The 131,186-nt window shown below is 41.7% G+C and overlaps 1 protein-coding gene across 2 annotated transcripts; it reads left to right on the top strand.

The window, feature by feature from the left end:
* Nucleotides 1-38,487: 38,487 nt before the first annotated feature.
* Nucleotides 38,488-130,563, top strand: slc9a3r2.L (SLC9A3 regulator 2 L homeolog). 2 transcript variants are annotated; one of them, XM_041576881.1, is made up of 9 exons: nt 38,488-38,771; nt 38,926-39,177; nt 49,640-49,891; nt 59,705-59,944; nt 120,756-120,935; nt 126,339-126,492; nt 127,613-127,650; nt 128,877-128,942; nt 129,665-130,563. In XM_041576881.1, the coding sequence occupies exons 1-9, from the start codon at nt 38,625-38,627 to the stop codon at nt 129,821-129,823; spliced, it is 1,488 nt and encodes a 495-aa protein (XP_041432815.1). In that variant the 5' UTR covers nt 38,488-38,624; the 3' UTR covers nt 129,824-130,563. The 2 variants fall into 2 exon arrangements, with proteins under 2 accessions (XP_041432815.1, XP_041432816.1); XM_041576882.1 differs by lacking the exons at nt 38,488-38,771; nt 38,926-39,177 and adding an exon at nt 49,101-49,485.
* The last annotated feature ends 623 nt before the right edge of the window (nt 130,564-131,186 follow it).

The raw sequence follows: 131,186 nt of genomic DNA, 5'->3' as shown, positions 1-131,186 counted from the left end.
ATGCTTGGTGATAGCCTATGCCATGTTTTCATCCTGCCAAACTTGTACAGTTTAGTCTGCGAGTGTACTTATTTGTTGTATGTATGATTGCTGTGTGTTTTAAAAAGAAATAAATCTTACCTTTAAAAAAAAAATATATATATTTCTACTGCCTACAACATGAAATATTCAATGGATCATCATCTGCTCCATGTTTTTATTTCACATTTAGACTTACAGAACAAAGTTAAAATAAATCCCTGCATTAACAGATAACGGGGGGAGGGTGTTCTGAATATTGGAGAGATGGCCCCAGGTGAATCAGAAAATGCTGGAATGTCCAAGGACTATTTCTAATCCAATCCCTTGTGGCCTTCAGCTGTCCATGGAGCAGTTGTTCAACCACAGTACTATTATGCGTGAAGGTCTCTAAACATCATACTCTTCCAACAAACTAATATGGAATACTAGCCAATTTATGAAGATCTACTTCAGTTATGATTATGCTTGTGTCCTTCCACCCTTGTGTTTGTTGTTAATCACTTGTTGGGTTATTGGGTGAGACACATGAACACAACTAACACAGGCCACTGAACTCTGACTATGATAAAGATCCTTGATAACACTGAAACTGGAGATATTGGCTGGAGGCTCATGAAGTCATTGTTTATACATGCAACACTGCCGTGGCAATGCATAGACTCTGACAAGCACCTCAACATGCCATCACCTTGTAATCATTGGTCTTCCAAACAGGTCCAAGAGGATGCACCAGAAATTATCACCCTGACTCTTTAATTATCTAAGTAAGAATTGGGTTTTCCCATTTTTTTATTTTGTTGCTGGGACAAAAGAGTTGCAGTGGCAGGAATAGCTCCAGGGTATAGGTAGGTGCATTGTATAAAAAAAAAACATGGCACCTTATCTCCTTTTGTTTTGATAGAGGTTAGTCTCTCGGAAACAATCAATACACAACACCTACATATAAGCAAAGGTTTTATTACAGATAATAGAAAAAAAAAGATATACATCATCCAGTGAGCAAATGAGCGAAGCACCCCTATCTGCAACCAAGACTGGGAGATCCCGATACAGTCAACAAAGTATCCTGGTGGCCTGAAACGGTCGACAAGGTCCTGGCCACAGGAGAGATCTCAGCTAACCAAATGGAGACCCCCAGTTTTTATGCTCAACAACAATAAGCTCAAACATTAAACTACTTGGTCAACAACAGATCTCACTTCCCATGCTCTCATCGGGATCTGGCCAGACTCCCAACAAGCACATCCGAAGCCGAGATCTTATCTACTAGGTTAGTAGTGTTCGAGTACACATTCTGCCCCAGGCTATAATAAGGCCCCATGAGAACTTCCAGAAGTCATAAACATATTACAAACAAATATGAATATTAAATCATCGACTAATTGAGTTCAATAGTTTCTCTTGTGCAAAGCTTCCTTGTGCAAGATTATATGTTAGAAAGCTGTCCTGTATACCAGATTGGGTTCAGCAGTTAAACAGTTCTTTGTTTTATATTTATCAAAGTATTACTATGAGCTACATTGATAGCAGTTCTTTGTGTTATATTTCTATCAAAGTCTATATATTTGTACCAACGTATTACGATGAGCCATGTTTAAAAAAATCTCCTCTCATTAGACACTTCCACTAGAATTGAGAAGCCCTGTGTTCTGTAAATGTATAATATGTGAAATTTCACTCTAGCTGTTGTATAAGTAGCGCATTAGAAAAAAGTAGTTTCCCTATCACAGGCGCATACACCAGGAGTAGTTTTCGTAGTACTCAGTGCTTTGCTACAGGATCACACACATTGTAGTGTTGAATGCCTCCTGTATTTGCCCATTGACTGGAAGGTATTTGCTGAAGACTGTAGAAGATAGTGGCACTTTGATGGCAAGTGTTTAGGACCAAAACCAGGAGAAATTTCAGTCTTCAGCACAGAGGAAAATCTGCAATATGTGCAGGCCACAAATTTGCTGAAATATCTTTACACCTTGCGGGTAAAAAAAAATCACCCCTAACCACAAAGCAAAAAGCAGTAATTGCTGTCTACTTTAGGGTTAGGCAGGGCAGCTTTCATTTTCTCTTCTGCCCAAGACAAAGATTTCATGTTGCCACCCTTGCCAATATACTATGCAAGATTCTGTGTCAGAATGATAAGATTATAACTTCATACAAAATTGGAGCTCTTGAGTTGTGTAGGATCTTCTTCAGAGGGTACAAATGCTGTCAACAAAGCTATCTTTATGCATGCAATCAGGGTTGTCACTTTTACCATGTCTGATTCCAGATGGACTCTGTTGGCACAGCTCCAATGCCCAATTTTCATGGCTCTGGGACCACCCTGAAGCTTGAGCTAGGGCAACAGGGCCCACCTGGACATCATACATGTTAAATGTGGAGCCCTGACAATGTTCAATGTTTCAAAGGAGAACTAAAGCCTAACTAAAGAAACAAACTAGAAATGTTGTATGTTATGTTTGTGCTTCTGTACCAGCCCAAGGCAACCACAGCCCTTTAGCAGTAAAGATCTGTGTCTCCAAAGATGCCCCAGTAGCTCCCCATCTTCTTTTCTGCTGATTCACTGCACATGCTCTGTGCTGCTGTCACTTACTGAGCTTAGGGACCCACTCACAATATACAGTACACATAGAATAGAAATGTCACAATATAAGGCTGATTAGTAATTAATACAGATAATTACTACATGGCAGCACAGAAACCAGTGCAATTAGCATCAGAATTTAATAATCAGTCCTGTAGCATCAGCTTATATTACAGACCAACCTCATTTTCTGCTGGATAATTAGTGACGAGCCCTAAGCTTAGCTTCTCAACAGCTGCTCAGAGCCCACTGAGCATGTGAGTGTCACAGACACTTTCCAAGATGGTGACCCCCTGTGACAAGTTTGAAGTCCTGGATCATTGCTGCTATTGACAAGCTGAAACTTTAGGCTGGTGCAATAAGTTCAGTATATAAAACATGGAGTTTTTAGCCATATTCATTTTTAGGGTTTTGTTCTCCTATGGTGGAGGCACCATACATGCCCCTTTCTTATTCATTATTCATGACACACAAAGAAAGGGGACACAAATCAATCAGTAAGCTCCTGTTGTAGGTATATAAGTAAATATATATGATGAAATTTTATTTACAATCAGGACTTCCTTTATAGGTGGCATGGACCCCAAACATGCCCCTGGTTGAGCTCTGGGAAACATTGCACATACATGAGAAACTTTGGTTCTTGTTTTATTGCCCCCTCCAGATAAATGAAGAAACACTGGCTGTTGTTGTTGACGGTGCGAAGATTTTAAAACAATCCTGCCATCACCCCCCCCCGAAACCTTATCGTGCGTTATAAGGATGCATTGTTTATGCCAATGATGATAAAAGACTCTTTTTATAATCACAAACAGCGTTACATAACCTATTATTTTTTAAGAGAACACGAACAAAGGCATTCTTCCCCACAGAGCTCATGTTTCATTATGAATGGAACACATTGGGAGGTGACAGTTCATCCCATTTAGTTTAATGACAACTGTTTTTATAACTAATATAATTGCCTTCAAGGTTGAAATGATCTATAGATTCATCATGGAGAGAGAAGTCACCTGTATAACCCTCTCAGTCATTAAAGGCATATTGTCATTATGTATCGCTATTCTTTTTGATTTTATTTTTATACCTCGTTTTATAATTACAGTATTTCTATTACAATACAAGAGTGAACAGCAATGGTTTTACTTTTGTAACCAATCAAACATCTATTTTGAAATGAACAATTGACCAAATGTACTTCAAAGTATATTAAAGTCTACAGTATCTAGTAATATATCCAGGGTCCCTTACTATAGCCTAAATATCCTAAATAGGCATTAAAGTCGATCTAGTAGTCTATACAGGCTCCTTTTCTTTAAGCATGTGACCAGAAGTGGTCAGCTAATTTATATATATTTCAATTGACTTTTGTTGCAGAGATAACTAAGACCATTTCCCCTAACTGCCCATCATGCCAAGACTCCAGAGGCATTGGATGGGGTCGGGATGCGTTTCTTCTTCTGGTGGCAGAGAATACATTGCTCTCTGAACTGGGATTAGAGACATTCTATTAAGGGAAGGGTGTAGTTGATATTTATGGAGTGGAATGCAGAAACAAGTGCCACGTAGACCAACCACAAGTTCTCTAGAGCTGATGTAACTCTAATATTAATATTTCTCTTAGAAGATTAATTGGTAAAACTGTATAGCACTCTACTAGTTGCCTACCTGGTGGCACTTGGGAACTTGGTAACTGAATTCTTGGAGACATTCTTCCATTTTGTACTGATAAGGTGACTACAGATAGTGGTCCGTACTTGGAATGGGACGCTCTCAAATCTCAGTAGTGTTAACAGTCATCAGATACTTTTTTTTTTAAGCAGCACCCATAGAACATAAAGTTTTGAGACGTAGCAAAAGGGAGGTTAAGCGAACCCAACCACTGTCTGACAAGCCATAAAAACTATAACATACTGCTACACACTAGAATAGTGTTCCCCAACCAGTGGCTCGAGAGCAACATGTTGCTCACCAACCCCCTGAGTGTTGCTTCCAGTGGCTGGTGCTTATTTTTGAATTTATGGCTTGGAGGCAGGTTTTGGTTGCATAAAAACCAGGTGTACTGCCAAACAGAGTCTCCTATAGGCTGTCAGCCCACATAGGGGTTACCACATAGCCAATCACAACCATTATGTTGCACCCCCTGGAAAATGTTCATGTTTGTGTTGCTCCCCAACTTTCTTTACACTTGACTTACGGGAAAGAAAGGTTGCCCCCCCCCCACTAAGAGGTTGGAAAGTAAATGAAATATTCTTTGTACTATTGCTAAAATGCAACATTACCTTTCCCAGTTACTGATATCTACTGAGGAGGCTCAAAAAGATAATAAGAGTTGGGCAAACAATTGAAAATGCAAGTTTAGTTTTTGGCACATTTTGGGGCCCTTCAGATGTCAGTAATGCCTGGAGCCTTTGGCAAACCAATATTAGTCAGAAGAATGGTCTAGGCACTAGTCAACTAAATCACATTAACTAATCACTACCTGTGGCCCCATTTCATGTGCAGTCATTCTGGTTTTTAAGGAGGGATGAGTAGAAGCTCTACAGTCCCTCTTCAAATAATACAACCCAACCCAGAGTATTAACCTTTGCAACCCTTCTTCAAATAATACAACCCAGCCCAGAGTATTTCCCGTCACAGGCCCTAGCTCTAGGTTGATAGCTAAACCTTGGAAAAGTTTAGATTTCCCACATGGGCAGTTTAAGCTATACCAGGGCAAGAACTAAAAGCTGCATAACATGGTAGCACTATATCCAAAAAGAATAATCATTCATTCTCATTACTCAATAACTCTTTCATTTAATTTCCATCTCATGTGTCCGAAAATCCTACCTCTAGGCGAAGGATTACAGTGTTGCACCTATTTGAGGTTTTAGCATAGGGATTTTCCAAAAAACTGAGTATGATCAGAAGATAGCCTGTGGAGGTTCAATGAGAGTTGTTCGTCACTTTGAATGCAGAGCTGCCTGCATTGAAGGTGCAGTAGGTGGACTACACACCTGCAACAGCACCTAGGGGGCACAGGAGACCACAAGAGCAGCCCCATTCTTACCATCTGCCATCTATAAAAGTTCAACCCGGAAGTCGGAAGCCGGTATTTGGAAGGTCAATGGAAGCAGTCAGTAGAGCTCAACCCGTACCTCCCCCGGAAAGAGGGTGTGAGGTCAGCCCGAACTCGCCTGATCCGCGGGTATACCTTCCCAGGCCCAGATTTGTGGAGAGGACACCAACGCCCGCCCTAGAGCGGCAGAATTTTAGGGGGCGGCATGCTGCCCAACCACACCCACATTGGTTCAGAAAAACTGGGGATGCACAGGAGATACAATAGTTTTTTTTTACGTTTCCTGAGCACCAATCGCCATTGCTCCAGTTCTGATTATGAAAATTTGCACGAATAAAGGGGAGGGGACAGGGCAACAAACTGCAGTTGGCCTAGGAGTGTCCACTATGTAAATCCGGCCCTGTACCTTCCCATAAACACAACTTATGGCAGCCTTAAAGGAAAACTATACCCCCAAAATGAACACTTAAGCAACAGATAGTTCATATCATATTAAGTGGCATATTAAAGAATCTTACCAAACTGGAATATATATTTAAGTAAATATTGCCCTTTTACATCTCTTGCCTTGAGCCACCATTTTGTGATGGTCTGTGTGCTGCCTCAGAGATCACCTGACCAGAAATACTGCAGCTCCAACTGTAACAGGAAGAAGTGTGGAAGCAAAAGACACAACTCGGACTGTTAATTGGCTCATGTGACCTAACATGTATGGTTTGTTGGTATGTTTGTGAGTACAGTGAATCCTACGATCCCAGGGGGCGGCCCTTATTTTTTAAAATGGCAATTTTTTATTTATGATTACCCAATGGCACATACTACTAGAAAAGTATATTATTATGAAAATTGTTTATTTACATGAAGCAGGATTTTACATATGAGCTGTTTTATGCAATATCTTTTTATAAAGACCTACATTGTTTGGGGAGTATAGTTTTCCTTTAATGGCAAAGTGTTTAAGTTCCTTCCAGTCTGACAGTGGGCCTCCTAAGACCTATCACAGAACCTGACATCTAAGGCCAGCTCTCACAACATTTATGTAGAAATAGTGCCAATGGCTTAGAGGTTATACAGGCTTATGGTGAAAATAAGAAAGGGTCGATGGGATTTTTTGAAGTCTGGCTCTTACTAGGGCCTGAGCCCACCATAAGATCTTGTACTTGAACAGGATTGTCCAACACTGCCTAAAGATGACCCTGATTGTGCCTATAATTAATTTATTTGTGCTTTTATGCTTATGGTATTAATGCCTTACATGCCCAAACAATGGATGCCCTGATGGTGCCGTCCATATAAATATGCATTTATTCAGCACAGTACACAATGAGAGTCACAAAACCAAAGAACATTTTGTGAAACATTTATTGTTTCCAAACTTGAATGGTAAAAGTACTCGGGTTGTCAGCACCGTGCCCTTACCTGATTGCACTTCCATTTTTATGATAATAATCTATTGTAAGACCCAACAAAGTACCTAGTGGAACAAGTAATTAAGAAAAACATGAAATAAAACCAAATTGGGAACATGCCATGCTATTCACAGTAAGTGTAATAATAATAATAATAGGATAAAGATCTGGGGGGAGTTCTTTGCTGAGACACTGATCTGCTCATTAGCAAACCAAAGACAGCGATTTACACCCAGAAAAAGGAGACGGGACTTCAGTTAATGGTCTGGCCTCAAAGAGGGAACTTTCTACAAAACACAAAGGATGTTATCTGGTTACCCTTAGGGTGGTGGCACACATGAATATTCAGGAGAGATTAGTCGCCCAGGGACAATTCTTCTCTTCTTCGAGTGACTAATCTTCCGAAATGCCTTCCAGCTGGCAAAATGTGAATCGTCGGTTCGGATTGTTTCGTTTTCTGAAGTTTCCCGATGTTGCCTCATGAGGAAACTTAGAAAAAAACGAAGCAATCCGTATGCCATCCCGCCAGCGATTCACATTCTTGCCAGCGGGAAGGCATTTCGGGGGAAATTAGTCGCCCGAAGAAGAGGAGATCAGTCGTTGAGAGACTAATCTCCCAGAATCTGCACGTGTGCCATCACCCTTAAGCTGGCCATAGACGCAAAGATCCGATCGTACGAATCAACGTACGATCGGACTTTCCCATCTCCCGACCTGCCACTAACCATTCAGATCAAAGTCTTACCATTACAAAGTAGTAAAAGAACAGATCAGCCAATGTTCTACCTCTGACAGCAATAGTACGATAGTTATGTCTGACAAAGCTGGTGACAGTCTCCCACTCAAAATCGTACGATCGGCAATACACGCAGAGATATTATCCGCAACCGACAGAAATTTTCTCACCTGTCCGATCGACCAAACGACCGATCTTTGCCGGATGAAAAATGTCGGGACTCTCCACACACGGTCCGAAAATCGTACGAATCCACGATTCGTGCGATCGGATCGTTGCGTCTATGGCCAGCTTTAGAATGGAGACTGTATTATTAGTTCATCACAATAACAAAAAGAATGTTGACGGACAACAAAGATAAAAGACAGTGCCGTTCCAACGGTGCAACCAGTTCCAAGTGGAAATTATTGAAAATTTTACACATGTTTGACAATATGTACTTTCCTTTTCATGTCAATACATTAAATAAAGAACATTTCTAATAAACATTCTTAGTATTTTTTGTAAGTTTTGTTTTTATCATGAACCTTATAATTTTTTAATTTGTAATTTTAAGGAGTTTTTGGGTTAGCCAAAAATTTTTTAGGGCTCGCAGAGCTCAGCAGGCAGTGGTTCTGGGCCCACTGAATTTTCTCAGGGTGCATAACTGGCCCAGTCCAACCATATATATAACAGGGTAACAACTGCTGGCGGGCTCCAGGAAATAAAATGAGTTTCATGAAAAATGTCTTAAAGGGATTCTTATGGTTAACGTTTTATTGATAAATTACACTGTTTACATTGAAAATAATTCACTCTACTATTTAAAATTTTACTCTTGAACCAACAAATGTATTTTTAGCTGTAATTTGGTGTGATCCTGAGCTTTGAGAAGGAGCCAGCACTTCAGGATGGAACTGCTTTGAGACGGCTATTGTTTCTCCCCTTCCCATTGTATTATACCACGACATGGGTCGTATTTGCTGGGCTAAAAACGCTCCCTAGCCCTAGTGGTAGACATGAGAATAACACCCAAGCAGGAAAAAAAAGCAGGGGTTTTCCGCTTTGGTGCTATTCTCATGTCTACCACTAGGTGGGGCTATGCAAACAAATCCTTCAGCAGATGAGTCGGATAACTGTCTATTGTTAGGATTTCAGTGCAGAATTCTGCTGGGGCAGCACTAATAACTGGTGTGTTTTGAAAAAAAAACCTGTTTTACCGCAACAGTAAACAGGCATTAGAGGGGCCCGAGATTGATTTTGTTATGGGACCCAGTAATATCTAGTTACACAGCTGGTTCTATAAGGGTCAGTCCACACGAGCAGATTCGAGGAGATTTAGTTGCCTGCCGACTAATCCCCTATTCTACTGGGTGACAATCTCCCAAAACTGCCTTCGCATGTCTTCCAGTCCCCTATAATGAAAAGTCACCTGCGCTAAAGCACTCGCGTGCTTCGTTTTTTGAAGTTGCCCGAAGTTTCTTCGTGAGGTAACTTTGGGCAACTTTGGAAAACAAAGCGCCGCGTGTGCTTTAGCGCCGCCTGTGCTTTAGCGCCGCCTGTGCTTTAGTGCAGACGATTTTTCATTATAGCGGACAGGAAGACACGGGAAGACACACAAAGGCAGTTTGTCATCCAGAAGAAGAGGGGATTAAATCTCCCCGACACATTCTGCGTTCATGTAGAGGGCACGTTTCCGCGTGGCATGCTGCTTTTTGCACGATAAACTTTTTCAGCATCCTGTCTACCCACATAGTAGACAGCCCTGGCACCAAGACTTATGATAGAGACTAAATAATGGATGTTTTGAACCTTATGCTGTTTTCAGTGGGGGTAGACACATAAGTCGCTGCTTGATTTTGATATATCAAGGGGGTTATTTATTAAAGTCCAAATGCCAAAAACTTGAGAGGATTTGAGTTTTTTTACTATAAAATCCAAATTTTTACCCCGATGATGGAAACATGCCGGAAAAATCCGGCATCTCAGACCTGCCAAGGTTGTATATAAGTCAATGGGAGAGGTCACTATCCTATTTGGAAGTGTCTGCACTGGAATTAGCCCGAAAATCGTACTATTTTTGAACTTTTTGGGCAAAAATCTGAAAAATTCAGGCTTTTTGGGAAAAAGGCAGAAAAAATCGAGCGATTCAGAAAAAAACTTTGTACGATTCAAGTTTGCGTTCCTTCCATTTTATCGAGTTTTCCCCCAATCCGATTAGATGTCATCGGTTATAATCAAAGCTTAGTGATGTCATTTCTGTCACATGACTCGTGTATTATAATCAGGGCTGCCATCCGTAATCACGGGACCCCGTACAACAACATTTTCAGGCCCCCTGGGCTCCGACCACCAAGCCCCACCACAGATCCCGCCCACTCCACACAACAGTTAATAAACCACACAGACATCAGCGCTAAAAAAGGTAACCCCCCCACACACACAAGTTATGAAAAGCTATTGGTGGTCAGGGCCCCCCTACAAGTTAAATAAAAAAATTGGCGCCAGGGCCCCCCTTACAAGTACAAAAAAAAAATTGGGGCCCCAGAAAATATTTTTTTTTAAAAAAAATTGGTGCCCCAAAGAATATTTTTTTAAAAAAACCTTGGCGCCAGGGCCCCCCTTACACGTGGCCCTACTTAATGAAGAAATCACAGGAACCCCTATAGAAGCCCCGGTGTATGCAGCAGGACCACCAAAAAAATCTTCTTCCTAATGTTATTTACAATATTGACATACTGTGCAGTGCCAGATTTTCAGGGTCCCAGCAAAACAGGGCCTCATAGAGCTATAATCAGCCGGGCACCCCACAAAAAAAATCTCTTGAGAGTCCTGGGCGCACAGCAGCCCCTACTTGGCCCTCCAACCCACCCACTGTCTCCCGGCCACTCACACCAGGATTAGTAAGCAAGAAGAGACTTATTAGAACTATAGAAAAAGCAGACCCCGCAATCTGGGCCCCTTGTTCCAAAGTCTCCTATGCTTTCAGGGTTTGTTTCTATAATTATTTACCCTTTATACTTCCCTCTGGTTACCTTTTTGGAAAGTCATTACAAGGCCCACTTTATCTATTGTTTTGGTGGGTTTTGCTAGTTTAATACATACACCTGTTTATTATACAACACTAGAATACTTTGGCGTTTTATAACTACATGTTAATAATAACTATTGCATACTTATCATCTGGGGATTATAGTACTGGCCCAACCTGTGTTTTGACAGATAAAAGTTCCCTGTCTATACAGGACTATATGAGTTTCGGAGTCCCATAATCCACAGAGGAACCCATTGAGGCAGGCAGTCTGGTCGGACAGGGGGAAGTTAGAGCAATCTCCACCTCCACTTTGTCCTCCTTGAGGGACTTGTAGAACAGCATCACTGAAGACCCCTCTTCTGTTGACATTTCATTGAGGAACTGCAGCAGTTTGTCTTCGTGCTCTCCATCGTTCCTACTGAGCAGTTCCTCGAAGCATTCAGGGTCCAAGAGACTAAACGCGCCGTACACTCGATCCCGGATCCACTCTATGAGTGGGTCGTTCATTGCCAAGTTCACTGCATTTACCATAGCAGCACCACGATACCGGCACTACATACGGATAGTGTATATCACTGAGCACATGTCAGAAGGGCGGCACGGCTTCAGCGTTGTAAAGGGGGTCCCGGCTCTTTCGAAAAGTGCAGCACTGCCGGGCCCCCTTCAGCCCTGGGCCCGGTACACTTGTACCCCCTGTGCCCCCCTGATGGCGGACCTAATTATAATAAATAAAGTACCCCCTGTTGCAAAATATGAGGATATTAAACATCACCTCTGAGTTCCATGATCTGTATAAAAGCACTTGGCCTTCAGCCTCGCATTTTTATATGGTCATGGAACTCCTCAGTAACGTATGATATCCTTATATTTTATTCACTGTATATATGTAATAATTATACATATATATTTTTTAACCCTCCCCCCAGGACAGTAGTATATATTTTATATTTTAATTTAAAAATCTTTCCGGCACTCAAACTCGTTGTGTGATTGGACAAATATTTACAGGAGTCGGTATCCTGATATGAATGATTTTAATACAATATCACTCATGTATTCTGGTCACTTGTCGATGCGTTTATCACTCATTTGACTATTCCTACCGGCACCAGTGAGTATATTATGATCCAGAGAGGGACACCTGTGGTGAGTGAAAGAACAGGTCACTGTTTAGCTGAACTACAAAACAAATCTACAAGTAATTATTATTATTATACATATTTATAAAGCACCTTAGCTTTATAAATCCGTAGGAAGCACCTAAGATCAGGATCGTATGGATCAAACAGATGTATACAGAAGATAACGAGGGCCCTGCTCAATGGAGCTTACAATCTAAAAAAAAAACATGTCTTTTGTTTATTAGAAAAAAGAGTCATTTAAGAAAGATTAGCACTGCTTAGAAGGCCTGGATCGTTACTGCTATGTGCCAGACTAGTGTATTAAATTCAATATATAAAATACAGCATCACTAGCCATATTTGTTTTCATGGTTTAATTCTCTTACCCCTGAAACATGTTGTGTTATTGGTGGCCCAATAAACCAGAGAATGTCTGCAGTTCAAGTCTGTTTGTTCTAAGCTCTATGCCAGTAATAGATCTCCGAAACTGTATGTTATAGTTAGTACAGTTTTCTAGCTGAGCACTAGAGGGCAGCAACCATCAAGGTTGGGGGTTGGTTAGGATTTGTGCGGAGGTTCCTAGAAAGGGGCGCTGCACTGAGAAAGGGGTGAGAATCTTAACTCCACAGGTTACCAGGGGTAGCAAAAAAAAAAAAAAAAAAAACATTCCTGTGCAATTACACAGAGGAGGGGCAGCATCAGGAAGGGTATCTTGTAGGGGCACGAAGGCAGGAATCCTTGTTTCTACAGCAGAGATGAGAACCGACAACCTGCACCAGTTTTACCCCATCCTGCTGGGGTCTCTGCTTCAGACAATGAGGTCCGTTTACTAAAGTGCAGTAAATTTGACTTTAAGTTACCGCATGATATCGCTGAGAATACTTTTCCGCCAGAATATTCGCAGCGACTAAGTTTACTAAACAGCGATGCGCTCACTTGCTACGTTAACGAACCAGTTTACGTTAGCAGTAATTTTAGCGAGTTGCGAAAAATCTGGCGACAAATTACGTTTTTGCGAATATTTATGCTATAAAATAGTCTTGTTTTATGGCAGTTATAATGGCAATTTTTACTGTGACATTTATGGCCAGAAATGCATCTTCAAAACTCATAAACTTTATTGCCTGATGATAATACTATCCAACAACATCACCAGAGTAACACCAATCAAACATGTATATGCATCATATAAACACTTATAGAATCATATGAACAAGAAATCATACCAGTCAATCTCTTTGCTTCATATAAATGCACAGTTTAATGTCGCCAATCATAATGAAACCAACAAAAACGTAGAGGCTGATAAATCCTTGACTGTGATTCCCCTGCTAAGAATACGCCTCTGAGCTGAAACTGCTGCTGTTGCACCAGATATAAGCAGAAGCAAAAACATCCTGTCAGCAATAGCTACAGATCTGTCTCCTGTCAGCAAAGAATGATGGGTGAAAAAAAAAAAAAAGTAGTATGGGTGTAGAGACCCTGAGATTTGGGTGTTTTTATCTCAGGCATTTCTCCTTGGTAAAAGGACACCTAAGGGCCCTTTAGTTAACTCAGGCAGCTATGTCCCTTGCTGGGTCCACATTAGTTCATGGAGTTTGTCCACTAGATGGCACTGTTTGTCAATATAAAAGGGTTTAGCACCATGTGGTCTGGGTCTGTCCTGGGACTTTGCCTCACTGAGAGGTACTACAGGTCCAGGTCTGCCAGGAAAGTTAGTTAAGTGTAAGATAGTGATAGTAATACAGTAATAGTCGCTCTAGGAGTGAAAGTCAGCACAGGGTAGCTAGTGAGCAGATGTGGCTCCAACGAGGAGAAATAGTGGGGTTAGGACCCCGTGGTATTTGAACCACTAGTGCAGGGACTACAGTGGGTGAGTTGAGGACCAGATAGGATACCAAGACCCAAGATCCCAGGCTGAATACAGTGGGTGAGGTGAGGATCAAGTCGGGTGCCAAGATACAAGACCTCACGCTGAAAAACCCCAAGTCTATTGCTGCTGTAACTTTGATATATATTGAATATTAGCCGTCTGCTGCACCTTGCCTCCCTGGAGGGAATACTCTATGATTACTGTGAACATCGAAGTGCTTGTGAACTACAACCTTGCCACTGTTCTCTGTTAATAAACAAGTTATAGTTTCTGCAAAGAAACTGTCTGGCTGAATATCCTGCTGCATTGATCTACTCCAGGTACCGGGAGTTGCAGGGAGTTGCACGGGTACACTGGGGGTCTGGGGCACACTACAAGCAGTGTTAGCCTGGTCACACACAGCCTTAATACACAGCAAAAGTACACTCAAGGGTGTGCTACATGGGATATCTCCTGCCCCTTGAGAATTTTCTGGGGAAAAAATACTTTTACGCCACTACATAGGTGGTGGTAAAATATTGTTGTGTAAATTTTGCCTTTTGCACGTTTCGCTGTTTAGTAAACCAGGCGTTAATGTGTACGTAGCTTTATTTTCAGCGAATGTAATAACTGGCAAACACATTCTTGCACAAGAAAATTCGCAAATTTCTATTTACCGCAGGTTAGTAAACTGGCGAAAACATATGCGCATATTTTTAGTGCACTTTAGTAAACGGACCCCAATAGCCTTACCTCCTAAATGTCCCACTTTGTGTAGGACAGTCCTGCTTTTATTGCCACATTCAGCTGTCCTGGATTGGATTGCCATGTAGAGGTTCCTGCTTCTTCTTTAATTACCGGTGCTCGTATTACAGCACTTTCTGCCGTTCTGTTCTGGAAAAAGCTGCAGTCTTTGGGCTCTTTCTAGCACACTCTCTAAAGAGTTTCATCTCATGATACTGTGGCAAAGCACTTTAGAGACGCACTGGAAAGAGCTGAAGACTCGGTGCCAAAATATGAGCTGAAGACTCGGTGCCAAAATATGAGCTGATTGTTTCATTGCTCCTTGCAACCATTGTTTCCACCAAAGTATCTCTCTAACTGTCATCTAAAGATGGCCATATACGGGCCGATAAAAGCTGCCGACAGACCGAGTTTGCAGCTTATTGGCCCGTGTATGGGGCCCCCCGACGGGCTTTCCCGATCGAGAGCTGGCCGAAAGTCGGCCAGAGCTCGATCGGATGGGACAAAAAATCGAGTCAGATCGCGGCAGCATCTGTTCGTTGATGCGGTCCCGCGATCTGACCGCCCGTTCCCATTTGTTAGGATCCGATCGTTGGGCCCTAGGGCCCACGATCAGATCAGCCCCTTATTGCCCACCTCATCGCCAAACAAGCGGATCTCTCCATGTATGGCCACCTTAAGGGAAAACCTGCCACTAGCTGTTCGCTTCCCCTGCTGCTCAACACTTGCTCCAATCCCCACAGGGGTGTTCTATACACAGGGTGTGCTATACACAGGGGTGTGCTATACACAGGGTGTACTATACACAGGGGTGTGCTATACACAGGGGTGTGCTATACACAGGGGTGTGCTATACACAGGGGTGTTCTATACACAGGGTGTACTATACACAGGGTGTGCTATACACAGGGGTGTGCTATACACAGGGTGCACTATACACAGGGTGTTCTATACACAGGGGTGTACTATACACAGGGGTGTGCTATACACAGGGGTGTGCTATACACAGGGTGTACTATACACAGGGTGTGCTATACACAGGGGTGTGCTATACACAGGGGTGTGCTATACACAGGGTGTACTATACACAGGGTGTGCTATACACAGGGGTGTGCTATACACAGGGTGCACTATACACAGGGTGTTCTATACACAGGGGTGTACTATACACTTTTCATTTTTTGATGTTTCTCTGGTTCAGTTGTAACAAGAGGCAGGAGGAAGGGTTGGGTCTGATGGACAGGTGTTTTTGTTTTCTATCCCTTGAAACTTTTCTGTGTGTCATATGACTCTCATATGACTCTCATAAGCTGCCAAAGACTCAACATAATTTTTTTTTTTTTACATAAATCCAGTGTCCGTGAACTCAGGCATAATGAAGTATAACCTTGTTTTAATCACATCCCTTTACTTATAGTCACCCTGGACTCATTAGTTAAATAATGTTATCAGGGAGCCAGTTCTACCAGCCCCTAGTCACAAGGCTACTAGACAAACAATTCCTATAATTTATTCTACTCCCCCCCCTCTCACCTTATCTGCTCATTCTTGTCGCTTGTTCTTATGCAATAAGTCTCGTCACTGAGTCTCTCTGACCCTGGATTTAGTCCCTAGTTAGCCTTCTTCTTATTCATTTTAGGAAGTCATTAAATATGTTATGAACTGGCCCTACATTACTTTTCATCCTCTTGACTTTCTGATCCCGTGTATATCAATAGACTCCAGGTGTTGATACTGCAACTTCCGGGGATTTCAAGGACTCTACCTCAACGTTTACTTTTCTGTATCTCTCTTTATTGGATTTACTGGTCCAAAGCCATAATGGGGCAAGCTCAAATTTTCAGTCCAATAGGACTATTCAGCTAACTATAGATTAAATGATATTTAAAGAGGTGGTTCAGCTTTATGTTAACTTTAGCAAGCAACTTTTTAATTGATTTTCATGATTTATTATTGATCATCTTTGAATGATGCCTTCTACTTATGACTCTTTCCAATTTTCAAATGGGGGTCACTGACTCCATCTAAAAAACAATTGATCTATACCATTAGGCACTGGCTCCATGCAGTTGCTATGAGAGAGAGCCCTGGTTATACAGTTGGTTCTCTGGTGGGCCCTAAAAGGCTCAGTCTGACACTGTCTGTAAAACACCTACACCAAACACCTAATATGCTCTGTAGTTCTTGTTCTACTAGGCAGAGACAGCTATTACTAGGGAATAGTGCACAAAATGAACTCTAAGTATGTCAATCAACAGAAACACTCCCAGTCAAGTAACACCACTAATAATATTCCTGTAAGGGACAATTATATAGTTGCTCTAAAGAAAAATACACCCACTTTAACTACCATTAAATTTCCCTCAAACAGGTGTTAAGGTCTATTCATAAACAGACGACGTCAGAGTTAATGTGTACCTAGAACATTCATTTTCATATCTGGAAATATTGATAGCACAAAAATAACCTAATAGGCTATTAGGCACATTCTATCTATGTATCTATCTATCTATCTATCTATCTATCATTTATGTTTCTATCTATCTATCCATCTATCTATCTATCTATCATCTATCTATCTATCTATCTATCTAGCTATCGATCTATCGATCTATCAATTATCTATCTATCTATCTAATGTATCTATCATCCATCTATCATCTATCTATCTATCTATCATTTATGTTTCTATCTATCTATCATCTGTCTATCTATCTATCTATCTATCTATCTATCTATATATCTATCTATCAATTATCTATCTAATGTATCTATCATCCATCTATCATCTATCTATATACTATCATCTATCTATCTATCTATCTATCTATCTATCTATCTATCTATCTATCTATCTATCTATCTATCTATCTATCTAACTATCTATAATTTATGTTTCTCTATCTATCTATCTATCTATCTATCAATTATCTATCTAATGTATCTATCATCCATCTATCATCTATCTATATACTATCATCTATCGATCTATCTATCTATCTATCTATCTATCTATCTATCTATCTATCTATCTATCTATCTATCTATCTATCATCTCTATCTATCTATCTATCTATCTATCTATCTATCTATCTATCTATCATTTATGTTTCTATCTATCTATCTATCTATCTATCTATCTATCTATCTATCTATCTATCTATCTATCTATCTATCATCTCTATCTATCTATCTATCTATCTATCTATCTATCTATCATTTATGTTTCTATCTATCTATCTATCTATCTATCTATCTATCATCTATCATCTATCTATCTATCTATCTATCTATCTATCTATCTATCTATCTATCTATCTATCTATCTATCTATCTATCTATCTATCTATCATTTATGTTTCTCTATCTATCTATCTATCTATCTATCATCTATCTATCTATCTATCTATCTATCTATCTATCTATCTATCTATCTATCTATCTATCTATCATTTATGTTTCTCTATCTATCTATCTATCTATCTATCTATCTATCTATCTATCTATCTATCTATCTATCTATCTATCATTTATGTTTCTATATCTATCTATCTATCATCTATCTATCTATCTATCTATCTATCTATCTATCTATCTATCTATCTATCTATCTATCATCTATCTATCTATCTATCTATCTATCTATCTATCTATCTATCTATCTATCATTTATGTTTCTATATCTATCTATCTATCTATCTATCTATCTATCTATCTATCTATCTATCTATCTATCTATCTATCTATCTATCTATCAATCTATCAACTCTATCTATCTATCTATCTATCTATCTATCTATCTATCTATCTATCTATCTATCTATCTATCTATCTATCTATCTATCTATCTATCTATCTATCTATCATCTCTATCTATCTATCTATCTATCTATCTATCTATCTATCTATCTATCTATCTATCTATCATTTATGTTTCTATCTATCTATCTATCTATCTATCTATCTATCTATCATTTATGTTTCTATCTATCTATCATCAATTTATCTATCTATTATCTATCTATCGATCTGTCTGTCTTTCTATGATAAGTAAGTCTAGTAACTTTATTATCAAGACTCAACAGGTCTTGATAGTAAAGTTTATTAAAAGAATATATGTATACTGTAAATATATATTTTACAGGATCCTACTCTCTGCTCTTGTGTATTATAATAAAATAATAATAATGTGGCTGTACAAGGTAAGTCAGTGGCTCCTTTATGTTGTCTGGGATCCAATGGGCCAACAACCTGTCCTCAAGGACCCCCTGTGCCACTGCTTTGTTAGTCCAATTAAATGTCAATAATGTGCACTTGCTTTACCTTCTATTTAAAAGTCAAATCTAGCTAGAAATATAAATCTGTATACAGTAGAGCTTTTGCTTTATCCCAGAGGAGACTGCTGCAGTGCATGGTCTTTTACAGCAGGTGGCGATATTTGGCTCCAGAAAGCCTGCCAGCATCTGTTAGAGATTCTGTTTCTTAATAGGCGAGGGTTCCAAGGGCTAATAAATGAATTGGTCACACTCATCGCTCATCACTTTCCCGTTAAACACTATTAATTTAGATTTGATTTACTGCTAGATTTATCTAATGTTATTGAGTGCATTTTGGAATTGTGATGACTGAGATCACTTGGCTCTGTTAAGGTTAAAGGCTACAATGAATTAAAAAAATATGTATAAAAATGCAGATACAGAGAGATTAGTTGCCCTGGCGACTAATCTACTCTTCTTCGGGGTAACAATCTTCCCGAACTGCCTTCCCCTACCTTCCTGCCAGCTGGAATGAAAAGTCGCCAGCGGGGTGGCACTCGCGGCGATTCGTTTTCCGAAGTCGCCCGAAGTTTCCTCAAGAGGCAACTTCTGGCAAACCAAAGTGGCATGAGTGCCATCCCTTTGCCGATTTTTCATTCTAGCCGGCGGGAAGGCAGTTCGGGGAGATTGTCGCCCCGAAGAAGAGGCGATTATTTCCCGGGCGACTAAATCCCCCAAATCTTCATGTCTGCCCTTACCCTAAAGGTAGCCATACAAAGGCTGATAAAAACGGCTGACAGTTAGTAACCGAGTCTCCTTGCTGGCTACAGGTTAGGTGTGACTGACAGCCAATAGCAACCTTGGGATGCAACAATGCAATTTCTAGGCAAACCTCCCTTTTAAAACCTGTATAAAATCATCATTCTAACTTTAAAACATATATATGTAACCTTATACAAGTTCTCTGGCCGGCTGTAAGCTGTCTGACAGTCCCTTTGGGCTCCTTGTGGCTGGCAGTTTGCTGTTTGGAATGTCCTGGTTCGGGGCAATGGAAACCATTTATTGCTGGGTTTTATAGATGTTAACTGTCGGCTGAGTTTAATTCGAAGAGGAAAGTGAGAACAAAAACTATGGAATCTCATTATAATGGTCGTAATCTCTATTTCTGCTTTTTGTACAAAACATTACAAAGGTACAGCAGCAAGCAATGAGTTGGCCATTATTAATGGAACAGGGTGCAGTGCCCAGGGTTTGGAGCTGATCTGAATCAGCTGTGGTTTTTCCACTGGGGTTTTCCACTGGGGTTTTCCACTGGGGTTTTTCCCGGTCTTCTTCCGGCTCAGTCTGACCCAGAACCAAAAAGTTGGCCAAGAAGCACCTGGAGTTCAACAGATACAGATGGACCTCTCTAAAATGGAGGTGGTTGAGGTTAGACAGGCACCATCTGTGTATAATTAGGGAATCCAAGTTGGGAGGTGACTTAAACTGTCCTGATTTACTGTTGATGTAACTGATCGTCCGGCTTGGTCCCCTATTCACTGCTTTGGGCCCCCAAGAAACAGAGCTGTATTTTAAATACTAGGGTTGCCACCTTTTCTGGAAAAAAAGACCTTCCTATATTCTTGCCATTTTTCCTATTAAAAAATGGTCCGATCGCGGGACCACATAAACACATTGATGCGCCCACTATCCGACGGAATTTTTTAACCTGCCCAATATCTGCCTGACTTTAAGCCAGATATCGATCGTGGAAGCCCATCGAATGGCCCCAGACCCGAGACATAAACTGCCGACTCGGGTCTGTTGGCAGCTGTTCCAGGGCCATGTATGGGGGCCTTTACAGGTACACCATAGTCTATTCAGTGTAGTGAAGGTATTGCTTTGTACAACATGAGCCAATTTGGCACTTACTGCCGCCCTCCACAATGTTCAAGTAGATCAGCGCCTATGGCAACAGAGAAATCAGGAACCTACAGTATATAGTGTAGTTAATTAAATCACAACACCTTGTGTTGCAGCTGGAAAGTATTTCAATTGTGTACTTCCCCTTTAAAATAGATTTAAATAATTTGTTTGTGTAAAATAGAGTTTTATTGCCACTCTAGGATGACCTAGCCAATTCGGCCACCCTCAACCATCCCCCCAGCTTACCTTTTTAGGGGGGGCATCTTCGGCGCAGTGCTCTCTGCACTAGAAGAGACGAAATTCAGAATTAAAAAAATGTATTTTGGCTCTTGAAGCTATCAGTAGGGTTGCAACCTGGCAGGTGTTATTAATAGGAAAAAACTGCCAAAATATAGGAAGGCCAGTATTTGTTCCCAGAAAAGGTGGCAACCCTAGTTATCAGGAGCAGCTTTTTTGCCACCTCTGGTAACCTGCAGAGTATTGCCAACCATTCACACCTGTACACTGTGTTTTTTCCATTTCCATTCAAAGCAATTTCACTCCCCCCCCCCCTCAGCAATGGCGCAATGGCAGATAAATCCAGTTTTAAGACAAACCTCTGTTTACTCCATAACAAAGGCAATGAAACAATTACTTGTTTCAGGCAACAGAAAAGGATTGTGCAATTGTATGTGTCTCCGAGAGGGCGCCCAATGCACAGGACCCTGCCCCCCCCCCCCAACCAAGCCAGTGTCATTGCCCAAAAGATAAACTGGGCCAAGAAGCACAAATCTAAACTAAAGACATTTTGTACTTTCTGGTTGTATCTGTCCCCTGTCGGAATTACTGAGCTCAGCATTTCAGCAGCTGATTTTCCCCTCTTCTTACATGAACCAAAGATCTGTTCATAATTGGGAGCAACACAAAACAATGTGTTCATATAGGAATTGTTGTGTATTTTAGGGTTTTTCTGGATAACAGGTTTCTGGATAATAGACCTCATATCTGCACTGTATAGTTCTTGGTGAGTGCAACTAACATACAATTACCCTAAGCAGTGTTGGACTTGGATCTACCGCCACATCAAGGACCCCCCATCCACTACACCCCCACCCAGCTTGCCCCAATATATACCATGTGCCATGTACCCCATATATCTTTCAGACAACTTGCTGCCGCTGCAAACAGTGGAAACAAAGTTTAATAAACAAAATCACAAAGTTGAATCAAAATCACAAAGTGCTGTTGTATTTACAAAAGCAAGTGTGACCTCACCTAAAAAGTAATAAGGAGACACACGGTCAGATTCGGGGAGATTAGTCACCTGACCAGTATTTTAACGGCCTGGCCGGTAAAAATGATGGTTGAACCCAATGTTATTAATAGGGAAAAAAGATAAATATACAGGAAGGCCGATATTTTTTTCCAGAAAAGGTGGCAACCCTAGCGACAAATCTCCTCTTCTTCAGGGCGACTAATCTCCCTGAACTGCCTTCCCCTGCCTTTAAAATGGCAATTTTCTATTTATGATTACCCAATGGCACATACTACTAGAGAAGTATATTATTATGAAAATGGTTAATTTACATGAAGCAGGGTTTTACATATGAGCTGTTTTATGCAATATCCTTTTAAAGAGACCTCCATTGTTTGGGGGGGGTATAGTTTTCCTTTAAGGTTGCTGTGTTGGACTGGGCCGGTGGGATACTGGGAATAAAACCCAGTGGGCCCCGGCCCTCATTGGCCCCCTCCAGTCCAAACCTGCTCCCACATGAAGAAATAAACCTGTGGGTAGTATTTGCGCATATGTGTAGATCACACCGTGTTTGTCCATGCACGCACATCATGCTGTGTCCTGACCGGGAATTCGGAGGTCGGGAGGGGCCCCCGAGAGTGTGAGGAGGGCCCTTCATTTGCAGCCCCAGTGGGCCCTGAAGGTTCCAGTGTGACCCTGGTGTTGACACCTTTTTGAGAAATCTTTACCGGCCAGGGAAGCGGGCGAGTCCATGAGGTGGAGGATCGTTATGTAAATAGGCGGGGTCATGATGTCACATATGTGGGTTCCAGGGGCATATATATATTAAGGACCCCAAGCCCCTGTGCCTAGGTTGGCAGGTTTTGGGGGGGCCCTCGGGTGCGTATAAATTAATTGGAGGTCTGGGGGTAGTCACGTACATCCTTTGCCGCTAACCCCCAGTCCGGTCCCCTCTGTGCCTGACTCTCTGTGGTTTTTACTTCTTTTTGCACTCCTGCACATGCGCCCGAACGCAGGCATGCGCCAATTCGTGCCAATTTGCGCAAGAGAACAAAAAGAAGTAAAAACCACAGACTTTCTTGAGCATGCACACTCGCGCTAAGCCGGCGCAGTATCCTCCATCTTACCTTGGGCACCTGTGTGGTGCGGCCCTGTGTTTAGGTCCGGTGCCTAGGGCAGCTTTGGCCCTAAATACAGTCCTGGCGGAGTCGTGATGTCACGGGGTGGAGCGTGATGTTGAGGGGCGGACCTGAGTCGTGGATCGTGGAATTGGTAAGTACTGTAGCTATAGAGGGAAGAGATGGGTGGGCTGAAGGGGCATCGGAGGCAAGCTGGAAGCAGTTTGACTGGTGATCACAAATTTACCAACAGCTACATTGACGGTAAATACCAGCCCTGGCCTTGGCAGGTGTTTTACCGACTAGGCCAGTGAAATACCGACCATGTGGCAACCCTAATTACAATATAGGCTGTGTCTCTATTCTGCCATGGTCATATCTAGGTGCACTCTAACATACCCGCTCCAGCCAAACCCCATGCTCAAGTAAGCCCCACTTCTTTTGGGGGTCTGTAAATCACAGTTGTGGAATCAGGTTCTGCCAAAATACAGAAAAAGACCATAGCAGCCAGTGACTATAATGATGAGCGAGCTCTGTGTGTTCCACTTGTATGTGAGACTCTTATGAGACGGACGTTCAGTTACAGCTAAAGAACACGCTGCCCCAACTTAAAACTGCGTCTTGTTCTATTCCAAATATTCATCCTTCTCAGGGCCAGAGGCAGACAAGTTGGAATCCCAAGTATCACAAATAAATGATGCATTATAGGAATATCCAAACAGCAAGTCTCCAGCTGTTGTTCAACTACAACTCGCAGTATCGATAAATTGCTGGGATTAAGCTAAATCCTGGACTCGTGCATGCCTATGGATATAAATCAGTTCTACTGCGCTGATTATGGATTACTGGAGATTACGGTGCAATTTCAGTTTTCTGATATTACAATGTAATCAAACATCAGGAGGGAACATACAATACTGTTTCGGTGATCCCTGCTAGAAAACTGTGCTCAGTGCTTTCAACTCCACTTGCAGGAACAAAGAACAGGAACAAGGCAGGATTCTGATTGGATGACGCTCTTGCATTCATTTGAGAGCTGAAGAAATAAATGACTGAGCTATAGTGCTTTAAAGGGGTAGTAAACCCTGCTGCACTGCACTACTCAACCAAATTTTATGCAGATATTGCTGGACTACAAATCCCAGAACAATGTAACATATAATGAAGGTTGAATCATGCTGGGAGTTGTAGTTCAGTAAAATCAGGGTTGTATTCTTAATCCAATATGGCACAATAAAATACCTCCCAACATTTTGGAAATTAAAAGAGGGACAGAAAAAAGTTGCTGCGTGTAGCGTGACAATTTTTTGAACACGCCCATTTTTGTGGCCACACCCCTAATGTTCATTTTAAAGAATTTGGCAGGTTATGAAAGCTTGAACATATTTCTGTGTTTTTTTTTCAGTTATTACAGTTTTGCTAATGAAGGTGAAATGCCCTTTAAGTTGTCAGTCTAACTTCTCCCAAGGGACCTTCTTATCTTACTTATTTGCTTATCGCAAAATTGTTACAAAGTATGTTAGCTGCACCTGTTGGTGTTCTGGGCTCTCTGCCAAAAGTCAATTAAGTTAGAAACTTTGTTTCTTTTTCTGGACTTCAGAGAAAGTCGGAACTTTTCAGTACAAACATTGGACTGCGTGTAGAGCTGTCAAAAGCGGGACTGTTCCGCTCAAAACTGGGACAGTTGGGAGGTATGCAATAACAATCTTCCAAAACTTTTCCCCAAATCTCCACAACCAGTGACTTCTTTAAAATGCAAAAAATCCTCCAATGAGAATCCCAGCTGATCTGTATCAATCTGGCTCTATGTTCTTTGTTCCTGCAACTGGAGTTGGAAGCTTAAAGCAGAGTTTCCCAGCACTGAACAAGTCTGTCCTTTATCCCCATGTTTGATTCCAGTGTCATATAATGAAGAAATAAATGACATAATTATCTCTATATGTAAGATAACAGCAAGATGCCTGACATGGTGCTGGGAATCAGCATTCTCATTGGTCACTTCTTTTGCATTTATAATGATGTTTATGATCAGTAGAATTCTCATTGGTGAATTTTCTTGCATCTATAATTGCGGTTTTCTGCAACTTCTGTTGAAAACTAGGGGGCGCTGTGGGACAGTGTTACAGCTGGGTTTACAATAAAGCCCGGATGTTCCTGAACTACAGTTCCCAGCATGTTTTAATCCTATATAATATGCTGGAGTATGTTGTATTGCAACAACATCTTTGTTTTTACAACCCCTTCAACCCTTTGGCTGCTACCGATGGGCACCACTCCAGTTAGATATCACACACATTCATTTGGAATATGGGCATTCTCTGTAATTCTCATTTTGCTAACAAGATAGATTGCAAGGGGCGGCCAGTAAAAGAGTTAAAGGAACGAGCACATAACTTCTGACATGAGCATTTAATATGGGACGGAAAGGTATGACAATCTTTACTAGAACTGCCTCCCGCTGGCTAGAATGTAAATCGCAGACGGGACGGCACTCAGAATGCCTTCTTTCCAAAGTTGCCCAAAGTTTACCGACAAGGCAACTTCAGATGACTTCGGAAAATGAAATGCGACTAATCTCCCCAAACTGCCTCCAGTCGGCTAGAATGCAAATCGCCGGCAGGAGGCAGTTCAGGGAGATTAGTCGCCCCGAAGAAGAGGAGATTTGTCACTGGGTGACTAATCTCCCCGAATCTGAGCGTGTGTCTCTGCCCTTATGGTAGACATGTTATTGTGACAGAATACTTGAGGCTGAAGAAACGCACACTACTGTCAAATTCAATCTTTTGTTCCACCTATTCTTAGTAAGCATCAAAGGGTTCTTCATCTTAGTGAACCCACCCCAGACCAGGATTGTACAAAAAAAAAAACAGAGAACATAATTGTAACGTCTATGGCCAACTTTACTTACTCAGGAAGCGTCTTCTAATGTTTCTCGTCTCATCTCTACTACTCCTGACACATTCAGCGACTGAACTCAGCAGAGAAGTGTCAGTAGACCCCCCCCCTGCATCAGTATCTTCAGATTTTGCACTCTGTTTGGCACCCAGCCCACATACAACAGCGGTTGGAGCACCTGTTATAAATTCATGATATTCACAGAGTAAAACTGCTGCTATCATGAAAACAAAAAGTAAAAATATGTATGTAAATTGTACTCAGTAGCACTCTAAGCAATTTTACACTCAGTTATATGGGTGGGTATATGGAGGGTTGCCACCTAACTGGCATTTTACCGGCCTGACAGTTAAAAAAGTATGCTTGATGCCTATATTATTAAAGGGGTGTTTCACCTTTAAAATAACTTTTAATGTGTTGTAGAGTGGAAAATTCTAAGCAACTTTCATTTGGTCTTCATTATTTATTTTTTTATAGTTTTTTAATTATTTTCCTTCTTTTTCTTCTCTTTCCAGCTTTCAAATGGGGTTTATTGACCCCATCTAAAAAACAAACGCTCTGTAAGGCTACAAATGTATTGTTATTGCTACTTTTTGTTATTCATCTTTCTATTCAGTCCCTCTCCTATTCATATTCCAGTCTCTTATTCAAATCAATGCATGGTTGCTAGGAGAATTTGGACCGTAGCAACCAGACCCAACTGCAAACTTGCAGCTATTCTTAGTAAGCATCAAAGGGTTCTTCATCTTAGTGAACCCACCCCAGACCAGGATTGTAAAAAAAAAAAAAAAAAAAAAAAGATTTTTTATAGGCAACGCATTTTGTGCAATGCATGAAATGCGTCGGTGTGAGCTAATGTTATGCCATCCATTATGAAAGCCTTCAGGTTAGAGGATGGTAAAAATTGTATTTCAATGGCTGTAGGGCAAGCGGTAGGCTAAGCTGATGTATATTTTGTGCAATGCATGAAACGCGTCGGTGTGAGCTAATGTTATGCCATCCATTATGAAAGCCTTCAGGTTAGAGGATGGTAGAAATCGTATTTCAATGGCTGTAGGTCAAGCGGTTGGCTAAGCTGATGTATGTGATTAACCCTGGGCAAATCCCCTCTCTATCCCTCCCCTGCTTGCGTGATACTAGTATCCTGATCCTGACTCCACAGGAGGTGAAAGGGTTACAGACTCGGAGGACCAGGAATTGCAACACTGTTCTGGCAGGAATATGGTAAACATACGACTCTGATCACTTACAGGTTATAACTCTACACATCTGGCTAATATCACACTCACTGACCCCTGGGTTAATAAGGCAAAATATTTAGATTTTTTTTTTTCTCTTAAAGCAACACCTACAAATTCAGCAGTGGAAAGGACTGTTTTTAACACAATGATAAAAAAAAAAAACAAATTTCTGGGATTAATAGGCTGCTAATCACACGACGGGCCGCGGGCCATTGCAGGAAATGGCAGACATTCCGCTGCGCTCTCAGAGGGACGTACAATGTTGTCCTGCAGGACAAAAAGCCTTTTTCCCTAAACCCCAACAAACAAGGGAGCACATCCAAATCAGCTGGAGCAGGTGGTGTTAGAAGGATAAATATCCATATTTGCCAATCTAAACAACGTATAATGTGTCAACAGAGAGGGAAATCATTGTGTGTGTGTGTTGTGCGCACATTTTCCTATGCACTTCAATGGGATGTCAAAGTTGGGTTTAGTTTCCCTTGACAAATAGGGAGGCTTTATCTCATAGTGAACACAGAAAATCCATTTTCTCTTTGTTATCTTTATCCTTTATTTATAGAGCGCTTTACAGATATCTCTGCCTCCATGGAGCTTACATTCTATGGTAGCGAAGTAGATTGAGGGCACCAGTACATTATTAAATGGCAATTTCAAGTTAAAGGACCAATATGCTTCATTCAAAACATAGGATACATTTACGTTACAAGTAAATAATCTGTAAAAACCAATTTGCATTGGTAGGAGCCACGTTTATCTGCACAGTTGTGTTTATTCAAAACCGTGGGAGCCAGGGGTTGGACAACAGCAGAAACTTTAGGTGGCACGATATTCGGTGCGTGTATGGTGGGAGACGAGTCGACTGATATTGGCAGAAGGCTTGGATGTCGGCGATCGGTCCAGGCGGAAAATTTTGATTGGGCGCCTTTGAAGGCACCCGAACATCGGCCATTGTTAGCAGGGATGCACCGAATCCATTATTTGGGATTCGGCCGAATCCCCGAATCCTTGGTGAAAGATTCAGCCAAATACCGAATCCGAATCCTAATTTGCATTTGCAAATTAGGTACAGGAAAAGAAAAAGGGGAAAAAAATCTTCTTATATGACGAAAAGTCACTTTATTTCCCTACATGCCCCTAATAACCATATGCAAATTAGGATTCAGTTCGGCCAGGAACAAGGATCCTGCTGAAAAAGGCAGAATTCTGTCCGAATCCCGAACCGAATCCTGGATTCGGTGCATCCCTAATTGTTAGTGCTGAATCTTCAGATACAGGTAGAATTCTATTGTTTCTACCTGTATATCTGATGATTCAGCTCTACATGTGTGTATTGAAACAAATGATCTTTCATGGAAAGAACATAATTGTAACGTCTATGGCCAACTTTACTTACTCAGGAAGCGTCTTCTAATGTTTCTCGTCTCATCTCTACTACTCCTGACACATTCAGCGACTGAACTCAGCAGAGAAGTGTCAGTAGACCCCCCCCTGCATCAGTATCTTCAGATTTTGCACTCTGTTTGGCACCCAGCCCACATACAACAGCGGTTGGAGCGCCTGTTATAAATTCATGATATTCATAGAGTAAAACTGCTGCTATCATGAAAACAAAAAGTAAAAATATGTATGTAAATTGTACTCAGTAGCACTCTAAGCAATTTTACACTCAGTTATATGGGTGGGTATATGGAGGGTTGCCACCTGACTGGCATTTTACCGGCCTGACAGTTAAAAAGTATGCTTGATGCCTATGTTATTAATGTTATTAAAGGGGTGTTTCACCTTTAAAATAACTTTTAATGTGTTGTAGAGTGGAAAATTCTAAGCAACTTTCATTTGGTCTTCATTATTTATTTTTTTATAGTTTTTTAATTATTTTCCTTCTTTTTCTTCTCTTTCCAGCTTTCAAATGGGGTTTATTGACCCCATCTAAAAAAACAAACGCTCTGTAAGGCTACAAATGTATTGTTATTGCTACTTTTTGTTATTCATCTTTCTATTCAGTCCCTCTCCTATTCATATTCCAGTCTCTTATTCAAATCAATGCATGGTTGCTAGGGGAATTTGGACCCTAGCAACCAGACCCAACTGCAAACTTGACAGCTGCTAAATAAAAAGCTTAAAAAAAAAAAAAACAGTCGCAAATTGTCTCAGAATATCACTCTCTACATCATACTAAAAGTTAACTCAACGGTGAACAACATCTTTCAACATCGATTTATTTAAGACTAAGTTGGGAATGCAGAAAATCCAGAAAAATTCACGAGAGGCATAAGCCTTAATGTATCATTAGGATAAGCTTACCGCTTTCCCAGTTGGGTCCGGGTGCACATGCCCCAGACCTTCAGCATAGGGGAGTACTTCACAACAAATCTCATTAGGCAGGCACCAATCCGGAACATCCAACGAAAGTAGATTCCAAGAGCCAAAATATATATAAAATATAACTTTAAAAATAAAACTTTAAAATAAAGTTTTAAAAATAAAACTTTATTTTACATCACATCTATAAAAGAAGAGTAACGCCTGACGCGTTTCGTGTCACAAGGACACTTACTCATAGGCTGTTGGGAATGCACAAAACAAGAGTTCAGCAATAACAACCAATCACAATGTTGTTTTGATTATTTTGGCTGCAGATGATCAGAGATAATTGCTGATTGGTTGCTATGGAGGTACCACCCAATAGCACAATTACATTTTTCAGAATTCCCCTCAAGAGTCAGATCTAACTTGTTATGGCTAAAAAATATTCTGTGTGCTCACGCTGAATTCATTGCCATCAAGGCTTCAGACACATTCTACAGTTTGTAATTATTTTTACAACACATTTAGTCCATGACTAATGCAAAATTTCAGGCAGCTGCTGCCCTGGGTCACTGAGCAATGAGGCAAATTATTTTTTGTTTTACACCAATTACAGTGAATTTAATGGGTAATTGCTAAATGAATAAGCCACGCCCTCATAATCACACCTCCCAATGATGCGTTAATGAGGTTCTCTGTTTGCTGAGGCTTATGGTTCCCTCCTAATGCCCCTTCAGCTCCAATAAACCCATGTGCTGCTGAACAAGTGACTAAAGTGCTTTCTGATAACTTCTGCAACGCATGCTGGAGTACTCTGACTTGTAGGAGAATATCTAGTTATAATCCAAGCTATCCATTTACAAAATATCTATCATCTTTCTCTCTCTATCTATCTATACATTATCTATTTATCTATCTATCATCTATCTATCATCTGTCATCTGTCATCTTTAGAATCCAGTTTTCATATATAGAGCAGAGACTCTGGGTATCCAGGAATACAGTAGAACCAGGGTAGTCCTGACTTCTAATATCCTTATAATTTACAGTAGGGGGTACATTATCCCTTATAATACACGAGTAATACACGAGTGATACTCAGAGCTCCCTGTATAACTCAGCCTGCAGCCTTGTGCCTTTATATGGTCACAGAACCCCTCAGTGACTTCCAATATCCTTATCATTTACAGTAGGGGGTACATTATCCCTTATAATTCATAAGTGATACTCAGAGTTCCCTGTATAACTCAGCCTGCAGCCTTGTGCCTTTATATGGTCACAGAACCCCTCAGTGACTTCTAATATCCTTATCATTTACAGTAGGGGGTACATTATCCCTTATAATACATGAGTGATTCTCAGAGTTCTCTGTATAACTCAACCTGCAGCCTTGTGTCTTTATATGGTCACAGAACCCCTCAGTGACTTCTAATATCCTTATCATTTACAGTAGGGGGTACATTATTCCTTATAATACATGAGTGATACTCAGAGTTCCCTGTATAACTCAGCCTGCAGCCTTGTGCCTTTATATGGTCACAGAACCCCTCAGTGACTTCTAATATCCTTATAATTCAGAGTAGGGGGTAGATTATCCCCTATTTCTATAAATGTTTTTTAGGGATGCACCGAATCCACTATTTTGGATTCAGCCGAACCCCCGAATCCTTTGTGAAAGATTTCGCTGAATACTGAACCGAATCCAAACCCTAATTTGCATATGCAAATTAGGGGTGGGAAGGGGAAAACATTTTTTACTTCCTTGTTTTCTGACAAAAAGTCACGTGATTTCCCTCCCCGCCCCTTATTTGCATACGCAAGTTAGGATTCGGTTCGGCTGGGCAGAAGGATTCGGCCGAATCCAAATCCTGCTAAAAAAAGGCAGAATCCCGAACTGAATCCTGGGTATGGTGCATCCCTAATGATTTTAAATGCCCGTCAGCCATTGATCTTGCCTATGAGGTCCATGTTTAATATAAATACAGCACAATGCACTCCCAGAAGAACAGGTCCTGGCTGCGGCTGTACAGATGACATGACGTCAAATACAGTTCAGCTCTGTACACATTGGCACATTCCTGATTAAAGTGTCCCTAGTGTGTGTGAATGTGATAAGGACCTTAGATTGTAAGCTCCATTGGGGCAGGGGCTGATGTAAATGATACTGAGAAAAATGTTGGTATTATATGAATACAAGGTAATAATAATAATAATCCTCGGATCACACTTACTAAAGCTTTTCAGACCCCCCAAAAAGCGCAGGTACCGACAATTTCAGGCATTTCCATTTCAAGTCAGGGGGAGGCTGCAAGTGCATTTCTGCTCATTCGGCTTCTGCCTAACAATATACATAAGGGCCCTGTTTGAAATAATGGCACTACAAAGAGCCAGTCAGGAAAATAAAATCTGTGCACACAGATGTTATGGGTATGTGTGTCAGAATGTTTGCAGATGACACAAAAATGTGCTATTTAAGTACATTCCAACAGAATGTTTTTATAGGGCCCCCTAAAAAGGATTCTTTCAAGTGATTTTTTTTTTAAATTGCTCAGGGTCACTTTGGTCCCTCTGCAGTTGCAAAGTCTGCCCTTAATGTTACACCCCTATAACTTGTATTAAAGGGCTAGTAACAGCAAAAAATTTCTAAAAAAAAAAAAAAAAACGAAAAAAAAGATGCCAACACATATTAAACTTTAACATTGCTAAGTCTTTTATTAAGAAATAACTTAAGACTAACAACGACAGGGCGATGATCCTAGTGCGGCACTTGATTTCTCCTCCCTGGCTATCTCCTATAAGGAAGGCAGGGAAGAGAATGGAGCACGACTTTTCTGAAAAGAAGCGCAAGCGGCTGTGGCGTAACTAGATATTACTGGGCCCCACAGCAAATTATATATCAGGCCCTCAAAATGTTTAGAGGTTGACTTGTTTCTCCAATATTTATTGAAATTGTATATGAATTAGGGCCTCATGGGGCCCCTATACCTCCTGGGCCCCCTGCAGCCGCAGGGTCTGCTTCCTCTATAGTTATGCCCCTGGCAAGCGGAGCTTCGGTAAGTTATTCCTTAATAAATGCTGTAGAGCCGGCCCAGATTAGGGTGGATGGTCTGGCCTGTTTTAATTGTCTGGGCATGAATGTCAGCTCACAAGTCTGTTTTCGTCAAACCATCCTGAGACATTAGGGAAGAGCTGGGGGGAGGGGATGCCTGGGGGAAAGGGGTTTCTGGTCATTTACGGCTGGCTTTACATCATACAGATAAGGGGTGTAACATTAAGGGACCAAGTTTGATAATGGCCCAGTGGGACCCTGACACTTGAAAGAGTCCGAACTTGTATCTATAAAATAAAGTTTTCAGTGTGTACTGGGGGGGTGCAACATTACGCCCCTGAATGTTCATTGTTTATATAAACAAGCTGCTGTGTAGCCATGGGGGCAGCCATTCAAGCACAGGATACACAGTAGATAACAGATAAGTACTACTATAGTTTATATACACAAGCTGCTGTGTAGCCATGGGGGCAGCCATTCAAACGCAGTCAAAGAGCGGATGGCTGCTTGGTGTTTCTGGGTAGGTAAAGGGTCAGGTGGTCTGAACAATCTAGAAAACAGCTCACAGTTTGTTGGTGTACAGAGGTCCATAAATGAAAAACAGCTGGGTACCAGTCAGGGGGAAGGTTTATCACCATAAGATTAAGGAATAGGTTGGTGCAAATATTAATAAAGATGGTCAGAATGCAGAATAACAAGAGATATTATTATTATAATTCTGTTTCTACATATACATGTCTACAAAATTATTTAAAGCACTCAAATCGTCTTTCTCAGTGAGTCCCTGCCCTGAAGAGCTTACATTCTATGCTCTAGTACTTGAGGGAGTTTAAACAACTTAACCAAGAAAGGGGCTAGAGCACAGACCTCCTTGAATCCAAAACAGCCCAGCACCAGACTTAAAAACTGCAAAGTGACTTTTAATGGTCCAATAAATCTGATCGCTTTGCATTTGAAGTTTGGAGTGTTGGTGGCGTCACACGTTTGAAGGTTTCCTTTTCTGTTTTCTCGCAGCTGAAACAGATCACTCAGCACATGTATGAATCCTTCAGAGTTAGTGTGAAAAATACTTCTGTACAGTGAATCAGAATTCTGCAGTTTACATGCTAGAGCTAGAGAACAGCTTGGTGGAAGGGTGTTAGGACGACACACTGCTGTTACCTGCCAATGGGTGGAATTTGGGATGCATTTTTGTTTGCTGTACTTATTATACCTCATAGACCAGCCTGAAGCCCATTTAGGTTACAATTTGTGGGGAATGGTTATTTGTCTTCATGTGTCTTCCTGGTAGCCACCACTCTGAAGGCCAATGATCTTCTAGAGATTATTGGAACTACTGGACACCACCCTGAAAGCCAATGATCTAGAGATTATTGGATATACTGAACACCACTCTGAGCAGGGGTGCTTCGCCAATGAGGCAAGTTGAGGTTTCTTCAGGGGCTTATGCCTTATGCCCCTGAAGAAGCCGGTTCTCTGGTGAAACGCGTTGGGTGGCATAGGTGGACGGTGGAGGACCAGCACCCATTCGCTCGCTATGTAGCTAGGCAGATCAACTCTGGGAAACTAATGGAAGGGTGGTCTGGGCGGGCTGGTTGTTGTTAGTTAATGACCAGGCTACTTACTTGGTAGTATAATTTTGGAGCTAACCTAGATGTTTGGTAATCAAATGGAAAAAACATCTATTCGCTAAGTGGCAGCGCCATTCACTTATGGCATTTTGGAGTTAACTACCAGAAAAATACGTGGGCGTTTAACCATTTGTATATCGATAAGAGCAAGGGGGTAATTCACTTATACCCTATTTTGATCACACTTGTGTGGATAGTGGCTGAATGGATATCAGCTCACTATTTCCCCACTTGCCCATCCTATGTGTTTTTAACTTTTGTGTATTTTTATGGACATGGTCCAGCTTCATTGAGGTGTATCCCCAATGGTGTGTTTTGTCAGCGTGAACTTTTTATGTGGGATTAATAAAAGTTGAGTTTTAATTGATAAATTACAACAGCACCTGAACTAGTTAACTGGTGGACTGCACAGTGGATACAAAAGCCATGATGTATTCCACTTTGTAACTCCTCAATAGATACATATGTTTGTTACATTTATTACAAATTAACTTGCGGGTGCACTGTTACTTTGTATTCTTTTTTTGTTACTCCATAAGGCAGAGGATTCACCTCAATTTCTAAATAGCCTTCAGGCTGGCCAATTAGGTATATAAAGTAGAGCAAATATGGATTCATCTAAAATCCCACCAACATTGTCCTCCAATCTCCACTGTTTTCATCCACCCTAGTGGGAGCAGCCTCACAGTTTTTGACAAGAGCTGAGCTCTGCAAACCATCAGCCTTAGAACAATTCCTTTTAATCACTGTGTTTTGATAATTGACTGCAACAAGGTTACTGTTTCCATGTTGTACATCAGTGGTTAACGCTCTTGGGAGGACCAATCTTTTATTTTGTTCTCCTTGTGTATCAAGTTATAGTTTCACAAATATCCAGGACAGCAAATAATTGGTAACTCCAAAATCCTACCCTAACTGGCCTTTCAGGTGGTCTTTCTTAGATATCTAGAAGAACATATCTCACCATAACTGGATTTCAGGCTGACCCACTCCACAGACACCACTCTAAGCCCTCTCCAAGGGGAGAACTGCAAAAGGCTTTTGGAAATTGTGTCCAAGCAATTCAAAGGTGTCCAACCTATCCCTGGTGTATGTTACCCCTAACACCACTGGTTCCATTTGTTCCAGGGCATGGGACTGGCCCCTTAAAATGACCCTGAAATATCCTATGGAAGGGTAACCTAAGGGTAAACTAGAATGGAATTTCAGGGTAAATGCTTGTTGGCTGTGAAACAGGCTAAAGTACATCAAGGATGAGATTTTGGGTGATTTCTTACTTGCAGCACCGAATATGCTGAAAATTAAAGTAGATTTTATGTTATGGTGTTTTTATATAAAAAACATAAACAGAAAGGAGTCCAATAAAATGCTTGTGTTTGTACCAGAGGAATGTTAAGGCAAGTTCTGGTACTCTTGCTGCCCCTCATTGCTGGGACTAAGGTGGAGGGTGCCCAAGGCAGCTGCCCATCCCAGCAAAGCCCCAAAAGACCAAAACAAGTTGAAGTCAGGAAGAAAGGGTAAGTGCCCTACTTTTATGCCCGAGGCACGTGCCTCTTCTACCTAACCCTAGTTCTGGCCCTTTGGCTACCAGGGGCAGATTTTCACCACCCAAAGTGTTGTCTCCTGTCTGTGGCATGATCTGACATTGTAGCTGAAGCATCTCTGGGTGTTTTGTTTCTGCCCCTCAAGTATGTCTTGCAATTTTGCCCTGTATCCTTAACATATTATCTATAATATCTTCTGTATAAGAAAGGGACATAGGAAAAGAGAATTAGGTCTTACCAGCATTTTCCATGACTTGCTGGAAAATTTGCAGAATTCGAAAATTCAGTCCTAGTGGAGATAAACCTGATGACATTACCCATAGTTCTCCAGAAACTTTAAATATATTTTTATTTGATTTTACATAAACAAGAAAAATTAATATGACAGCATAAATTAGCAGACTTAGAGAGTGATTCTCCAGAAACTAGTGCTACTCCACAGGCATGTTCCTCTTCTGCCTAACACTAGTTCTAGCCCTGCTCCCTATGGCGGTGCTACATAGACAATGTCCTCATTATTTGGAGGGATCCACAGACAAGGTTCAGTATTTTTTGATTCAAAGCTTTATGAATAAAATGACTGGAACCAGGGTTGAACTGGGCCTGCTCCTGCACTCCCTCTCCTTACCTCCCTCCCTGACCCCGGTTGTGCTGACGCACTGGAAAGAGAACGCACGCGTGGTGGGGTAGCCTCAGAGAGGACTTTGCAGCTGAGGGGCCTGGGGGTTGGTGTGGAGGGACCCTGAGGCTGCAGGCCCAGTGGGCCCTGAGTGTAATGATCTCGTTATCAGGAACCTTGTGATAGTACTATTGGACACAGAGGTGGACCCTGTGGGTTCCGGTGTTCACCGATGCTCTTTAGGGGCCCCGGGCTTTCTGCAGCGGAACCCAACAAGGAAGTGTGAAACAAGTCCATAAGCGAGGTAACGGCAGGGAATAAGATAAAACGTAGTCAAAGTCAGGCAAAAGTCAAGTCAGTTCAAGGCAAGCAGCAGAAATCGTAGTCAAGGGTCGGGCAGAAGTCAAAACTAGAAATTCGAATCACAAACAAACGCTTCGGCAGGAACAGTTAAACTGGAACCAGCTTGGGCACTTCCAAAATGGAGAATCGGCCTTTTAAGGCTGTTTTGGCGCCAAAATTCGAATTTGCGCTGAGTGATAACGTCATGAAGCCGAGTGTCATGACACAGGCGGCAAACTACAGGCAGGTGATGCCAGCGTCACTTGACGTCAATGCCGGATCCACCCCCCGCAATCGGAGAGAGACGCGCCCCGGGAGGTAAAAACCCTAGACAATCTCCGGGCGCGTCTTACGCTGAGCCCCCCAGTCGTGTTTGTTTGATACAGAGATTGATACTCTGAGACAATTTGCAATTGGTTTTCATATTTTGAGTTATTTAGCTTTTTATTCAGCAGCTGTCCAGTTTGTAATTTCAGCAATCTGGTCGCTAGGGTCTAAATTACTGTAGCAACCATGCATTGATTTAAAAAAGAGGCTGAAATATGAATAGGAGGGGCCTGCAGTGCAGGATTTCAAAATGGTCCATCCCAAGGCTGGCATGCGCAGTAATGTAACTAGAGGGGACGGGCCCTGGTGTGGGACGTGCAGCCAGACACGTACGCGATTTTCCGTCTGGAAATCAGAGGTCTCAACCTGCCGGGGGCCCTGATGGGGTGCAGTCCCTGGCCTATAATTTGGTAGCCCTGGTTTGGCGCCTGTGTCATGACACTGGGCGTCATGACGTCATCACTCGGCGCAAATTCGAATTTTGGGGCCTGCTCCCCAGTTAGTCCGCATGCACTAGGATCGCTGTGTGCTCACCTCAACCTGCGCATGCGCTCCATTGTCCTCTACCTAAGTAAAGAGGAGCCGCACTGGAGACACAGGAAATTCTGAAGGCGTCCCAGGTGCAGCTCTATTAATGTAGAAAGTGGGCAGCATGCAGCCCTTAAAATATTGATGCCCTAGGCCCAGGCCTTTGTTGCCTTGCCAAAAATCCTGGAAGCCTGTATAGAAAGATGAGTCAAATCAAGTGGATTTTATTGTCCTTTCAGCCATATACAGTAATACAGTACATAGTAGAAACAAAATAATGTTTCTCCAGAACCCATTGTGCTACACATAAGACCAGGGTCGGACTGGCCCGGCGGGAGACCGGGTAAAAACCCGGTGGGCCCCGGCCCTAATGGGCCCCCCGCGGGCCAGACCCCTCTGCCAATCTCCTGGGGCTTCCTAAAAAAATCAATATGCAGCGCCCACACATCACACTTCGCGCATGCAGGCTGCGCGGCCCCGGCTGTGCATGAGCGCCACTCCGTTGGGACAACCGCGCCACCATTATAGTGGGGCCAGGGGGTCTGGACAACTAGCCCGGTGGGCCCAAGGCCCCCCAGTCCGACCCTGCATAAGGCTATAAGAGGTTTTATCAAGTGAGGTTTTATCAAGTGTGTATATGAGTAATAAAAAGTAGAAATAACAATACATTTGTAGCCTTACAGAGCATTTGTTTTTATGATGGGGTCAGTGACCCCCATTTGAAAGCTGGAATCATAAGAAAGCAAATAATTCAAAACTATAACAAAGAAAAACATGAAGGCGAATTAACAATTTGCTTAGAATTAGCCATTCTATAACATACTAAAAGTTAACACAAAGGTGAATTCCCACGTAGAAAGCTACACTAAGCCCAGTACAGTATATACAGTAGATAGAGTCCAGTGAGCAGTTTAATAGTCGGACCCTGAGTTCCAGTGTGAATTTATGGGAGACTCCAGCAGTTGTGCAGCTAATACAATATACAAAAAAATTATAATACACCCCATCACTAGACACACTAGAGCCTCAGCCAGAGCCCCCAAACTCTGGAAGATTCCATGTTGCAGAATCAGAGGGAGGTGCCATGAGAGCATCTTGCCTTTTTCCTTGTTTGCAAGTGAAATTGAATCCAGAGGAGGAGGAGGAGCTGAGAGCAACACGCAGAAGTCTGGCTGAGATCAACTCGGCGGCTCAGTTGAGTTTCAGGAGGAAGCCGGGCGCACGGACAGAGGAAAGCGCAGCGGAGAGCGCACAGCAGGGCGCACATAGAGAAGGCGCACACAGGGAAGGCGCACGGCTGGGCACAGGACAGCAGCTCTGCAGGGAACTAGAAGAGAAGCAGTTTGGCTCCTGCGGGGCTTCCTAATATGCCCCTGTCTCACTAGGTGACAGCCGAGAGCAGAGAAAAGTCCTCCCCGTGCGACACTATGGCCCAAGAGCGGCACCGACCCCGACTCTGCCACATCAAGAGGGGAGAGCAGGGCTACGGCTTCCACCTGCACGGAGAGAAGGGCAAGAGCGGCCAGTTCATCCGCAAGGTGGAACCCGGCTCCTCCGCTGAGGCTGCGGGACTGAAAGCTGGAGACCGAGTGCTGGAAGTCAACGGGGAGAACGTGGAGAAGGAGACGCATCACCAGGTAAACAAGACTCCTCATCACCGGGGACTCTGGTACCTGTGTGTCCTGCTCTCCTGTCCAACATGTGCTGCTTTCCTCTATGTCTGTCCCCTCACCTTCTATGTCTGTCCCCTCACCTTCTGTGTCTGTCCCCTCACCTTCTGTCTGTCCCCTCACCTTCTGTGTCTGTCCCCTCACCTTCTGTCTGTCCCCTCACCTTCTGTGTCTGTCCCCTCACCTTCTGTGTCAGTCCCCTCACCTGGTATTACTGAGACCCCCCTGTATGTACCCACCCGCCCCTTGAACTGGTATCGCTGAGACCCCCTCTATGTACCCAATATGTACCCAATCGCCCCCTGATTAGTTATCACTGCATTATCTGTATAAACCCATATGCCATGTGACCTGGTATCACTGAGTTCCCTGTAAGTACTTATTTATCCCCTGACTAAGTGTCACTGTGTTATCTGTATGTGCCCATCTGCCCCATCAGACCTAGTATCACTGAGTTATCTGTATGTACAATACCCATCTGCTCCTTGCCCTTGATATCCATGTATGTACGGAAATCAAGGGCAATTACAGTGTGATGAGTACCCACCTGCTGCCCCTCAACCTGAAAACAAGTTCCCTGGATGTACCTGCTTTCCCTAAGAACATTTTCTGCACTCTGTGTATAGACTGACACTGAGTAGTGAGTGACCTGTAAGTACTCTACTTATCTTCCACCGATTACAGGACCCTGTAAGTACTCTTTACTTCTTCTTCTACCTATTAGAGAATCCTGTAAGTACTCCACTTCTTCAACCTATAAGAGGACCCTGTAAGTACTCTACTTCTTCTTCTACCTATTAGAGAATCCTGTAAGTACTCTACTTCTTCTTCTACCAATTAGAGGACCCTGTAAGTACTCTACTTCTTCTTCTACCTATTAAAGAATCCTGTAAGTACTCTACTTCTTCTTCTACCTATTAAAGGAACCTGTAAATACTCTACTTCTTCTACCTATTAGAGGACCCTGTAAGTACTCTACTTCTTCTTCTACCTATTAGAGGACCCTGTAAGTACTCTACTTCTTCTACCTATTGGAGGACACTAAGTACTCCTTCTTCTACCTATTAGAGGACCCTGTAAGTATTCTACTTCTTCTTCTACCTATTGGAGGACCCTGTAAGTACTCTACTTCTTCTTCTTTTACATATTAGAGGACCCTGTAAGTACTATACTTCTTCTTCTACCTATTGACCTACCAGTGCTTGGTGTCCTGTATGACCTACCTTGCTGTGCCCTTACGTGGTATTAAGTGTCCTCTATGTCCTGCCCTGCTACCCAACCAGTAACACTGAGATGTCCTCTACCTATTACTCTCATGTCCTCACACCCTTTAACCAGGTAATATTGAGCTTTTCTCTACAAGTTGCCTTCACGTCTTTACACCCTTTAACTTAATGGCCCTTGCCAGTTAACATAGATGTTGTCTGCCTTATTCCCGCCCACCCCTCGCCAGGTAACACTTGCTCTTGTTCACACTTTCCCCATGGGATTCATACATGTGCTGAGTGATCCGTTTCAACTGCAGAAAAGGAAACTTTCGAGCACGTGATGCCACCAACGCTCCAGACTACAATTGCAAAGTGATTTTAATGGTCAGATTTAATGGACCATTAAAAGTCACTTTGCAGTTTAAACCTGGTGCTGTGTTGTTCTCATGGTCTTGGATCAAGGAGGGTCCGGGTTTGATTCTTCTTTCACTTCCTTGGGATCTTTGATGTTTAAACTCCCTTTGTTTTCCAGTATGCTGACCATATGTATTTATGTTTCTACTCCATCTTCCCCCCAAACCTTCTGCCTATTTTTCATGAACCTCTTTGTGCGTTGTCTTCTTAATTGTACAAGACCAGTCAACCCTTGAGCAAGTTTTTATTAAGCATCTGTCATGATGTTGTAGCCGTCTTCCCACATAATCCAAGGTTCCCTACTCTGTCGTCTAATCTTTTTCTGCCTGGTACCAAGAAGGACCAGACTTTTCTTCTAATTAAATTTTGGGAATGATCTCCCTAACCCCCAAACCATTATATAATACCAGTAACATCACCCACCAGGACATAGTCTATCTTCTGAAACCTCCAGTGGTGTTTCACCCTTGCTCTGTGGTCAAACAATTGGCTAAAACTACAATAGGCCGAATTGGCCTCCAGGCTTGGCTACAGTGGAAAGACAGTAGATAGGCATTCAATCCCAATGTAAATGGCATTCAGGTTGATCTATGACGTGTATAAAGGACAACGAATAAACATTAACTGTACCATAATTTGTCTCGAACCACCTTAAATTCTTAAAGTGGTAGCTCACCTTGAAGTTAACTTTTGGTATGTTGTAGAATGGCTGATTCTAAGCAACTTTTCAATTGTTCTTCATTATTTCTTTGTTATAGTTTTTGAATTATTTGCCATCTTCTGACTCTTTCCAGCTCTCAAATGAGGGTCACTGACCGCATCATAAAAACACTACTCATTTATAGGTATTGCTACCTTTTTATTGCTCATCTTTCTATTCAGACTTCTCCTATTCATATTCCAGTATCTTATTCAAATCAATACGTGGCTGCTAGGGTAATTTGGACCCTAGCAGCCAGATTGCTATAATTGCAAACTGGAGAACTGCTGAATAAAAAGCTAAATAACTTAAAAAAAACCATAAATAATAAAAAATGAAAACTAATTGCAAATTGTCTCAGAATATGCCTTTCTACATGATACTATGGTATACCATTTGGTAGCCCCTATGTGTATTGTCCACCTACATTGAGGCTCTGTTTGACAGTGCACCTGGTTTTTCTACAGCCAAAACCTGCCTCCAAGCCTGGAATTCAAAAATAAGCACCTGCTTTGAGGCCACTGGGAGCAACATCCAAGGGGTTGGAGAGCAACATGTTACTCACAAGCTACTGGTTGGGGATCACTGTACTAAACGGTCATTTAAAGGTGAACAACCCCTATAATTTATGTCCCCAAACTATCAGCCACACAATGATTCCCTTTAATCATTGTATTTTAAAAATTGGCAGTAACAGGGTTACCATAACCCTACTCCGGCCAGGAATATGCTCCAGCACTTTGCTGCCATCTACAACTGCTTCTCTTTTGACTGGCTGGGACTGTGCATGTGCAGTATATAGTCTTGTGTGGATGTATATTACTGTACCATGCATGTGTGTGGTCACAGAAAAGAGAAAGAGTCATTAGGAAGTGGCTAAAAATGGTGGTGAGGTGCTTTTTGGAGCAGACCATGGTTCTTTTTTAAGGTAAGAGCTCTAGCCCAGGGAACAAGGTCAACGATTGTAATCATTGGGTGGTGCCTAAACAATAGGAACCACCCTGTGATTTTCATTTGTCTTGTCCTTTAAAATTAGGATGGGTGGCTTGTAGGTAGATATTGCTCTGTACATTGTCTGCATAGTCCTCACCTCCACTGTTTGTCATGGGAAAGAATACAGATTTTATGAGTGCCCTACTTTAGACATGACTGGCCTATATCCTTTCCCCTCTTGTAGGTTCAATGATCTATTAAAACCCGAGGCACTCTGTGTTCCCATATAGCATTGCTCCAGCCAGATAAAGTGTTTTCCCCAGCAGACACCACCTGGTTTTTGGGTGCCTGTCTCACAGCTGAGTTGGAACAGACTTCTTTATTATAACTTAATGAGGAATTTAATTTTAAAATTGCAAGCTAGGAGATAGAACCATATAATTATACTTGCCAATGCAAGTACAAATGTAACTAAACTCTTTTAGTATGTAATTAAATCAGTTTTTCCACCGACACTACGATTAATAAATATTGTTTTCATGCACTAACTTTTTTAATGACAGCGTCCCTTTAAAGGGCACCTATTATCAAAAAACATTTTCCCTGCCGGAGGTGCATGCTAAAAGATCCCATCCTCCTGTAGAGGGGAGACAATATTTATATTTTTTTTAAAAGGATGGTTCATCTTTAAGTTAACTTTTAGTATGTCATAGAATGGCTCATTTTAAGCAACTTTTCAATTGGTCTTTATTATTTATTTTTTATAGTTTTTAAATTATTTGTCTTCATCTTCTGAACCGTTCCGGTTTTCAAATGGGGGTCACTGACCCCATTGAAAAACAAATGCTCTTTAAGGCTACAAATGTATTCTTACTGCTACTTTTTATTATTCGTCTTTCAGGCCTCTCCTATTCATATTACAGTCTCTTATAGTGCATGGTTGCTAGGATAATTTGAACCCCAGCAACCAGACCGCTGAAACTGCAAACTGCAGAGCTGCTGAATAAAAAGCTCAATAACTCAAAAAACACAAATAATAAAAAATGAAAACCAACTACAAATTGTCTCCGAATATCACTCTCTACATCATAATAAAAGTTAATTCAATGGTGAACAACCCCTTTAAGGGAGGAACTCCACGATGCATTTGGTGCCAACATGTCGCCATGCGACGAAACACATGCGACATGTCGGCTGTTGTGAAGAAACGGGAACAGATAAGTACTACTATAGTTTATATACACAAGCTGCTGTGTAGCCATGGGGGCAGCCATTCAAACGCAGTCAAAGAGCGGATGGCTGCTTGGTGTTTCTGGGTAGGTAAAGGGTCAGGTGGTCTGAACAATCTAGAAAACAGCTCACAGTTTGTTGGTGTACAGAGGTCCATAAATGAAAAACAGCTGGGTACCAGTCAGGGGGAAGGTTTATCACCATAAGATTAAGGAATAGGTTGGTGCAAATATTAATAAAGATGGTCAGAATGCAGAATAACAAGAGATATTATTATTATAATTCTGTTTCTACATATACATGTCTACAAAATTATTTAAAGCACTCAAATCGTCTTTCTCAGTGAGTCCCTGCCCTGAAGAGCTTACATTCTATGCTCTAGTACTTGAGGGAGTTTAAACAACTTAACCAAGAAAGGGGCTAGAGCACAGACCTCCTTGAATCCAAAACAGCCCAGCACCAGACTTAAAAACTGCAAAGTGACTTTTAATGGTCCAATAAATCTGATCGCTTTGCATTTGAAGTTTGGAGTGTTGGTGGCGTCACACGTTTGAAGGTTTCCTTTTCTGTTTTCTCGCAGCTGAAACAGATCACTCAGCACATGTATGAATCCTTCAGAGTTAGTGTGAAAAATACTTCTGTACAGTGAATCAGAATTCTGCAGTTTACATGCTAGAGCTAGAGAACAGCTTGGTGGAAGGGTGTTAGGACGACACACTGCTGTTACCTGCCAATGGGTGGAATTTGGGATGCATTTTTGTTTGCTGTACTTATTATACCTCATAGACCAGCCTGAAGCCCATTTAGGTTACAATTTGTGGGGAATGGTTATTTGTCTTCATGTGTCTTCCTGGTAGCCACCACTCTGAAGGCCAATGATCTTCTAGAGATTATTGGAACTACTGGACACCACCCTGAAAGCCAATGATCTAGAGATTATTGGATATACTGAACACCACTCTGAGCAGGGGTGCTTCGCCAATGAGGCAAGTTGAGGTTTCTTCAGGGGCTTATGCCTTATGCCCCTGAAGAAGCCGGTTCTCTGGTGAAACGCGTTGGGTGGCATAGGTGGACGGTGGAGGACCAGCACCCATTCGCTCGCTATGTAGCTAGGCAGATCAACTCTGGGAAACTAATGGAAGGGTGGTCTGGGCGGGCTGGTTGTTGTTAGTTAATGACCAGGCTACTTACTTGGTAGTATAATTTTGGAGCTAACCTAGATGTTTGGTAATCAAATGGAAAAAACATCTATTCGCTAAGTGGCAGCGCCATTCACTTATGGCATTTTGGAGTTAACTACCAGAAAAATACGTGGGCGTTTAACCATTTGTATATCGATAAGAGCAAGGGGGTAATTCACTTATACCCTATTTTGATCACACTTGTGTGGATAGTGGCTGAATGGATATCAGCTCACTATTTCCCCACTTGCCCATCCTATGTGTTTTTAACTTTTGTGTATTTTTATGGACATGGTCCAGCTTCATTGAGGTGTATCCCCAATGGTGTGTTTTGTCAGCGTGAACTTTTTATGTGGGATTAATAAAAGTTGAGTTTTAATTGATAAATTACAACAGCACCTGAACTAGTTAACTGGTGGACTGCACAGTGGATACAAAAGCCATGATGTATTCCACTTTGTAACTCCTCAATAGATACATATGTTTGTTACATTTATTACAAATTAACTTGCGGGTGCACTGTTACTTTGTATTCTTTTTTTGTTACTCCATAAGGCAGAGGATTCACCTCAATTTCTAAATAGCCTTCAGGCTGGCCAATTAGGTATATAAAGTAGAGCAAATATGGATTCATCTAAAATCCCACCAACATTGTCCTCCAATCTCCACTGTTTTCATCCACCCTAGTGGGAGCAGCCTCACAGTTTTTGACAAGAGCTGAGCTCTGCAAACCATCAGCCTTAGAACAATTCCTTTTAATCACTGTGTTTTGATAATTGACTGCAACAAGGTTACTGTTTCCATGTTGTACATCAGTGGTTAACGCTCTTGGGAGGACCAATCTTTTATTTTGTTCTCCTTGTGTATCAAGTTATAGTTTCACAAATATCCAGGACAGCAAATAATTGGTAACTCCAAAATCCTACCCTAACTGGCCTTTCAGGTGGTCTTTCTTAGATATCTAGAAGAACATATCTCACCATAACTGGATTTCAGGCTGACCCACTCCACAGACACCACTCTAAGCCCTCTCCAAGGGGAGAACTGCAAAAGGCTTTTGGAAATTGTGTCCAAGCAATTCAAAGGTGTCCAACCTATCCCTGGTGTATGTTACCCCTAACACCACTGGTTCCATTTGTTCCAGGGCATGGGACTGGCCCCTTAAAATGACCCTGAAATATCCTATGGAAGGGTAACCTAAGGGTAAACTAGAATGGAATTTCAGGGTAAATGCTTGTTGGCTGTGAAACAGGCTAAAGTACATCAAGGATGAGATTTTGGGTGATTTCTTACTTGCAGCACCGAATATGCTGAAAATTAAAGTAGATTTTATGTTATGGTGTTTTTATATAAAAAACATAAACAGAAAGGAGTCCAATAAAATGCTTGTGTTTGTACCAGAGGAATGTTAAGGCAAGTTCTGGTACTCTTGCTGCCCCTCATTGCTGGGACTAAGGTGGAGGGTGCCCAAGGCAGCTGCCCATCCCAGCAAAGCCCCAAAAGACCAAAACAAGTTGAAGTCAGGAAGAAAGGGTAAGTGCCCTACTTTTATGCCCGAGGCACGTGCCTCTTCTACCTAACCCTAGTTCTGGCCCTTTGGCTACCAGGGGCAGATTTTCACCACCCAAAGTGTTGTCTCCTGTCTGTGGCATGATCTGACATTGTAGCTGAAGCATCTCTGGGTGTTTTGTTTCTGCCCCTCAAGTATGTCTTGCAATTTTGCCCTGTATCCTTAACATATTATCTATAATATCTTCTGTATAAGAAAGGGACATAGGAAAAGAGAATTAGGTCTTACCAGCATTTTCCATGACTTGCTGGAAAATTTGCAGAATTCGAAAATTCAGTCCTAGTGGAGATAAACCTGATGACATTACCCATAGTTCTCCAGAAACTTTAAATATATTTTTATTTGATTTTACATAAACAAGAAAAATTAATATGACAGCATAAATTAGCAGACTTAGAGAGTGATTCTCCAGAAACTAGTGCTACTCCACAGGCATGTTCCTCTTCTGCCTAACACTAGTTCTAGCCCTGCTCCCTATGGCGGTGCTACATAGACAATGTCCTCATTATTTGGAGGGATCCACAGACAAGGTTCAGTATTTTTTGATTCAAAGCTTTATGAATAAAATGACTGGAACCAGGGTTGAACTGGGCCTGCTCCTGCACTCCCTCTCCTTACCTCCCTCCCTGACCCCGGTTGTGCTGACGCACTGGAAAGAGAACGCACGCGTGGTGGGGTAGCCTCAGAGAGGACTTTGCAGCTGAGGGGCCTGGGGGTTGGTGTGGAGGGACCCTGAGGCTGCAGGCCCAGTGGGCCCTGAGTGTAATGATCTCGTTATCAGGAACCTTGTGATAGTACTATTGGACACAGAGGTGGACCCTGTGGGTTCCGGTGTTCACCGATGCTCTTTAGGGGCCCCGGGCTTTCTGCAGCGGAACCCAACAAGGAAGTGTGAAACAAGTCCATAAGCGAGGTAACGGCAGGGAATAAGATAAAACGTAGTCAAAGTCAGGCAAAAGTCAAGTCAGTTCAAGGCAAGCAGCAGAAATCGTAGTCAAGGGTCGGGCAGAAGTCAAAACTAGAAATTCGAATCACAAACAAACGCTTCGGCAGGAACAGTTAAACTGGAACCAGCTTGGGCACTTCCAAAATGGAGAATCGGCCTTTTAAGGCTGTTTTGGCGCCAAAATTCGAATTTGCGCTGAGTGATAACGTCATGAAGCCGAGTGTCATGACACAGGCGGCAAACTACAGGCAGGTGATGCCAGCGTCACTTGACGTCAATGCCGGATCCACCCCCCGCAATCGGAGAGAGACGCGCCCCGGGAGGTAAAAACCCTAGACAATCTCCGGGCGCGTCTTACGCTGAGCCCCCCAGTCGTGTTTGTTTGATACAGAGATTGATACTCTGAGACAATTTGCAATTGGTTTTCATATTTTGAGTTATTTAGCTTTTTATTCAGCAGCTGTCCAGTTTGTAATTTCAGCAATCTGGTCGCTAGGGTCTAAATTACTGTAGCAACCATGCATTGATTTAAAAAAAGAGGCTGAAATATGAATAGGAGGGGCCTGCAGTGCAGGATTTCAAAATGGTCCATCCCAAGGCTGGCATGCGCAGTAATGTAACTAGAGGGGACGGGCCCTGGTGTGGGACGTGCAGCCAGACACGTACGCGATTTTCCGTCTGGAAATCAGAGGTCTCAACCTGCCGGGGGCCCTGATGGGGTGCAGTCCCTGGCCTATAATTTGGTAGCCCTGGTTTGGCGCCTGTGTCATGACACTGGGCGTCATGACGTCATCACTCGGCGCAAATTCGAATTTTGGGGCCTGCTCCCCAGTTAGTCCGCATGCACTAGGATCGCTGTGTGCTCACCTCAACCTGCGCATGCGCTCCATTGTCCTCTACCTAAGTAAAGAGGAGCCGCACTGGAGACACAGGAAATTCTGAAGGCGTCCCAGGTGCAGCTCTATTAATGTAGAAAGTGGGCAGCATGCAGCCCTTAAAATATTGATGCCCTAGGCCCAGGCCTTTGTTGCCTTGCCAAAAATCCTGGAAGCCTGTATAGAAAGATGAGTCAAATCAAGTGGATTTTATTGTCCTTTCAGCCATATACAGTAATACAGTACATAGTAGAAACAAAATAATGTTTCTCCAGAACCCATTGTGCTACACATAAGACCAGGGTCGGACTGGCCCGGCGGGAGACCGGGTAAAAACCCGGTGGGCCCCGGCCCTAATGGGCCCCCCGCGGGCCAGACCCCTCTGCCAATCTCCTGGGGCTTCCTAAAAAAATCAATATGCAGCGCCCACACATCACACTTCGCGCATGCAGGCTGCGCGGCCCCGGCTGTGCATGAGCGCCACTCCGTTGGGACAACCGCGCCACCATTATAGTGGGGCCAGGGGGTCTGGACAACTAGCCCGGTGGGCCCAAGGCCCCCCAGTCCGACCCTGCATAAGGCTATAAGAGGTTTTATCAAGTGAGGTTTTATCAAGTGTGTATATGAGTAATAAAAAGTAGAAATAACAATACATTTGTAGCCTTACAGAGCATTTGTTTTTATGATGGGGTCAGTGACCCCCATTTGAAAGCTGGAATCATAAGAAAGCAAATAATTCAAAAACTATAACAAAGAAAAACATGAAGGCGAATTAACAATTTGCTTAGAATTAGCCATTCTATAACATACTAAAAGTTAACACAAAGGTGAATTCCCACGTAGAAAGCTACACTAAGCCCAGTACAGTATATACAGTAGATAGAGTCCAGTGAGCAGTTTAATAGTCGGACCCTGAGTTCCAGTGTGAATTTATGGGAGACTCCAGCAGTTGTGCAGCTAATACAATATACAAAAAAATTATAATACACCCCATCACTAGACACACTAGAGCCTCAGCCAGAGCCCCCAAACTCTGGAAGATTCCATGTTGCAGAATCAGAGGGAGGTGCCATGAGAGCATCTTGCCTTTTTCCTTGTTTGCAAGTGAAATTGAATCCAGAGGAGGAGGAGGAGCTGAGAGCAACACGCAGAAGTCTGGCTGAGATCAACTCGGCGGCTCAGTTGAGTTTCAGGAGGAAGCCGGGCGCACGGACAGAGGAAAGCGCAGCGGAGAGCGCACAGCAGGGCGCACATAGAGAAGGCGCACACAGGGAAGGCGCACGGCTGGGCACAGGACAGCAGCTCTGCAGGGAACTAGAAGAGAAGCAGTTTGGCTCCTGCGGGGCTTCCTAATATGCCCCTGTCTCACTAGGTGACAGCCGAGAGCAGAGAAAAGTCCTCCCCGTGCGACACTATGGCCCAAGAGCGGCACCGACCCCGACTCTGCCACATCAAGAGGGGAGAGCAGGGCTACGGCTTCCACCTGCACGGAGAGAAGGGCAAGAGCGGCCAGTTCATCCGCAAGGTGGAACCCGGCTCCTCCGCTGAGGCTGCGGGACTGAAAGCTGGAGACCGAGTGCTGGAAGTCAACGGGGAGAACGTGGAGAAGGAGACGCATCACCAGGTAAACAAGACTCCTCATCACCGGGGACTCTGGTACCTGTGTGTCCTGCTCTCCTGTCCAACATGTGCTGCTTTCCTCTATGTCTGTCCCCTCACCTTCTATGTCTGTCCCCTCACCTTCTGTGTCTGTCCCCTCACCTTCTGTCTGTCCCCTCACCTTCTGTGTCTGTCCCCTCACCTTCTGTCTGTCCCCTCACCTTCTGTGTCTGTCCCCTCACCTTCTGTGTCAGTCCCCTCACCTGGTATTACTGAGACCCCCCTGTATGTACCCACCCGCCCCTTGAACTGGTATCGCTGAGACCCCCTCTATGTACCCAATATGTACCCAATCGCCCCCTGATTAGTTATCACTGCATTATCTGTATAAACCCATATGCCATGTGACCTGGTATCACTGAGTTCCCTGTAAGTACTTATTTATCCCCTGACTAAGTGTCACTGTGTTATCTGTATGTGCCCATCTGCCCCATCAGACCTAGTATCACTGAGTTATCTGTATGTACAATACCCATCTGCTCCTTGCCCTTGATATCCATGTATGTACGGAAATCAAGGGCAATTACAGTGTGATGAGTACCCACCTGCTGCCCCTCAACCTGAAAACAAGTTCCCTGGATGTACCTGCTTTCCCTAAGAACATTTTCTGCACTCTGTGTATAGACTGACACTGAGTAGTGAGTGACCTGTAAGTACTCTACTTATCTTCCACCGATTACAGGACCCTGTAAGTACTCTTTACTTCTTCTTCTACCTATTAGAGAATCCTGTAAGTACTCCACTTCTTCAACCTATAAGAGGACCCTGTAAGTACTCTACTTCTTCTTCTACCTATTAGAGAATCCTGTAAGTACTCTACTTCTTCTTCTACCAATTAGAGGACCCTGTAAGTACTCTACTTCTTCTTCTACCTATTAAAGAATCCTGTAAGTACTCTACTTCTTCTTCTACCTATTAAAGGAACCTGTAAATACTCTACTTCTTCTACCTATTAGAGGACCCTGTAAGTACTCTACTTCTTCTTCTACCTATTAGAGGACCCTGTAAGTACTCTACTTCTTCTACCTATTGGAGGACACTAAGTACTCCTTCTTCTACCTATTAGAGGACCCTGTAAGTATTCTACTTCTTCTTCTACCTATTGGAGGACCCTGTAAGTACTCTACTTCTTCTTCTTTTACATATTAGAGGACCCTGTAAGTACTATACTTCTTCTTCTACCTATTGACCTACCAGTGCTTGGTGTCCTGTATGACCTACCTTGCTGTGCCCTTACGTGGTATTAAGTGTCCTCTATGTCCTGCCCTGCTACCCAACCAGTAACACTGAGATGTCCTCTACCTATTACTCTCATGTCCTCACACCCTTTAACCAGGTAATATTGAGCTTTTCTCTACAAGTTGCCTTCACGTCTTTACACCCTTTAACTTAATGGCCCTTGCCAGTTAACATAGATGTTGTCTGCCTTATTCCCGCCCACCCCTCGCCAGGTAACACTTGCTCTTGTTCACACTTTCCCCATGGGATTCATACATGTGCTGAGTGATCCGTTTCAACTGCAGAAAAGGAAACTTTCGAGCACGTGATGCCACCAACGCTCCAGACTACAATTGCAAAGTGATTTTTAATGGTCAGATTTAATGGACCATTAAAAGTCACTTTGCAGTTTAAACCTGGTGCTGTGTTGTTCTCATGGTCTTGGATCAAGGAGGGTCCGGGTTTGATTCTTCTTTCACTTCCTTGGGATCTTTGATGTTTAAACTCCCTTTGTTTTCCAGTATGCTGACCATATGTATTTATGTTTCTACTCCATCTTCCCCCCAAACCTTCTGCCTATTTTTCATGAACCTCTTTGTGCGTTGTCTTCTTAATTGTACAAGACCAGTCAACCCTTGAGCAAGTTTTTATTAAGCATCTGTCATGATGTTGTAGCCGTCTTCCCACATAATCCAAGGTTCCCTACTCTGTCGTCTAATCTTTTTCTGCCTGGTACCAAGAAGGACCAGACTTTTCTTCTAATTAAATTTTGGGAATGATCTCCCTAACCCCCAAACCATTATATAATACCAGTAACATCACCCACCAGGACATAGTCTATCTTCTGAAACCTCCAGTGGTGTTTCACCCTTGCTCTGTGGTCAAACAATTGGCTAAAACTACAATAGGCCGAATTGGCCTCCAGGCTTGGCTACAGTGGAAAGACAGTAGATAGGCATTCAATCCCAATGTAAATGGCATTCAGGTTGATCTATGACGTGTATAAAGGACAACGAATAAACATTAACTGTACCATAATTTGTCTCGAACCACCTTAAATTCTTAAAGTGGTAGCTCACCTTGAAGTTAACTTTTGGTATGTTGTAGAATGGCTGATTCTAAGCAACTTTTCAATTGTTCTTCATTATTTCTTTGTTATAGTTTTTGAATTATTTGCCATCTTCTGACTCTTTCCAGCTCTCAAATGAGGGTCACTGACCGCATCATAAAAACACTACTCATTTATAGGTATTGCTACCTTTTTATTGCTCATCTTTCTATTCAGACTTCTCCTATTCATATTCCAGTATCTTATTCAAATCAATACGTGGCTGCTAGGGTAATTTGGACCCTAGCAGCCAGATTGCTATAATTGCAAACTGGAGAACTGCTGAATAAAAAGCTAAATAACTTAAAAAAAACCATAAATAATAAAAAATGAAAACTAATTGCAAATTGTCTCAGAATATGCCTTTCTACATGATACTATGGTATACCATTTGGTAGCCCCTATGTGTATTGTCCACCTACATTGAGGCTCTGTTTGACAGTGCACCTGGTTTTTCTACAGCCAAAACCTGCCTCCAAGCCTGGAATTCAAAAATAAGCACCTGCTTTGAGGCCACTGGGAGCAACATCCAAGGGGTTGGAGAGCAACATGTTACTCACAAGCTACTGGTTGGGGATCACTGTACTAAACGGTCATTTAAAGGTGAACAACCCCTATAATTTATGTCCCCAAACTATCAGCCACACAATGATTCCCTTTAATCATTGTATTTTAAAAATTGGCAGTAACAGGGTTACCATAACCCTACTCCGGCCAGGAATATGCTCCAGCACTTTGCTGCCATCTACAACTGCTTCTCTTTTGACTGGCTGGGACTGTGCATGTGCAGTATATAGTCTTGTGTGGATGTATATTACTGTACCATGCATGTGTGTGGTCACAGAAAAGAGAAAGAGTCATTAGGAAGTGGCTAAAAATGGTGGTGAGGTGCTTTTTGGAGCAGACCATGGTTCTTTTTTAAGGTAAGAGCTCTAGCCCAGGGAACAAGGTCAACGATTGTAATCATTGGGTGGTGCCTAAACAATAGGAACCACCCTGTGATTTTCATTTGTCTTGTCCTTTAAAATTAGGATGGGTGGCTTGTAGGTAGATATTGCTCTGTACATTGTCTGCATAGTCCTCACCTCCACTGTTTGTCATGGGAAAGAATACAGATTTTATGAGTGCCCTACTTTAGACATGACTGGCCTATATCCTTTCCCCTCTTGTAGGTTCAATGATCTATTAAAACCCGAGGCACTCTGTGTTCCCATATAGCATTGCTCCAGCCAGATAAAGTGTTTTCCCCAGCAGACACCACCTGGTTTTTGGGTGCCTGTCTCACAGCTGAGTTGGAACAGACTTCTTTATTATAACTTAATGAGGAATTTAATTTTAAAATTGCAAGCTAGGAGATAGAACCATATAATTATACTTGCCAATGCAAGTACAAATGTAACTAAACTCTTTTAGTATGTAATTAAATCAGTTTTTCCACCGACACTACGATTAATAAATATTGTTTTCATGCACTAACTTTTTTAATGACAGCGTCCCTTTAAAGGGCACCTATTATCAAAAAACATTTTCCCTGCCGGAGGTGCATGCTAAAAGATCCCATCCTCCTGTAGAGGGGAGACAATATTTATATTTTTTTTAAAAGGATGGTTCATCTTTAAGTTAACTTTTAGTATGTCATAGAATGGCTCATTTTAAGCAACTTTTCAATTGGTCTTTATTATTTATTTTTTATAGTTTTTAAATTATTTGTCTTCATCTTCTGAACCGTTCCGGTTTTCAAATGGGGGTCACTGACCCCATTGAAAAACAAATGCTCTTTAAGGCTACAAATGTATTCTTACTGCTACTTTTTATTATTCGTCTTTCAGGCCTCTCCTATTCATATTACAGTCTCTTATAGTGCATGGTTGCTAGGATAATTTGAACCCCAGCAACCAGACCGCTGAAACTGCAAACTGCAGAGCTGCTGAATAAAAAGCTCAATAACTCAAAAAACACAAATAATAAAAAATGAAAACCAACTACAAATTGTCTCCGAATATCACTCTCTACATCATAATAAAAGTTAATTCAATGGTGAACAACCCCTTTAAGGGAGGAACTCCACGATGCATTTGGTGCCAACATGTCGCCATGCGACGAAACACATGCGACATGTCGGCTGTTGTGAAGAAACGGGAAGTGAAGATCGCATGTAACAACTACATTCATTCGACAGTAGGATAAATGTAGTTCTTACATGCGATTCTTCTTCACTTCTTGTTTCTTCACAACATTCGACACTTCGCATGCGTTTTGTCGCATGGTGACATGTTGGCACAAAACGCATTGTGGAGTTCCTCCCTAAATCTCTCTGAGCACGAAACCACCCACACTGAGAGGGAGCTCCCATTTTGCAACTCTCGTTATGCACATGCATGTGATATCACACACATGCGTATAATGAGCAAGAAGAAATCGCTGATTATGTGCATGCATGTCACTAGACATGGCTGCCTGCACTGGTAGCTTCCTCCGTGGCTTAGTGAAGATTTTTTTGAAGATTCCTGCCCTTTAAAGCATCAATTTGTTTTCAGCATGACCCCAATGAACATGGCCTATTCTTATAATGAATAAATATCTGTGTTTTTTGTTAGTTTTTGCCCTAAACAAAAAAATTAAACTGCTTTCACTTTCTAACTTCCTGTTAAAGGACCAGTAACAGCAAAAAAAAAATTGTATGCTATGAAAAAAAGACACCAACACATATTAAACTTTAACATCGCAAGTCTTTATTAAGAAATAACTTCCTGAAACTCCGCTTGCGCTCCTCTTCAGAAAAGGCGTTCAGCGATCCATCGTGCGGCGCTCCATTTCTTCTCCCTGCCTTCCTTATAGGAGATAGCCAGGGAGGAGAAATTGAGCGCCGCACAATTGATCGTCGCCCTGTCGCCGATCTTTATCGTCTACTAGAAAATCATGTAAACATTAAATTAACCCAATAAGCTGATTTTGCTTCCAATAAGGATTAATTATATCTTAGTTGGGATCAAGTACAAGATATTGTTTTATTATTACAGAGAAAAAAGAAATCATTTTTAAAAATTTGGATTATTTGATTATGTCTGTCTGGATAATGGGTTTCTGGATAAGGGATTACATATCTATCCCTCTCTCTCTCTCTCTCTCTCTCTCTCTCTCTCTCTCTCTCTATATATATATATATATATATACTGTATTTATAAATATATACACACATATATCTTAGTAATGACAGTGCTGAACCTATTTCCTATTGTGCTTTTCCAATGCCTTGCTTATCTGCAGGCGCATTTCTCCATACCTATATTAAAATTACATTTCAGTCCCGAGGTGCCTGTGGTCTCATAGTGATTTATTTAAAAGCAGCAAAGCAGCTTGCGCGCTTCACTAAACAGAGCTTCGATTAGTCTGAAACACCTTCAGAGAAACACGTTGTCGGATTTTTTTTTCCCATTGTAATTGGTTGCCTGCCTGTCCCAGCAGCCCCTGCCCTGCGGTGTAATTAATAGATCGGCTGTAATAGCATCTGCGTCTGAATTTAATTAATGAACTGCCGCGGCGGAAATCAGGCCAGACAGCGGTGAATTAATAACAGTGCATTTTACTTGTGTACCTTCACAACAAATACATGTTCAGGCTTTCAAAGGGAAACTTGTTTGGGTGTTTTTGTTTATTTTTTAATTTTTTTTTGTGCCTGCCCCTGAGCCTTGCTAGAGATTTTCCCATAGACGTGAATTGTCCGACACTGTCAAGAAGAAGCCCCCTTTGCTCTGTTATTTAATTTAATGCAGTAAGAGAAAGAATTCTTACATTTGTGTTTGTTGAAAGAGCTTTTAAAATTTGGGACAAATGAATAATTGTAATAGAGCAGGGGGCTGTATAGAATTGAAAAGCAACCCTGGACAATAAAGGGCGACTATATGAATGGCAGCTTCTTAGACATGGGTGGCCTAGCGTTAAAGGGACTTACTTAGTACCTTCCATTTTTAATTGCAGTTTCCCAAAACTTAAATTGGCCTCAAGTTAACTTGTTGGTTGCATACAACATATTATATGACCACACCAGCAACAGATTTCAGTACAAGTATGGAACCTGTTATGCTGGGGTTTTCCGGATAACGGATCTTTCTGTAATTTGTATCATCGTACCTTACGTCTACTTGAAAATCATATAAACGTGAAATAAACCCAACAGGCTGGTTTTGCTTCCAATAAGGATTAATTATATCTTTGTTGGGATTAAGTACAAGCTACTGTTTTATTATTACAGTGAAAAAGGAAATCATTTTAAAAATTTCAGTTATTTGGATAAAATGGAGTCTATGGGAGACGGCCTTTCCGTAATTCAGAGCTTTCTGGAGAATGGGTTTCCGGATAACAGATCCCATACCTGTACCGGTAAACATTTGTTGTGAATGGGCTAATCATGGACATCTCTCGTCACCCTCTGCCATCTTTTTTTTTTGGTGGAAAGGGGTTACGAAAGCTGTGTAACATGGTGTCTGGCTCGGTGTTTGTCGCTGATCTCAGTGTCACATTGTGTTTTGTTCCCTCTCTGTTAGTGATCTGTGTGTCATTGTCTGTCTTAGCCATTGACACAACAACAAGGCAGAGCTGAATAAATTGGAAAAATCTACATTAGTTAAAGAATAATTCCAGTGTGTGTATTTATGTCAGTGATAGCTGGGATTAGCTTTGTGGGGGGTAAAGCAGCCCACGGCACAATCACAACCCATGAGAGTGTAGTCTCTTTCCGGCAATTTATTTTCACTTGCAACAAATAAACAAAATAAACAGTTTAACATAAAATCCTTGCAATTTAATGGGCTGCTAATTTGAGCTGGCCATAGAGGTCAAGATTTTTAAAAGCTCTTTTCGTTATCGTGAGACCAAGCTTATCTTGAAATGATCGTTTAAATGTACGATTTCTCCATCAACTAAAAAGACCACTTCAAGCGATGTTGTCTAGTTGGAGCCAGGAAAACTGAGGGGAGCTGCCTGCTTGGCCCTGCAAGCGATTGGACAATGGATACATTTCACTGTGGCCAATGAAAATTTTCTAACCTTGCCAATTCATTTTCTGAAGGATGAAAAATCATTAGATGAAGGATTGTTCAATTCCCATTAACCTCACGATAATTTGATTGCACTAAAATCGGTCATTCTTCAAATCTTTGCATCTATGGGGACCTTAACACAGATCAGTTGTCCTAAGTAACCAGGAGTAGGCCTGTCTACTAAACAGAGAAATATGAAGCAACACAAATTCCCAACCTTGTTGTGACAATATATATATATATATATATATATATATATATATATATATATATATATATATATATATATATATATATATATATATATACAGTATATATATACCACTTCTTCAGACCTGTTTCCACACTTCTCAGCCATATATGTTTCATACGTGTGGAAACAGGTCTAGAGAAGTTGCTGTACCCCCAGCCTTATTGGATCCATTATCCAGTGACTGACACATTTTTTAAGCAAGGCATGGAGCGTCTTTGACTTGTGTATTCACTTGTTGCCAGTTTTAAGTAGTCAGGGCCTAGAACCTAGAATGAGATACTGGTTATTCGTAAACCCGTTATCCATAAAGTTCTGAATTACGGGAAGGCCGTCTCCCATAGACTCCATTTGAACCAAATAATCAGATTTTTAAAAATGATTTCCTTTTTCTCTGTAATAATAAAACAGTAGCTTTCTACTTGATCCCAACTAATATATAATTAATCCTTATTGGAAGCAAATTGGGTTTGTTTAATTGATTTTTAGCAGACTTTAGCAGGTTTGTAGTACCAAATTACAGAAATACCCCATATTCTGAAAACTCCAGGTCCCAAACATTCTGGATAGCAGGTACCATACCTGTAATTAGAACATACTCAAGCCAATAAGGGCATCAAACAGGCTTGTTCTAGGCAACCATGATTTTCTGTTGCATCCCAATTGATTGCATGCTGACAGGGCAAGCGTCGGCAACAGGAATAAACTCCCAATCACTCTAATTAAGGGCAGGAGTTAAATTTTTGTCTTTCTTTTTACCCCCCACTCATAAACCTTGCACCTTCTGTACAGAAATACAGGTATGAGACCTGTTATCCAGAATGCTCGGGAGCCGGGATTTTCCGGATAACGATTCTCTCCATAATTTGGATCTTCATACTTTACTAAAAAAAATCACGTAAACATTAAATAAACCCAATAGGCTGGTTTTGCTTCCAGTAAGGATTAATTATATCTTAGTCGGGATCAAGTACAAGCTCCTGTTTTATTATCACACAGAAAAAGGAAATCATTTTATAATGTTTGGATTATTTGGATAAAATTATTTGGATAAAATCTTTTTGGATAACAGGTTTCTGGATAACGGATCCCATACCTGTATAGCCATTACTGCTGGAGGGTGTTGGGTCTACCTGCTAGCCTACCAATTCAGAATACAGGTATAGGATCCATTATCCAGACACCTGTTATCCAGAAAGAATCGAATTACGAGAAGGCCATCTCCTACTACAGACTCCATTTTAATTAAATAATTCACCTTTTTATTAATTGTTTCCTTTTTTCTCTGTACAAATTAAACAGTACCTGGCACTTGATCCCAACTAGGATATAATTAATCTTTATTAGAAGGAAAACAATCCTATTGGCTTTATTTAATGGTTAAATACATTTTAAGTAGCATTAAGTTATAGTGATTCAAATTACAAAAAGATCCATTATCCGGAAAACCCCAGGTCCCGAGAATTCTGGATAATAGGTTCCATACCTGTACCACAGACCCTTGACGTTTTCATTGGTTATGTGAGAAGGAGAAAACAGCTGTGCGTGAAACATTTTCCTGAACCTTTAACCACTTGCAGCTAAGGGAATTGAACCTGTACTGTGGGCCGCCTGCCCAATTAATGAAAAACAAAGAACAATGTTCCCTGAAAAAAATTTTCCACAAGAAACGGCCATTAATAGGTGGTATAAAGTAGCGGGGACCCCTGGGGAGTATAGTTCTGCGCACACAGCTCATGTAAACAATGGCACGCATTAAGCATGAACACACAATGTATTCCTCTGAGCTCAGGGGCTGCGGCTTGCATCCAGCCAAGGAAGATACCATCTCAAAAATAATTATGTAATTTGTAATTTATTCCAGTTATGTAATTTAAGTGTAACTCTGTAGGTTCTGTTTCATGAGAAGCTCCCGTTTTGAATCTTATTGGATCAGGCCAAAATGATTAAGTGGAGTCTGTCTAGAAGGTTTAAGGAAGCTGAACATTCCAAACACCTTAAATTGGGACAGTGTCATCATTAAACATTATACCAGAAGCTACAAGCTGTGTGTCATTTATTTACCATCCAGTACAGTTTGGTGTATATTTTGCACAGTGATACTTCCCCTTTAAGTGCTGCTCCATGAGTACCTGACTTTTGCTTTCTCTCTCTCCGTGGCAGGTGGTTCAGCGCATTAAGGCAATAGAAAATGAAACGCGGTTGCTGGTGGTGGACAGAGAAGCTGATGAACACCTGAAAAAATCCCCACCCAGGTCGCGTACTGAATCCCAACCCAACTCCAGCGCCCCCTCAACTCCGACTACAGGGAGCAACAACAACGGCGAAGTATGGAAGACGAAGGAGGACACGAGCCATGAAGATCAGCTGCACAATAACCACAGCACGGAGAATGGGAAGCAGGTAAGTGAATGGGCATTGCCATTTTGGTTCTCTAAACTACCTACAACTCCCAGCACCCTTACTAGATCACTGACTATTAGGGGTACACTTGAAGTTGTATAGTTTGGCTATCCCAGCAGCTATGGCACAACAATCAGATCATAAATGGGCTTATGTGTCTGGGGCCAAAACGCATTAAGTTCTTTTTATAAGTGCTATGAATACATTTTGACATGCATGTACCTCTAAAGAAGGCCCTTGGTTGTAGGGGCCGAAACGCGTTGGGTTCTTTTCATAAGTGCTATGAATACATTTTGACATGCATGTACCTCTAAAGAAGGCCCCCGGTTGTAGGGGCTGAAACACGTTGGGTTCTTTTCATAAGTGCTATGAATACATTTTGACATGCATGTACCTCTAAAGAAGGCCCTTGGGCCGAAACGCGTTGGGTTCTTTTCATAAGTGCTATGATTACATTTTGAGATGCATGTACCCCTGACGAAGGCCCATGGTTTTAGGGGTCGAAACGCGTTGGGTTCTTTTCATAAGTGCTACGAATACATTTTGACATGCATGTTCCCCTGACAAAGGCACCTTGTTGTAGCACCCAAACACGTTGGGTTATTTTCATAAATGCTACGAATACATTTTGGCATTCATGTATCCCTGACAAAGGCACCTGGTTGTAGGGCCGAAACGCGTTGGGTTCTTTTCATAAATGCTACGAATACATTTTGACATGCATGTTCCCCTGACAAAGGCGTCTGGTTGTAGGTTCCAAACGCGTTGGGTTCTTTTCATAAATGCTATGAATACATTTTGCCTATTTAAGTAGTGCCGTTTTTTGGAATTATTGTCAATATGAAGGCTTCCACCCTTATTGAGACTATTTTTGGTGCCATCCTAACAGCTGTATACTGTGTAGCTATAAGATCACAGCAGTACACAATCCAATTGATTGTCCTTGTAACTGAATCCTACGATTGCTTGGGAAGCTTTCTGGTTTGTTCAGGTTTGAGGGGGTAAAAGTGCACCCCTGTAGTACAGAGATCAAAACACACACATGGTCCCATGTGCAAGATCAGTCGCAGTGCTGTATATTTTGGCAAACCGTCATCATTTCAATTGACTTTGTTTACTTTTTTCATTGTTCTGAAATCATATAGCGGAACATCTGGCTAAAGGGGCCCCCATCACTCCCCCTACCCCCCTTTTAACCCTTTCCTGGGAACCAAATGTTTGTACCAATATTGTAGCTGCAGCCGCTCTCCTTCTCTGCTTTGGCATGTTGTTTGGAATATCCCAAGTGACCTGGAACTTTTTATTTTGCTGGAGTCTGTTTCCTCTCTTCCACCCGCCCGCCACCCCTTTTCCTGATTCACAGGACCACTTAGCCTCAGTCATGTTGTTAAGGGCTGTCTGCGGAGCTCTTTATTATTAAATACTGGGCCTGGGGCTGTAAAATGTTACAGTGACAAAAAGCAGATCTGGGGAGGTGTGGGGGCAATGTAAGAGCACGCGGCTGGATTTGCCTCAGCCCCAGATGATGTTTTAAAAAAGACCTTTACATTTATTTTTCTTGATTTTTTTCTCCTTTTGAGGTGTATTTTTCCTTTTTATGATTGATGGGTGTTTTGCCTCTATTATATTGCCCAAAAGGGCACCTGATTGAGGTGGCTGCAGTTATTCTGGAATTCTGGGAGGAGATATTGCATTGGGGGTAAAAAAACATTGCAAAAAAATGACTGTGATGCTGTTAGGGTGGTGGCACACAGGGTGATTAGTGGCCAAATGATTAATGTTTGCTACTGGGGGCAACCATTCCCCCTGAAATGACTTCCCTTGCCTTATAAGGAAACTTCGGGCGACTTCAGAAAACCAAAGCGAGGCATATGCCATTCCGTATGGTATTCACATTCCTGCCGGCAGGAAGGCATTTCGGGGAGATTAGTTTCCCGCAGTCCGTGGTGTAACTAGGGGGGGAGCAGGGGGTGCAATTGGGCCAGGGCCCGCACCCCCCCAGCAGTCACGCGCCCACTGCAGCGGCTGCATCACCGCACGGAAGAGGGTGGGGGGCGGGGCCCGGCTGCACGGCCCACACCAGGGCCCACCCCACCTAGTTCCGTCTCTGCCCGCAGTACTGAAGATTTATCGCTTGCCAACTTATCTCCCCGTGTGCCACCACCCTTACCCTAAGGGCGGTGACAGATGAGAAGATTCGGGGAGATTTATTCGTCCGGCGACAAATGGCCTCTTCTTCGGGCGACTAATCTCCCCGAACTGCCTCCCCGCCAGCTAGAATGTAAATCGCGGCCGGGATGGCACTCGGAGTGCTTCATTTTCTGAAGTTTCCTCAATAGGAGACTTTGGGCGACTTTGGAAAATTAAGCGATCTGAGTGCCATCCTGCCGGCAATTTAGATTCTAGCTGGCAGGGAGGCAGTTCGGGAGATTAGTCGCCCGAAGAAGAGGCGATTTGTCGCCGGGTGACCAAATCTCCCGAATCTTCTCTACCTTAAAACCGCACATGATACAGAAGATAAAGATGGCTGCAAAATTAACAGCTAGAGATTTCTAGAGAATCCCACCACACACAGCTCATAATCTGCCTGCTTTTTCCACTGCGGCTCCAAAATTGTGATGACCAACTAATCCTACACATGGATAATAGCAGATAAGGCCGACCAGTTGGTCTTGATCAGCCGGCAAATACACTGTTTCTTTCTGTTATACCCTAATCCCCCCTGCCTCCGTGGGGAACAGCATTACAGCTGTTTGTGGCTGCTGCGTCTGGATGTTTCTAAGCTGGCATCTCAGAAACGGGGGCGAGGGGTGGTTTGGAAGGTTCAAAAATCCATATATTGGTTTTTAAATTCAAATTTAATATGGGATTCTGCATTGTTATGCATTTGAACAGCAATCAGGCTGGTAGAGGCAATGATTTTGATTCGAAATGTAATTGGGGAGCTTTGACCAATGGGAAACAGTGACTGTGAAAATGTACCTACCAACTGTCAGATCTTTCCATAAGATATATATAAGAAAACACTCCTTAAAGGTGAACTAAAGCCTAAAAATAAATATGGCTGAATATGCTGTATTTTATATACTGAACTTATGGTACCAGCCAAGAGGTTCAGCAGCCCTATAATAGTAACAATTTAGGCCTCTATTAAGTTGTTAATAGGAGCTCCCCATCTTGGATCTTTTCAGGCCATCTTTTGAGTGTCAATGTCACTGCACATACTCAGTTTTCTCTGGGCTGCTGTTGAGATGTTGCATTGAGGGGCCATGGGAAAAGTAAAGTATTATAGAAGCTGATGCTACAGGACTGATTATTAAATTGCATCTGTTTTAATTGCTAGTGAATAAAGTACCCCCTCTTGTAAAATATAAGGATAGTATAAGTTACCGAGGAGTTTCATGACCATATCAAAGCATGAGGCCGAAGGCTGAGTGTTTTTATACAGGTCATGGAACTCCTAATTGACTTCTAATATCCTCATATTTTGCAACAGGGGGTAATTTATTTAGTATTTATAGTTTCAGGGAGTAATGGGACACAAATGACATCACTAAGCTCCATTTACAACCGATGACATCACTAAGCACAGTTTAAAAGGATATAATACACAAAAGCCATGAATATCCTGTAAATTATATCCTTATAAACCCTGAGTTCTAATGTTATCAGTTATAAATGCTGAGTTCTGATGTAATTTTTTGTCACATGACTCACTGAAATTTGTGTATTATAATAAATAAAGTACCCCCAGTTGCAAAATATGAGGATATTAGAAGTTACCCTGGAGTTCCATGACCTGTATAAAAGCACTTGGCCTTCGGCCTCGTGTTTTTATAAGGTCAGGAAACTCCTCGGTAACTTATAATATCCTTATATTTTACAAGAGGGGGTACTTTGTTTACTATATAATTTACAGGATATTCGTGGCTCTTGTGTATTATATATAAATATTATATATTATTAGTCAGTGCCTAAGCTCAGGTAAGTGACAGCAGGCCAGAGCATCTGCTATGAAGAATGGAAGCTACTGGTGACAGAGGCTCACCCTTTCCCTGCTAAAGAAGCCCAAAACATATAGGCCGAATTTCTGGTTTAATAACTGGAATTTCGACTCCTCTAGTACAGAGAGAGCTGTTTGACGTGGCCCCTCCTTGCCCAAAAATGTTTGGGGGATGCATTGGGGCATCGGTGGCAGAATTACCCCCTGTGAAGAATTCCAAAACATACAGTAATGAGTAGCATTGCCATGTTAAAAGTTAGTTCTCCTTTAAAGCAGATATGGTGGAGAGAGGCAAATCACCCCTTTAAAAAATGCAGTTCTTCGGGGGATGACTCGATGGGGGAACCCGGCAGGGGACCTAGAGGGGGGCCCTGCAGCAGCAGCCCCGGTGGGCCCTGGGCCCCCAGTCTGACCCTGTATGTGCCACAACCCCCAGCAGTCAGGCGTCTTCCATTATGAATAATACATGGTACAGAGGGTTAATATTGTGTAGAAGGGATTGTGCCAAGTACTGACAAGTTGGTACCAGGTTTGGCAATGGCAGAGAAGCCGGGACATAAATCCCCCTTGTGAAGATGATGGGTTCCTTCCTCCCTTGAGCAGAAGCTGGGAATAGCACATCACTGAGGACATAATTAAATTGATATACAGCTTTCCTGCCATGGTATCAGCAGCGAGGAAGTGCATCAGGGCCGGCCAGTATATCAGTGTAATTGAGTTACAGTAGAACAGACACTTGCACTGCACTTGTGTCAGGAATCTGTTAGGGACACGTCTTATTTCTCTGCCTCAGTCTCTTTAAAGGGATTGTTCACATTCCAAACACTTTTTTTCAGTTTAATTGTTTTCACATTATTCCCCAGAAATAAAGACTTTTTTTCCAATTACTTTACATTTTTTATTTTTACAGTTTTTTCCAAATCTAAGTGTAAAGTTGAATGTCCCTGTCTCTGGTGTTGGCAGCTCAGTAATTCAGGTGCAGATTCTGAACGGTTACAATTTTGCAACATTTAGTTGATACATTTCTCAGAGGTATCTGTGGAGTAGCAATTATTGTATCAATTCTAAGGGTAGGGGCAGATCGCCTGGCGACTAATCACCTCTTCTGCGGGGCGACTAATCTCCCCGAACGGCTTTCTTCCTGCCTTTCGCCTGCTTGAATGAGAAAACGCCAGCGCAATGCACTCACGACGCTTCGATTTCTGAAATCGCCCGAAGTTTCCTTGTAAGGAAATGAAACTCAGAGATTCTGCTCAGCAGGGACAAAGATAATAAATGTATCAACTAAAGGTATCAATTTAGAACAGTTTACAGGGTCAGCGACCCCCCCCCCTCCCAGAGCTGCTTTAGAAGGTGAAAATCACATTTTACTCTTGAAAAAAAGTAGAAAATAGAAAGTAATTGGAAAAAGTGTTTATTTCTGGTGATCTATCTGAAACCAACTGAACTGAAAGTGTACCTGGTCGGTATTTTACCTGCCTGGCCAGTAAAAATTATGCTTGATGCCAATGTTAATAGGAAAAAATGGCAAGAATATAGGAAGGCCGGTATTTTTTTCCAGAAAAGGTGGCAACCCTAATGACCAGTGGGCTAAAAGGGGGAGTGCCCCCTAACTTAGTAGTACAGGGCCCTATGATTAATGATGGTGGCACTGACTCTTGTCTTCAGTCCTACAAAGGATGTCAATATAAAACTCAGAGCATCTCTTGATAGCTGGAGGAATCAGGGAGTTGTAACTCAGCAATAATAGGGCCACAGACTGGGCAACACTGGTATCAAGTATTACTGTTACTTACCTTACTTTTGCAATGATGTCCTACTGTCTCTAACTTATTGTAACCGTCTTTCCCTGCTGTCGCCATCTTACCATTGTGTCCTAAAGTCACCATCTTGCCCTGCTGTAGCCATATTGCTTTGCTATATCTGATATCCGCCACCTTCTCTGCAACTGCTGCCCTTGTCCTCTTTGCACCCCCCTTACAACTATTCTTTATCTAGGCAGCCATTCCCTGGGTGATAAGACTTGTCCAACATATGCACAACATAAGGCTTACTTTTATATTTGGATCAAGCACATCTGTTTGTTTTTTTTGTCCTTTTAAAAGAAATCTGACTCTTAAATGCACGTGTGTTCGTTATGATGTGCTCTTATCTCTTATGGCAGCATGCATCTAGAGTTTAACTTGTGCCCAGCGGCACCAAACTTCCTGAGATCTATGGGACAAGGATTTTCTCTGCCTGAATTATGTTCAGAGCCCTGTACACTGTTGGTAGGTATATATATAATACACAAGAGCCAGAAATAGCCTGTAGATTATATAGTGAATAAAGTACCCCCTCTTGTAAAATATAAGGATATTATGACATCAGAACTCACCATTTATAAGGATATAATTTACAAGATATTCATAACTTTTGTGTATTATATAAGCCATTAATCTCATGTAAATGATATCCTTATAAACGGTGAGTTCTGATGTCATCAGTTATAAACGGTGAGTTCTGATGTCATTTCTGTCACATGACTCACTGAAACTTGTGTATTATAGTAAATAAAGTACCCCCAGTTGCAAAATATGAGGATATTAGAAGTGGTGCTCAGTGATGTCATCGGTTATAATCGGAGCTTAATGATGTCACAAGACTCACTGAAACTTTGGCCTTGTGTTTTTATATATATATATATATATATATATAAAAATTATAAGTAAGGCGGCACAGTGGTTAGCTTTGCTGCCATAAAACACCAGGGGGTCTTAGGTTCAATTCCATCCAGGGCACAAGGAAGACTATGTTCTTCCCACACTCCAATAAAATACAGGCTCCTGATAAAATTGACCTTAGGGTTGTATGAATGTTATAGGGACCTTAGATTGTAAGCTCCACTGGTTCACGGAGTAATATGAGGGGGCTATATAAATACAGGGTAATAATTGCATTAGTTCTTCCCTACAGTGGTTATTTTATTGTAGCATTAGCACTGGGTTAATTGGCTTTAGCAACTCTACAACAAACACAAAAAAAACCCCTTTCCCTGCCCTCCCCTGTGACTCTCCGTCTGCTCCAGTGGTTTGTGTCTTGATTTGGTGCCTGTCTCTGGAGTTTATTCTCTCTCACATAGTGTCTCTCCCGGGGAGAATTTCCTGGAATTACTGTTGCCAGAATCCTCTGCTTTTTTTCCCCAAAAGATGTCTCTCATTAATCTCCAGGCTGTTTGTCCCTACCCGGCGATACCTTATCTCCAACAGGAAAGAAAAGGGTAGGAGACATCAGAGACCTTGTAGAAAACATCTCATTGAGTTATTTCTGTTTGCAAGGAGAAATAAACCTTAAATGTACTCTTTTTTTTTTTAAGCACATTACCTTACAGAATATCCAACACTTAGGGGGTACGGTAGGGTTAACTGAGATCTCTGAATCAGGGGATATAGCATCTGCTGTACAAAGCACATTTTATTCACTTTCATTTTTTATATGGTGTTATGTAATAATAAGAGCATCAAGCCAAGTGATGGCATCCCTATATTAATTATAACCCCTTGCCTTTGATCTTGCTGCGTGCTGACAGACAACATGCGGCGTGGCATTGATCAAAGCGTAAGCCAGAAGCGTGCATTCTGCAGCATCAGCAGTCGGGTCGCTGACAGGTGCCATTGTACTTTTTATGATCTACAGTAGGTTAAAGATTTATATACATGGAGTCCTTGAGTTACATACAACCGACTTACATACAACTCATACTTACATACGGAGGCTATTACAGTAACATACTGTGATTTACTTGGCCTTTATTAGCATTTAGCTTTAATAAACCACCTGCCCCGATCCCCTCGGGCATGTGTTGTCTACTGCAGAGCACAGAAAGGTAAAAATAAATATGTACAGAAAGGTAAAAATAAATACTATCTTACGACAGACATCTGTTTTGTTGCATTTAATAAGTAAATTAATATTTTCAACTTACATACAAATTCAATTTAAGAACAAACATACAGACCCTATCTCGTACGTAACTTGGGGACTTCCGGTATAATATTATTATTATCAGGAATAAAGCACCAACATATTCTGCAGCTCTGTACAATAAATGGGTGCATATTGAACATACAGATAACATAGGAGAAACAACCAGTAACCTATAAAAGAGATTGAGAGCCCTGTCCAGAAAGCGTACATAGTACAGTGATCGAACCCCCCACCCTACCCTAACCCAGGGTCGGACTGGGTCGGCAGGACACCGGGGAAAAATCCGGTGGGCTCCCCGCGCTCGTGGGCCCCGCTGGACCAGATCCGCACCCTGTGGCTCCTCTTCTTGCCACGAATGGCTTGAAGAAGGGCCCGGGGCCGAAGAACACAGTGTGTACGTGCACACTCGCTTACGCACACTCGCAGCAGAGCAAAGCAGTGTGGGGCCCTCGGGTCCGACCCTGCCCTAACGAGTCTTATCACATGCCTTGGCGCTCATTTATTTACCAATACCCAACCTGCCCCCTTCTCAGAAGTTATTGGTTGACTGCAAGTATATAAACAAGTGCGTCTTGTCAGTAGTGGGGTTTAGATGGCGAATTGATTTCAGGGAGCTGAAGTGGGTGAATATGGCCTGCTACCCGCCAGGGTCGGACTGGGGGGCCCAACGGGGCTACTGCCCAAGGGCCCCCCCGCATGCCGGTGTGTGCGCCGTATGTGTGCGCATGTGCGCGGTGCCGTGTTTATATGCATGCAAGCGGCTCCTCGGTTGTGCGCTTGGAGTGCGCACAAAGTTTTTTTTTTGCCGCAACCTTTTAAAGGTGTCTGTGAGCAAAAGTAAAAAATTGTAAGGATCAACATTTTGCAACCTGCTGTTTGTCCAATCAGATCAAGGGATAGGGCATTTGTGAATTTGTCAGCATTTTTTTCAAATCTGGAAAACTCAAGTAGAAAAAAAAAATGTTCAGTATTGTTTCAAATCCTTTCCCACTTGCATTTTTCATGAAGATATGGCACTAGGGTCTTATCTTCAATTCAGGCCAGGGGATTATCCACAAGCAGCATCGGACTGGGGGGGGTCCGGGGCCCACTTGGGCTGCCACATCAGGGGCCCCATATACCCCTGGGGCCCCCTGCCTCAGTCCTGGAGTCCTGCTTACATGGCGCCACACTCCATCTTCCCATACTAGTACCTGTTCTCTTATGGCTGTGATTGGGGAGAGGTAAGGGAGAGCAGCAATTGGGTGGCCAAAGGTTTTGTTCCTGGTGTCCCGCCGGTCTATTCCGACCCTGTCTGAAAGGAGTTTCTATGTTCTTCCCATATATCTTCCAATGGGTACTCTAATATTCCCACACACTCTTGTTTAAGGTTCTTTGGCTCCTGATTGAACTGACTATAGCATACCTGCCAACATTTTTGAAATAGAAAGACGGACAACAATTTTTGTGTCCACACACCCTAATTACCATGTTACAAAATTTGGCAGGCAACGAAAGTTTGAACACGTTTCTACGGTTTTTAATGTTTATTACAGTTTTTCTAATGAACCTGAATTGCCCTTTAAGCTGTAAGTCGCAGTTTCCCCAAGAGACCTGCTTATCTTAAATTGGTACAATTGTTTCTTTGCTCATCTTAAATTGTTACAAAAGTATCTATAAGTGCACCTGCCACGTATTCTGGGCTCTCTGCCAAAAGCCAATTAAGATTTGTATCTTTTTCTGGCTGTTCAGTGAAGAAGTTCAAAGAGAAAGTCGGGACATTTCAGTAACAAGCCGGGACTGCGGGCTGAGCTGTCAAAATCGAGACTGTCCTGTGAAAAACAGGACAGTTGGGAGGTATGCTATAGTGTGTGTGTCCGAACGTGAAAGGGATTAAGTAGGGGTTAGATTGTAAGCTCCACTGGGGCAGGGACTGGTGTGTATTCTCTGTAGAGTGCTGCAGAATAGGTCGTCCCACATAAATAAAGTATATGCAAAGATTTGGTCCCTGGTATTTATAAGTGACAACTGAATATATCTAGCAATTATTCTATATTAGATATATCAGCGGGGAGAGATGTAGGGCAAGTGTCTGACTCATATTATTTACCCCATCACTGTTCTTTACCTGCTAATTGGCAGTACCATGAATTGCTCTAACCTCCTGCAAAAGGCTGGCAGCTGGGAAGCCCAAACTGCAAGGCATTTCCTTGTACAAATCAAAGCTCTCCTGCTTGGATAATTATAGCTGTAACCTAGGCTAATTGCGTAGCTCAGCGAATAACCAGACTGTCATCAATTACAGGGATTTCCTACAAATACAACTAAACTACATGTCCCAGCATTCCTAGCAGGATGCAACTATACTTTGTGTATTTTTTTTTTATCTCGAGCCTGGAACAGAGAAGTGTGAAGGCCTTAGTGAATCCAAAAGTGCAGGGAAAACAAGGTCAGGCCGTGTGGAAACCTCTCCTGCCAATTATTTTTCCCACAGCCAAAGGGACATTTGTTCTCCAGCAGAAAGGTTCTGGCTCCAGCGTCAACGCACCTCATTTAGGGAAAAGCAAATGTTCTTGTTTATGGTTAGGAGAATATGGATCCACAGGGAACAATGTTTAATTCTGCATATGACACAGATTTCAGGCTGCAAGTTCATGGGGTAGGGGGTATCAGTGGAAATGAGAACAGTAAATGAGAGATACAAAGGCTCCGTTATGAATATAGCCCAGTGTGCTTAAAGGAAAGCTTTATCAGAAAGGTCTATATAAATGCACCAGTAAAACCCTCAAAGTAATGCTGCTTTGAGTCCTCTGTCAAAAGAAACACAGCATTTCTTTCCTTCTATTGTGTACTCATGGGCTTCTGTATCAGACTTCCTGTTTGCAGCTTAAACCTCCAGGGCTAGGGCTTGAGCATGCTCAGTTTGCTCCTCTTCAGGCAAGAAATGACGTCACACCAAGCTAATATGGCAGCTGCTATCCTAAACAAATGGAGAGCTTCTAGAGCTTTTTATCAGGTATGGTAAAACATTCTACAGAATAAATATAGCATTCTAGCTTGCACTATTGCAGCTAATCTATTGGCAATAAAATGCCTCCGTAGCTTTCCTTCTCCTTCAAGTGCAATTTTCACATATAAACGGCCATGTATTGTACCCACAATATAGCACTTTCCCCCAGAATTCCAGGCGCACAGCTGCTTCCAACCCCCCCCCCCCGGTGCAGTTGCCATGACGTTCATGAATGAGCTTCACAGTGCAAGAGTTCAGATTTTAATATTTTTATTAAATCTTATATACATACATGGTACCTATTATCCAGAATGCTTGGGATCTGGGGTCATCCGGATATAGGATCTTTTGATAATTTGGATCTCCATACTTAAAGTATACTAAAAAATCATGAAAACATGAAATAAACCCAAATAGGCTGGTTTTTCCTCCATTTTGGATTACTTAAATCTTAGTTGGGATCAAGTGTAAGGTTCTGTTTTATTCTAAGAGAGGGGAAAAAGTTGAATTATTATATTAAAATGCAGTCTATGAGATGTGGCTTTCCTGTAATTTGGAGCTCTCTGGTTAATGGGTTCCCGGATAATGGATCCCATTACTGTACTGGAATCAGTCCCAAGCCAGTGTCTTTCAGCTGGTGATTTCAACTTGAGGAGAACTGACCCACCCTATCACCAATAGGATCCACAAGCAGAGCTGGGCCAAGCCAGCAGGGTGCACCAGGCAACCAGGTACATGCCCAGAGCCCCCAACTGTTGCACCCTAGTCACATGTCTCTTCTGCCTACCCCTAGTTCTGGCCCTGTCCACAGGACATCATAATTACTGGAGGTTTTTGGGCTGAGACACTATACTATAGTGTGCGTTTTCTGACCACCAGTAGCGATGTGATGTTTACACTATAGTGTTTTAGGCCAAGAACCTCCAGTAACTATGATGTCCTGCGGTTCCTATTGGTGATAGGGTGGGTCAGTTCTTCTCAAACTGAAATCACCCCATATGCCATGAGCCAAAGAGGTGTGATACACCCCAAAATTAGCATTTTTACTGTAAAAGGAATTACAAAGGGTGCGTTGCTAGCAGTCTACAAAGGCTTAACCTGGAAGCCACCAGGGTTGGCCCATCTCATGCCACACTTAGCCCTTAAATTCTTGTCTCGTCTGCTCCGTTCATTGTTTATGTTCTGTATGGAGTTCTAAATGGGATCAAGCAGCCGTGGTTCTCTGTTCAGCCCAGGATAGGGTGGTGCACCTTGGCTTTTGCTGTGATAATTATCCGGGGAGGGAAGACATCCTTGTTGGCCATCACCCAAAGCCGTAACAAAACTGGCTCCGCTCCAGGCCCCAAGATCTTTATCCTCAATCTTCCTCAACTGCGGACCATTGTGAGAGTGGGAATGTGGCCTGTGAAAGGATCAGTGTGTCGTAACAGAGATGTGGTACAATGGAAGGGAGCTTAATACCTATTATATGGAACCTTTCAGTAATCCTGAGAGGAATGTCTGATGTATTCCATACTTGTCATCCACACACCATATGTTTATCTAACCCATTGTATCGTGTTTATCTTTTATCCTGGCGTTAATGAACAATCAACAAATCATATTGCCTTAGGCTGGGACTACACGATGCGTCTTCTTGAGATCCGACGCGCTGAGAGGAAGCACATGCGAGGAGACAGATGCGGCGAATAAATGGTAAGTAATAGAAATGTCGCACCTTGTTGATGCATGCATCCAACGCGACTGTCGGGTGAAGACGCAAAGTGCAGCGTTTGCATCCGACACATCGACAAGGTCCTACATTCTATTACTTACTTTATATTTGCTGCATCCATCTCCTTGCATGTGCTTCCGCTCAGTGCGTCGAATCTCAAGAAGAGTGTAGTTCCAGCCATGCGCTAAAGATATGCAACAACGTCCAGCTGTGTAAACTGGGTTAAAGGAACAGTAACACCAAAAAATAAAATTGCTTTAAAGGACAAGAAAATCCATTCCCTTTAGGCTGCAACGTCACTCTCTCTTGTGCACTGGTCTCAACACTCAGCTCCCATCCTGCTCTTGCTGCCGATCTTAAAGGTGCATGCACCTCTACACTGATAGGCTCTAATGCGCATGAGCCTAGTCTTGGTCTTTCTCAGATCCCGCTGGCTTATGGGTTGTTTGCAAGAAGAAGTTTCTTCGAATTTTAGTCCCCCAATTCCAATGTAAATTTGCACGTGAGATTTATCACACTTCGAAAAAAAAACAGTTCTAATTCGAATATTCACACACCTAAAACCTGCCGAGTTCATTTGAGGTTTTTTTTTTTGGAGGAAAAATTAGATTTGAATACTATTCACATTTTTGGGTTGGGACGATTCGATCGAATATTAGACTTTCAAATTTTTTCTTAAATAACCTCCCAGTTGAATTGTGAGTATATTAGAATTTATAAGAGGAAAAAAAACAAATTCACATGAATTTGAAATTCAAACGTTGATAAATGGGCCTCCCCGTGTTACACAGACTTTCCTATAATGTACTGTTGCAGTACATTGGTAAAAGTTATACGTCTGCTTTAGAAACACTACAATAGTTTATATAAACAAGCTGCTGTGTATCCATGGGGGCAGCCATTCAAGCTAAATAAGGAGAAAAGGCACAGTATACACAGCAGATAATAGATAAGCTCTGTAATAGAATACAATGGGATTCTGCATCTGTTATATGCTATGTAAAGGTGGCCATACACGGATAGATCCGCTCGTTTGGCGATGTCGCCAAACGAGCGGATCTCCCTCCGATATGCCCACCTTGAGGTGGGCAATATCGGGCTGATCCGATCGTGGGCCCTAGGGCCCAACGATCGGATCCTAGCGTTCGCCAAACGGGCGGTCGGATCGCGGGACCGCATCAACTAACAGATGCGGCCGCGATCCGACGGGATTTTTAATCCCATCCGATCGAGATCTGGCCGACTTTCGGCCAGATCTCTATCGGGGAAGCCCGTCGGGGGCCCCCATACACGGGCCAATAAGCTGCCGACACGGTCTGTCGGCAGCTTTTATCGGCCCGTGTATGGCCACCTTAACCTGTGCTTTGAATGGCTGCCCCCATGGCTAAACAACAGCTTGTTTATATAAACTATAGTGGTGTTTTTAAAGCAAACGCACCAATTGTACCAGTGCAGGGTAACAGTATATTAAATGTTAATTACTTAAAAACAATTAAAGTTTTTGGTGTTACTGTTCCTTTTAGGGCAGAGACACATGCAAAGATGCGTGGAGATTTAGTCGCCTGGCGACAAATTGCCTCTTCTTCGGGCGACTAATCTCCCCGAACTGCCTTCCAACCGGCTAGAATGTAAATCGCCGGCGGGATGGCACTTGGAGCCCTTCGTTTTCCGAAGTCGCACAAATTTGCCTGATGAAACTTCGGGAAAATAAAGCGATCCAAGTGGCATCCTGCTGGCGATTTAAATTCTAGCCTGCAGGAAGGCATTTGAGGGAGATAAGTTGCCCGAAGAAGAAGCGATTTCTCGCTTGGCGACTAATATCCCGAAATAGCAGCGTTTGTCCCTGCCCTAGACTCCTGAGCAAAACCTCAATGATAGCGTATACTGTAGGTCAGAATTGCCAGCCAAACAGTACTTAAAGCTGTCGCTCATGAGAGGCAGTTTTTTTTTTATCATAATCTGTGTTTTATTTAAATATATATAGATATGTATAAGGAGACAAGGGATCCTCCGTGACTTGGTCCAAAAAAGGTGTTAACAAGACTCCACAGTAGCCGGGACAAATCATTTTTATGGTGTTTATGGCTGCAGGTCATAAATTAGTTAAAAAAAAGGTTTTTCTTCTTATCAGGAAAAGTCAGATAATGGAGCCATAATGAGATTTGAATGCACTGCCTACTCTTATCATTGTAGCACCTTTTTCTATTGCTGAGATAAGTATATACTGTAACCAGAGGGATGGGTTATGGGTTAACCCTAAATAGCAAGTTATTGTCCAACACTTCTACTTTCTGCTTTCTTACATGATTTCTCTTCTTTTTTCCCATTCACTTAAACTAGTTGTTCAACTTTAAATGAACTTTTAGTACGATGTAGAGAGTGATATAAAACAGTTAGCAATTGGTCTTCATTTTTTATTATTTGTTTTTTGTTTTTTAAATGTTTCACTTTTTATTCAGCAACGGTCCAGTTTGGAATTTCAGCGATTATCTGGTTGCTAGGGTCCAAGTTAACTTAGCAACCAGCCAATAGTTTGAAATAGAGATTAGAAATTTGAAGAGAGGAGGGCCTAAATAGAAAGATAAGTACAGGTAAGGGATCGGTTATTCAGAAACCTGTTATCCACAAAGCTCCAAATTATGGAAAAGCCATCTCCGATAGACTCCATTTTATCCAAATTATCCAAATTCTAAAAAATCATTTCCTTTTTCTCTGTAATAAAAAACAGTAGCTTATACATGATCCCAACTAAGATATAATTAATCCTTATTGGAGGAAAAACCAGCCTATTGGGTTTATTTAATGTTGATATGATTTTCTAGTAGACTTAAAGGACCAGTAACATCAAAAAAGAATTTTAAAAAATTCGTAAGTATACCATGAAAAAAAAACCCATCAAGACAAATTAAACTTTAAAATCGCACAGCCTTTATTAAGAAATAACTTATCAAAACTCTGCTTGCACTCCTTTTCAGAAAAGGCGATCCATTGTGCGGCGCAAGATTTCTCCTCCCTGCCTTCCTTATAGGAGATAGCCAGGGAGGAGAAATCGAATGCTGCATGATGGATTTTCTAAAGAGGAGCGCAAACGGAGTTTCGTTGAGTTATTTCCTAATAAAAGCTGTGTGATTTTAAAGTTTAATTCGTTTTGGTGGGGGGTTTTTTCGTGGTATACTAACGAATTTTTTAAAAAATTTTTTTGATAATACTGGTCCTTTAAGGTATGGAGATCCAAATTATGGAAAGATCCAATAGCCGGAAAACCCCAGGTCACAAGTATTCTGGATACCTGTAATAAAAAGTAGCAATAACAATAACTTTGTAGCCTTACAGATCATTTGTTTTTAGATGGGGTCAGTGACCCCCATTTGAAAGCTGGAGTCGGAAGAGAAAGGCGAATAATTCAAAAACGAATTTACTAAGAATTGGTCATATTATAACATACTTAAAGTTACCCTAAAGTTGAACCACCCCGTTAATGATCTTATTAGCCACTTTTATATGTGGGATGCATTTTCTAGAATCCCGTTATCCAAAAATATATATTGTGCACAGGAACAAGGCGCTGAAAGAGTTACACGATGAACTGTGGCTGCCCAGCAGTCAAGCTGATGTATGCTACAGTATTTTACAACAGATGGGAATGCACCGCGTAATGGATTTGCTTTAATTCCGATTGGCGTGCTGGGTTTCTGTATATTTATCCTTTCTATCTGACCCCCACAATGTTTGTGTATATTGCATTTTAACCAGCTTGTTAGATACAATATTAGGGGCTTAACCATGTTGTAAATGTTTAAGGGAGGAGTCCTGTATGAAAGAAATACAACAAGAGCAGGCACGAAGAGAGAACACATTCTGAACTACAAATTGCCTTTAATTGAAAAAGTGTGTTGTTTTCACAGTTTTATATGTGTTGTATGTATTTGGAGATCGATTTACCAGATACCAGGGGTGAAATCACGTCCCCACTTTGCTCTATACTATATTACAATATTGCATATACAATAACCAGAATGCTTAGGCCTGGGGGTTTCTGGATAATGGGTCTTCCTGTAATTTGGATCTTTATACCTTAAGGCTACTAGAAAATCACGTAAACATTAAGGGGCCCATTTATTAAGCTCGAGTGAAGGAATAGTATAAAAAAAACTTTGAATTTCAAATGTTTTTTTTGGCTACTTCGACCATCGAATTAGCTAATTCGACCTTCAACTACGAACTAGAAATCGTTCGACTATTCGACCATTCGATAGTCGAAGTACTGTCTCTTTAAAAAAAACTTTTACCCCCTACTAAGCCACCTTAAACCTACTGAAGTGCAATGTTACCCAATGGGGAAGGTCCCCATAGGCTTTCTAATGTTTTTTTGATCGAAGAAAAATCGTTAGATCGATGGATTAAAATCTTACGAATCGAACGGTTCGAAGGATTTAATCGTTCGATCAAACGATTTTAGGATCGAACTGTTTGCGGAATTCGATTGAAAACGGACCGATTCGTTGGGTCTTTTTGAATTCGAATTTCGAAGTTTTTCAAATTCCAAATTCGATCCTTGATAAATCTGCAACATAATAAACCCAATAGGCTGGTCTTGCTTCCGTTAAGGATTAATTATATCTTAGTTGGGATCAAGAACAAGGTACAGCTTATAATAAGAGAGAAAAAGAAAATTAGTTTGAAAATGTGAATGCAGGAAATTGTGTCTTCGGGGGATGGCCTTTACATAATGTGAAGCTTTCTGGATAATGGGTTTCTGGATAACGGATCCCATACCTGTAAAATGCAATATTATATACGTATGCCTTAGGATGGTTTGTAGCTACAGAGAAAGCCAGGGTTGCCAGGTGGGCGGGTTTACAGCCAAATTGGGCTACTAATTTAAAGCCCAGGTGGGTTTTGAAAGTACAAACTAGCCAAGGTATGGATTTGCTCTACTTTTTGGACTTTTTGCTGGTTTGTACTTTGTACCAGCCAAAGTTTTTCTTGCCCTAATGTGCCAAGCCTGTGTCTCCCAGTGCATGTTGGGTAATGTAGTTGTTGCTTAATTTGCAGACTGTCAAGTTTAATGGGACTGACTTGTGTAGTTAGCAGATTTTAGGCTCTGTACCCCAGTCTCCAGTCCCTCTTAAGCATTCTCACATTTTCCGGTGACTTTCCTCAATTGGACAATTGTGGGGCAAAAATCTACTGGCCACCAAAATGTCTAGAGGTTGACCTGTTTTACCAATATTTATTGAAATCGTGTATGTATTAGGGCTTTATTGGACCCCTATACCTCCCGGACCCCCTTTGAATTTGTCCCATTTTGCTTCATGGAAAAATTTGCAAATCATTGAAAATTTGAAAAAAGCGTGTTTTCATATATATTCATTTCTTTGTTTAGACTTTTTTTCATGGCACATATTGTGCTATTTATGGGCTACTTTTACTTTTGAAGTGCCTCTTAGCTAGTTTTGGGCTGGTTTTGTAGCCGACTTTGGCTGGTTTTAAAAATTAGACCTGGCAACCCTGGAGGAAGCAGACCCTGTGGTTGCAGGGGGGCCAGTAAGGCCCTAATTAATGGGCAACTGCAATATATCTGGGTAAAACTGGTCAACTTTTAGGGCCCAAACTTGAATTTGCTGTGGGGCCCAGTAACATTTAGTTACACCTCTGCAACTCTACATATGCAGCCCAGGGCAGTTGCCCCCTTATTTCACCCCACTAAAGACAACTTTTCCCTGTGCCACCCAGAAATTGAAGTCACCCTACTGTAGTATAAAGGAGCCCTTCCTACAGATAAGCGTGCACTTGCGTACGGCTCCTGGAGGAAACCAAGGAATCTGACTCTGGAAATGCGTTGTTTCTCCTAAGGATGAACCGGGCCTGCTCCGTACAGCTGCATGTCAGAGGGCGTGTGGAAGGGCAGAGGTATTAGGGAGAAGCTCTCCTCCCAAGGATCCTGTTTCCTGCCCACAGGCTGCAAGTAGGATTTGGGGAATTAATATTATACTGGTTAGTGTGCACTGATGGATCCCTTTCTGTATCGGTATAGACTATTTCCATCTCCGAAACTTGTTCCATAGCCACCTGGCAATGCAGCTCGGCATTAACCCCAACCTTCCTGCTTTATTGCCGGTTCTCTACTAGCAACAGCAGAACAGCATATTTATTTATATGTGTGTGATATTGTGTGTATTATATATGTGTATGTATGCATTATAAATATAAGGGATCATGTACCCTCTCCCATTACAAGGCTTATGACCTTGACTAGCCCTGTGCTCATGTAGAAAACAGCCGGCAACCATTCGCCATAAAAGCCACCGAGGTGTTCCATAAGCTTATTCAGGTATGGGATCCGCTATCCGGAAAACCAGAAATTTCTGAATTATGGGAATGCCATCTCCCATAGACTCCATTTTAATCAAGTAACTGAAATTTTTACAAAATGTTCAGTTTTCTCTGTAATGATAAAACAGTAGCTTGTTCTTTATCCAAACTAAGATATAATTAATCCTTATTGGAAGCAAACCAATCCCATTGGGTTTATATAATGTTTACATGATTTTCTAATAGATTTATGGTATGAAGATCCACATAACAGAAAGGTCCGTTATCCAGAAAAAAACCCAGGTTCCAAGCATTCTTGATATCTGATCCCATATCCGTATATTCAATAGGCACCAGCTTTAGTGTTATCCTTATCCATATCCTTATAATACCCAGGAGCCCATAAATGATATCCTTATAAATGGTGCTTAGAAAAGTCATCAGTTAAAACTGGTGCAATGATGTCATTTCTGTCACATGACTCCCTGAAACGTGTGTATTATAATAATTACTGTACCCCCTGAAAATATGAGGATAGTAGAAGTCATCTCAGAGTTCCACGGCCTGTATAAAAGCACTCAACCTTTGACTGCATGGTTATGGAACTTCTCTGGGTACTTTATTCACTATATATTCAGTAATTGTTGATGTCATTGCTTATCATCTGTCTTTAGTGATGTCACTTGTGTCACATGTTTTATGACTAATGTAGAAGTTGTTTATAACAAGAACTAATGTACCTTTTACTGTGAGGGAGGTTCTCTAGGACCTATTATATCTTTCTAAGTGATTAAGGATACATATTTCAGGCCATGACATCATAGAGTGACAAATATATGGAGGATATATATAAATTATATTATGGGGGTTACTTGCTAAAATTCTAATTTATCGTATATTTTGTTTAAAAAAAAAAAACCATGACCAAACTCCCATGCCGGATTTTAGCATATTTATTAATAATACAAACTTGATTTAATCGAATCGCTGTAAAAGCTTAATAAAATCTAGCAAAAGCCCAAAACGTTTTCAGACCTTTTCCCAAATTTCTCAAATGTTTCAGGCTTCTTTCCCGAATTGCTAAAATTTTAAGAGTTTGCCTGAAAACTGAAAAAAGTCTGATTTTTTGGCTAAACCCAGCGCTGACCACGAAAACTTCAAATTGAGACTGGTGTTTCTTGCATTGACTTATACAAGCAGGACAGTGCTGAGATTTTCGGACTCTGGCTTTTTGCTGCATTGGGGTATAATAAATCTCAACAAATTGTAGTATAAAAAAACAAATATTTTTTGAGATTTTAACATTCGGATTTGAATAAATAACTCCCCAAAAGTCAACAAGGAATTCCACGACCATATAAATACACAAGGCTGAAGACCTAAAGAAGTTATGGAATTCAGAGGGGACTTTTAATACCCTTACAACAGGGCGTACGTTTTCGTTGATAATACACACGTTTCTGTGAGTCATGTGACACAAATGACATCGCCGACTATAACTGATGACATCACTGAGCACTGTTTATAAGGATATATTTTACAGGATATTGTTTGAATGATAGAAGCAGGCTACAATTGTTGTTTTATTGCTGTATTTTCTCTCCGCCAGTTCCTTGCATTACAGATCCCTCAGACAGCAGGGGTTAATAACAAGCTGATATAACGGTGCCCGGTTTGACGTATAATTTGAGCGTATGATGATGCAGGCTTTCCCCCACAGTGTGTTTATGTGTGTTGCCAAATATACATCTCCCTGCTTGCTCTTATAAAGACCTTTTGTGGTTTATTGTGTTTGTGATCCATCCCCGTGGCTGTGTGCCTCTCATGGGCTGCTGTATACTGTAAACTTGTTTGTGGTGTAAACGGCATTGGGCAGATTCGCCGGCGGCTGCATTTCGGGAAGTGATCGTGATAGGCAGGTGTCATGCAAAGCTGTAAGCTCTAAAGCCGCAGAAGTAATTGTGATGCTAATACTGGTGGACAACTTGTATGTATAGTGGTGCAACATGATGCCAGTGTGGTATAGAAGGGAAGGGGGTGGTGTTAACATGTTCCATTACCTGTAACTATATCTCCATTTAGCACAGACTAGCTATCCAGCTGTTATACTACAACTCCCAGCATCCCCTAACACCTGCTGCTGGATACTGGGCTTGCAACTCACTAACAGATAGAGGACAGCAGGTTGGCCAACATCCAAATTGCTCTGATGGTCCTTGTCTACATCAGGGCTCCCAAAGACAAATATTTATGGGCCCCAAATTACTCAAGGGTTACAATTTAGACTAACATAATTTTGTTATATTTTATAGATTTGTATATATTTGTATTGTTACATAAGTAATAGGATAATTACCCCTCCCCCTCCCCCGACTGCGTCAAAAAGTTGGACGGGACTAATCTATAGCATGATGGGGTAAATGAAAGTTGACTTCTCCTTTAAAATTATTCCTGCCTGGGCTCGACATTACAGGCATGGGATCCGTCATCTGGAAACCAATTATCCAAAAAGCTTTGAATTATGGGAAGGCTGTTTCCCACAGACTCCTTTTTAACCAGATACAGGTATTGAATCCAGTATCCAGAAACCCATTATCCAGAAAGTTCTGAATTACGGAAAGGCCTTCTCCCATAGACTCCATTTTATCCAAATAATCCAAATGTTTAAATATGATTTCCTTTTGCTCTGTAATAATAAAACAGTACCTTGTACTTGATCCAAACTAAGATATAATGAATCCTTATTGGAAGCAAGACCAGCCTTTTGGGTTTATTTAATATTTACAAGATCCAAATTACAGAAAGATCCATTATTAGGAAAGCCCCATGTCCCGAGCATTTTGGACAACAGGTCCCATACCTGTAATCCATATTTCTAAAGACTATTTCTTTTTTGTATGTAATTGTATGTAATAATAAAACAGTATTGTGTACTTGATCGGAACTAAGATATGATTAATACTTATTGGAGGAAAAACTAGTCATGGTTTTAAAAGGCAATAGGGCAGAAGGTGACAGGTATTGAATACAAAGCTTCAGTTGTGCCCTTAAGCATTAGGGGTCTTGCAATTGGTGCCCTTTAAACAGTGGGCACAACTTGAGCCAAATGCTCGTATTCACTTCTCAGCACCAAACCTTTGCTCCTTGAGGCAGGCACTATGATTGGCATTGGATACAGCCAGGTGCAATTATACAGGAATGATGGGAAATAAGAATGCATTTTTGGTAAAAAAAGAAAACAATTTTAAAAATTTTAACATTTCACCCTGTAGAGAGCCCTATTATTTCATATTACCATTTGGTGGTCTAAAAAATGCCAAGACTGGATGATGATCTCCTGGATCACACAAAGAAAGTTAATGTCTCTAAATGATATGTTAGTGAAACTATTTCCCCCCCAGCACAATGCCAAAAAATATTTATTTATGAAAACATCCCCAAATGTACTCCCACATCTCTGTGGATATCACAAATAACAGCAAACCGTTCCTAAGGGAAATAGGTTGTTATTAATAGGCAGAAGCTACGTGAAATCTGCGCTGGAGATGAGCAACGTGCCAGAGCCGGGATTCGCTACTTTAGTCTTCCCAATTCCCAGAATTTTTTGAAGAATTTGGCCATATTCCTATTGTCATGATTTCAAAGTTACTAGATGGCTAAAGGCAATTTTGCTAAAATTTTAATATGTCGTTCATGGTTCAATTTGTATTTTGGTCTAATCCTAAATATTAGATACATTAATATTCCTTGCATCTACAGTTATGGTATCTGTTATCCAGAAATCTCCAAAGTATGGAAAGGCTGTCTCCCATAGACTCTATTTTATCCAAATAATCTAAATTTTTAAATATTATTTCCTTTTTTCGCTGTAATAATAGAACAGTACCTTGTACTTGAACCGGACTTAGATATAATTAATCCTTATTGGAAGCAAAACAACCCTATTGGGTTTATTTAATGTTTACATGATTTTCTAGTAGACTTAAAATATGAGGATCCAAATTATGGAAAGATCCACTATCCTGAAAACCCCATGTCCCGAGCATTCTGGATAACAGGTCCCATACCTGTACTCCAACTAAAGATAGCAACAGACGCACTGATAATATCGCACAAAACTAATTTGCATATGATATTCAGTGTGTTTATGGTGAAAGATTGGACAGTTTGCCAATCGGGCTGGCTGGAAAATTTTGATTGGTCACCTTTGAAGGCACCTGAACATCGGCCATTGTTAGTGCTGAATCATCAGATACAGGTTGAATTCTATTGTTTCTACCTGTATATCTGACTGATTCAGCTCTACCATTGGTCGCAAGAACAATCATAATTGTTACATCTATGGCCACCTTAGGGTAAGGCCACACTGGGCATTTTGGCGAGATTTGGTCGCTTGGCGACTAATCGCCTCGTCTTTGCGGCGACCAATCTCCCCAACCACCTTCCTTGACTCTGCGCCGGCTAAAATTAAAAAATGCCGGCGCTAATCACATGCGGCGATTCGTTCTCCGAAGTCGCCCAAAGTTGCCGAAACACCAGAAAATAATCTTTTTTTATATCTACCATAATATTGTCTATGCATACGATTTATAATTTTGCCATAAAAGTATTTGCCAGATGCTTTTACATGGCTGCCATATTTGTTAGCATTAGAAACTCTGAATGGTTGAGAAGGGACAGTTAGGTTGGCAAAACAGTCAGGTTAAGGAACTTCAAGTAATAATTACAGATGTAAACCCGTTATCCGGAATACTCCGAATTATGGAAAGGACGTCTCCTATAGACTCCATTATTATCAAATAATCTAATTTTTTTAAAATGATTTCCTTTTTCTATGAAATAATAAAACAGTACATTGTACTTGATCCAAACTAAGATATAATTAATCCTTGTTGGAAGCAGAACCGGCCAATTGGGCTTATTTCATGTTTATATGATTTTCTAGTAGACTTATGGTGGAAAGATCCAAATTATGGAAAGATCTGTTATCTGCAAAGTCCCAGGTCCCTTTCAAAAGCAGAACTATCAGTGAAAAACAATCAACATGACCTTCAGGTAACTTTTAACGTAGATTGATATTTTGAAAAGAAAATTTGAAGTGTCAGTATCACTTTAAGGTTTATTCAGATGGCCTTTACAAACAGTGGAACTGAAGCTGAAAGGGTGGGTGTCTGTGTATATATCTGGCATCAGAACATACACCAGCAATCAAAAATCATATACTGAAAATATATAATCAGTATGTTTATTCAACCATTTAATTGACAGCATTTTACCAATTCAACCATTTAATTGACAGCATTTTATCATATTAAAGGCAAGCATAACCTCAAATCTGGAAACATATGAGCTACATTCTTTTTGAGCTACATTTTTATTCTAGCCGGCGGGAAGGTAGTTCGAGGAGACTAGTCACCTGGAAGAAGAGGAGATTTGTCGCCGGTCGACTGATCTCCCCGAAACTGAGCGTGTGTCTGCTCTTACTGATGGGAAGGGAACCACGCCTCCCCCCATTTAGGTGTACTGAAGATGGAGGTCTCATATATCCCCTGGCCAGGGGTTCTTTCCAAGAATACACTCTGCAGACATGATGGGAGTGTGGTGAATTCATGATGCATGTGGAAATCTGATCTGGGGGTCCTGCAAATCTGGAAACTGTTAGTAGCTCCTGTTCAGGAAATGAGTGTGTTAAAGATCATTTGCTACAGAGCCCCCTGAGTGGTGAATTCTATATGAGCTGGAAGGGCAGAGGCTGAAGGGCATGGGGTCACTACTTGGAGAGGAAAATTCATAAGTTCCAAGCTAAAGACGGAAAGAGGCCCCCTTGGTATATCAACTCATAAATAGTATGAAAAAAATAGTGTAGCTCTAGTTTTAAGTCTATGTCACAATGAATCTGCCCCTCAAAAAAAGCAGAGGGGTGTATTTACTTATTAACAGGTGCTGAATTCTACCAGTGAAGTTACGCATAGCAAACAATCATGTCTTTGTTTTCTTTACTAAGTTGCAGAGGGCTGGTTAAAAGTAACTGCTGATTGGATGTTATCTGAGTTTATCTACTAAAATCCTAATTTATCTCATTCAGGGCCGGAACTAGGGGTAGGCAGAGTAGGCACGTGCCTTGGGCGCAAAGCTGGGGGGAGCCACAATTATAGGTTGATCATTTGTAACCTATGGCTATGACCTATGACTGCCAAGATGCTCTCCGACAGAACCATGGTGGTGCTCACTGTATTCCTTTTTCTCACTTGTCATCGCTTCCTATTGAAAATAATTGGAAATACTCTGTGTATGGCAAACACTGGTGGTGAGGTTTTTTCAATTTTTTTAGTGGGATATGATGACAGGCAGTTCTTCTGACCCCCTCATTTTTCCCCAAGAGCACAGTGGTAGTCAGAACGTTGGGTGTGCCTTAGACAGTATCGGATTAGCCCAAATACGGCCTAATAAACAACCTGACATCCAAGGCCCACTTGCCCGTTACATACAAGGCATACTAAATAGGATGGGTGATGTTTCTGTAGCGTAGTGCAAACATTTGCTGCCCAGAAATATTTCATTTGCAGTTTATAATTGTCTGTGGAACTTTAAACTCTCCTCAGACTTCCTGTTGTGTGTACAGTAGGAAGTGTGCAAATGAATATGCTTCCCCCACTTTGTTTAATGATAAGGCCACCTCATATCATGTAAATTCTGTCAAGAATTGAGAGAAACTGTTGAAGTTCCATGTAACAGCAATAAACATTTTATCCTCTGGGTGCATTAATGGTTAAAGTTTGTGGGGTGGTTTTAATGGCCGCTGTGTCTTTCCCCTTAAAAAAAGGCAGAAAGTACAATCCATGTACTTTGGCTAATATGGATTGTCTTTAACAAGCAACTCTACACAGAGAATTCATTGTTAGTGCTCCGGCTTCCAGAGCAGGCTTTGCAGGGTGGGTGCTGGTTTCATCTGGACCTTTCACCTCCTGCGAGTTCTCATGTGGCAGGATTTGTACATGAGCTTATGCAGAGCAGAACTGATACGGCCAGATGAGGCACGGCGGTGGGTGGCAACACTCTATAGCAAAGTTATTGACATTAGAGACTTGTCTGTTCCCAAAGAAATTAACATGAGGTCAGTTTGATCCATGATATTGTTATAAAACACATCAGTTATACATATGTTTGTGTAAGAATTGTCTGTATTTATGAGGTGTCTGTTTTTATAATATATATATATTTATTTATAGAGCACCTACAAATTGTGCAGAGATTATACGTCATTCACATCAGTCCCAGCCCCAGTTTATAGCCTAAAGCTGGCCATAGATGCTGAGATTTTTAAAAGATCAGATCCTGATCGTGAGACCACGATCTTCTCGGAACGATCATATGAATTTACCATCAACTAAAAAGACCAATTTGCCAGGAAAACAAAGGGGAGCTGCCTGCTTGGCCCTGCAAACATAGATAGATTGCACTGGGACCGACAAAGATTTTTTGACCTGGCCGAAAAATCGTAAGATGTACGATCATTCGAATCCCACTAACCGCACGATAATTTTGAAGGATTGGTCGGACTTCCCTAAAATCGGTCGTTCGGCAAGAAGAATCATCTCGTCTATGGGGAGCTTTACTCCTTTTTCACAGACAATGGTCAGATTAGTCAGGGAACGATTAAGCCATATGTTTTCGGAGGGTGGGAGGAGGATAGTAGACGTAAACAGAAATCATGCGCATATCTTATTTGGAGTCACTGAATGCTCAAAACCAGGGGAATGGTATAAAATGACAGGGGTGGGGGATGTCCAACACCAGGTAACTCCCCGGACATCAGAAATAGCCATTAAGCTAGTGAAACACTTTCACAGACATCCATGCATTTCAGATATTTAACTTATGAGTAGTAGTAGCAACTTATAAGTAGCGTTGTCCTCTTTAAACAGTGGCTGTTCTAGACAGAGGAGCAGAGCAGGTGACATTCGGACAGATCTAATGATGCCAGGAGTGTCGTTGCTGACATTTTAGGGGCAAATTAATTAAGGGTCATGTTGTTTTTTCCACAAAAAAATTGCGTTTTCGAGGTGATTTTTCAGTAAAAAAATTAATTTGTTCTGGTTTTAAAAAAAAAAAATAGAATTTTTCGGGTTTTGCAAAACAGAAACTCAAATATTTCGAGATTTATTATACCCCAAACCCTGGAAATAGCTCAAAATTGAAAATAAGATGTTTGTAGCCTTCATGATGTTCGAGGTTTTTTTCCGGAGGGTTTCACATGAAAACTCAAGTTTTTGGGTTGTTAACCCTGATCTCGCTGATTCAGGTTTTTTCCATTCAAGTTTTATGTTAAATAAGAAAGTTTTTAAAAAGCTCACATAACTCTAAAACCAGTGGTGTAACTATAGAGGAAGCAGACCCCTTCTTCTATAGCAGGGGTCCCCAACCTTTTTTACCCATGAGCCACATTCAAATGTTAAAAGAGGAGCAACACAAGCATGAAAAAGTCCCTTGGGATGCCAACTAAGGGCTGAGATTGGCTATTTGGTAGCCCCTATGTGGACTGGCAGCCTACAGGAGGCACTATACTTAGTTTTTATGCTCCCAAGCCTTGAATTCAAAAATAAGCACCTGCTTTGAGGCCACTGGGAGCAGCATCCAAGGGGTTGGGGAGCAACATGTTGCTCACGAGCTACTGATTGGGGACCACTGCTCTATAGCCAACATAAACCCACCCCTCTTCCCCAGCCGCTCTCTTACCTGCCGCGGGGAAGCAGAGAGAGTCAGCACGGGAGGATAGTGGGTGGAGTCAGGTGCGGGAGTGGGTGGAGCCTGTGTGAGAAGTGGGTGAAGGCAGGAAGTGGGCGGGAGGATGGGGATCCGAGTGCGCTGGGCCCCTCTGAAGCTTTTTTTGCAGGGGGGCCCGATGCACTCTGGCAGTTGTGTAAAAAATATAATAATAATAATCAGGTTGCACACTGTAGGGGCAGTAAATGGCACCCACCAAAGGGAATGGAACATTCCACCTGCGGGCAGCTAAGACCGCTTTTGCTTTCATTGACAACATTCAATTGCCTTTGTTGCCTTTGTGTGTACATTCACCAATAAAATGGCTGCCTTGATGTCAGCCCTTGTTTCTCTGCCCAGCATTCCATTGCTGAACATACTGTACCCTGGGCAGGTTTTCCTGGTCTTGTTTCCTTCTATAGGAGGCTGGTTTGTTTTGTGTTGGTGGAGTCAGCAGGATGTAAGTTGGAGGAAGAGTCCACACCCAAGGAGTAAACTTTCCTCTGCTCTGTTTATTTTTAGGCCATCTTTGCGAATGACAATGGCTTTTTTGAAGCAGTATCGGATAAGGATCTTAGTTCATGTTTATTTTTAGGACCTTCCTATCTATGAAAACACAAAGCCATATCAGATTTTATTTTGGTCTGATATTGTATGTGAATTGAAGTTTAAATAGTGCTCTCCTGTCGATAGATGCCGACTAGTGAAATTGTTTTGCTTTACCTTTCTGTAAATTCCCATTGTTTATTTTGTGTCGGCACATTTGCTTTTATTAGCAAGGGTGGGAGCTGCCCTGCTACTTGTTCTCACTGGGTAAAATGGTGCCGGGGGAATTGTATTTCCAGTTACAAAAATATCAAGAAAAATAGCCAATATTTTATTTTGAAATCTTTACTCAGGAGCAAAAGCCTTTATTAAAGGTCTCATAATTAGTCCCTATCATTTTACTTCAGTGTTTACATATACATGTGTTTTAAAAATTCATAGCAGAACATAGCAGCTCATGGTTTGTTTCTGAGTAAAGCTGGCAATAGACGTACAGATTATTGCCTATGTCGGACTAATGATTGTCCATGCCAATCTTCCGACCTGCAAGTAGCCATTCCGATAATTATAATGTAGAAAAAAGAACAAATCACACAATACTAGGGCCATTAATTGACAGACAGCAATTATACGAAAGTTATGTCCGACAAATATTAGTAATAATCTCCCGTTGATTCAGTAGCATATATAAATCTTTTAACATTTTCGATCGACTGAACGACCGATCAGCATGGTATGAAAAATTTCGGGACACTCCACACATGCTCCGAAAATCATACGAACTGTCATTCCGTACAATGGTATCTTTGCATCTATGGCCAATTTAAAGTGGACCTGTCACCCAGACACACAAAGCTGTATTATTATTAACATGTATTTATATAGCGCCAACATATTGCGTAGCACTGTATAATAAAAGTTTCTATTTTTTATTAAAGCATTCATAGTTGTTGTAAGTAGGGATGCACCGAATCCAGGATTAGTTTCGGGATTCGCCCAGGATTCGGCCTTTTTCAGTAGGATTCGGATTTAGCCGAATCCTAATTTACAGATGCAAATTAGGGGCGGGGGAGGGATTATCGTGTGACCTTATGCCACAAAACAAGGAAGTACCCATAATTTGCATATTAGGATTTGGTTCGGTATTCGGCCGAATCATTCGCGAAGGATTCGGAGGTTCGGCCAAATCCAAAATAGTGGATTCGGTGCATCTCTAGTTGTAAACTCATTTAAAAATCTCAACTGTCAAATATTTTTACTTTCCATTCAGCACTCCCTAGATGTCACTGCTCTCCCCACATTCCCCTGTTCTCTTCACCCTTTAATTGTATAGCCAGAGCATGGGAAGTTTGGACATTGGGTCCCCCATTCTGGTGCACCAACAAGATTCTGAGGAAATGCAAGGCTTGCCTTAATAACAGTGTCCATAAAATAGCTCCTGCCTGCTTGGACCCCCTACCTCTGCTGCAAGATTTAGTAGATAAGCATCTGGCAGCAGGGAAAGTATTTTTTTTTTTTACACCATCAATTTTTTTCACCATTTAAGCAATAACATAAGTCAGTGCCGGGCCACGCTGGGCAGGCGCCCTAGGCAGGCCTGGCAGTCGCGGCGCCTGCACAAATTTCCGTTCGTGTGCGCATGAGCAAATTCAAGCTTCGCGCGCATGCGCAGAAGCGTAAAAAGGGAGAAAAATGCAGAGTCGGGAAGAGAAGGGAACCAGACTTGGGGTAGGCGACAGAGAAGGTACGTGCCTGGCGCCCTCCCAGCTTTGCGCCCTAGGCACGTGCTACTCTGCCTACCCCTAGTTCCGGCCCTGACATAAGTAATTATAGCAATGTGGCACCAACCTATTGATTTTACCTTTTTTTATCCTTTAAATGTTACAAAGGTTTCCTATCATGTGCACAATGAAATGTATTTCAAAGAACTGACCGGAAACGTAAAACCGACGGTACTATGGAACTTTACAGGCAGTGTCACAGATTCTACAGCCCATGGCTCTAAAAGTGCTAAACCTATTCTCTTGGGTTTCAGGATTACTTTTTATATACTATTTGAGTATTGTGTGTATACAGTATGAATAGAAAATCAGCTAATAAAGTCGATGCAGGAAGTACCCATTCCGGTGGGTAAAATTGTAGTTGTTGGATTGGTATGGGTTCCTCTGATTAGACCCCTCACACTTGGATATTTTACATATTTATATTTCCCAACACTGTTTGCATTTATTATATTTTTTGTTTCAGAATGGGCAATTAAATGTCATGTTTTCCTTAAAGGGGTTGTTCACCTTCAAACAACTAGTTGTTATCAGATAGATCACCAGAAATAACGACTTTTTCCAATGACTTTCTATTTTCTATGTGTCACGGTTTTTCTAATATTGAAGTATAAAGTGTCATTTCTCTCCTTCTGAAGCAGCTCTGGGAGGGGGGTCGCCGATCCTGTAAACTGTTCTAAATTGATACATTTAGTTGATACATTTCTTATCTTTGTCCCTGCTGAGCAGAATCTCTGGGTTTCATTACAGGCAGCTGTTAGAATTGATACAATTGTTGCTAATACTCCAGAGATGCTGCTGAGAAATGTATCAACTAAATGTTGCAAAATTGTAACAGTTCAGAATCTGCACCTGGATCACTGAGCTGCCAGACTCAAACACCAGAGACAGGAACATTCAACTTTAAACTTAGATTTTGGAAAAAACGTAAAAAATAAATAATGGAAAGTAATTGGCAAAAGTCATTATTTCTAGGGAACAATCTAAAAACAACTAAATTGAAAAAAGTGTTTGGAAGGTGAACAACCCCTTTAAGTATCTTATGAAACGTAACCACAAAGATAATGAATAGATAAAATACTACGGATCCAATTTCCTTTATGGCAATGTTACTGGAGATAATCTAGGAATTCATTTTCCTGTATTTATTTTTCCTATAATATCCTTAGAGACACACTAATCTCAATTTATCAAAAAACACAAGCTAATTTGCAATTTTGGTGCTTTAACTCTTTGGCCACTTATGATTGGAAATGGCAGACTTTGAGATTTTTGAAATCTCTGGATTGTTTTTGAATAGAGATGGTTCATCTGTACTGGAAAATTAATGGGACCTGTTATCCAGAATGCTCGGGACATGAAATCTATCCGTAATTTGGATCTGCATACCAGTCTAATAGAAAATCATTTAAATATTAAATTAACCCAACAGGCTTGTTTTTCCCCACGATAAGGATTAATAATAACTTAATGTGGACCATGTACAAGGTACTTTTTTATTATCAAAGAGGTAAAGGAAATCATTTTTAAAAATTTGGATGAAATGGAGTCTACGGGAGATGGCCTGCCTGTAATTCAGAGATTTCAAGATAACAGTTTCCGGATAAGGGATCCCATAACTGTACAGTTTTTGTACATGCGTCAGATTACTTATTAGCAGTAAATGTGCTTGTGTGTGCCTACATACAGTATAAAACCTATTTATTTATCAAGCTCCAAATATCCGAACCTCAAATAATTCAGTTTTTGGAGCAAAAAAAACACCTACGAATTATTTGAGATTTATTAAAGTCCGATGGTCTAAAAACTCAGAATCCGAAACCCCGGCATCTAAAAGCTCTCAAGGTCCTCTCAAAGTCAATGGGGAAGGTCCCAGTGTCTGTGCAGATGTCTGTACCGATATCTGATGATTTTGGGGATTCGAAATCAAAAACTCCGAAAACGTTGAAAAGATTGTAGTTTTTGCGGAAAACGTCATCTTCTGCATAAATTGTATGTTGTCTCTTTCAAATCGGTGCTGAGGACCATGTACCTCTCATCTGTTTTACTCTCTGAGCTGAAGCGAAACCAGTCTATTGGGTTTATTTAATATTTAAATGATTTTCTAGTAGATTTAAGGTACTGAGATCCAAATTACAGAAAGATTATCCGGAAAACCCCTGGTCCTGTGCATTCTGCATAACAAGTCTAATGCCTTTATTAGTACTTCTCAAACAAACAAGCAAACCATTTTAACCAGTGCATACTAATAGTATATTTTATTTTATGTTTATAAAACACTTTTATTTTTGTTTACTGCCCAAGATATAGAGTACTGTGTTTGACTGAGTATATTAGATAGACTCTCTATATAAATATGTATGTATCTCTTCTCCCAGCTTATCTGCTTTGGTAAGCACTCACTTTTATTAATAATGAATAGAAACAGTTTTTTCTGCTGGGATTCATCTTTTTTAATGTTCCGGTTTCTTCTGCGTAATGCAGTTTGTTCTGCAAATCTCATTTAAACTCCTGACAGAGAGAGAGCATGCAGGCTTGTAGTGATTGCAGATTAAAGTTAAGGTGGTATGCTAAAGGATTTTCCAAACTTTTAATTGCAAGGGATCCCACTGAAGCCTTCAAGTCGGCGTTGCAACTCAAGATTTGGTCTAGAACAGAGGTCTCAGAGCCATGATGCAGCCTGAAGGCCAATTATGGACATAGTTGGTTAGAATTCCCATTATACTCGTATAAATCCATCTTGAAGGTCAGAGAGAACCTCAGGTTGGCCCTGGTCAAATGTTGAGCCTCAAAGGGGAGTTTGAACTAAATAAATTTGAAAACCGCTAGAATTAATCCTTGGCTGTAGGTTAAAGGACGTTATCCATCTAGTGGTGTTATGGATAATCATCCTATAACATGGAACATAGTTGACATCACTGATAAATGACGTGTTGTTGACTGTAGGTAGCACTATACCTGTTTCCATACAAATTACATGTATTGTCAGTCCCAGATGTTTTGTTGGCACTCGTCGTTGGAGATGTCTTTTTAGTAAACTCTGGATGTGCCTCCTACACAGCTGCTTTGTACATTTATACACATCTGCTCTGTATATTTAGGCTAGGGCTAAGTGTGAGGCTACTATAAGCTAGGAGTAGGATTCCCTTTATATAATAAAATATCTCTTTGCTCTCTCCCTCCCTATTCATCTACTATTAACCAACACTTGGCACTTAAATCAATGGCTGGCACTACCATCAAGAGTACCACGCCTCCTTCAAAATCTGGCATTGTCTTCAGCTCTGCCTCATTTTCTTTATATCCTGGCATTATTATTGACTTTGTCACCTTCCATCAATGGCTGGCACAACTAACTGTCCCCTGCAGTGCTTGTCCTTCTACCACCCTCTGTATGTCACTTCCAACAATGACTGGCACTGCCATCAATAATATATCAAGTAAGTTGATCTGTATCTCTTTGCAGAAATCCCTGGCAGCTGGCAATATCCCCATCGTCCCTTTAATTTGTATCTGGCACTTACATTTCGTGCAAGCCTTGTAGTACCAGCTGATTCTGCTGCTTTGACTCAGTGATTATACTCCCGACACATGAAATAGGTTCACTTAATACTTATTTGATTTAGTTTTTTTGCACAGTTGGCTCCAGTGTCTCAGTTAATAAGCCAATGAGTATAACCCACATAATGTCAGTTCCCTAGCTGTTGGATTCCATGCCCATGTAGTCTTTCTGCAACCCTTTTATTACCAAATAAAACAGAGAATCCTTGACATTTGTAAAGGAAAATAGCCACCCCTTTTTAACAGTTTCAGCAAGACTTGTAAACTGTTTAATTCCAAAGCTTTAAAATAAGTATATGGATAGTTATAATAAAGGAAGTTATATAAAGAATAAGGTACCTCCTGCCTATACATGTGGCGTCATTCTTTTATATGATCAAAGAACTCTAACCTTAAACATTTTAGTAGGCTGTTAGCTTTCTACAAGATGGTAGAAGCAGGCCTTGTCTATGCTATGGTCACTCTACTGGGCATGTATTTGGGTGTTATGGGCCCTGGACACCAGAAGAAAGAATAAGGGAAGGAAAGGATTGCTTTGTGGTCCTGGAACAGTTTTCTGCTAACAGAAGCACAGACCCAGGGTATTGGGTAAGCTATTAAAATCACGGGAGGGGGGGTGCCTACCTAACATTTGGCACCCCTCAGTGACTTTGCTTTTCCTTCTCCTTTTAGGGTTAGTTCACACGAAAAGATTCGGGGAGATTTTGACGCCTGGCGACTATTCGCCTCGTCTTCTGAGCGACTATCTCCCCAAACTGCCTCAGCGTGTTTTCCCATAGGCTATAATGAAAAGTCGCCTGCACTAATGCACACAAGGTGATGGAAGACGCGGCTCAGAAGACGAGGCGATCAGTCGCCAGGCGACAATAGCTCCCCCCGAATCTCCTTGTGTGGCCCTACCAGTGGCAGAACTACCGGGGGAGCAGGGGTGCGAGTGCCTCAGGGCCCCCGGCAGCCCGCACGCCACTGAAAATTCGGGCGGTACGGAGGGTGCGGGGCCTGGCTGCACGTCACGCACCAGGGCCCGCCCCCCTCTAGTTACGCTACTGGGCCCTACCCTAAGATTATGTTCATACTTAGTGATAACTTCAACCCCTGAATTTGGTCGCAGACTGTATAGAGATATCATAACTATGTATAACATGCTCAGAAGAATATTTTAGCGTTCAGTGACCCTTCCAGATTTGTGTTCACTCTCTCTGCTAACTTTAACCGCCAGCGTTGAATGCTTGTTCCCTAACTGCCAGTTTGAGCCAATAAATTCCAGAAGTCCGTCTTGCTAAGTTCATATATACTGTTCCCCTAGATTGGCATAGACCAAGGCTGTCCAGTTTCACTGAGAATAAAGCTGGCCATAGATGTTGAGATTTTTAAAAGATCCGATCCTCATCGTGAGACCACGATTTTCTCGGAACGATCATACGAATTGACCATCAACTAAAAAGACCCATTTGCCAGGAAAACAAAGGGGAGCTGCCTATTTGGACCTGCAAACATAGATAGATTGCACCTGCAAACATAGATAGATTGCACTGGGACCGACAAAGATTTTTTAACCTGGCCGATCAATTTCCTGACAGATGTCGGCCGAAAAATCGTAAGATGTACGATCGTTCGAATCCCACTAACCGCACGATAATTTCGAAGGATTGGTCGGACTCCGCTAAAATCGGTCGTTCGGCAAGAAGAATCGTCGCGTCGATGGGGAGCTTAAGGGCCACGTGTAATATACGAAATATTCATCTATTAAGATGGTGATGATAACATACAAAGAGTTCTTTACAAGTGTCACTTTTAGCCAATAAAGATAAATCAACAAAAACAGCCCCAGATTAAAATCTTTGCAAGCCAGTGAAGACTGAAGGCGATGGCCTAATGTTTAACTTTAATGTTATGTAACTATGTACTGTAACGTTTTGCTTGCGAGTCACTGACCTGCCGTTGGCTTCTTGTTAAGTCTCTTGTAAAAATAGATTCCTGAACCCAACCTATGGGTGTGCCACGTCTTCAATGTGTAATGTATGCTTTGTGTACAGGACGGTCTTGCTCACGTTCCTGCTGTACTGCGTACTGTTAGCGTAGGAGCCCTGAAATCATTGTGAACCAGTCCAAAATAATTAAAGATGAGTATCACTTTCATCCAAAAGTGTAGAGGGTGGGGTAGGTAATAGCAGAGGTATGCTCTTCTGGGTTCCATACCAGCCTACTGAATCCTTTTTAACATCAATACCTGCTCTGTGCCAACTTAATTGGGTTAGTCCTTGTATGTGAGTTCATATACTTCACTGCTTAAACGGGTTATTCCACGTAAGAGCTGTTTTTATGCGTAAGGAAAGGAAATGTAATAGACTTAAAGAGATACTGACACCAGAAATTAAACCTTTTTCTTACATCTATCATAACATTGTCTTTGAATGCTATTTATAATTTAACCATAAAAGTATTTGCCTGATGATTTTACATTACCCATCTGAACCCCCATGTTCCTCTATCAGGGGACCGCCATATTTGTGCAGCAGTAGTCTGTTAGCATTAGAAATTAAAAACTGACGGTTGAGAAGCGACAGTCAGGTTCACAAAACAGTCAGGTTTCAGACTTTAATTAAGTAACAATTACCTACAAAAGCAGAGAAAAACGATCAACATGACCTATTGGTAACTTTTAATTTACATTATCATTTTAAAAAGTAGTTTCTTAGTGTTAGTATAACTTTAAAGGAGACCCGTCACCAAAACAAATGATTCAAAATCCTATTTCATCACATTAGTCAAGCAAAATGAACTTTAATTACACTATATAAATTATTTGAATCTTGTTTCCTTCAGTCTGAGAATTCATAATTATAACAAGCAGGCAGCAGCCATTTTGTGGACACTGTTATAAAGACAAGCCTTTTATCATCTCAGAATCTTGTTTGTGCGCCAGAATGGGGGTCCATCCCCATGCCCTGGCTACACAATTAAACGGTGAAGATAGAGGGGTTATGTGTGGAGAGCAGTGACATCTAGGAAGTGCTGAATGGAAAGTGAAAGTAATTGTCTGCTCCGCCTCTATCCCAAGGCATAGAGGAGGGGAAGACAATATTTGATTGACAGCTGAGATTTTTAAATGAGCTTACAACAGCTATGAATGCTTTAATAAAAAATAGAAATTGGATTTCATGTTTAATTTGAATAGGACTCTTATTATACAGCTTTGTGTGTCTGGGTGACAGGTCCACTTTTAGGCATGGTACTTCACATCACAGAAAGACCTCCAGGTTACATAGATTGTATGTACATCTCGTTCAATTCAGGCACATCATAAAAAAAGAGACATATAGAGAACAGTTAACTATAAACATGACCTTGAAAGTCAAGATAGGTACGGCTGATTTGCTTAGCAGCCACATGACTGCTGGAAAGGATATTATACAAAACCTCTTAATACAAAAGGTTATCAAGGGTTTAAAAATAAAAAAACTTTCCAGCAGGTTTGATGCAGTTGGGGCCCCCAGCTAATTGCTGGGCCTACCAACCTACTACACAAGAGGATCTAGAGCTAGATGGGGTGTTTAGGACCTGTGGGTGCTAGAAATTCAGGACTTTACCAGATCATCTCTCGTTACAGCCCCTTCAAACTCTCTAGGGCCTGCCTGTTAACTTTTAGTATGTCATAGAATGGCTAATTCTAAGCAACTTTTTAGTTGGTCTTTATTTTTTCTTCATTTTGAAGTTTTTGAAGTATTTGCCTTCTTCTGACTCTGTCCAGCTTCCAAAGGGGGTCACTGACCCCCTAAAAAACATGTGCTCTGTAAGGCTTCAAATGTATTGTTACTGCTACTTTTTATCATTTATTTTTCTATTCAGGCCTCTCCTAATCATATTCCAGTCTCTTATTCAAATCACTGAATGGTTGCTAGGGTAATTTGGACCCAAGCAACCAGATTGCTGGCATTTTAAACTGGAGAATAAAAAGCTAAATAACCCAAAAACCACATATCATAAAAAATGAAAACCAATGGAAAATTGTTTCAGAATATCCCTCTCTGCATCATACTACAAGTAAAGTTAAAGGTGAACAATCCCTTTAAGATTTCATATAACATATGGATAGAACAGATAGCATTTAGCTGTTTTTAGTTGAATAATTCTGAATTCAATTTATTTTTGGGCAATGCTTGCAAAAGCATTTTTGAGCATCAGCTGAGAAATTCCTAGGGATCTACTATAATTTTAATCGCCAACATCAGTGCCCATTGCCCAACCTCTTACATGTAAAGAGGCAAATCCCATAAACAATGTTCCAGCATCTAGTGAAAAGCTTTTCCAGAAGAGTAGAGCCTGTTATAGCAGCACAGGGAGGAAACATTTCCTGTTGATGCCCTTGATTTAGAAATGATATGGTGGGTTGACAGGTGTCCACATATTGTTTGCATGTAGTGGTCACACTATCCACTTTTGATGCCTTTGAAATGGATGCTTGGACAGACTCAAGACCATGGCATAAAGTTAAGGTGCCCATACATTGGCTTATCCTCCACAGCAGTGATCCCCAACTAGTGGTTCATGAGCAATATGTTGCTCACCAACCGATTGGATGTTGCTCCCAATGGCCTCAAAGCAGGTGCTTTTTTAAAAAAAAATCCTGGCTTGGGGTATCAGGAGCGCCCGTTGGTGCTCCCGTCTCTGGCGGCGTCCAAAGCAAGATGGCGACGCCCAGGTTCCACATGCTGATGACGTCACTCGCCCCACGCTATCTTGAAGTAAAAGGACTTCCAGGTCACGGTTCGATGCACGAATATAGGAATTGCTATGATCGTGTTTCTGGGTTTCCTAAATTCCTGTTATTGCTATTCTTGGACTTTTTGACCTTTGATCATTGCCGCCAGCCTTCTGAACTTCCGCCAGCCTGAACTTCATTCAGTGACTATGTTTATTCTTGATCCCTTTGTACCGCGTATTGGACTTTAACCTCAAAGCTTCTTCCTTGGTCCAGACTTCTCCCGCTGGGAGCGAATAGGCCCCCTGACAGTGGGCAAGTTGCACTGCCAAACAGAGTCTCCTATAGGCTGCCAGTACACATACGGGCTACCAAATAGGCAATTATAGCCCTTATTTGGCACCCCTGGGACTTTTTGCATGCTTGTGTTGCTCTCCAACCTTGCTTACATCTGAATGTGGCACATGGGTGAAAAAAATTGGGGATCCCTCCTCTACAGTATCCAAGTTGTGGTCCCTACTTATCATAGATTAAAATTTCAAACAAAACAGGTCATCTACAGTGGCATCCCAGAATTAGTGGAGTGTGAAATGTTTGGGTTAGAGGTTTCTGCACCCAAGTCCAACCCAGACCGTCATTAAGAAGGCAACACTATCCCACCAACAAAGAGGTAAGAAGTAGAGAGCAAAATGACAGATAATTTGTGACTCTGTAGACAATGCTCATGCTTATGCCACATTTACTGACCTGCCTGACCGGGGGTCCTGGACCCTGACAGTCCACTCATCTCTAACGTGGATCACAACAGGCCAATCTATTGTATTGCTGGGTGTAGTTGTACAGGTCCCTAGTTTATGTTCCTGGTTGCAAGTGGAAATTTTTGCACCCGAGGGACATTACTTTTACTTTGCTATATACAAAAATATCACAGAGCTTCCCAGCTTAGAGAATCAACTGAATGTACCCTGATTATGACCGATATGTGAGCAGTTGTGAAACATGCCTGGAAGGTCTGACATTTGACAGCAGGGAAATTAAATGCATTTGACAGGAAGCAAATAAAAGTCACACGACAAGCCCAAAAAAACGACCTTTTTGTGTCACTGCTGTAGTCAGGATTACGCAAGGTTTTCATAATGACCCATTTAAAGGCAACCATTTTTAGTACCATGCTTTTCCTAATTGCACCGTTCCAGTTGGATGTCATAGAAGCCCTTTTGTCTTAATCACTGTCACAGAGGTTGTTGTCTATGTACATTTGCCATACAAGTTAAAACCCTATAGGCCATGCATATTATAATGTGTTATATGGAACTTGCAGGTTGTTAAGTTCACATGTTTATGGCCCTTATAGGGGTGGTTCAGCTTTAAAGGAGAAGGAAATTTTAAAACTAAGTAAGCCTTATCAGAAAGGTCCACCTAAATATACCATCAAAGTAATGCTGCTCTGAGTCCTCAAGAGTCAAAAGAAACACAGCATTTCTTTCCTTCTATTGTATATACATGGACTTCTGTATCAGACTTCCTGTTTTCATCTTAAACCTCCAGGGCTTGGGCTTGAGCATGCTCAGTTTGCTCCTCTCCCCCCCCTTCTCTGCTGTAATCTGAGCCCAGAGCTACCGTATGAGTGAGCAGGGAGAGACTCAGGCAGGAAGTGATGTCACACCAAGCTAATATGGCAGCTGTTAGCCTAAACAAACAGAGAGCTTCTAGAGCTGTTTACTCAGGTATGTTAAAACATTCTACAGAATAAATATAGCATTCTAGCTTGTACTATTGCAGCTAATCTACTGGCAATAAACTGCCTCCGTAGCTTTCCTCCTCCTTTAAGTTAATCTTTAGTATGTTATAGAACAGCCAATTCTAAGAAACTTTTCAGTAGGTCTACTTTTTTTTCAATAGTTTTTTTAATTATTTGCCTTCTTCTTCTGATTCTTTCCACCTTTCAAATGGCGGTCACTAACCTCCCAAAAAACTAATTCTCTTTAAGACTACAAATGTATTGTTATTGCTACTTTTTATTACTCGTCTATCTAATTAGGCCCTCTCCTGATCATAGCCCAGTGTCCTATTCAAAACAAGGCGTGGTTGCTAGGGTAATTTGGACCCTAGCAACCAGATTGCTGCCATTGCAAACTGGAGAGCTGCTAAATAAAAAGCCAAATAAACCACAAATACTAAAAAAATGAAAACCTATTTAAAATTGTCTTTGATTACTCTCTACTACAAATACATTTGGTGCAATTAACATACGATGACACTACTTTGTGCACTTTTAGGTCATCATTTCAGTTGTTTGTCATTCTTAGGGTTGGCAATGTTTTTGCAAAAAAAAATCCTTTTTTTCTGTTATTATTTTCCAAGTTATGAACATTAGCATCTAGTGTCTGGCCCGGCTCGGGAGAACAAAAGCAAGTTGGCAGCCCTAGATGTACTCATTAATAATGCCGCAATTCGGATAGATGTATTGCTGTAATATTATAGGTAGGGACAGGCCTTGGTGTTTGAAGTCAGCTGTCGAAATCTATAAATCTCTTCCCGCTCTGAAACTGTGAATCATCAAAGTTATGACCTTGGGTGGCTTGACTGACTAGTGAACCTTAAAGATTGAGCCATTATAAGGTGTCTTGAGAGCCTATTGTGAATTGTAGCGTGGCTAACAATAATGGTCATGGAGCATAGATGCATGGTGACAACTGTTAACATGGGTAAGGCGGCTTTAGACAAAATATTCAAGTCACAGGTGGCTTGCCTAATCTTCCCCAGGGCCTACTCTGATAAAGTCACAGGTGACTTCTGTCCTGTTGATTAATGGGAAGGCCACAAAGGTTCAAGCCTAGGGTGATATGTGGCCTAGCCGCATCCTTATTTTTTTGGACACACTGGGGACGTGCATGAGATTGTGCATGCTCAAGAGCTGGGGTGGGTTGGCAGGTGAGAGGAGAAGCTGCAGAACCCTCTAGCCTAAGGGTGCCCATAAATCCAGGCTGGTCAGGTGCAGGTCTAAATGTTGGGGCAGGTTGCTAAGAGATGTCAAATTGCCAACCCACACTGACTGAAAAGGAGCTGTTTGGTAGGGAAACACCAAACCCAGGATTCAGCCAAGACTTGGCCTTTTTCAGCAGGACTCAGATTTGCCCAAACCCGAGTGCCTTTAAATCAAGTGACTTTGATCGCATAAACAAAGAAATGATTTTCCACCTGCAGCAGCGCCTGTTTCTTTTTAACCCTTCTCAAGGTTTTGATTCAGTTAGATCCGACCGAATCCTACATGAGATATTCTGGATCCAGCCAAATTTCAAAATAGTGGATGTGGTGCATTTCTACTAGTGATGTGCTGGCTGGCCACGGGACCCACGGGTTTACCCATGGATCGGGACGGGTTCGGGCCGACCTCGCACTCCCATTTGCACCTGGAACTGCCGGCTTCGTCTTACGGCTTCATTTTCTAAAGACACGCGCCTGCTCGCCCCGACCCTTTTGTGAGGTGGGGCGGGTCATCGCGGTTCTAAAAATTGAAGTCAGAAGTTAGGCTCGGGCTGGTGGAGGGAGGATGGGTTAGGGTCAGTTACGGGTTGGGTTTTACCCGACCCGCACATCACTAATTCATACTATTTGATGGGATCCAAAAATGGGTCCTGATGCTCTAGTAAGTTATTGTGATTCCTTTTGATATGAATTGGTTTCCTTCAGTAGCAAGTAATTATTAAAATTAGGTGAAATACATGTTCTTAACCAAATGTTAGGTCGCCTGCTAAGGGTGGTAACACAGGGAGCTTTAGACGCCTGCGATAAATCTTCGCTACTACGGGCGACTTATCTTCCAGAAATGAATTCCCACCTTCAAGAATGTGAATCGCCGGCGGGATGGCATAATCGTTGCTTCGGTTTTGTCACGAGAAAACCTCCCCGTGTGCCACCACCCTAAATCTTGGTGCTTTGAAAAAGAAACACTGAATCCAGATTTATTCTAGGACAATGGCACCAGCTGTCTGAAGAAGCTGAGAAAACACTGGAGAGACAGCGGATGTTTATCCCCTACAAGCCACGGATTAGTGGCTCCACATTCTTATTGGAGCCTTATGTAGAGAGATACAGAGGAACTTCCCACGGCCGGTTGCCTGAGAGGTTAACAATCACATGGCTGGGGGGGGGGCTGACTGATTTGGAGATTCTGATGTTGTGGAGCTGGCTGCTCCCAGGCACAGGCTTTGTATGATGCTGTCTCTTTATCAGCACTTCCCAAACACATCTCCCCAGGGTGCCGGAGCCTGATAAGAAGGGCTGGGCTCGGTTGCTTTGAGGAAAAACAACTTTTAAAAAAAAAAAAAAAAAGTTCCATTTTGCATTCTGTGCTACACCACTTCTACTACTGGAAGAGTGTACAAAAATCCCTCAACATTATTCAAAATTAGAACTAGACTCCCCCCTCTGCCTGTAGTGTGACTTGTAGATTCGGTGGAACTGGAACACAATTTTTGTTCTACGTTTCCAATGATAAAAAACTGAGGTGTATAAAATAAAAATAATAATATTTCTCTGTGGCCATTTTCAGACCTCCTTTGTGTTGACTTTTTATGATTGTACATCTTCCAAGGCCCCTCTAATCCTATGGTACTCTGTAAACCCTTGTTTGTTATTCACTATTTGTTTCCCATTTGTTATAAACGAAGGCACTGCATAACTTGTCGGCGCTATATAGAAATAAATGATGATGATTCCTCTGAAGCAGTCACTTTGCAGTCATTTTCATTCTGACACATGAATGACTTGATCCTGCTGATTAGCTCAAGGAAAGATCAATCAGATCAATACACACAAGGGCAGGCACATCTTTGTTTGATGTTGGCTCATGAAAACATACATGTACTGATGGGGTTATCAGATGGCTCAGTTTCTATTTGGCCAAACAAATATGGCACCACTTGCCTGGGGCACAGGGGTGCAGGATAGCTTGCTTGCCACTATACACAACCAATTTCAGACGTTTAGAAAAAACGTAAGGTGGCAGATCCACTTGTTTGGATGCCCACTTTAAGTGGGCGATATTGAGCTGATCCGATAGTGGGTCCTAGGATCTAAATAATCGCATCACAAGGCCAGAAATGCAAGGGGTGGGATCAAACTGATGCAGTCCTCAATCCGACAGGATTTTTAAGCCTGTCTGATTGACATTTGGCCGATTTTTGGCAGGTTATACACAGGGAGATCCTTATCCACAGGGAGATCCTTTTGTTTGGCAACAGCAACGTAACTAGAGGGGGGCGTGCCCTGGCGCAGGACGCACAGTCGGGCCCCCCACCTCCACCCTCTGTACGGCTGGAAAATTCGTGGCGCGCGAGCTGCCGGGGGGGAGGGGATGGGGGCCCTGGCCCATTCGCACCCCCTGCTCCCCCGGTAGTTACGCCACTGTTTGGCAATGTCGTCGGCAGACAAGCGGATCTTTCCCCAATATGCCCACATTGAGGTGGGCAATATATGGCTGATCCCATCGTGGGCCCTATGGCCCGACCATCAGATCAGAATGGAGGCAATACGGGCGGTAGGATCACGGGACTGCATCAACGAACTGAGGCGGCAACTTTCAGCCAGATATCGAGGGAGGAAGCTCGACGGAGGGCCCCACAGACTCTGTTTCTGTCGGCAGCTTTTATAGGCTTTAATAGGCCCGTGTATGGGGGGCCTTTAGTCTGTCAACAGGACGCAAAATAAATATATATATATATATAGTAAGGCCTTGGTTAGTTGATTAGTAATCAATCTGGCAAGAAAATTGCAACAGACAAGGCCAATTCAGGCCAAGGCTGTAGTCCTCCCTTAATAGGTCTACAAAGTATATCTGTCTACATGATGTCATAATTGGCCTTAGGACCAAACAGAAAAAAATCCAATTTTAGTCAGGTAAAATTCCACTAATTAGTTTTTTTTCACCAAGCAAGCAGATGTTCCTGTGTTTTAGGATTTGAGTCTTGTATCAAATCTTTGTGATCTTGGGCAAGACACTGTGAATTTCTCTTCACTACGATTTTCTTGTCACATCTCTTCCAATTGGCTTAGGGTCCAAACATTTGGAAAAACCTAATTATAGCCGATTTGGTTACTTAACCTGGCCAGCAGATCTTCCTGTTTTATAGGGTTTGAGTGCCAAATCTTTGTGACATGAACAACTCGAAATGCTATCCAATTACATATTCACATGCAATGCGACTGACAAAATGGCACTTCAGACAGATATTAAGTGTTCTGAATGGTGATTCTGACTTCAACCTATGGAGCAAAAGCACCAGATCCGGCCAAATGTTTCCACATCTACTTTCCCCGCACCTATGGCACCAAACTTAAGATGGCCACATTTATAAACCAATTTTGTCCTAGACACTTAATAGGTATGGGCCCAAATTGACAGGAACAATTTAAAATAATGTCAAGTATAGTGGCCCTTTAAAGAAAGAGAGGCGCTATATTTCATTTTGTTAAAGGAGTTGCTCTGTATATGTATCATGTCTGTGGGAACCAACATTATGGCTTTGTGGTCTGTGGTCTAGCCAAGCACACCAATTCAGGAAAAGCCACATTCTTGCTACTGCTTAGAAAACATCCCTGCAATTCCCTAGTAGGGGTGACTGCTTTTCCTCTGGATCGGACTGGTTCTGTATAAGTGACTCTCAGCATGAGTTTATTGTGTGTATTAAAGGTCACTATTAATAATTATTCAGAAGGCCCTCATACACATTGAATAGAGTAGACAGTTTTTTTTGCTTTTTCCAGGATTTCAAATTTCAAAAGGGTCCGCGACAGGAAACATCTTGTGCCGTTCTTTCCAGTTCGGAACATTGCACTTGTTGTTCTGTTGCTGAGATCTCCATTGGGTTTAGACTGGCACGCATGGCTGTGGGGATGGAAACTACCCGTAGGACCTTTTAGCTGGTGCACCAGATTTAGAATGTAGGAAAGCCATCTCCATGCCACAACAAATGCCTTATTGTTTGCTTGTTGAGCTTCTTTTTCCTATTTTTGGTCTGACAGCAAAATTCCCTTGTAATAATTAGTCTTTTTGATAATGGAAGTTGTTATGGTGGCTCTATTTAATGGGATAAAGAGAGGATCTTATACTTTTAAGTCAGGCTTGTCCAGTCTGTGTAGTGTGTGTATTTAAAGTGAAAATATTCTATTTATAATGCAAGGGTTCTGCTCTATATGTCCTTTAAAATGTCTGCAGAATATGTTGGCACTTTATAAATACATGTTAATAAAACAAATAAAACTGGGACCATGGTAGGGAGCCGAGTCAAGCGGAAAAATGCCAACAACCAATATCTGGGCTCAGGGACCTTCTGCTCCCAGGCAGGTAAAGCAATACTAATGTTTGGTGGTGCCAGGGGTGGGTGGGGATCCCATTTATGGGGACCCAAGATTTGTTATGTCAGGTCTGACTGTGATGAGAACACCCCCCCCAGCTTTCTTTGAATTTCCACCTAACATGGCCACATAGCCATGGTTGGACTGGGCTGGTGGGGTACCAGGGTTAAACTCGTGGGCCCTTTGCTGCTGCTTCTGACCTACACTCCTGGCCCCCGAAGAAAAAAGTATTAGTGGAAGGGGCTTTGAGGCTACACACAGCCTACTATACGTCATTATTAATAGGTTTCCTACTGACCACTTTAAAAAAAATTTGTGTAGTTTGTGCAGATTCCCCCTCCCATAGGGAGGTATAAATCCTATTTGTACCCAGCGAAAAGCAGTGATTGAATAATTTACAATGTATGCTGTTTTACAGATCTCTGTGTTCTTTTTCCACACTAACCCTAACTACTGGCGCCATTTTGTTGCTGTATATGGGGTTGGTTGAGGGTTGGTCACTGGGCAAAGAGGTTAGAAGTGGTACTGCAAGCAGCTAAACTATCAATAAACTGTAGTAGCTCATGGGTGAAGTGTTCCACTTCTGCAATGTCACAATACCTGACACATTCCGTGTTCTAGAACCATTCCCTTCTGTCTGGAGCGGTTGCTGCGCTACTGTGCATGGAATAAGCGTACGAGTATATGTGGGTATTTGTTTAACTCTTCCAGGAGCAGGGCAGCAGCGTGGGAGCGGTGGCCTTGGCTTCTCAGTTCCATTAGGCACTTGAGAGATAAGTGGGAGATGTATTTGTCACAGTGATTGCTGGTATCTAAGTAACCCAGTACTCTGTATTGTCCGTATTACGTGACAATCACCTGAGAGCCGGCACCATTTCTGCTGCTTGTACTGTGCCTGTGGTTTGGCTGCCTCAGATGAAGAGCCCTATTTAGATTTATAGGATAACTTCTGGGTGTGCTATATATTTTGTTAAATTTCAAAAATTCTCCAAAATGTTCAATTCAATGTTAAAAATCAATATTTATTCAGTACAAATTTAAAAAAGTAGACATACAGACCCATTGATGCGAAGCCTTACGCGTTTCATACCCACTGGTTCTTAATCATAGGCTTATCATAGGCTCCTGCAGCAACGTTGAAGACTTGAATCATTAGTGTTATGGAGCTGCTGAACATCTTTGCTGGTACAGTAAGTTCATTATATAACGTTATGCATTTCTAGCCATATATTTATTTAAGTCGGTTATTTTTTTGTCTTATGTACTTGTGGGTAAAAGAAATGGCCAATTTGCACGAGACCTAAGGGAAATTCAGTGGAAGACGATCCCATCTGATTAACAAGAGTATATTATTTCTATAACACACGGGAAGGTGCGGGCTGAATGCAAGAAGCTAATAAAGCGGAGGAATGTGGCTGGAAATTAATGTGAGTTGACAAGGTCATGGCGAGAGCAGGTGATTTAAAAGGACAGAAAAGATAAATTGTGTTCCTCCAACATCGAATAATCTGTCACCAAGTGTTGGACGCAAATTAAATGCCACTGCGATAAGCCAACTCGTAAAAGCCATCATTGTCTCACGGGTGCCTCGTGTAGAATGTCCTCCTCTGGGACAGGGGGACTGTTAAAGGGAAGGATCAAACAGAGGTTAATGTCTTAAAGCAATGAGGAAATTGGGTGGGACGCACATTTCTCAACATCGCCCCGTGAGAAGAATGAACATTATTCAGGAACTAGTTCTGTTGGTGTGAGCGAGTGGTGCCAACAACGATTTGGAATAGCCTGCTTTGTGTTATATATGGCGCCATCTTGTCCGTATGTCGTCCATCTTGTTGGACAAAATCACCATCGCTAAACAGTGGTATCAAACTTTTACAACATATAACTATATGGAATGTGAACCAGTACTGTGAGAGAAAATAACACAATATTTCTGAAGTTTGGGTGAAAAAATGTCCCAGTTATGGCCAAACACGCCCCCTGCTCTACTCACAATTCCAAGGACTTTCTGGTAGGCCCTGTGCCTTGCCATTAGGGACTGTTCACTCCAAAATGGGGACTTGAGTTCAGTACCAATTACCATTAAAGTGGTGGTTCACCTTTCAGTTCTATTTTAGTATTTTTGGCGAATGGCTAATTCTTACCAACTTTTCAATTGGCCTTCATTTTTTTTTTCAGTTTTTGAATTATTTAACTTCTTTTTACTCTTTGCAGCTCTGACCCCATCAAAAAACAAATGCTCTGTAAGGGTCAGGGCACACAGGCAGATTCGGGGAGATTAGTCGCCCGGTGACAAATCTCCTCTTCTTCGGGGCAACTAATCTCCCCGAACTGCCTTCCCATCGGCTAAAATGTAAATCGCCGGCGGGATGGCACTCGGAGCGATTCGTTTTCCAAAGTCGCCCAAAATGAATCGCTCCGAGTGCCATCTTGCCAGTGATTTACAATTTAGCCGGGGGGAAGGCAGGGGAGGCAGTTCAGGGAGATTAGTCGCCCTGAAGAAGAGGAGATTTGTCGCAGGGTGACTAATCTCCCCGAATTTGCCTGTGTGCCCTGACCCTAAGGCTACACATTTATTGCTATTGCTACTTTTTATCACTCGTCTTTCTATTCAGCCCCTCTCCTACTCACATTCCAGTCTCTTATTTAAATGAATGCATGGTTACTAGGGTAATCTTGACCCTAGCAACCAGATTGCTGAAACTGCAAACTGCAAACTGAGCAGCAGAGCAGCTAAATAAAAAGCTAAATAACTCAGAAACCACAAATAATAAAAAATGAAAAACAAACAAAACTTATCACCACATGTCTCCCCATTCCTATCATGGATAGGAAACAAAAAATTCCCAATTGGCATGCGATACCCTATACTCTTCCAATGGAGGAATGAAGAATTACAAAACCTTTATGATATATCAGATGACAAACACTCAGTGATCTCTCACACCAGACTTATGGAAAAATGTCCTATTACAACACCAAATGTATTTCTCAGATTACAAATCATTCATTTTGCAAATCACACAGTTACACAATTTACAGACAGAGACAAAAATAACCCTTAAAATCAAATATGGAAAAACAAAGAAACCAAACAAACAACTTGACAACTATATCAAACCATCAGAACATTAATACAATTAGGAGATGAAGAAAAACCTAGCTTTAAAGGTAGTGTCGGACTGGGGGGCCCAGGGACTGCTGCCCCAGAGCCCCCCTCCGGACCCCCTGCAGTGCCAGCGTCTGGTTCTTCTGCCGCCGTGTCTGTACGCATGCACGCGGCGCCATATTTATGCGCAAGCACAAAGTTTTCTCCCGGTCCGATAAAGGGGGTTGCGCCATTCATAGCCACATATGGGTGCGGACCTGGGCCCGGCGGGGCCCACAAGAGCCAGGGGCCCACCGGGTTTTTTCCCAGTACCCCGCCGACCCAGTCCGACCCTGTTTAAATGCATACCTCCCAACATTTTGTAAGTAAAAAGAGGGACAAAAAAATGTTTCCGCACGTAGCGCAGCAATTTTTTTGACCACACCCCTTTCTGTTGCCACACCCCCTAATTACCATGTTTGTTTTACAAAATTTGGCACGTTATGAAAGTTTGAAAATATTTCTCCTTAACTAAACTGTTTTTGTGTCTCAAAATTGTTACAAAGTATCTTATTTGCACCTGTTAGCTGTTCTGGGCTCTCTGCTAAAAGCCAATTAAGTGAGAAACTTTGTTTCTTTTTCTGGCTGTTCAGTGCAGAGAAAAGAGGGACTTTCCAGTACAAATCAGGGACTGCGGGTTGAGCTGTCAAAAGAGGGACTGTCCCTCCGAAAAAGGGACAGTTGGAAGGTATGTAAATGGATGATAGACATACCTAATATTTTGGAAACAGACATCTTAAAACAACATGTAAACATAATGAAACTACTTCCAGCGAGCGAGCGAGATGGCCCTCCAAATTTTACACAACTCATGCGTTACTCCAATTAGAAGACATAAAATGGGAAATCTGTCCTCTGATAAATGACTTAGATGCTGTTCCACAGGAGCTGATTTAATACATAACCTATGGTCATGCCCAACACTACAAACTTTTTGGCATGAAGTAACCTCATATGGTGAACAGGTAATTGGGAAACCTTTTCAAATGCAAATAGAATGGGCATTATTCAGTAATACCACAACATATACCCAACTACAAATGGCAGGGAAAAATATGATTGGGAGACTAACAGCAGCAGCTCGGAAAACTATATTACAACAATGGTTAACTTCTCAATCTCCATCTATACAACTAGTCAGACAAAAACTACATCACATGTTGCATTTGGATTGGTTGGAAGCAATCATAAGAAAAGAACAAAACACCTCAAATTTCTGCATAGGATTTTATATTTATATCTCATTTGAGCTAAAATGTTAATGCATATTGTTGGATTAATTGTTAAGAATTTATATTTCCATTCATTTTCAAAATTGAACTGCATAATGAAAACAAACTGTACTATGTGGCAAAAATAAATAAATACATGTTACAAAAAAGTAACAAATATCACTCTCTACATCATACTAAAAGTTCATTTAAAGGCAAACAGCCCCTTTAATTGCATCTGCTGCTTGGGCCTCTTTGGGGCTGGTTTCTTAGAATTTAGAAGATTTCAAAGGAAATTTGATATTGCCTTTAGTTGTTTTGTTTTAGTTTGGGCCTGAAATCAGTGAATGCCAATGAGCAGAATTAAAGGGGAACTGTTTTTGTTATAAAACCTCTACCAAACTGCAGTAGAAAACTGAAATATTTTTCCCTTGTGTTTTTGTTTATTTCATACTATAAACAGGTTTTTTTATATTTAACTTTTTATTTGCAAATTCCTCAACCTAACCTTTTTTTTTCCTGGCTGCAACCAACACTTTCTGTCTCTGAGAGTCGCTCACAGATTTCACTTACTCTGATTGGTCGATTCTAGCATGAGTCTGCAATGCATTACCAGCAAAAAGCCTGTCTGGGTTCTTTTGCAGCAGGAATATATGTTAGGTTGATGACCTACACTAATAAACCATTTATATCTAAAAAAAACAACCCAGAATATTATCAGTGAAAGAGAATGTGGAAGCACCCACGACTGTTTAGTTGAGATTTTATAATAGCGATAGTTCCCCTTAAAGAAAGGGAATTATGTAACTTTCATGAACCAATAACTGCTTTTAAGCTTTAATGGGGAAGTGATTTTCCTAGTAGTCATGTGACATTCTACCGTACCTCCCTTCTTCCCCAAAAAATATTAAGCCGGCGGTAGAATTACTACAGGTATGGGACCTGTTATCCTTGGGACCTGGGGATTTCCAGATAATAGAGCTTTCTGTATTTTGGATTTTCATACCTTAAGTCTACTAGATTTTTGATGGAAACATAAAATACACCCATTAGGTTGGGTTTGCTTCCAATAATGTTAAATTATATCTTATTACAAAAAAAGGAGACAACTTTAAACATTTGGATTATTTGGATACAATGGAGTCTATGGGAGATGGCCTTTCCATAATTTGGAAAAGTCAGTTATGTGCTTTCCGGATACCTGAACCCATACCAGTACAATTATGGGACCTGTAATCCAGAATGCTAGGGACCTGGGGCTTTCCAGATCTTTCTGTAATTTGGATCTTCATACCTTAATTCTACTAGAAAATCCTGTAAACAATAAATAAACCCAGTAGGCTGGTTCGCTTCCAATAAGGATTAATTATATCTTGGTTTGGATCACGTAGAAGGCACTGTTTTATTTTTAGACAGAAAAATAAAATAATTTTTAATTGTTATTTGAATAAAATGGAGTCTATGGGAGACAGCCTTTCTGTAATTTGGAGATTTCTGGATAATGGGGTTTCCATATAACGGATCCCATACCGGTACAATCTTTATAACAGAGCAATAGGAGAGGCTCCACTTGATTTTCTATGCAAACAGATAATAATAGCATGGGGGAGCTTTACACCCTTTCATTTCTAGGTTGACCAATGCCGAGTGTATGGAGGTGTTGGCAGATTTTTAGTCCCACAGACAGAGCAACCAAGTGTGATCATAAGGTGTTTTTCATTAAATGACTAAAAAAGGGGATGGATGGGAGCACACTGTGCTTGGGTACAAGGTGAGATCAGGGATCCTGAATAATTTATAGACTCGTGGTTTCTATTGTTTCCACTTTGATACTGATCTGAAATACATTTATATGAAAACTAATATTTTTGTCAGCTGAAAAACTGTTGTGTTGCATTGGTTACGTGATCCTGTCCCATATATATATATATATATATATATATATATATATATATATATATACTGTATATATATATATATATATATATATATATATATATATATATAAGCCTCCAGTGTCCGCACACGCTATCAAACGAACAATGAATATCGGGTGCTGTGCTGTAGTTGAACAATGTGCAGGAACAGAGATTTGCACGCACACCGGATCCTCTTTTCTCCAAACGATTTATTGGGATACATATATATATATATATATACTCACAGTCCAAAAGGAGCACACTGTCTACTTGGCAGAATACCTGGGTGCCAAGTGAGAATAAGCATAAAAGTAAAGAATGGTGGCACTCACAGGGTTTTCAGGCAAAAATTAGAAAAAACTTTTATTATATATATTTTTATATATGGAGTATAATAAAAGTTTTTTCTCATTTTTGCCTGAAAAACCTGTGAGTGCAGCAATTCTTTACACACACACACACACATATATATATATATATAGTAGTCATGGATCAGCACACTCGTTGTAGAAGTAAATAAAGTCAAGGAGAAAGGTCCCCAGGTGGGACCGAAACGTCGGATAATAATGCTGTGTTACCAATAAAACACTTTATTTACTTCTACAATGAGTGTGCTGATCCATGACTACTGCATATTATGAATATTGATCGTGCACATCTACTCTACATGAGATTGACACCCAGAGCATTTCTATATATATATATATATATATATATATATATATATATATATATATATATATATATATATATATATATATATATATATATATATATATACAGTGCACTGCCCAGAGAGGTGCTCACCTGTGTGACTCACTGCAGTGACTGATAGTTTCCTTGTGTATTTAGCTCACATCCCATGATGTCAGAGACACAAATTAAGGCCTATAGCACTCAGAGGTATATTAGATGGTTTAGTCAAAACACCTTGAACTGCTTTGTGTTGGATGGTTTTAAAAATGTTTAACAAAAAATTGTATAGAGCAGGGGTCCCCAACCTTTTTTATCAGTGATCATTCAAATGTAAAAAGAGTTGGGGAGCAACACAAGCATGAAAAAGTCCCTTGGGGTGCCAACTAAGGGCTGTGATTGGCTATTTGGTTGCCCCTATGTGGACTGGCAGCCTACAAGAGGCTCTACTTGGCACTTTACTTAGTTTTTATACAATTAAAACTTGCTTCCAAGCCTGGAATTCAAAAATAAGCACCCGCTTTGAGGCCACTGAGAGCAACATCCAAGGGGTTGGGGAGCAACATGTTACTCCGGAGCTACTGTTTGGGTGTCACTGGTATAGATAGTGATAGGAGTTGAGAATTCTTATATCTTTCCATAGACTCCCATAAAACAGTGTCCCCTGGGGGTGAGATTGTTATGAAGATTGGTAGAGTGATTGGCTCTAGCAAGTGATTATATTCTAGTGATGCATCTCACAAATACAATGGTAATTTTGTTTTGCTCTTTTGAGAAGATATCACGTTTGTACCCTGTAAGGTGCCCATACTTTGATTGCAGTTTTGACCTGTGACCTTTGTTGTCCTGTGTATTGGCCAAAACTGATTACTTCTCATTGACTGATATATGATTAGCACTCATACACATAATGACCAGGTTGGGTGGAATATTCCATCTGGATCGTATTGACCTGTAGAGGCAGTCTCCAGCCAATGGTTCTGCAATGCAACTCACCCACATACACCCCACTTCACCAAATCAGGGGAAAGATCCTCTTGTTTGACAACATGGTCAGTTATCAGTTATGTCTCGTCCAACAAATGTTTTCTTTCTATAATAATAGAATATATATAAATATATATATATATATATATATATATATATATATATATATATATAGCAGTCACTTTGTCTAAGCTTTCTCTGTGGTTTTGCAAAGGAGTCAGCTTAAAAGAGGACTAAAGCCCATAAAATAATATTGCTAGAAATGCTTTATTGTATATACTAAACTTACAGTACCAACACAGAGGTTCAGAAGTCCTATAACAGTAAAGGACCTATTAATAAAAAAATAAAAAAATAAAAAAAAACCCCTGAAGATTACCGAAGAGAAGAAGATGGTGCCTGTGAACTCTGCTGGATAGATTCTGCACGGAGGAGTAATTAAAGCGTTAGGGGCATTTGCCTGGGGGGGGGGCAGCTAGGCTGGAGGGGGGTCTTTGTAGGGTAGGGGGGTAGGGTTTTTTTTAAGGGTTTCTTTCTCCTTTAAAGCTGTCTACCGGACCCCATCTTGGATCTTGTTAGGTCATCTTTTCAGTGTCAGTGGCACTGCACATGCTCAGTGAACTCTGGGCAGCTGTTGTGAAGAATATCTTAGGGGTTTTGAGAAATAGCAGAAAGAAAATTCATAAAAGCCGATGCTACAGGGGTGATTATTAATCACCTCTGGTTTCTGTTCTTCCAGGTAGTGTGGCTCTGAATCAATTACTAATCAGCCTTGTATTGTGACTTTTATATTGTGTATATATTGTATATTGTATATTGTGAGTGGGTTAGTTACTGCAGCCCAGAGCATGTGCTGGAAATCAGCAGAAAAGAAGATGGGGAGCTACTGGGGCATCTTCACAGGCACAGATCTTCCCTGCTAAAGGGTTGTGGTGGATTCGGGCTGCTATTTTATAGCCTAAATCTTTGTTAAGCTTGTTCCTCCTCTAAATTGTAGTTAAAGGTCTTTGACAAACAGCTGCGTTTGTGGTTGGACTCTTATGACGTCAAAGGGCTCTTGGCGCAGGGAAACATTACGCCGAGATGATTTGTATGAAGCGGTGACCAGAGGAGACAGATCTAATGATATAACTGCTCGTGGGTGATCCGAGATCTCGGAGATGTAACGGTGGGGCTCGCCGGGAAGGGGGGGGATGCTGGTAGAGACAGGCACTTGGTTTGAAAGCGAATTTCCAGCTGGCATGAGTGGGCCCAGTTAAGAGCCCAGCTGCTTTGTGTTTGTGGAGAGGATGGCACAGTGCTGCTAAGAGGGCACTTGACAGCCAACGTGTCTTTAGACAGACCCCCTTTTTTTCTGTTTGGGCAGCTGATTGTGGCCTCTTGGAGAATGATTTACAAGAAACACAGGCTGAAGTGTTTATTCTGGCAAGCTCACAGCTCATCAGTCACGCGCAGGTACCTGTTCCCACGTCAGAGAGGCCGATTACTAATGCACTTTTTTTTTTTACTCTTTAAAATGGGCCCCAGGGCTAAAAACACAGTTTCGGTTTAATATAAAGAGAGAATGTGGCAACATTGACAGGCTGAGCAGAAAACACGAATGACGTTTTTGAACGTTAAAGGGGAACTATTCCTGCAAGCCGTGTTGAACGTCAGTCTATTTTTCCCTTCAATAATATCATTTCATGGTTGGCCTGTATTGATACATATGACTGGGAGAAGCCACGTTGCTTGTCATTCAGCCTTTGCATTTATGTGTGTTTATGAACATTGATGTTGCTGCCGCATTGTGATGCTTTTTAGAAAACTTGAAAAGGCATTGTGACTATGCAGCTGTTGGTCATAGGAAGAAAGGGAGAGAGAGCAGGTATAGGAGGACAAGGTGGTGACAGTTACAGGGCCATAGCTCAGGCTTTTTATAACAATATTAAGACATATAAATCTTCAGCTCCCGGCTGAGGCTGCTGGGAGTTGTAGTTCCAAACTGGAGCAAGCCGGGGGGTTACGTTACTACCTATTTCCTTCATGCAGGGTTTGCAGGTGCCGTAGCCAGGTAAGCTGATCAGGTCTGGCGGCTCAGAGTGACGGGATTTAAGACAAATAAAACTCAAAGCTTTGTGTTTGTGCAGTAGACACGGAGACAGACATATGCACCGCAGCATAGCACAAAGACTAAAGGGAAAGTTTACCTTACCATGAACTTATGGGTTTAGAAAACAATACAGTTTAAAGATATTCTGGAATTAGTGTTCATTTTTTTTATGGCTTTTGATTTGTTATTACATGTATGGGACCTTTTATCCAGCATGCTCGGGACCTGGGGTTTTCCAGATTTTTTGTAAATTGGATCAAGCCTCAAGTCTACTAGAAAATCGCATGAAATAAACACAGCAGTCTGGTTTTGCTTCCAATAAGGATCATTAATATCTTGGTTTGGATCAAGTACAAGCTACAAAAGGAAATAGTTTTTAAAAATTTGGGTTATGGGGCATGGAGTCTATGGGAGACAGGTATTCTGGATAATGTGTTTCCGGATAAAGAATCCCATCCCATATAGTATCCTTTATTTAAAGGGAAAGTAAAGTGATGTTAACTAGGGGGCTTTCAATGTGTTAGTGAATTAGCACCCATGCCGCCATGATTTCTCAGTGTCCCATGTGCTGTTCTGGATAGCTGTTTTGATTGGTTGGTAGGATCTGATTCACAGACAGTTTATCACTACTGTTTGCGGCTATGCTAGGTGGCTTAGAACGGACAATATTATTATGATTCATTTATTATAATATTATTATAAATTATAAACAATGGGCAAATATGCCCATGGGCAGTAACTGACATCAACCAGTGATTGGCCTTTTTTCAGCCAGATGCTGATTAAAAAATGAATGCAATTATTTGATTGGTTGCCACTGGTTACTGCCCAGTGTTTATAAATGAGCCCCCAGAGATCAAGCAGAAGGCATAATACAGGGTCAGAAGGTACAGTGAGTTGGCTGTAGGCTCTATGTATTTAGCTGGCATGCAGAAGGGGTTAATTTGCTCTTGCTGGAGGATCCCAGGCATTCACCTGCAAGGTTACATGGAAAAAGAAAAGATTATATGCTTGAGAAATATCCACACAGAGCATGCTGCGTGAATAGAGGAGGGGGGGTCTGATACACAGCAAGGTCACATGCCATGGTGTGACTGCATTATTCTGTTATAATCACATCTGCTGCCACATAGTGTAATCATTAACCACTGAGCTGCTGCTGCAAATTCATCACGATCAGTCAGAGGTGCTTGGTGATGCAGTCGCACAAAATGCGACGTGTGTGGCCACACATTGTATTGAAACTGCTATTGAAATATAATTCCCAGCACCCCTAGACACTTGTCCTCTCTCAGTGGGTACTGGGAGTTGTAGTCTGAAATCTAGTGGTTGCACATTGAATTGTTTTAACCCTTAACCTCAGGGGCGTAACTAAAGAGGAAGCCACCAGGGGGGCCCAGGAGGTAAAGGGGCTCCACGTGGCCCCAATTCATATCCATTTTGAATAAATACTGGCAAAACAAATCAACCTCTAGACATTTTTGGGGCCTGAAAAATTATTTGCTGTGGGCCCAGTAATATCTAGTTATGCCACTGCTTATCCTGTCACAGACCTTTATGGTACTGACAGAAAGGTACCAGCCGGCTAGCACAGTGGATCCTAGGTTTCAAGGTTTTATATTTATCTATGCCGCAGCATGCAGAGGAGGATCAAAGCCGAAGGGTTAACTCATCTTAAAGGCCCAACACATCCAAGCATGTAAGGCTAATTGTTGCATTTTTCAAAATGATCTCCATCTTGTGCTTATGTATGTGAAAGTTACCGATGCGAAGGGATTATGAATGAGGCACGAGGAGCAATTATACGCTTAGCCAAACGGAGTTGTTTCCTTTACTGCTGTGCCGCCTGCTTCTGCAATCATTCCCTAACTGGGACTTCAAAGGGAGCGAAAACATCCACTTATTCCCAAGCAGACATGTATAATACGGTAATAGTAAAGGAAGTATTTCAAAAGGTGCGCTAAAAAGCAGTACACCACTTTAACGCAACAGTAGGAGGTGTAATATCATGCATCATTATAATTATGTATTGTTGCTCTACTGAGCAACTTCCACAAAAACTTTGGGGATTCTTTGCCATAATTCTAATGTTATAGCGCTCTGTGAATAGCACACTGGCTAATAACAAACTGGCCATTTTGCTTTTGCCCAAACATGTTGCTGCAGTTGTTGCACGGTTGCAGGCCCATGCACAGGCCAATAAGCTGCCTACTTGGTTTGGAGGTAGGGTTACCACCTTTTGGAGTGCAAAAGTCTGGGCAAGGAGCAGAGTGGGTGAGATCCGGGGGCATGGCAGTGACGTTGAGTGTGTGGACTTGTGATGTGAGGACTGTGTTTTGGTGATCATTGCAGAGTCTTGTCCAAATTTCCAAAAACGAAAATCAGGCAGGCAGTTCGTTTTCAACATTCAGAATTCAAAAATGTTCGTGGTGAAAAAAAAGGCCTGTGATTGGCCATTTTGTAACCCCTATGAGGACTGGCAGCCTACAGGAGGCTCGGTTTGGCAGTACAACTATTTTTTATGCAACCAAAACTTCCTTCCAAGCCAGGAATTCAAAAATAAGCACCTGCTCTGAGGCCACTGGGAGCAAAATGTTGCTCACAAGCCACTGGTTGGGGCTCACTGCTTTACAAAAACTAAGCTGTCTGGTTGAAATAGGTAGAAACCCTATTTGGAGGGGACAATTTATTAGCTTTCATCAGACTATGTATGGTCTTCTGATTAGGTTGTGGCAAGTGGTGGTGGGAAGATATTTGCTGTTTTACAGCTGGTGAGGAAGAGATCAAGACCACTGCCACCTCTTATTTACATAAATAAGAAGACTCTGCGCTTTTACTGGTGTTCTTCGGCTTTATAATGCTCTGCAAATGCTTCAGTACTAGTCATGTCAGCCTTAAAAAGTATTAAAAAATGAAAAAATGACCACCCTGCTTAATCATACTGCTATGCCTGGCCACATCCCTGGCACTGATTTCCAAAATCACAGATTTCCCTTTCCTTACAATGTTTTTGCCTGGCTTCAAGGTAGAAAAAGCAACTTTTTCCCCTTTGAATGATCCACCATACAGAAATAATATGTATGGGGCACCGAGCATACAAGGTGACCCAGTACTGCCTGAGACCAACCCTTCCTACTTGTACGGTTTCATTCCTGGGCCACGGGGGAGGCTCGTACACTTCCTCTGAACCAAGTTCATTCTTGGCGTTCTCACACCCCCAGAACATAGATCACAAAAAAACACAACGACTTGCACAGCGCAGCACCCAGGGTGTGTGCCAATCTGTGGGAGTGCAGCACTCGGGGAATGCCTCCCTCCAGGGGGAATGTGCATTCCAGAAATCTGCTAGAAACTGCATTCTGGCCTGGTTGTTGTCCTTTAATGTTTTCTTAAAGGAGAAGAAGCCAGCTGGCAAGATAATACCATTGCATCCTTAGAGGTGTGTGGCTTTAGAGAGAGCCATCTACTTGGGAACAAGGGTGATTTGCTGATCAGAGGCCCTTTATAATGTGAGAGCTGTAAAAGGGGAGGGCCTGCCGTACCCAAGAACTGAATGAGTTAACAGCTTGTGGCCTCACTGACGTCAAAAGATATAAATGCTGTGATTTCCTCCAGGAGAGCAAAGCAAATATTCGCTCAGCGGCAACCGGTGCCTAAGTGTGTCATTCGTTGTCTGGGCACTAAATTGAGCTTAGAGCATGCTGGGATTGTCACATAGACCCCACTAACACAACGTGACACATCATTGTAGTGCAAGAGTTAAATGCTTTGCTTCCTTCAGTGCATATATAGGAGCACTCCCGGACTGTGGGTTCTGGCAAATGCCAGAGGGGCTGCTGTAAGATGCCATAGAAAGTCACTATTTTGAGGTCTGGTGGGCACTCATTTGCCCTCGGTACTTGGAATGCCAGGGCCTATTTTAACTCCCAGTCCAGACTTACTGTATATAGGAGCCTACATGTATTGCATCCTCATTACCTTTCTATATAGCCTCTTTGCCAAACCTGGGCCTCATTCACAAAGTAGGAGGCAAAGTGTCGCACTGTATGCAGTGCTGCTTACAAAGTTGGCGGTACGTGAGTGTCCCCTAAAACAACACCCTAGTTCATGCAGCCAAGGGAGTGCCGGGGCACACAGGGTGCTGGGGAGCTTTGTACCTACCACCTTGCATTTTACACTGTGGTGAAAAGTGCAGAGCACATCCAGCACCCCACAAATGTAGGTGCTCTGTGGCTCGATCACATTGTGACTCTAACATGAGTAAAAGGCCCCTCATACCTACGAAAACTTCTCATTTGCCCATAATATCTTTCCTATTCTATATATGGAGGATCCATTCGTACAATAAATGGAACATTAGGAATAGGAAGTAGGCATGCCATGAATGGCCTCTCATACTTTATTTTACTGTTTGCCCCGAGGGTGTATTGGTCGAATAACGACAAGTATCTGCTGTTGTACGGTCGCCTTTAGAGTTCTGCTCCGTTCCGCCACTTGAAACTCACAGACTTATTTAAAGTGAAAGCATTTTGGGTTGTCGCTGTACCTGCATAGGATATTAGATATAGAATCATACACGTGACAGTCTCACCTACATCACGAGCCACAGTCAGTGCCAAGAAGAATGTCACTGTAATGGAATTACAGTAAATATAAAGACAGAACAAAACTGCTACATTCCTGTTTATGGTTCCGTTTCCAGCTCTAAGTGAAAGGGAACTCGTTCCTCTTTCTCTGAACTAAAATGTCATTCTCGGCAGTTTGGAGTGTTATCACCTTGAAACGATTTAAAATCGTCAGGTGCTAAAATGGGCACCCAGGAAAATGCCGTAAACCATGTGCTTTTGCACCCCCTTGCACTCATTGGACCAGTACCATTGCACCACTTTGCACATTGCACCTTCTTTGGTACATAAAATGTCACATGTAGTAAATGAGCCCTCACCAATTGTGCCTTACAAGTGGCACCATTTACTTTATGGTGCCAAATAGTTTTTCTGCTTAATGTCCACACATATGAAATACTGATCGTGTAACTATATTTTTATTTTTGTCTCGGCAGGATATGAACGGGCAAGTGAAGGAGAGGTGCCCTCGTTTGTGTTATCTGAAAAAAAGCCCCGGTGGTTACGGCTTTAATCTGCACAGTGAAAAATCCCGGCCGGGCCAGTTTATCAGGTCTGTGGACCCAGGATCACCAGCAGCCAAGGCTGGGCTGAGACCGCAGGATCGACTAGTAGAGGTATGACAATGTTATGCACAGGAAAAACATAAAGGGGTGGTTCCACTAATTAACTTTAAGGGGCATATTTATTATGCTGTGTAATACACAGAACATCGGCAGGCTTCACCGTGTAAAAACAGCGTAAAATTTGTACGTGGTTTTTCTTACAAACACCTTGAAAAATTAGCCATTTATTTTACACAGCTTTTGACACTTTTTTCAGGGAATTTTGTTTTACACAGCATAATAAATATGCACCTGAGTATGATGAAGGTGGTGGCATTCAAACATTTGTGGTTTCATAATAATCCACAATTCGGTTATCCAGAGTCGGGCTTGCGTTTTACCTGCTGTGGGGCTGCAAGGGGTTAATAATGCTAGCAGCCCTTGGGAATGGGTATGAAAAAGCCTAAATAGACAGGTAAGATTTAATAAAATAATACATAATAATAAAACTTAAGTCTCACAGAATGTGTGTTTTGGCTGCCGGGTCCGGTCCATTAATATTAGGCCTGAACCACAAGATGCGGCTTCTACCGATCCGACGCGATGAGAGGAAGCGGAAACGACAATACAGATGCGGAATATAATGTAAGTAATAGGAATGTCAGACCTACAAGCTGCGTGCATCCGACATGACACGACTGTCAGATGAAGACGCAACATACGGCGTTCGCATCCGACGTGCAGCTTGTAGGTCCGATATTCCTATTACTTACATTATATTCGTCGCATCCACTTCCTCTCGTCACGTCGGATCGGAACAAGCCACTCTGTGGAGTTCAGCCCTAAATGTTTATCTAAAAGTGATCTTCCCTTTTAACATTGTGACATTTCATTGGCTGTTTTCTGTGAGGCTATAGGAAATTGTAGCATTTTGCAAAATTGTGTCATAATTCTCTTACAAAAAGCTTCAAGGTGGGGGTGGCCTAATGACATTAAGGCATGGCTACTAATGGGTCCCCTTCCCTCTTATTTAAGTGGATCAGACTGAATGTTTTAGTTTGTGACCCATAAATTATTACTTTACTCTTTAACCCTGACTACGCCGGTACCTTGCTGCGTTGCCTGTGTATTGCCGTTTAACAGGTGACTCATCGCAGATCAAAAGGAAACGTAGAATTCATGGGCTGGCACATTGGTATTTTTGCATTAGAGGCACTACATTTGCCAGCACTTAAGAGGGTTAATTCACTGTTTTTTTTTGCTATATTTTCATTTTTAAAAAGGCTGTAAGCATCAAAGAGCAAAGATGGTATCTCTGACCATTTCATGTGATGTAGGCAGTGACAGGGACTGGCTGGCAGTGACGGGAACTGGCATTTACTGGAGCTTAGTGGGGCAGCTTTTTTGTAATATCAGTGCTCTGCCCAGTGGCCTGGGTCATATGATCTGGCTCTGCTTTGCCCTGAGACTGCTGAACCCTGGCTGCCCTCTGCCTGGTCGATCTGTCATCTCCTTGCATTGTAAGCGCAACAGGTCTTGTCCCGCCATCTAAGGGCCCTACTGCATATTTAATGCCTCCATGCAGCCATGCGAGGGGGAAAGGAACGCCATGCCAGCTAGGGGCGGGCCTCTCTTACATTTAATTCTCCACCTACCAGCAAACCACCTGGGGGATTTAAGAACTTGATCCTACCAAGAACCTTGCAGACATTCTGTGCCAGAGTCTCCTATGAATAATTCATGCCATATTATAAGCAGGAGTGGAATCCCAAGGGGGGGGAACAGAGAATTGCAAACATATTCTCCTGCTCATAGGCAGTGTCCACAGGGAGATCCTCCTTTCTTCAGACGCTTTAAAACACATGTAAATTATTTCACTCGATCCTCTTGTGCTGGAAGTTTCACCGTCAGAATAAATTACATTAAAACTTCTGTCTCTGGCCCTTCTGAATGCGGGCAGCCATTTCATTGCACGTGAAGCTTCAAATATTAAAGGGATACTGTCATGGGAAAAAAAATTTTTTTCAAAATGAATCAGTTAATAGTGCTGCTCCAGCAGAATTCTGCACTGAAATCCATTTCTCAAAAGAGCAAACAGATTTTTTTATATTCAATTTTGAAATCTGACATGGGGCTAGACATTTTGTCAATTTCCCAGCTGCCCCATGTCATGTGACTTGTGCTCTGATAAACTTCAATCACTCTTTACTGCTGTACTGCAAGTTGGAGTGATTATCACCCCCTCCCTTTTCCCCCCAGCAGCCAAACAAAAGAACAATGGGAAGGTAACCAGATAACAGCTCCCTAACACAAGATAACAGCTGCCTGGTAGATCTAAGAACAACACTCAATCGTAAAAACCCATGTCCCACTGAGACTCCTTCAGTTACATTGAGAAGGAGAAACAGAAGCCTGCCAAAAAGCATTACTCTCCTGAAGTGCAGGCACAAGTCACATGACATGGGGCAGCTGGGAAATTGACAAAATGTCTAGCCCCGTGTCAGATTTCAAAATTGAATATAAAAAAATCTGTTTGCTCTTTTGAGAAATGGATTTCAGTGCAGAATTCTGCTGGAGCAGCACTATTAACTGATTCATTTTGAAAAAAAATTTTTTTCCCATGACAGTATCCCTTTAATGTTAAAGTAAACCAAATTACATTTTTGAGTTAGTTTTAAGATAAAGGTCTGCTGTCCCATGCATGAAGACATATACGGGTAGGTGCTCGTTTTTTGCCAAGTCTCCAAAACAGCACATCTCTTTTGGCCACCTACATCGAGGCCTGTAAGGAGAGGACCCATCCAGAACCCTATGCATTTCTTACAATAAAATATAACAACACTTAGGAATAAAGTTGTCCTTTAGGGAGACTCTCTCCTGCCGTTCCTTTTCAGTCTCTCAACTGCATAAAAAAATATTGTGTATAAAAACGAAAATGTTTTTGGATCAGCGCTTAAAGCATGCGGAGAGAGTAAAAAAAACTAACAAAAACAGGAAATATAGTGTAGTATTTCTGATTCTTTCTGAAGCACCCAGTGTTCGGAAAGGCAATACAAATTCTTATGTGGGTTTCCCACTTTCTTCCGGAGCCATGTGCGTATGCAAATTAGGATTCGGTTTGGTATTCGGCCGAATCTTTTGCGAAGGATTCGGGGTTCGGCCGAATCCAAAATAGTGGATTCGGTGCATCCCTAGTTTTCACCTTCCAGCACTTTTGTTGGTTCAGATGGTTCACCAGAAATAAATACTTTTTACAATTTCTTTCTAATTTCAGTGTGACAGTTTTTCTAATATTGAAGTGTAAAGTGTCATTTTTCACCTTCTTCTGTCTTTCTAAAGCAGTTCTGGGAGGGGGGGGTCGCCGACTCTGTAAACTGTACTAAACTAGTGATGTGTGGGCTGAACCGAAACCTATGAATTTACCTGGGGGTTGTGCTGGTTCGGATTTGACTTCTGCACAAAGTTTGGTCTTTTTGAACTTTTTTTTGATATTCAAACGGTCTTTTTAAACTTTTTATATATCAGAATCACTGAAGGCAGAACACACTCTTGTTATGATCTCAGACACGTGTCAGTAGCCTGTTATAATTTCTAATGACCATCTAAGGGTGTCAGGGCCAAGGGTTTTCGACTGTGGTAGAAGGGGCACAAGTGGAAAAACTTGAAGTGTTTCTGAGGGGGGAAGAAGATATTTCCAATAAACTAAGCAAGAGAATCAATGGCGAGTCAACCAAGGATAAGATTTAAGGAGAGTACAAGGGAGCAATGGGCTGTGATGAGAGAACTCTGTGGCCCAGTCCAAGCACAAAGCAATTGTTTCTGTCAGGGGAAAGTAGCAGTGGTTGCTAAGGAACCAGGAAGAGAGGCCCTGGTGTCTGTTTTCATTGCAAAGGCTGAGGGCAGGGAGCAAGGAAATAGACTTCTTTAGCGGGGGAAAAAGGGGAGCATTAACCCCTGCAGCAGCTTGTGAGCCTGACATTTCTATTCTGTGGCAAAACTAATTTAAAAAAAGCAGCACAGACTTTTGTGTTTAGGTTCCAAATATTGTTGCCACCTGGCCGGTGTTTTACCCGGCCTGGCCGCTAAAAATTATGGTAGATCTCAATGTTATTAATAGGGAAAAAATATAAATATGTAGGAAGGCCGGTATTTTTTTCCAGAAAAGGTGGCAACCCTAGTTCCAAACGGGAGAGTGTTAGCTCTGACCACGGCATTACGGGCAAGCTGACATTCATATATAACACAGCACTTGATAATTGCTTGGTAAACAGGCTGCCTTGTGGCTATATAACAGTCCTATGAGGCAACAGCAATGTAACATTTGTTCCCGGGAATGTGTTCACAGATACAAAATAAAGGTGTGTACTATGGGCTCCACATTTTAGATTAGAACCATATAATTTGTTTACAGCTGCTGGTCATCATTGGTTACAGGGGTTGAATGAGAAAACATCGGGTAGGGTAATGTAGTAACAGCTGTTTGCTCCAGGGCTGGTAACCTGTAGCAACCGGTAGACAGGAAGCATTTGCTGCTCTGCATTTGGAAAGCAAACATCTGATTGGTTGCCATGGGCTACTAGACCAGGAACAAACATAGTAAGATAGTAAGTTAGGTTGAAAAAAGACACACGTCCATAAAGTTCTTCCTTAAATGTGGCCATAGATGCACCAATAATATCATATGGAGATGGTGGGAGACAAGCCGACCGATATTGGCAGATGACTTGAATATCGGTTGGCTCGTCGATCAGGGTGGCCTTTGAAGGTACCAGAACATCAGTCATTGTTAGTGCTGAATAGTCAGATGCAAGTAGAATTCTATTGTTTCTACCTGTATATCTGACGATTCAGCTCTACACGTGTGTATTGAAACGAACGATCTTTCCTGGAAACATCTTTATCATATATCCTTCACCTCTAGAATCTTATATTGGTGCCATATTCTTAGCCTTCTCCTTCTTGTTTACATTGGCACCATCTTCTTAGGTTGCTCTTTTTTGATGACAATGGTGTCCAGGGCCGGAACTAGGATTAGGCAATAGAGGCAGCTGCCTAGAGCACAATGATTGGGGGGCGCTGGGCAGGTATCTCTTCTGCCTACCCCTAGACCGGACCTGACACATGTGTGCACTACAGGAATGAGGGGCAAGCTGTCTAGGGCACCCAGCCAGCCTGGCCTGCCTCTGACAGTGTCCCATTATTCTTTCATGGTCTTAGCTAGTTTTAAATCCAAACATATTGCTGGACTCCAGCTCCCAATGTCCACTAACATAAATTGGTGAAGTAAGGCATTATGGGAGTTTTAGGTCAGCAAAATACGGGGACCCAATGTGAATTAACTCTGTTCTAAGGGGTGTATAAACTGCAGTTCTGACTTTTTTGTTAATAAATAATTTTAAGAAAAAAAGCCAAGGATTTTGTCCTTTTTTTTTAATGCCAGACAGTGCCATCATCTGTTGACTCCCTTTGTTTTAGGTGAATGGACAGAATATTGAAAACATGAAGCATTCGGAAGTGGTGGCCAACATCAAATCTAAGGACAACGAGACCAAGTTACTTGTTATAGACCCAGAGACGGACGACTACTTCAAGAAGCTTGGGATCACCCCCACTGAGGCTCATTTCAAAGGTGTGGAGATGATCTCTGTCTTGTGTACCTCCTTTGGTGAGGCCTTCAGTAAAATCGCCTTTTGCTAAAACCCCTAGAGGTGGTGATACTAAAGATGTAAAATGTTCAGCCACCTGTCCTTGTTCTCTTAGCCCTTGTTTGATGGTCATAAGAATGATGGCACATGGGGGGGCCGATTCACTAACTTCGAGTGAAGGATTCGAAGTTAAAAAAACTTCGAATTTCGAATTTTTTTTTGGGCTATCGAATGGGCTACTTCGACTACGACTTCGAATCGAAGGATTTGAAGTAAAAATCGTACGACTATTCGACCATTCGATAGTCGAAGTACTGTCTCTTTAAAAAAACTTCAACCCCCTAGTTCGCCATCTAAAAGCTACCGAAGTCAATGTTAGCCTATGGGGAAGGTCCCCATAGGCTTGGCTAACTTTTTTTGATCGAAGGATATTCCTTCGATCGTTAGATTTAAATCCTTCGATTCGAAGGATTTAATCGTTCGATCTAAGGAATTATCTGCGCTAAATCGAAGTCGAAGGATTTTAATTCCTAGTCGAATATCGAGGGTTAATTAACCCTCGATATTCGACCCTTAAGGTGGCCATAGATGCTAAGATCCGCTCGTTTGGCGATGTTGCCAAACGAGCGGATCTTTCCCCGATATGCCATTAACAGGCATGGCTATATCGGGGGTAATCTGATTGTTCGGCTGTATGGCCGAACGATCAGATTACGATGTGCCATGAGCTCCGGCGGGATCGGTCGGGTCAAAATCAAACCGATCGACCAAACGACCGATCTCCGCCGGGCGAAAGATGTCGGCACACGCCACACACGATCCGAAAATCGTACGAATCCTCGATTCGTACGATCCGATCTGTGTGTCTATGGCCACCTTTAGTGAATCGGCCCCGGGGTGTTGTGTCCACAGTCTAAAGATCCTGTTGCACCTCCCATTGACTTCAGTTAGGTTTTAGGCCCAGAAATATGTATGAGATTAAGTAATTCCTTGGTTGCTTCTCAGATATATAAATTGATGTAAGAGGGAAGATCATTTCTGTGCATTATATAGGGTGTCTTTCCATGTATATATAGTTATTAAAAACGTGTTTCTTTTCTTCAGGCACCATCCCCCTGACCAATGGGATGACCCCTACACAGGTCAGTATCACTAAGGGCTTTTCCTGCTTTTCTAATTCAGGAGAACCCCAGGCCATATATAAATGACTGTTGCTAAATGTATTTGTCCAGTCTCATAGTTTTGTGCTTCTAAAAATGAGAAGAAGGAGATTAATATCCTGTTTGGCTTCTTGTAGAAGCATCAATACCAGTGAAAGGAATGCAGAATCCCATATGTTTTCTGTGTTCTAGTGATTGGCTGCTAGTGGTGCATTGCAGTGTTCCAGGCATTTATCAAGCTTTATAAACAGCTCTGAGATTTTTCAAATTCTTTTAAAGAGCAGAGCATTTGGCAATCATTGGACACTACCAGCAATTAACTTTATTAGATATTTTGAAATCTTTAAGATACTAGTAATACAACGGTAGTTAATATGTGGTTGTCCATTTACCTACAAGATACATGAAATATCCCTTTACCAATATATGAATATATTGTTTATATATAGTTGTTTATATATTGTTCTGTCATTCATTTAACTTCAAAGCACAGCCGAAATAATGGCTTCTGTACTTCCAGCATATAAAGTTGCTAAAATACTTTTGCTTTTCATCTCTGTGAGAAAAAAAGGCAAACTAAGCACTTGAGATAGTACATTTTCCCTTTCCTTCAGATTGAGCAGCAAATGCCTGTTCATACATATTGTATAGTAGTGTTGAGTAATTTGTGGCCCTTCATTTGTTTTTTAACTAGAGCTCCCAGCATTGTTTGTCAGTGGGTTACAGTGTGCAGGCTGGAAGGTTGGGCATCCCTGCTATAAAGGCTTTTTCTTTTATGGAAGGGGTAAGAAAGCCAGTCTGGTTCTCCTTTGCCCAGCAGCCTGGGAAAATAAGCCAGAAAATGAAAACCCGCCCGCCAAGGCCTCTTCGAGTTTCTCCCTTGCTTTGCTTCCACCTTGTTTTAATTATGGATTCTGAATAGTTTGTGGTATGACCTTAGCAGTTTGTGGTTGATCGTAAGGAGGAGAAACAAAACAAATCAGTTCCGAAGAGACCTCTACCCGATGACAGCCAAAGTATGCTGGGACTCCCTTACATTTGGGGCAGTGGCACACAGGGCTATTGAACACTCAGCAATTTTTGTGCCACTTAATGATTGCCACAGCAAGCAATAGGGTCAATTTTGGGCAATTTTTATTCCATTCAATGTCTTTGTTGATTTCCACCAGCAGTTCTTTGACATTGTATCTTTTCTACTTGTTTTAAAGCTGAATGGAGACTCCTCAACTTCTTCATCTCACAGCGACCTGCAAAGCCCAGATAAGGACTCACAGGTAAAATGCTGCTAAACTGGGCACACTTGGCTTCTCACCAGTTTAAAATCCAGACACATGTGAAATCCCCCATGCTGAATAGCTAATTAGCAATCCATTTGGGTGCATGCTGCAAATGTCTATAAGAAATTATATATATATGCCACTCTTAGATATATATAGAGATATATCCACATTAGATTACATGACAACACAGGACACAGTGCAGTCTGCATATTCTGATTATTAATCAGTCTTGCTGTATCAGCTTCTATGGCAGATATTATTTGACTTGTGCTGTTTTGATAATTTATCAAACCACACTGAGCATGTGCACAGTCTTGGTCTTGCAAAGATGTTTAACAAAGTTACAAGATGGTGACCCCCTGTGGCCAGCTTTGAAAGTATAAATCATTTGTTTGATTAGGCTTGTGGTGCAGTAAGTTCATGTTTATGTTTAGTATACAAAATACAGCATTTCTAGCCTTATTCTATTTTAGACTTTACTTCCCCTTTAAAGACAATATCTAGATCAATGACCCCTTACAATTGTACCACACCCAACGGCTGCCTTGTGCACTAGAGCAGTAATCTTTACTGGAAGCGATTGCATATGCTGGCCCATCATAAAGACTATTGAAATATGTGCCCCATAAAATTTCTCTTTATATAGTAGCCTTTTAATTGAAAAGAGTATGTATGTTAGAGAAGTTAGCTAGTTTAACACATTTCTTCTCATCCAGGCAGGTGACCTGATCAGGAGGGACCCATTCGAGGAAAGCGGCCTGCGGCTCAGCCCTACAGCAGCTGAAGCGAAGGAGAAAGCGAGAGCCAAACGAGCCAACAAGCGCGCTCCCCAGATGGACTGGAGCAAGAAGCATGAGATATTCAGCAATTTCTAAACCTCGACGCCGCCCACACTTTTCGCAAGACTGTTTTTTTTAAGAGCAGGGGAGGCGAAGGACAACAGGACCTTAACCATCTCCCTAGCAAAAACTAAACATTGCAATTTAACAGCAGGATCTGACCGTCACTAATGAGAAGACCCAAATCATTATCTGTTTAACCATTTCAGTTGCTTTCCAAACCAGCTGCTCTGTGTTTTCTTTGCGGGGGGAAATAGCTACCATTACTGATTTGGCCCTGACAGGCATAATAAACACTTGCGGCAGGTTTTCCTTCAGTCACATTGCCTTAAATGTGTGCCCAGCTTGTGGGCCCTCCAGCTCAACCAGTTTCATGATTCCAGAAGATAACGTCAAGAGCAATGGGATTGTTGAACAGAGATTACAAGCACAAGGGCAGTCCCAATTCTGATCTCCTGATGACCAGCCTACTTTGCCTGCATTGTAAATTGTAACCTCTGTGTTTATAAATTGACTTCCTCATCTTTCCTGTGGCTTTAACAAGGACTGTTTCCTCAGTCAGTGTCCTCTGCCTGTGTCTGACTAAATCATCATCTGGTCAGCATTGCCCAAGTGCAGCAGCAGAACACAGTCCCTGCCTTGAGATCACTGGATTGCAGAGCTAACCACCAGCAGAGCCATGTTGTAATCATGCCAACCACAGACAAGCCTGTTTTCATGTTTATGGCTAGTACATTAGACACAATAACCAAGCTGTGCTGCATTGACAGCATATATATCATGTCACTTGTTTTGTTGGGAGGGAAACATAACGTCTCTTGCTGCCAGAGGAAACAAGTTTAGGAGAAATAACTATGAAGATTTTCATTTATCCAGGTCATGGTATATCTAGTATAGGTAAATCTAAAAAACAACTGGACTTGCTGAGTAATCAATGAAGACGTTTCACTACTCATCCGAGCAGCTTCTTCAGTTCAACTGACTGGTGTGGGAAGTTCTCACCATATAAACTCTTCCACTAATCCAATGTCACATCTTTCAGGTGTCGCCTCTTTGGAGAGTTACAATGTGCCATTGTGATTGGATAAGTGGAAGAGTTTATATGCCGTGAACTTCCCACACCAGTCAGTTGAACTGAAGAAGCTGCTCGGATGAGTAGTGAAACGTCTTCATTGATTACTCAGCAAGTCCAGTTGTTTTTTAAATTTACCTATACTACATAAGTTAAGGTGAAAAATGGGAAGTTAACCAAAATCATATATATATATATATATAATCTCAACTTGGAGACCATTTTCTAAATTGGTCTGATCCCTAGGATAAATTCAAATTGGGACTACAGACCTTTGTAAAGAGGGTTCAGTCCAAATTACATGCAAAAGTATCGAGTGAAGAAGAG

The sequence above is a fragment of the Xenopus laevis genome, chromosome 9_10L (assembly GCF_017654675.1).
Source record: "Xenopus laevis strain J_2021 chromosome 9_10L, Xenopus_laevis_v10.1, whole genome shotgun sequence".
Lineage (NCBI taxonomy): Eukaryota > Metazoa > Chordata > Amphibia > Anura > Pipidae > Xenopus > Xenopus laevis.
The sequence above is the reverse complement of the archived record's forward strand: the minus strand, read 5'-3'. Positions and strand labels throughout refer to the sequence as shown.

What these genes read in the sequence shown, in the direction of transcription:
- slc9a3r2.L (XM_041576881.1), top strand. Translation starts at nt 38,625, where the DNA reads ATGAGAGCATCTTGCCTTTTTCCTTGTTTGCAAGTGAAATTGAATCCA. An exon ending in AGAAGGAGACGCATCACCAG is followed by an intron (nt 39,178 to 49,639) that starts GTAAACAAGACT and finishes CTGTCTCACTAG; the next exon opens with GTGACAGCCGAGAGCAGAGA. An exon ending in CGCAGGATCGACTAGTAGAG is followed by an intron (nt 120,936 to 126,338) that starts GTATGACAATGT and finishes CCTTTGTTTTAG; the next exon opens with GTGAATGGACAGAATATTGA.